This window comes from Urtica dioica, chromosome 5, assembly GCF_054948205.1.
Source record: "Urtica dioica subsp. dioica isolate 48M chromosome 5, U.dioica_male_clone48M_v1_H2, whole genome shotgun sequence".
Classification (NCBI taxonomy): domain Eukaryota; kingdom Viridiplantae; phylum Streptophyta; class Magnoliopsida; order Rosales; family Urticaceae; genus Urtica; species Urtica dioica.
In genome coordinates, this window is record NC_142760.1 from 404,497 (window position 1) to 542,480 (window position 137,984).

Consider the following 137,984-nt stretch of genomic DNA (forward strand, 5'->3'; position numbering starts at 1 on the left):
TTCACTTCATATTTTCGTAATGTAAATTAAGCTAGTTTAATAATTATAGTCGCCGTGACTATTGGTTGTCTCTGTGTTGAAAATGCGTGTGGCTTCTCGTTTGTAACTCTTTTGTGGCGTTTGATTTATTTATTTTATGTTTTTCCCTTGTTTTTTTATGGAAAGGAAAGAGAAATGGAAGGATAAAATGGACGCCAGGTGTGAGAAAGAGAAGGAATCACGTGAACGTTGATCTCATCATCCAACCTTACAAAAGGGCTCTTTAAATTGCAATGTCCCGTAAAAAGGCCAAACAAACTGCTTTGCTTTGTTTTCCTTTCCCTTTGGAATTCAATCGCAAATGGCAGCGGCTCTCACCAAATCGAATCTGCTCTCTTCGACTCGCCACACCATTCTCGATCGCCGCCGGAGAAACATCTCCGTTTTCCCCAAGTCGTGCAATTTCAGCAAATCCACCGATTTCCGCGGCAAAGCCCTCGTCCTCCGATCTCCCTCCTCCTCCGGATCTCGACCGTCGTCGTTGACCATCAAATCCCAGGTAAGGTTAGGGTTTAGGTTGCTTTTCCTTGCTCCGCGCGTTCGGAAGCTCATCCGGCTCATCACACGTGGCAGACGGGTCTCCGGATCGGGAAAGCCCAGAAATGGTGGGAGAAAGGCCTGCAGCCGAACATGAAGGAGGTGACGTCAGCGCAGGATCTGGTGGATTCGCTGTTGAAGGCCGGCGACAAGCTGGTCGTCGTTGACTTTTTCTCCCCTGGCTGCGGTGGCTGCAAAGCCCTCCATCCAAAGGTACAATCTCGATCTCAATCTCTCTCTCTCTCCGTTGTTTCCGTGCTGTGCTGAATTCTTCCACGGTGGCAGCTATGCCAGCTGGCGGAGATGAACCCTGAGGTGGAGTTTCTGGCGGTGAACTACGAGGAGCACAAGTCGATGTGTTACAGCCTCAACGTCCACGTGCTGCCCTTCTTCCGCTTCTACCGTGGGGCCCACGGCCGCCTCTGCAGCTTCAGCTGCACCAACGCCACCGTCAGTTTCTCAGATCCATAATTCCCAATATACCCTCCTCCCATGATCATGATGATGGAAAAGTGATGATGAATTGTTGCAGATTAAGAAGTTCAGAGACGCGTTGGCCAAGCACGGCCCGGAGCGGTGTAGCCTGGGACCCACCAAAGGTCTGGAGGAGAAAGAGCTTCTCGCCCTCGCTGCCAACCCGGATCTCTCCTTCGCATACACGCCCAAACCCGATGATCAACGACAAGTCGTTCTCGCAGAATCCGAAACGGCTTCTTCGGCCAATGAACAGCCTTTTACTCGAGATTCGGAGGGCAAGACTTTGGTGACTGCTTGGAGATAGTGATGATGATATTGAATTCGATATTGATATGTACAGAACGAGAACGAGATCAGGCCGTGGCTGAGGTTAAACTCCCGTATTAGTAAAAGAGTGCCTCTCCATTGGTTTCGCGGGCGTTTTGGATTTTGTTTTTTTTGATCCATGCCTGTGTTTTTCTTTGTTTGCTTCTGGTAATATAGTGAGTGAAAGAAGAGCAATCAGTTCAGTTGTGTGTTAGCTTAGTTTTATTTTAGTACCGTCATTGTGCTCTGTAATGTATATACCTATGCTACTACTAGTAGTCTATCTTTTATCAAATAAAGAGATATGAATATAATATATGTGAAATATTGTTTGTGCCAATGCCTTTTGGGTTCTGTTTATTCTCATCTGTATTATGTAATCTTTGATGAACATGTATTTCGAAAGAGCAAACCAAGAGAGAACAAAATGGAATATATTAGTAGAATGAAATTTAAAAACATAGAGATTGGAACAATTATGAGTCCATAGATTATCTAGGTCCATTCCAAAAAAAAAAAAAAAAAAAAAAAAAAAGCATAGGAGCGGGTAAGAAGCTTCAAGAAATTTCTGGTTTTGGATAATTCCAATTATCCATTTCAACTTTTGGAAAATTTGCTTTATTGAAGAGAGAACAGTTACAAAGAAGGACCACGAGAAGTCGATAATGCAAACAAAAAGAAATGGCTGAAGAGAAACAAAGCATTAACTTTATTTTTATTTTTGAAACAAACAGACGGAGCATAAAGATTGGATAAGTAAGAAAGCCTCTGCCTTTACCTTTGCGTGTGTTGGTGAAACAATCAACGTGGCCTAACTTCCCACACACTTATTTGTCGTCTTCTTTCTTTCGCTTTTTTTTTTTTTTTTTTTTTTTTTTTTTAAATAATAAAATGGTCCCCCACAATAATTTTAATAAGATAATGTTCTTAAATATACACACACACACAACCATATATATAAACAATTAAAAGACAAGAAATTTAGAAAAAGGTGAGAGAAAGTGTAAGTTAATTTTTGTGAATCATGCTTTTTTACTTCTTACACGAGAGGCATGTAATGAACGGGAAAATGAAGATAACAAAATCAATATAAATAATTGTACATAATCTATATAAAGAAGTAAAATAGTGGAGTAATGAATTATTTACAAATCTTTCTTCTGATGAGCAAAGATGCTTATTATCATGCTGATTTATTAAAATTTTATTAAAAATTTCGAGTGGGATAAAAATCAAAATAAGATAAAAAAAAATAGTATACCCACACAAAGCTATCTCTCATATTAACATGAGTGTATTTCTTTATCAATTTTACAGTTTACGCATTCAAATGTCACAAACATGTTAAAAGTTGGAGCGATGATCACATTTGCGAAAATTCTCATAAGAACGAATATAATAGAATTTAAAAATATTTGTTCTTTTTCAGCTTTTGGGTAAATGAAAATAACCTTCGAGTGATGGATGGATGTGAAGAAGCTTTGGGTAAATAAGCTTTGGGTGAGTAAGTCAAATACATTATTTTGCTGTGTTCTTCAAGCTCGGTTTAATTCCGATTTTAGATGTTTGGTTGTGAAGAAGCATAATAGAAGCAAACTCTCTAACTTCGTTTGGAACCCAGAAAAAGGAGGAAAAATAAGGGGAAATTAAGGAAATAAATTGAGAGGTTATCTTTTTGGTGGAAAATGTATTATTTAAGTTTCGATTACATTTTTCTTTGAAAATAGTGAGGAAAACTAAATATAAGAGGATTCAGATGTGTCCCAGATTTCATTTTCCCTAGTTTTCACCAAGGTTTGGCTTTCCGGGGGAACTGGCCGGGATTCGTCGAACCGGACCTTACCGGGATGGAACGTGAAGAAACCACTGCCGTGTCATGAACCCAGTAGAAATCCGACCGTTTTCCGTGAATTCCGTCAACTTGACTGCACTTCTAGGCGTATTTCGTTCGTCACTGCCTTCGTTTGCCAAAAAACCGAGGTTTCCGAGAGGTATGAGTCTGGGGTTTCAGAGATTTGGGGATTTCTTCAATTTTTTCAAAATTTTGTGTCTTAATCCTAGAATATGATAATGAATTCATTAATTTGATGAGAAATTCATGATTATGTTGAATTTAAATTAGTTTGGTGATGATTGTGATGTTGATCATGTTGAATTAAACTTAATTTGATGATGAATTGATGAGTATGACCATGTTTATGTTGAATTAAACTTAATTCGATGATGAATTGATGATTGTGATCATGTTTATGTTGAATTAAAATTTATTTGATGATGAATTATGGCGTTCGGTTCTTTATTCACGAGTGACGAGAGACACTTTACGTATAATTAATTACTAAGTAGTGTGTTTTATATTTTGTCGTACGTGTTGTAATCAATGTTTGACTTTATGGTACTTTATGTTGAATTTTATCTTGGTTTGAACTTTGTGTTTTATATTTTGTCGTGCGTGTTTGTAATCTAAGTATTTTAGTTTTTCAAAATATGAAAAAGTGTTTATTATTGCAAAATATTTGTATGAATACCCCTCGATTTTCTACATTTTTGTCGGTTTCCCCTACGGTAAGTGATTTCCTACCGGTACCGGTTTCTTTTTTTGGTTTGAATCCCCCTCGGTTTCCACTCCGGTAAGCGGTTTCCATTCCGGTAAGCGGTTTCTCCCTACAAAACGAAGTCTCGGTACAATAACGGTAACAGTAAGGCGATCATTGGTTTTCACACGTGTTCCCTTTTACCTTTTTTAAAATTTAATTGCAAATTTTCTTAAACGCTTCTTGGCAAGAACAAATAAATAGCAATGAATCTTTTTTCTTTTCTTTCAACTTTTCCACGGCTTCCAAGTGTAGTAATAACGACTCTGAATAGACTCGCCTTTTCCTTGTTATTTTCCTTTTCCATAGAAAGAGCCGGGTTAGTAAAGCTTCTACATTTTGGGGGAGAAAGCCCGCGAGGCCATCACTGCCGCCAAAACAAGAGGGGATCTGACGGCGGTTAGTCTTCATCGCGACAATGAGAGAAAGAGAGAGCCACCGACAGCCATGGATGGATGGAGGATCGGCTCTCACTCTCTCACGCTGCTCAGATATGATCAAGTAGATACTCATTTAGGTGCTTAGGGTTTCTCTTTCTATAGCTCCTTTATTTCTCTTCTTTTTAATCTTACTCCATCTTCTTAGCTTATGGAAACCGAAGTTCACGAGGTTTCTTTCCGGATTTTTATGAAGTCGTTCGCTTGGATTGAGAGGAGGTTCGGATGATGCTTTTGGTTTTCGTGGATTTTAGTATGGTGTTTTGTTTTTCCTTCGGAACAACTAGTAGGGAGCAGCGGGCGGGTTTTTTGTTTTGCAATCTCTAGGAAGTTTTTTTTTTCTCAAATAGGATGTTTGCTTTTGAAATTCAATGAACATTATTTTAATGCATCAACACAAGTTTTTAATGCCATGACCAGATTATAACCGATTGGAAAAAGATACGATGTAAATGGTAATACATGCTGTCAAACAACTCGGTAGACTAACTGGGCAACAAAACTATGTTTCGAAATGCTTGGATCACTACTCAAAATTTCTCATCGCAAGATAAAACAAACATGATATGAACCAGGAAATGAAAGATCATCCAGCAACACAAGCAGTTGGATGAATCAACAACCTGGCCTTCAAAGAACAAGAGGCACAAGGAAGAAGCACCGAAAAGACACCACGCTCGAGTTCTCATTCCTCGACAGAGAAGCAATCTCCGCACCGGCACTGATAACAGAGCTCGACCCAGTCTCCGGCGTCTTCGACCATCACCTTCCGTCTGCAACGACAAGAAGAAGAAGAAAACAAACATTAGCAGTGAATCATTGACACGATTCAGTTAGTCAATAAAAAAATAAAGGAAATGAGTTTTGGGGGAGAAAGCCCGCGAGGCCATCACTGCCGCCAAAACAAGAGGGGCTCTGACGGCGGGCAGTCTTCATCGCGGCGATGAGAGAGAGAGAGAGCCACCGGCAGCCATCGATGGATGGAGGGTCGGCTCTCACTCTCTCGCGCCGCTCAGATAAGATCAAGTAGATACTCACTCAGTGGCTTAGGGTTTCTCTTTTTATAGCTCCTTCTCTTTTTCATCTTACTCCTCCATCTTCTTTACTTTTGCGTTTCTTCCCTTTCTATTTGCTCATACATTCATCCTTTCTCTTTTATTTCACTAATGAATCCTTTTTCGATAATACTAACATAAATAACTCGCAAATTGGACTTCAACTATCGAGTGGCTAAAAGCCACATGCTTCATATTTTTTCTTTTTAATTTTACAAATGAATCTTTTCAGTGTTAATAAAATAAAAAAATAACTCGGAGACATTACAAGTAAAAATGACAAATAAAATAAAATGTATAACTTAAAATTGGAGTACAACCATAGAAAATTGCAAAAAAAAATATGGTCACAACTGACAAGTAATGTATTGTCTTAACTCTTAAATCGTAAGATGTAGGATTGGAAAAAATGACTTTTTTTTTTATGAATAAAATGACATTAATTCAAGTACATATTATCATATTAAGTAGATATTGATACGTAGAGTTATCCAAAATTCTTGTCAATTGTTTGTTCGTATTAAAAATCTGATGGCAAAGGCACAGCATCCACAAAAGAAGAGAGTAGAGGCGAATCAGGTGATTATTATGATTTGGGGTTAAATTGAAATGAATTTTGGGCTTTTGTTTATTGGGATACGGAGAGAGAGAGAGAAGAAGAAGAATAAGAACACAAGACTAGTATTAGTATCTGAAAATGTCTTTTTCGTTTGGCATAAACGCAGTGTTGAATCCTCCGACGAACACGAAGACAAAGTCGGATTCGAAATCGATGGCATCCCCGAAGTGGGCCCAGAAGACGGTGACTCTGCCTCCCCTCCACCGCGGCTGCCACCTCATCACCTCCAAGGTCAGTCATGAATGAACCTAATCAAAATCAAAATCCAATCAATCAACTAATCAAACTGATCTGCGAGAGCGAATAGATTGTGAAAGAAATGGGGGAAGACTTGTCGACCTTCAATTGCGGCCTGGCTCATCTATTCCGTACGTGCCCTACTAGCTATCACTTGTATATCTCTTTTCTTTTCTGTATATATATATGTATATCAACCAGTATGTGTGTGTTTGGCAGTGCAACACACGAGCGCGTCTCTGACGATAAACGAGAACTACGACTCGGACGTGAGAGTGGACACAGAGACGTTCCTGAACAGAGTGGTGCCCGAGGGCCCCACGGCTCCGTGGAGGCACACCCTCGAAGGCCCCGACGACATGCCCGCCCACATCAAGTCCTCCATGTTCGGCAATTCTCTCACGTCAGTCTTAACTCATTCAATCAAATCAATTTGCTTGTGAGTCGAGTCAGTCACTGATATAATAATATGACAGGATTCCGATTTCGAATGGGAAGCTGAACATGGGAACGTGGCAGGGGATATGGCTGTGCGAGCACCGAGATCACCCCACCCCTCGCAAACTCGTCGTCACCCTCAACGGTATTTGACATCACCGTCTTTACCATATATTACTTTCTTGTGTGGATTCCTATGTATGCACAAATGCTCTTCTCTCTACATTTATGTATAATGACATATCGGACCACTTTAGCGGCCAAGGAAGAAGAGACGATCGACAATATCCTGTGTTCGGTTTTTAAATTGGCTCGGCATAACAATAAATGGAATAAGTAAACATGTTTTTTTTAATAAGTAAATCACGTGTTCAAGTTTTTAAATTTACTCGACATAAAATGGTTCGAGGATGTGTTAGAAGTTCTGTTTAAAATATCATGGATCTGATCTCTGCTTCAGCGTAAATCATAGGATTGTTCATTGTTGTTGTGCGTAGGATCTCTCCAAGTCTCTAGTCTGATCGAAGTATTACCTTTTCAACACACACTACAAAATGTGCTGTGTATTTTTATTTATTTATTCTGTGAATATGAATTTGTCCAACTCTCTGCTGTAGTGCTATTGAGTAATAGTTCTGTTATCAGTTTATCCACCACCACTGGTAGTACTAGTTAGTTGGTGATGTGGGCCCCACACTACTAGCTATCCCGCTGCAAGTCCGATCTCGTCTCGTCGGGACGTGTAATATCACGAGAGTAAAAATGTGTGGAATGTTTTATGTGGTAGTAAGTATAGCATGCGCTTCAAGTCTGAGTTTACATTGTATGGATATGATGAGTGAATCGTACAAACAAGGAAACATGCTGAGAGAATCGTTCAACCACCTCCTCCGCGGAGGAGCATCTCGTTTTGGAAGACGTGATCGCCGTGGGTGGTGTCCAAGTTGTTCGGTTGCTGCTGTTGTTGGTGTTGGTGTTGGTGTTGGCGTTGGAGTGCGTTTGCGAATGCGAAGCGGGCGTGCATCACTTGGTTGTGCACCAACGACACTTCCGACTGCAGCGAAGCCACCTGTATGAAAAATGAGAATAAACAGAATGAATACGTTATGATGAGTCAAAACTCGAAGATGTACAAAGCCTTGACGTTTTTTGGATAAGCGCTCCCTAACTCCCGCATGAGCCAATTTTGATAGGCCGTAATTTCGGTTCAAGAGTCAAAATATGGTTTATAATATATCAAATTGAAGCTTTCGACAAGATTTATGTGAAGAACGAATTCTCAAAAGACATTGTTTGGAACTCTTTCCCGCATGAGCCAATTTTGACAGGCCGTAATTTTGGTTCAAGAGTCAAAATATTGTTTATAATATATCAAATTGAAGCTTTCGACAAGATTTATGCGAAGAAGGAATTCTCAAAAGACATTGTTTGGAACTCTTTTGGTCCATTTATAAGTTTTTTTAAGTCAATTTTCCTTTATTTTTTCCGGTTTGTCCTTGAGATTTTTGATGAAGTATTTAACGTTTTTTGTTCTTGGTTGGTAGATGTATGGCCCCCGTTAACGTTTTTTGTTCTTGGTTGGTAGATGTATGGCCCCCGTTCTCCACTGTGTTGGGCTGTCAACCCACCATAACTCCGCAGTAATATGATATTATCCGCTTTGGGCCTAAGCCCGCACGGTTTTATCTTTGGGCACTTTACCAAAAGGCCTCATACTAATGGAGTTGGTGTGACTCTTATATGATTATATCCAAAGCAATTCTTGTCTACTCTTTCGATGTGAGACTTGAGTTGCTACCCCAACAATAGAAACTATTTTTTTTTCCCACATAATTAAACACGTTTACGTTCCAAATTCAAATTCGATTTGATTTCCTAATATGTACGTTATCCGTAGACGAGCGATTCAACGGTCTTAATTTTGGCGCTAAATGACAAATAAAAAAAAGGGGGAAAAGAAGGGAGGGAGGCATACTTGTTGTTGGAGGGCGAGGATGGTGGAGACGCAGCCGTAGACGGGGTCGGCGAGTCGCGCCTGCGCCTCGTACGAGATGGTCACGACCGCGTCGTGCCGGCGGTGCAACGGCACCTGCTGCAGCAGCTTCGACACGTTGCTGGCCCCAAACACTTTGTGCACCGCCGCAAACCGAGCGGACCCCTGCTCCGACGCAAAGTGCGCCGCAAAGATGCATCCCCCCACACACTTGCGCCGCAGAAACTTGCACGCCCCGCAAGGGGCCCCTCCCACTCCTCCTCTCTTGTTGTTATTCCCTTCTCCCGCCATTATTCACAATCAGAAAAAGATAGAGAAAGACTAGATATACACACTCTATATTCTATATGCACACACGTTAGTCTCATGAGAAAGAGAGAGACGTTACATTGGAATTGGATGATAGTTGGTGAAGTGCACGTGCACTTTGCTATGCCTTGGTGGTGGTTGTAACTCTTGTATAAACTGATGAATAAAAGAAATAGAAACCCACAAGTCTTGTGCTGCGCTGCGTCCGTGCCGTGTGCAATGAAGATATTATTACTTTATTAAGGAAATGTACGGTAGGTGGGTGTATTATTTTCTTACCATATATAGCCTCAATTGAATTTTTATAGTATTTTTTTTTTTGGTACTGCTTTGTTTACCTTTCTTTATTATCATTGCAGTTTTTTTTTTTTTTTTTAGAATAAATGTTTTTTTTATGTATATGGGAAAGTTTTTGGTATTTGGTATTCTTGGAATGAAGTCATGAACGTAAAAAGAAACTGTATGCCTAAAAATTTCAAGACTCGGACTTTGAAATTCAATGACCATTTTTTTTAATGCATCAACTACCTCGACAAGAGTTTAGGACGGCAGATCGGTAAGAGGCTGGGATTTGTTCATAAATGTAGGACTTCTTCGTAGTGAGTTTCCCCGCCTCGGAAAAGGAACAGAAGGTACACTGGTAACAATGGCATTTTATCTGTGTCGTTTTCGAAAAATCCTTTAATTGCATTGTGACTAACCTCAAAACTACTTAAACAAGTCTCGTCATAATATAAATCCATGGAACTCCACCACTGACACTAGGAAAACCTCAGGAATAGCCATATGCTATCACAGTAATCATTCAAATAATCGAAGCACATAGAGCATTAATGTTCTTACGATAATCAGATTTGAAGTCCAATAATAAAAGTACAATAATCAGATTCTCGCTGCCTTGAACATAAAACCAGAAAGCTGAGGATTACGAACCGGATTATAGTTTTCATAATTAGCAATTTTATGGATTTTGGCTTACGATAAAATCGCCATTCACACCTTCATTTTCTCTAGCCCCAAAATTCAACCCCAGCTTTGCTTCTGATAAATAAATAAAAAAAGGAAGAAAAAAAAAAACCAAGCTCTGCTCCGAGTCGCCGCCATGTTCGTCACCTCCGGCTCTGAGTCCGATCTCAGAGTCGAAATTTGATCTCAGAGCTGTGTGCTATATTATCATGTGCTCGAAATTTGGTTGTGCATGAAGATGAATGCGTCAATTTGTTTTAAACCAAAATTGTTGATGATTAGAACTTTTGTGAAGGACCATTCATGCATAGGAAACAAATCATTGTACAACATAAACAAGCGTGTCATCAGCATTGATCAGCAAAGTTGTCAAACAAGATTTTAGGGGATATAAGTCTAGTAAACTTATATTTAAAAATTTTGAGGACTCGATTTAAGATTGAAATTAATTATGTTATATTTAAAAATAATATATTTACGGTTATACTCGGTAAATTTAGTATCAAATTTATTTATATATTCATGTGTCTAATTCTATTCTTCTAAAAAATAGACGCAAAGAACTTCATATTTATGAAGTTAAAAATTATTAAGTTGATGATTACATAAAAAACTTATTATAGTCTAGGGGATAATTCCATACCATCTCTAAAATATAGGTTGTGGGTTCAATTTTGACGGTCAGCAAAAAAGCTGCCCTTTAATAAAAATTGATAACGTTTATAAAATTTAGTCTAAGATTTCAGGAAAATTTTATAAAATTAATTTATAATAATTTAGTTGTTGAGAGGAAGACTTTAAAAAGTAAATAGCTCTAAATTCCATGAAGTTTTGAGACATTTGATTGACCATGCTACTTTAATAAGTGCGTATTTGAATTATTAGCAGCAAGAGTTGTTACCCATTGTTTCCCAACAGTGCGTATCCAAAGTAGTCATCTTGGCCATCGGAACCCTGAAGTTATTTCGGTTCCAATGCATTAATAATCTAGCGAACGTATTGCTTCCGTGGCTAACTGTATCGAAAGACATACATTCCGCTAATTTTCGTTAGTCATTGATATTGTTATTTTTTTAATTAAAAAAATTATGAATCATTTAATATTATTTTCATCTAAGGACTGATATTATTTTTATTTTTTTAAATTATATAATCGGAAGTTATTGGAAGCACAAAATTCCAATAAAATTAACGAAAATACTATTTCCGTTAACTTACAGAAGGTAAAAAATTGCTTATCAAAATTGTCACTTCCGTTAAACAATGAAAGACATTCTAACATAAGTTGTATTTCTACTTCGTTCCCATGCCGAAGATGTATATTGTATATGTGTATACATATATTCCAATCACATAAATAAATATTCCAAATGCTTTTCCTTTTCAAACATATATCATCTTCTTAACTTTGCCGACACTAATGTAATTTATTTGAAATGGTTAGGACCGATAACTTCAATATCACTGAAATTACATTAGTGTCGCTCCTAACGATTTTAAAAAAAAAATATTGAGGGCCACCGTTAAGTAAAATGCGTGTTCTATTTTGTTATTAATCACATTTTCTAAATTCTTTATTCAAACTCTGAAATACTTGCAATATTTTATGTTTGTTCAAAAAAAATATGTAAACTAAAAAAAGCAAAGGCCATAGGTGGTTTAGCACGATATAAAGTATGATGCTGTAAGCTTTTGTCATTTTGTGTCGTGGCAGTGACTTTGAGATGTGGACTTTAGTTAGGCCCCACTTTTACATTTCATTTTCACTATAGTCCCTTTCTCACACCCACTCAACATTGCCTCTCTTTCTTTCTTTACTCTACACACACACTACACTAGATATTTGCATTCCCTAATTAACTATTTCAGTAACATCTCTTCACTTCATGCATAGTAATATCGGATTAAACATTCCTATCATCATCGTCACCGTTTTTTTTTTCTCTTGCTTTGTTCAGACTATCTTTGAACCAGTGACATTTTTCCTAACATCAACATTCAACAGCAAGGTTTTGTTTTGTTGTACGAATACTTATCTCATCGAAGTGGACATGTTAAGTTGTACCTTAAGATCCAACATTAACATGTTCATTAATTTAAGAAAAGTAAAAAAGAGCACATGTCAAATCTGAAGGACTAGAGAGAGAGAGAAAAAAGAGAGAGAGAGGAATAAAGGGTGGTCTCTTCTCTGCAAGAATCTTTCTTTAATTCTCTACTTTAGTAGTTTAGTTTAGACCACATCCCACAAAGCAAATATACACACACAGGGTCGTTTGTTTCAACAGTAGTTGATTGGCTTTCCCATTTTTCACAAAACTGCCTGGTTTGAAGAGAGAAACTCTTTTGCTAATATCAACATGATGTGGCTCAAAAGGGTTTGGTGTAGTATGTGTTTCTCGCTTCTTTTGTAGCAAAAGCATTCCTTCACTCACAAGTCACCATCGTCGTCGTCGACCTCGGGTCTCTGCAATCCAATTCCGTCGGAGGTAAGTAAGTCCATTCATATAATGTAATCCGTTGACTATTTACACTGTCTCTCTCTCTCTCTCTCTCTCTTTCATTTCTGCAGAGGGCTGAGAGAATGGAGCGCTGTGTTGTGGCTGTTCTTCTCGTTGCCGCCATTTTGTCGGTCTCATTCCGGTGCTCTTACCAACTCCGATCTTCCGAGTTTCGTCCTCTGCTGCGAATAAAGCAGCTTCTGAACTTCCCGCCGATTTTAGAGCCGTGGAAGAGCAACACCGACTTCTGCGACTCAGAGCCGACCCCGACTCTGGCCGTGGTCTGCTACGAGGGCAGAGTCACTCAGCTCCACGTCATCGGAAAAAACAGCTCTCCTTCGCTGCCCCTCAACTTCTCGATAGACTCCTTCTTCGGGGCCGTGGCAAAGCTTCGCGGCTTGAAAGTCCTCACCTTCGTCTCCCTCGGCCTGTGGGGCCCGCTCCCGGGGAAGCGCCTCTCGCGCCTCTCCTCGCTCGAGATTCTGAATCTCACTTCCAACTCTCTCTCCGGACCCATCCCCGGCGAGATCGCGTCCCTCTCGACCCTCCGAACCCTCGTCCTCGACCGCAACGAGCTCTCCGGCTCGGTCCCGAGCTCGCTCCCGCTCTTCTTGACCGTCCTCAGCCTGAAAAGCAATTCCTTGGACGGGGCTTTACCGAGCACCCTCGGGCGTCTCGAGAGCCTCAGAGTGCTCGCTCTGAGCGGAAATCGGCTCCGCGGAGACGTCCCTGATCTCACACGCCTCGCCAACCTCCAAGTCCTCGAGCTCGACGGCAATTCCTTGGGCCCCAAGTTTCCTCGGTTAGCCGACAAGTTGGTCAAGCTCGGGCTGAGAAACAACAGCTTCCGATCCGGCGTCCCTTACTCGGAAGTGGAATCGTGGCGTCATCTCCGGAGATTCGATCTCTCTCTGAACTCGTTCGTGGGCCCGTTCCCGCAGCCCTTGCTGTCCCTGCCTTCCGTGGCTTACGTCAACGTCGCCGGAAACAAACTCACCGGGATGTTGCTCGCAGACCAGTCCTGCAATCCCGGCCTCGAGTTCGTGGACTTGTCTTCCAATCTCCTCACCGGAAACGTCCCTCAGAGCCTCCTCTCGGGCAGCGACAGAGACAAGGTTGTTCGATATTCCAACAACTGTTTGTCGACTCAGACGCAGAGCCAACGTGCGTTGCAGTTTTGTCACACCGAAGCTTTGGCGGTTGGAATAGTCTCCTCGTCGTCGTATTCGGAGAAGAAAAAGAAGCAGAGCCGAGTCTCGAGAGCTTTCGTGGCCTCGGGTGTCGTGGGAGGCGTGGTGGTAAGCGCTGCCATCGCTGGGGTGGTGTTTCTGGTCTATAAAAGGCTCAGATCCGCCGCGACGATCAACAAGTCAATTACGGAAAACGCATCGACTGGGACGGGATACACGTCCAACAAGTTTCTCGGCGATGCAAGTAAGCCAAATGTCATTCACTGCTTCGATAAATAATGTTGCTAATAATGCCATTACCTCGAAAGGGTATATGATGAAGACCGGAGCGCTTGGGCTTCCCGGGTATCGGATATTCTCGTTGGACGAGCTTGAAGAGGCCACTAACAATTTCGACACCTCCGCTTTCATGGGTGAAGGCTCTCATGGCCAGGTATGATGATTTCTTGTATTCCAAGCAAATTGATTCTGGTTTGAGCTTGTTTTGTGTGTGTCAGATGTACAGAGGGATTCTGAAGGATGGTACGTGTGTGGGAATAAGATGCATAAAGATGAAGCGGAGATTCGGGACCCACAACTTCATGAGCCACATCGAGACCATATCCAAGCTCAGGCACCGCAACCTCGTCAGCGCTCTCGGCTACGCCTTCGAGTGTTACTTGGACGATTCCAGTGTCAGCCGCGTTTTTCTCGTCTTTGAATACGTCCCCAACGGAACGCTAAGGAGCTGGGTTTCTGGTAATTAAATCAACTCATTCTAATCCAAGTTTCAAACAAGGACTCAAAGGTTGCTTTTTTTGGTTTGGCAGAGAGGCATTCGAAGCGATCGCTGACGTGGATTCAAAGGATATCGGCCGCGATCGGCGTGGCAAAGGGAATTCAGTTTCTGCACAGAGGTATGGTTCCGGGTGTTTACAGAAACGAAATTACGATAACAGACGTGTTGCTCGATCACAGCTTCACTGCAAAGATCAGCAGTTACAACCTGCCTTTACTGCGCAAGGTAACTAACAATAAGCACTCCTCTGCTTTAACAAATCGGTTAGTTTGTTGATGTGAATCTCTACTTATATCTTGGCTCATTCTCTCAGGTTAGACATGGAAGTGAATCCAGAGACATTGCTCTCAGGTTGGTTTGAATACTAATCTCTGTTTTCTGTACAACTTGTTTAATATTATTTTATGTTAAAAAATGTGTTTCAAAATCTATATTAACCATTAATCCACATTATAAATTTAGAGTAATTATTATATCTTCATGGACATAGTTTATGGCTTCGTCCCTAACAGATAGATCATGAGTTGAATTGCAATTATGGAATTGTGTTGGTCGATAGGGTTAACGATGACGAGAAGATCGACGTGTACGACTTTGGAGTGATACTGTTGGAGATCATCAAGGGAAGACCCGTGAAATCAGAGAAACAAGTGGATGCGCTAACGGATCAGGTACCGAGGCGTTTCTTTCTTATTATACACACACACACACACACATATATATGTATATATACCTAGATTTACCAAATGTTGCTTATTTAACAATGTTAAACGTTTAAGTTGGCTATTTTCCTAATTTTCTGATATACATATATATTAGTGTGTTGTTTGAGTGTGAAGATGAGATCCTCTGTGTGTGTGTGATTAGATACAAGCAGCATTGGGTGCGGATTCGGTGGGGCGGCGGTGCGTGGTGGATCCAATGGTGAGCAGGTGTTGCGTCGATCAATCGACAAAGACGGTGATGGAGATATGTCTGAGGTGTGTGCACAAAAACGCGGAGGAGAGGCCTTCGATGGAAGACGTTCTGTGGAACTTGCAATATGCAGCTCAGGTGCAGGACGCATGGCGCTGCGGGGAGTCGCAAAGTAGCCATGGCTCCTCCACTTCTTCTCCCTAACCTCTCATTAATCAATGATTAAGTAACTAATGAAAAGACCATTAGGGAATGAGAGTGAGAGTTTTTTTTTTGCTTTATTTTTTAAATATACATGATTTCTTGTAGATGTTCAACATGCAATTGAATTTACACCTAAGGTTCAGGTATAGTTACTAAACTTTTGCCTATGGTTACTCTCATGTCCGTATATCTTCTAAGAACTAATTTCTAAATTCATTTTCCGTTCATACTTGCAAGCGTGGTAGAGCGTATGGGACGATTAATTATTGAACTAAAATCCCAGCCTCTTAATTCTAAGTTTACCATATATATCTATTGAATAACCGACCTATAGAAAATTTATTTCAAATTATGAAAATCGAGAATGTCAAACATCAAATCTAGTTACACTCAAGTATAAACTCGATTTTTTTCTTCACGCATGAGTTTTGATATTTCTACCACAAAGTTTCAGATTTCAAAGGTTAGACACATTAAACGTAAACTATAGATTTTTTTTTCTTGATCAAGAGAATTATACCACATGATGCCATGGAGAATAATATCATGATATTCCCAGAGAAAGAAGTACGTATATATAGACATGTAACAAGCGTAAAAAAACAGCATGTAACCGGAGGATGTTACTATATATCGATAATTTGGGGACCTAAGTATTGAATCCCATCCATGTGGGATTCATGAGGCAGCTCAATCTCTTCTAACCACGCGTACTTGTCATTGTCTTCCGTGTCTAATAAAGGGTGGTCGGAGTAGTAAGAGCAGTCGCGGCCTTGTTGCTTGGAATACGGCGGTCCAATGACGTCGAGAACCACACACGCCGTCACCGCCGTGAAGCAGTGAATGTTTCCCCCCGTCTCCGGGTACAACACCATCGTCTCGCACGGCGCACTTATCACTCCGTCAGCTTTCAATTTCCCCAATCGACGCCGCCGTCTAACATCTTCCGACTTTGACTCTGCTTCTTCCGCCGTCGCCCAATCGTAGGCTTTCACGTGCATATTGCCGACCAACAGCTTTGAGAACACTGTCATTTCCGGATGGTTGTGAAGAGGAATCACTCCATTCGCCGGAATGAAGAATAAACACAGCTGCCACAACACACAAAGACGAAAAAATATTCAAACTTCAACATTTTTTTTACTAATACATTTTATATACTTAACCACATGGAAGCTCAGATTACAAAGAAATCTAATAAATATCAATTTGATGATTAATATTCTAGAAATTTATTAATTTGAATTCGTTATATAGCTACGACACCTATGCATAAATATATAAAATAAATAATAAAACTTACAGAGAACGTAGTGGACTTGTAGATGGTCGTGTAAGTGACTCTTGGTGGAGTCGTGACATTGTTATTCGGATCGAAGAACTGCACAGTCCTGCTCAGCCCCACATCTTCGGCTTTCATATTATCTATTTCAAACATATATATACGATTTTCATGATTAAATTTTATTTATGACACCAATTAGTTGTAGATCCAGAAGATAACATGCACTGATCATGGATTAACTCAAATGATTCCATTTTATTATTACTAGCTGTATATAAGACTCAAATTATTGTCGTGGGTTAAAAAAAAAAAAAAAAAAAAAAAAAAAAAAAGACTTGACATGAAAGTCAGTACTAGTGGATACCGTGGGCTGATTTTTCTACATGCCGATACGGGCTGTAATTTTGGGGACAGACAGTTATCTTACTATTTTAATTTAATACGTTTACATGCATGAAATTGAATGGAATCAATCTAACAATGCACTAAATAAAACGTGGCTTCATATTTTTATTGAATACTATATGTTAGAAAGAGGGTGATTATTAAAAATGAGTAAATAATATACAGCATACATATAATATAAGGAGCTCCGATCCGGCGATCGAGAAGATAGAATTTGGAGAGGAAATCTATTTGATGAAGGCATTAATTTGATTAGTTTCTCAGTATAATCATTTATAGGCACGGGTATTTGACATAAGTAGTAACTGAAAAAATAGAAGATTCCAGAGTGGTTATCGATCGTGTACGTACCAAGAATGGCGCGAAGATGGCGAACGTGGTGGGGCAAAGGCACGGGTGCGGCGGCGGCGGCGAACACGTGGCGGCAGCACAGGAACAAGTCCTGAAGCGCTTTCGGCGGCGCGTCCACGCGCTTCGGCCGCCGCGGCGACGCCTTGTATCTCTTCTTCTTCTCGATCACCTTCTTAGCGTACCCAACCTTCATAATTATTATTTTTGTAGATCCAAATCAATATCTCCTGAGTTGGTATTGTTTTATGTTTTGGAAACAGTAGTGATAGTTGCGAGACACGTACCAAAACATATATATATAATAGAGAGAAAGCGAAAGCGGTTCCAAAACCAGGGGCTAATAGTGGTTCTTACTTCTTCTAGACATTATTAAAATCGTTTTTTTTATTATAATAGTGGAATGGAAAAAGCAGCGTGGTTTCGGGCGCCCCCAAGATGGAGAAGCAAAGTCATATCAGTGTCTGTCCCCGAACGTGGTTTTGGTTTTAGTTGTAACTTAAAACGATTAGCAGTTGAATTACGGTCAGTTGACCATTTTGTTGGGCCCCACCACTTAACCACTGTTTTCCTTCATTATCGAGGTATTCGTTGGTTTTTTTTATCAATACGAAACTCATCCTTCTTTTTCTTTTTGTCTTCTCTCTCTCTCACTCTCACTCTCTCCACTTATGAAAGTGTATTCTCTTAGATATCCTATTAATGAGAAAGTACAAGAATTAATGGGGGCAAAACGTGAAGTCATAGTATGTTGTGGACCAATATACTCTAAAGATAACTTGGCTCATACTGACTAGAAGAAAACCATCACAAAAGAGAAAACCACACACCCTAAACTGTTCCGAAGAAAGTTCACTGTCGTGTTTCTCGACCCAGACCAACCAAAACAGAGCACCCTCAAACTTAAAAAAAAATCTACAGAGACAAAGATTAGAACTACCACTAAATCCCCGTAACGGCGGATGAAAAACGGGAAAAAAAAACCCTTGCTAAACCGAGAGATAACACGTAAACCACTATACACTAACTGTGTTTTAGCTACATTTGAAGTACAATAGATACAAAACTATTTAACTAACCACTTTTTTTTTAATTATAATTGTGGTGTTTGAGTTTAACCGGTCAAAGAACCACGAGGCTCTGATATTAACGATCCTTCTTGTTGTATAAGCATTGGATTTCAATCATCAAGGTCTCATCGGACAGTGGAGATTAAAGCCGAGTTTTTCAGCAAGTTCTTCAGATATCGATCATCTTCTGCATTACTTGGAGGACACGACAGCTATATACGAGTCTATAAATAAGTGATTGATGTAATCCTTATACACACAACTTTTTTATAGACTCTTGTGAGAGAAAATCTGAGAGAAACCCGGGTGAGAGAGAATCCGACGTGTAAGAGTCAGATTTGAAGGTTTCGGTGTAACTCTTGGTGGATTGTTCATCATTGCTGATAGTGGAAGAACCCTAAGGCTGGTCGTTAGTTACTGAACCAGGATAAATCCGGTGTGTCTTTAACTTTCTTTTACAATTTTATCTCGAAGGCTTGCGTGTAAACAGGGTCAAGATTCATTACACTTGTAATTGTTTGGTTCAAGGATAATGGAGTCGGAGATTGACAACGCCGGAGAATTGCGGTGTATTAATTATAAAACAGAGAAGTTAAGTGGTGTCATGTTCGATTATGGTACACGTACAGACTTTGCATTCAATTTTGGTGGTTGAATCACAAGTAGTTGGGAGCTCATTTAAATAATAAGAAACAAATTGCAAGCTCAATTAACTATTCAATTTTTTCCTACTCGACTCTATGTTAATTTTTCAGCCACACACACTTTATTTCATGCATATAGCTAATTTAAGTATAACTGGTACGATATGTTATATACACATATGCATATCCTAGACTATCGCTTCCTCAATAATAATAATAATAATAATAAGATCATTCTAGAGTTATAAAAACAACACACACACACACATATATATATATATATATATATATATATACAGAGGAGCGAGAGAGAGAGAGAGAGAAAGATAAACGAAGAAGAATGTGGAAGCTAAAGATCGGAGAGGGAGGGCAGTGGCTGAAAAGCGTAAATAGCCACGTCGGAAGACAGCATTGGGAGTTCGATCCCGACGCCGGCACCGCTGAAGAACGCCGTCACATTGACCAACTCCGGCGAGATTTCACGGCCAACCGCTTTCAGGTTAAGCAAAGCGCTGATCTCTTCATGAGATTGCAGGTACGTAATAGGCCCTTTATTTATAACTCAATTTAATGAGATGGAACCACGTATACTTCGACGTCTAATTTAATACTAGAATTGCACTGCTTCCTTAGAAAGTATATGGATAATGCCAAATAACTAATATAATTGCATGCATGGGATGGGATCAACAAGGCTTAGATCGGATCAGTGTTTCGTTTGTACTACAATTGTTGAAAGTGACGTAGTGACAATCCCATACCATGTAGCGACAAACCATGTACATATATCGAATATTTTATGTTTTTAATCGTTTATCGTTTCGATATACGGCAGTTTTGTTTTTCTTTTTTAACTTCACGATAACGCTGATCCCTTTAGAAACCCCAAAAATGGGCCCAAAAACCCAAAACCCACAAAAGACCCACGTTACCCAGCTCCCTGGCCCACACGCAGAAATCCCTGAAGCCTTCAGCTCTAACACGCGCGTAATTCCTCTTCCCGCGCGCGCGTGTGCACCACCTTCCTGCCGCATCACCCAAACTGGAAATAGTCTTCAATAGCCAACCGTTTTTCTTAATTTTTTTTCAATATTAAGAGCTAAACCTTTACTTTTAATAAATAGCTGCTTTAATTTTTGAAGTATACATTTTGCAATTAATAAATGTTAACCAGATTTTAATAACTGTTGATCAAATATCAATAATGATTAACTAAATTTCAATAGTTGTTAACCGCATTTCAATAACGGTTAATCAAATATCAATATACAAATATTTTGAATCAGATTACATAAACTGTTAACCATATTTCAATAAATGCTAACCGGATTTCAAAAAAATTTAACCAGATTTCAATTATTATTTCAATAACTGTTAACCAGAATTCAATAATTGTTGACCGGATTTTGAACACAATGGTATTTTTGTCTGAAGAAAAGGGAAACAATTACTGCTGAGATGTTTTGAAAACATGAGTGAGATATGAAAAGTGATGCACATTTTAGGCTAATTATGTAAATAAACTAGGTTTACTAACAAATAAAAAGCGGAAAATTTGTACTATTGACGTTTATTATAGTTTATTTTTTATTTTTTATGTTTACATAAGGCAACGTCTGAAATGATATATTCATCCATGTTATATTTTGGTTTATGGGTATTTTTTGCCAAATCTTTCAAAAAAGTCGAGTAAAAAATATTTTCATTATTTAGCAACGTTATCCTATTAGTAATTGAAATAAATTAAAATTATTATAATTCAAAATAGTACAAAATCATTTAATTGATATATCTTATTTTCTTATATTATTTTAAAAAAATCACTAAATGCATATTAATTGGGTCAGGCCGTCCGTAGGTTAACGACCCGACTGACTTTTTTAAGGGTTTTGGGTTGATCCGGCTTTTAAAAAAAAAAAGAAAAAAGTAAAGCTAAACCAGACCTGTTGAAGGGCATATTGTATAGGCCCATATAAAAGCCCAACTTAGACCTAAAGTGTATTTTTGTTGTTTTGATTAAAAGTGTATCTTTTTTAATTAAAAATTATTTATTTATTATTTTTTAAATGATTTTAGTTTGGCTCAATTTAAGCCCATTTCATACCCGGGCACATACCAAGCCGACATGCCAAGCCTTTGGCTCCACGGATCGAGGGCTTGATCCTATATTGGGCTTAAGGTTCTATTACTTAGATCAGGTTTGGCCCAACTATGTTAGGGCTATTGAGCTACTGGCCTAACTGTTCATAATATAAATTGTTATTATTATAAAAAGAAATAGTTTGAAATAGTCTGGTGGTTAACCAAAATTGATAAAATTCTCAGTCGAATTTGTTATCTGAGCTTAATGCTTCATAAATAAATTCAATGAACTGAAATTGTACTGTTTTCTCAATCACTTTTATAATTAAGCTAAAAATTTAAGATAAAAAAATCCAAATGAAATTGCGTCTTAATTTGGATTAAAAATTAATATTTCTGACATTTTATGGCTTATTTCATATTCGTATAAAGTTGCCTGTATTTCAATGAGCCATGAAATGTATCCCAGTCTTAGAAGTAATGAGTTAATCTTTCGTACCTGATGCTGTCCATTTAAATGACATGAATATAACTAACTGCATTGATTTAATAGCAGCATTATAGAACTAATACAAATCAGAACAAAGCCTATTTTCATTCAAAGACGACAGACCCATTCCTATTTCAAAATACAATCGATTCCTCTATTTAAGTAGTCAGCTCTCATATCATATGATGCAACTATTCACCGTTTTCTTTCCGTTTCATTAAAGCCTAAGAACTGTTCCCAATTTCTCATGCCTTCCTCGAGTCCTGTCATAATCGCTATCTCGACGAAAGAGCTTGGCTCAGATGGTACCTTTATTTAAATTAAGACCTTTCCAGCCTATACAGAGGATCATGAAACAAACCATTCATGGCATTATCTTTCAAAGATATCACATCAATTGAAGTCATTGCTCTATTTCTTTTTGAGTTTTTTGAAATAAATAAACTTACCAATCCATCCCGAACTTGGTGGTTAAAAAATAGAGATTATTCAAGAAATACCCGTAGGATCATCCGGCATATAAGACCGATATCAATAATGGTATGGTACCAAACCAGCATGAAGATGATAATGAAATGAGTAAGTAAAAATAAATAACTACTAGATAGAACTACAATAACTATAGAAACAACACTATTCATGAATAACTGTGATTTTCTTTATGTGGAGGCTTGTTTTCCGCGTAGGATCCTTCCTATCCTGCATTCAATGACATTCTAAAGATCTGCATTACCGAGCATTAACTAACCTGGCATTAATGAAAGAGGAACAGTATAAAAATATCAATGCGAATACCAAGATTTCCTCTATCAGAATATAATTAGCTTGGGATCGGAAATATACAGATGAGAAAGGAAAATCCAAGTGGGCCGATTCCAGAAGCAACAAAAGTGAAAGAAACAGAAGAGATAACCGAGGAGGTAGTGACTAACACGCTTAGGAGAGCCATCGGTTTTTATTCGTCACTTCAGGCCTACGACGGCCATTGGGCTTCTGAATCTGCCGGCCCATTATTTTTCCTCCCTCCCTTAGTAAGTCAACATCTATAATTACTTTATGATAAAATTGTCACAAAATCGAGTATTTTGTAACAGCATTTGGTCACAAAGTATTCAGTTTTGTGACAACATTATGTCACAAGATTGATTCTTTCTTCTCAGCAACAGTACGTGTGAAATGGATGTAGGTGATGGCATTATATATAACCGGTGACATTGATGTGGTTCTAGGACCAGAGCACAAAAAGGAAATAATTAGATATATCTATAACCATCAGGTATTAGTTGTGTATTATGTATTACTATTAGTATACAAGAACAAAATAATAGTAATAATAAATAGAAAAATGGAAATGAAAAAACAGAATGAAGATGGAGGTTGGGGACTACACATCGAAGGACACAGCACAATGTTTGGGTCGGCATTTAGCTATGTGGCATTGAGGTTGCTCGGGCAACAAATCGATGATCACAACGGAGCAATGGAAAGTGGTCGCAAATGGATTTGCAGTCACGGCGGTGCCGTCGGAATTCCTTCTTGGGGAAAGTTCTGGCTCTCGGTACTATAATATAATTACTGTTTAGTGCATATTTTAAACGGTCAAATCACTCAAATGTTTTTGACCGGTTCAGTTAAATGTGACATAATTTAAGATTAGTTAGCCAAAAATTTTAATTTATAAATTAAAAAAAAAACTATTTTTGGGCTATCCGGCAAAAATCATGAGTTTACCTGGTTGTATTATTTTGCGACTAAATATCTTAAATAAAATAGATTGTTTTGATAAATTAAAATGCACAACATATTTAGGTGGTTGGAGTGTATGAGTGGTCGGGTTGTAATCCACTGCCACCAGAGTTCTGGCTGCTTCCAAACATATCTCCGATTCATCCAGGTGGTCCGTTTATTAATCAAATGAGTGTATTATCTTTTAGTTTATCCATTATTAAGTTTCAATACTCGTGATTTAATTTTAATATATGCAGGCAAAATGTTGTGCTATTGTCGTTTGGTTTACATGCCAATGTCTTACTTGTACGGCAAGAAATTCGTGGGCCCCATCACCGACTTGATTCGCTCCATAAGGCGGGAAATCCACACACAGCCTTATCATCAAATTAACTGGAACGAAGCTAGAAACACCTTCGCCAAGGTTAATGTTATTTTTTTTTTAATCTAAAGTGTTAGAGCTGATAATCAACAGTACGTCAGAGGGGTGACATAGGCAATGGGACAGTAGATGGCGCTGATACCGCTGATTATTATTATTATTATTCAAAGTGTTATAAATAAATACATGTGTTTTTTTTTACTAAAATAGCTTAATGATGATTAATTAAGGAGGATGTGTATTATCCACACCTAAACCTGGCTTGGCGGGAGGTACCGCGACTCCCGCTCCCGCCAAGCCCGGACTCCCGTTACTTGGGCAAACGGGAGTCCCGTCCCATTAATGAACGGGCAAACGGGAGTTCCGTCCCGTTACTTGGGCAAAAGGGAGTCCCGTCCCGTTAATGAACTCCCTAAAACAGCTCTTTTTTTTTTGCCGTTGGATCTCCAACGGCCGAAATTAAAAAAAAAAAAAAAAAAAATCTTCACGGGACTAACGGGAGTCCCGGTCCCGTTAGTCGCACTAACGGGACTCCCGTCCCGTCCCATTACCAGTAACGGGAGTCCCGCTCCCGTTACTGTGCCTAACGGTAGCGGGGATTCCGTCCCGTCCCGCTACCGTTAGGCCAGGTTTATCCACACCCATTGGCGCAAGATGCGTTGTGGGGATTTCTGTACCACGTCGTGGAGCCAATGGCAACGGTTTGGCCATTCTCAAAGCTGAGAGAAAAGGCTTTAAAGGTTGCGATTCGTCACGTCCATTACGAGGACTTCAACACTAGATACCTTTGCATTGGATGTGTTGAGAAGGTACCTACTTAATCATATTAAAAAACAAATCTAAAAACACATTTCTTTCGGTTGATATTTCAAAGAGAAATTGCCCCATTTGCCACCAATTTCATAACATTTTTCAATTTCTTACACATTCGGATAAAAAAAACCCAAGTAAGGCATAAAAATGTATACAGATTTCTTTCCTGAAATAAATAACAAGTATTATAATGACAGGTTTTATGTTTGATGGCTTGTTGGGTTGAAGATCCTAATTCCGAGTCCTACAAACTTCATCTAGCCAGACTCCCTGACTACTTTTGGGTAGCCGAAGATGGACTCAAATTTCAGGTAATAATAATCATCATTACTTAAATAATACACTCATATCATATATATGCAACTAATTATAATTCTTCAAGCGCAGAGTTTTGGTTCTCAAATGTGGGACACGGCTTTTTCAGTTCAAGCAATTATGTCCGCTAATCTAAACCATGAGTTCGGACCCACACTGAGAAAAGCACATGAGTTCGTTAAGGCTTCACAGGTTAGAATGTTACTAATTATGTGCTTATTCACATGTTTGATCATCATATAAATAATGTGACATTTATATAACAAAAAATTAATAATTAAGGTTCGAGAAAATCCATCGGAAGACTTTACGAAGATGTACAGACACATATCTAAAGGCGCGTGGACGTTCGCGACTCAAGACCATGGTTGGCAAGTTTCCGATTGCACTTCCGAAGGACTCAAGGCAAACATTATATAGCCAATTAATTAAATTAAATTAAATTAAGCTGCTTAAAAATATACGATATTCTTTTAAAAGAAAATGAAAGATCATTTTTTTTTTTGACATGAAGGTTGCGCTATTGTTTTCACAAATGCCAACAATGGATGTGGGGCAAAAAATGGACACAAAATGTCTCTACGATGCGGTCAATGTTCTTCTTTCACTTCAAGTAAATAAATCTACCTCTTCTACGCCATCGAATGATGTGGTTGATTTTTTTATTTTTTGTAATTTGATCAAATACTTATTTTTAAAACCGTTTTCACGTCGCCTTTTTTTCAATTTCAAAAAGCGAAAAAAATGAACCGACATGTATCCCGTTTTTTGTAGTGGTGATAAATGTATTCATACATCTAGATCAACTAATTAATATTTTGATTCAATATGTTACACAGAGTAATAATGGTGGTTTCCCTGCTTGGGAGAGACAACGAGCATTTCGGTGGTTAGAGGTATAGTACTCTAGCTCTAAGGCTCTATTTGAAACCTAAAAAGATGCGAGAGAGAAAATAAAAAAAATATGAAGAAAATAAAATTTGAATGGATAATAATAGGGGAAAATCAAAACAAATTTATTTTGTGTTTGGAAGTTATGAAAAACGAGAGGGAAAGAAGAGAGAAAAGGTGAGAAAATAGACACAAACCTTATCCCACATGTATAAAGTTGGATATAAAGATTCTATTTACCACCTAATTTTCCATAAATAAACAAATGAAAGGCACTAATTAGTTATTCTTATTTCCCTTCTAATTTCACTTCATTCAAACAACGAAGTAAAAAATGAGAGGAATTTCCTTTTCCTTTCCCTCATATTTCTCGGATTTTAAACAAACCCTAAATTTTAGTTTTGGTGCTGCAGAAGTTGAATCCAACAGAGATCTTCGAGGACACATTGATAGAGCGAGAGTAAGAGAGACATCACTTACTTGTTACCATTCATGTAATAATTAAAATACACCAATAAGTTAATAAGAAAAAATAAAATAAAATTATTAGGTACGTGGAGTGCACAAGCTCGGCGATTCAAGCTCTAACACTTTTCAGAAAATTACACCCTCGCCACCGTAGAAAGCAAATAGACGATTGCATAGCGAGAGCGAGCCGTTATATCGAGGACACTCAAGACGAGGACGGCTCATGGTAATTAATTAATTAAAAGTTAGCTAGTTAGCTGAACAATAATTGAGATTAATTAATGGAAGGTACGGATGCTGGGGAATATGCTTCACGTACGGAACATGGTTCGGCGTTGAAGGATTGGTAGCTTCCGGAAGCACCTTCAGAAACAGCCCAACACTCCGAAAAGCTTCCGAATTTTTGCTCTCGAAGCAGCTTCCCAACGGCGGTTGGGGAGAGTTCTATCTTTCTAGTCAAAACAAGGTACTTAAAAAAAAAAAATCTATTTATATGTATTCTAGATGATGTTGTTTAGTTTAATATACAGACTTTATCCATAAGAAGACGTTTATGTATAGGGTGCCTCTTAAATATTGTTAAATTCTTTTTTATTATATATAATATACATAAATATTTCCTATAAGCCTTCCCCATGAGAATATTTTCTTTCAAGTTAGCCCCCATAACGAATTCTATCCACAGAGAAATTTCCTCCAACCAAATGGAATTATTTTCTATAATAAGAAAAAAGTGCATGGAATTTTTTTTTTGTCAATTACTAAGAGTCATATTGGCGTCTCTAAACATATGTGACCACATGGGAAGATAGACAACAAAATATATACATTGGACAAAATAATAATCCCATATATATATATATATATATATATATATATATATATATATATATATATATATATATCCTTGGACAGGTGTATACTAATTACGAAGATAACCATGCAAATCTAGTCCAGACTAGTTGGGCGTTGCTTGCCCTAATCAGCTTAGGACAGGTCAGCACTACTTACATACTTGTTACTTTGTGCATAATTTAGTATAAGAAATTGGTTAATTATATTCAGGGTGACATTGATCCAACACCCATTCACCGAGGAATAAGACTCTTGATAAATATGCAAATGGATGATGGAGATTTTCCTCAGCAGGTACATTACAAACTTGAATTTTTTTTAACTTATATATACAAAATTACAAACAAGGCATTGCTAGATAAATAATATATATATATATATATATATATATATATAATATTGAATAATATAATACAGGAGATAAGTGGGGTGTTCATGAAGAACTGCACTCTGAATTACTCGTCCTACAGAAATATCTTCCCAACTTGGGCTCTCGGAGAGTACCGTCGACGTGTTCTGTTTGCATGAATGAATTGTGGAATCCACACAAAAAATTAAGTTACTGATTCTTATTTCACATAATATATTTGATAAATTACTCAAATGCATGTAAGCGAAAGCGAATATTGTGATTCTTATTTCACACAAAAAAATTAAGTTATTAATTCTTATTTCACAGAATATATTTGCTAAATTACTCAAATGCATATAAGTGAAAGTGAATATTGTTGTATAACAAACAGTTTTAATGATTAATAGCTAACGTTTAAGTTGACTATTTTTTTTTAAAGGAGTTGACTATTTTTCTAATGAATTAGATTTGTCATTAAAATTTGAATAATATCATTAATTAGACCACTTCAAACGTCACAATTGCATAATAACTAAGGTTTGAAGAAGTTTAATAAAATAGATAATTTGGGTCAATATATGTATGCCTAAATTAACCTTGAGCGCCTGAAGTAAAAAAAATACTGGCAGTTTCCTTATTTGGATAATTGAATTCGTGTGATTAAGTTGTTAGTTTCTTAATTTAAGGAATTGGCTATTCTTTTTTTTCTTTTTTGAGTAGAGGCATTGGCTATTCTTAAATATAACAAAATCTTGAATGTTCAATATTTGAATTTGAATTTCAGTGCGAACATTCTTCTCCACACTTTAAAAAGCTTAATCGATTATATCAACAAACCATTCTAATGGCTCGCGTTAACATAAATTGACATATATAAGCAAAATTTACCTAAATAAACCTTGTCAATTACTATCACATACCAACATAAATAAACAACAATAAACGATAAAGTTGGAAAAACATTAAACTTTGACAAATGAACCTTATTCAACAAATCTGGTTAATGACTTCATAAATATTTACAAAAACTAAGAGAAAAGTTCATAAAAACATTCAAAATTTGGCAAATGCATGTAAGTGAAAATATTCGTATGATATCTTTTTCTAAATTGCTCTGGATTTACTAAATATCCTCTACAAGAATTTGGCATGAAATGCTGAGCTTGAAGCTTCTTAAAGATGCACAGAAGTAAGCGTAAACGCCAGGTATCAATAAACTGATATGTTTGTAATTAAAATATTAAATTTCAGAACACAACTATAATAACTCAAGAGTTAGTTTTTAAATACTGCCATCAGAACCGGATCACAGTTATAAAGAAATGAACAATCCATGGCACCATCGACAAAGTTCAAACTTCAAACACATAAATATGTCTATCTTTATTGACTCTTATGAATAATTCAAACACACAGTGAAAGTAATGTTCCAAGTTTTTAAGAAATGTAGCGAAGAGCGAATAAAAATGGTTTAAGTTAAAAAGACACTTGAGAAATAGGAATGGTTTGTCGTATATATGTGTATAATAGTTGAGACCCTCTACGCCTTCAACTCATTCATCCCAACGCTGGCCTGTCCAATTCAACCAAATTAAAAAGGGAAAAAAAAAAAAACAATCTTTCAAAAGTACCAACCAACATTTTTTTTATAATTTTACTGATCATAAAGTTAGACAGGTAAATGGAGACCGAAACAGGGATCTATGTCCTTGTCGCCATTATGTAGAACATGATAATATCTATGAAATTTAAACATGTAAATATAAATTACCAAAAAGTTGTGATTCTCTTCAAGAAGAGGTGGAAAGTTTGTGCAGAAGTCTTTTATGTGAGGCATGACATCAGCGGAACCGCCAATTACGTCCATAAACTTCTTTCGATCCGGTGCCAACTTCATAGCCATCTATTCATTCATACACAAATCAAGATTATGATAGCAAACCAGTACTACTATAGCCCCACAATATTGACGTACCGAAGACGCCGGGGCAAAAGAGTAACTTAATAGTACTTTTTTAGGGTTTAATGCTAAGTGGGATTCGGGGGTTTCCTATAAATAGCCAAATAGGTGAGTTTGTTTTTTATGTTTGCATTGTCTCTTTGCCGGACATCATGGGGAGTGTAACGATCTAGCTCTCGAAGGATTGAATTCTCGTGGAACTAATACACGAAATACAAGTCTTTAGATATAGCTCCCCTGTGATGAGACTTCTAGTGCAATTAAATTTATCATTTGAAAATAAATTTCACTAAATTCCATTCCAAGTACAGAAAAAATAGAGAGATGTGAGAGAGAAAGAGTACAGTGAAAGTTGAGCTTGCGAGCCATCCGTGCCATTGCTTGAGAGTCTTTGTGTACGAGTCGGAGCAAGCTTGAGGCATCGACCAATCTGGATGGTCCAGTAAGTTCCGGAACAATTCCACCAAGAAATCCATTGCTCTGAATTTGACAATTTATATTACACGATATTATAATCATCAAACCATACGCATAAACATGATGCTAAGATGGACATGATTGAAAGATCTAATCTCTACACAGACACACAAGTCAAAACTATTGACGCTAATAAAAGAATCATATGGATTTCGATAAACCTTGATTAACACAGAAAAATGAAAAATAAACATCTTAGGATGAATTGACCCTCTACAACCTCAAATTGATTTAACATATACTACTCAACTTCCCTACCCTCTAAAAACTATTTATCCCAAAAATACCGCTTTCTTATTTTCGGTAACATACAAGTTAGAGATGAGATGAATCGTAAATCAGATATCAGCGAAGATTGTTTGAATGTTTGATATGTAGAAGGTGATTTTAGAGAGGAGTGAATGAAAGAAGTTTGACCTGGTCAACCAAAGAAGGCCATTGGTGCAACTGGAAGAGCCTTTAGCTGTTTTGGCCTCAACCTCGGGACGAACCATGTCGTACAAGTATTTGAACTTTTCGCGATCTGTGTTGTATTTCGTCTCCAACCTCTGCAAAAAAATAATAGTAATATTAAAAATCAAACATATAAATTGGATTGTAATTCAAGAAACATTGCACAGACCGAGATGTTGCCGCCGATATCGGTCTTGACGAGGACCATGGCCGCTCCGAACTTGTCTGAAATTGAAACCACGAAGATTCGAGCTTTTTTAAAATCAGAGGAAGAAAAAGAAATTGGAAAAGGATCAAAGTTTACCGATGAGAGGCAAAATGTGTTTGCAGAGCTGCAAGAAAGGCTCCGTCAGGATTTGGCCGTCGTCGGACTTGCAATGCTTCATTCCTTCCAACGCCGGACTGAACACCGTCTCTGCCATCTTCCGATCTCTCTCTGCAACACAACAATGTATCGCGTTTTCAGAAATGGCAAAAAAGCACGAATCACGTGAAAATCGGCAGTCTCGTGATTGGATCTTCCCAATATTGCTTTAATCTTTCTCAACACAGGAACATATACAGTTACATAAATAAATAAAGCTGCGTACTACGAATCGATTCAGACCTGGGATCCAATTACAAATAAACTATGAATCCCTAAGCGAGAGAGAGAGAGAGAGAGAGAGAGAGAGAGACTTACTGACGAGGGGATTCCGACGACAGTGGGGAATTCAGGTGGGATCAAGATCGATTCCACGGATCTCACGCAGAATTGATTAGATTTGAGTAAGATCAAATCGGAGAAGAAGAAGAAGAAAAGGAATGGGATTTCTCGTCAAACTTGCTTCAATTATTCGATTCCGAATGCTTTGGCCACGCCTGCGATGCACTTCCAAATTTCTAATATCAAAAAATTAGCATTTATATATTTATGTGTGTGTGTGTGTGTGGTGTGTACGCACGATATGCATAGTTTAAAAAAACACTATTTATTAACTTTATAGTTAGTTCCTCGTACACCCATATAAACTCTTTTTTAGTTTATTAAATCTACATTACTTTAAATTTAATTAAGCAAACCATGCACGTAGGAATTCCGCTAAGGGTAGATTTAATTAAGAAAAACTACATATCAACAATGAATATATAGTAACTGTGACAAGGAAACACATAAATATAAGAAAAGCACTGAATTATTTCATTTTGTCCTTGTAATAATAATGAAAAAGGTATAAATGGATCCCCACAAACAACAACACTCATCGGAATGTGCCGGAGCGGTTTCCGGTGGCCGGGAAAGCTTTGCGGCGTCTCCCCTGAGAGAACTCGTGATCATCACCATCACCACCGTCAGCATCGTCGTCGCTGTCTTTCTTAGCTCGTTCCGTATTATTTTTCTTGGGCTTGTTGGAAGAAGAGTCACGGGGCTTCTTTTCGGCTTTATCGCCCCCCTTTGGCTTCCCTCCAAAGACGACCTGTCTCCGAGCCGCTTCGTAGTCGAACGGCTCGAATTGCAGCCCCGCCGCCGGAGGCTTCTTATTGGCCTCCTTCGCCGCTTTCCTTTTCTGATTGGCCGAGTCGAAACACTCCTGAAAGCTCGAAGACAAGTCCGAGAGAGACATGGGATTATCATCATTGTCGTCCTTCTTCGACTCCTCTTCGAACATCATGACATCATCCAATTTAGAAGAATTCTCCACCACCATCGGCGGCGGCGGCGCCACGTCAGCGACCGGGACTTCAACGGCCGGTTCCGGCTTCGTATTGAATGAATGCAAAGGAAAGTGCACGGACGCTCTTATCTGCTCTAATTTGGCCTCCTGTAATAATGCCACACCACAGATATTAGCTGAGAGAGAGAGAGAGAGAGAGAGAGAGAGAGAAAGTTAAGAGTGATGACCTGTTTCCCAGAATCCAATCTCTTTTTGGGGACTGAATTTCCGATAAGAGCTCCGAAAGCACGGCTGGGCTTCTTCTGCACTTGTACGGTCACTGCAGAAGAAACTTGTTGTGCTGAATTTGAGGACAACAAAGTGGTCGTTCCGTTTATTCTTTGCTCCGGAACACAAACGCTGCCATTTTTTCCATCGGAAGAGATTATTCCCGTGGATGGCGAAGAAACTACAACACCTTCTTTTTCCGTTGTTTCGATCATCGCAGTTTCCTCGGTAGTTGCTAAACTTTCTTCACATCCCTGCATATTTGGAACACCATTGTTAATCGCAGACATACAAAGATCTAGAAGCAGAAAAAAAAAAAATTATCACCTAACAGCTCATTCGCTATCGCATAAACTATCCTAGAGGAGAGACTAAACAGGGATGTTTTACAGATCAGACGAGTCGTGTACAAACAACTATGCCCACCACTTTTTCTTTTATGAGATTTACCGATTTCCCTTCAACGCACTGTAGTTAATATACGGTGATTAAATCATTAATTAAATCATCCATTGGTGAGTGATTCCTTACCCTTCCGATACGTCCTTCTTTGAGAAGTTGAACAACAGACTGAAACGCGGCAGAGTTCTGCTTCGAACTGCTAATAATGCTAAACACAGACCCGAGATTGCATTCAACGTACTGATGCTTTGACTTCACCATTTTCCTCAGCTTCCCCGCACTCTCCGGCATCGTCTTCGCTATACATCATAATTATAATACTCTAGTCAGATCAGCGATGAGCAATTATTATTCAAGCCGAATCAGATATAGTAAAGAATTTTACCAATCTCGAGAAGAGCTTTGTTGGGCAATATGTAGCCGGTGCTCTCATCTTGTAGTCGTGCAACAACATCACGCCACTCGACAAGACCCTGAAAACAAGTTAATTTTTTTTTTCTTCCCATAAACACCGATCTATATTGAAACGGAAGATAAATTGAAAAAGAAAGACGATGAGTTACGTACTGCTACAACGGCAAGCTGTTCGGCATTAAAACCAGCACCTTGCAATCTGTACATCAAAACCCCCGAAAAGTAACAGATGTGAATCACAAATTAAAATGTTTCAAAGGGGTAACAGATTTAGAAACAGATATTATGTGTACGTACCCATATAAATAGAGGTACGAATCTTCATTTAGAAGCTCTTTCTCGTAGAGCTGCATGCAAATGTCGTAACTCCGTTTGTAAACCTGTTAGTCACACACAACAGATCTCAGTTAAGAATTGCGATGTTAAATCCCAGTGGCATAAAGCCAAAAAGGCCGTGCAACATTATGATGCCTAAAAACAAAACACAAATTGCATAACTACACTTTCAATGTTAGTACCTCCAATAAAGAAGCATTAGGATCCTCAGAGTCCTTTGACATTGAGACCAGCTCTTTTCGCATTAAATCATATATGTACAGCAGATAGTGAGTATCTTCTCGTGCATATCTGCCATAACAATAAAAAAAAAAACCCAATTATTAAAGACAGAGGTAAAAAGGACAAGAAATCAGATAAAGGTTAACATAGTGTTACCTTAACTAAATTCACGAACTTGCTATGATGTAACAAAATTTTGATTCTTTTATGTTTACCTGACCATCTCTTCAGGAAGTGGACGCAATCTCCAATCAGCATTTTGGTATCTACAAAAGGATGACTAATCAACATCACATATGAAAACAGTAGATTGATAAAACAATGTAGTGATACAAATGAATTGTAGAAAAAGGTAAAAAGAAAAGTACTCCTTGTTAGCGGTAACGTCACAGTAGTGTTGCAGAAGATACTCGAGGCTATTTCTCTCCAATTTTAGTTCCCTTGAAGCCTGAGGCAAGGATTAAATTGTCAACAATCAAATTAAGCATAAATTTCAAAGCAACATTTATCAATTACCTAGAAACTAGAAGCAGTCAGAGCAACAGAGGAAATGGCACTTAAACACCGAAATAATAGGTTCTTGTGAGTTCATTTGAATCTTGAAGTTAAGATTAAGAAGGAAAATATTTTTCAGGACTCAGAAGGGAAAAAATCTAAATTAAACCGAAAATTTTGGGAGCAGAAGAAGCTATCATGTTGAAGAAAGATGCCTTCTTTAACCCAAGTTACTATCACTCTGACGCGTTATTTAAAGGAAATCGTCATTAGTGTTCATATCTAGATTTTTAAATTTCAAATATGGATTAAAGTGCGAAGTGGACAAGCTATGGTGCACATAAGAAATTTGGTAGAGTTCTAAGAGAGAATGATCAAAACAAAGAACAAAAAAGTATTCAAATAAAATACCTGGCCCGTATCGAACAAGTTACAGATATAAATGCCAAAATCCCGTTGAAGCCAAACTATATCTCGTTCCGACCCGTGCATCACCTGTGATTGGTTACCACATTTTGTAGCGGTCTTTTTTTATAAAAAAAAAGAAGATAGACGATAGAGTCATGCAAGAGTAGAAGATCGACCTTTCTTTTTGTTGGGTCCTTAAAAATCTCTCTAAGATATGGACCGATCTGGACTCGGAGCTTCAAAGCATCAATCACATAGTCTTCTGTTCTTGTTGAAATCTGTATCAAGCAAGTCAACCCTTGGAAAGATCGATATTGATTGTGCTCCAAATCAACCTGAACCAAATACAGCACACAGGTTAAGACTGCGATATGAGAATAAGCTAAACAAATATAACGACCTAACACAGGAAAAATCAACAGTGGTCTCAGGAGTCTAAAAGAACAATCTTGATCCTAAAAGACAATATTTTCTTTATCATAATGAAAGAAACCTTTGACTGAAATGAACATCATTTCCTCAAAAGAAACGCTCAATGTTCGATTCAAGAAACACATTACCGCGAATTCGTCAACACATCGCAATTTAGAAGCCATTTCTTTCAAGTCCTGAACTTCCTCCACAAGCTTGAACGGAGTAGACTCCAGCGCCGGCGGTTTCACCGGCTCAATACTGGCCACATTTTTATCCACGAAATCCGAAACAGAAACACTTTCCTATACACACAAATCAAAGAAAGCAAAGTACACAAATAAAAAGCTCATTCGAATGAAATCAAGGAAAAAAAAAGACAAGTTCTTTTTCTAAACTGACCAGGGGATGAATGAATCGGAGGCCGTCCTCGGACCTCTGGAGCCAAACGTGATCGAAAGGCTGGTTGTTGTTGTTGACGACGATGCTGAACTCGCTCTGCGGCCGAGGAATCGACGGAATATGGAACGGAACTTTCGGTTTCGGTCCGAAAGTCTTCTTGTCCCGCGTCGCCACCTTCACGTCCGACGGACTCGCGGTCTCCATCGCTGCCGCGGCGGCGGCGGAAGAGGCCTTCTTCTTCTTGTTCTTGCCGATAACTACCTGAAACCCGTCGTCCTTCGCCGCCGCGTCGAGAGACTGCGATGGCTCGTTGCGGAGGCGATCCAGCGCGGCGTCGAAGCGGTCGAAGACGGCGTCGTTTGCGTCGACGAGGTGGTCGTAGGCGTCGTCTAAGTCCGGCGGAAACGGCGACGCGGCGATAGAATCGAGAGAGGATTCCGATGCGGCGGCGATCTTCTGGAGAGGGAGGCGAAATTGGTTGAAGTTGTGGAAGTAGTGGAAGTCCTGCTCCGAAGGAATGATCCTCGAAGAGCCGGCGAGTTTGGAGAGGGACGAGGAGAGTCTACCTAGGGTTTGGGCCGTGCACGGCTGAGAATTATGCTCGTCGGTCATCGGAGGGGAAGAGAGCGTCGTTTGATTGGGTTTATGAGTCGTTGGTTAGGGTTTTAGAGTTTCGAGAAGCAAACAAAAATGGAGAGTAAATGCCATTTGTTGAAAAATATACGACGAGTCGTGTCACGTGATATGCGTGATGGCACGTGCCGATACACAAGAATGATAAAAATGAATTCAAGGAAGAATGACTTTACTACAGTAAGTAAATGCTTAAATTGTGCTAATTTATTCTGTTCTTTACTATTTTTTCACATTTAAATAGTTTTGCACACATAAATAATTTTAAACAATATATTTACGTTTTTTATTTAGTAGTTAATCGAATAAATAATAGTAGTGACATTCGTATAATAATGTTGTAAAATAATGTAAGAATATTATGATAAAAAAGTAAAAAAACAATTAAGAAAGTTAGGAAATGAGAAAATAATTGATAGCATGTATAAATAAATTTGAGAGAGCGAGTGATGGAATAGAGAGAGTGGTGTTGTCGGAAAGAAGTAAGGAAGCGCAGCGCAGAGTCAGTCCGGTCCGGCGGATCGAAGAGACGATGAGGTTAGTGTTTGTATATGTGTGTGAGTGTATGTATGTGTGTATATGTATGATGATTATGATGATGATGATGAATCAGTGGGCGACATCCAGAGGTGCTATGGGCGCAGAGATCGAGGAAGGTTTATTTGACGGTGGCTCTTCCCGACGCTAAAGACGTTTCCGTGAGCTGCGAAGCCGACGGAGTTTTCTCTTTCTCGGCCACCGGCGTCAACGGCGATCCATTTCGCCTCTCTCTCCCTCTCTTCGCTCCCATCGTCCCCGAGGTAGGTCACTCATAGTCGCAGAGTGAAATCTGATCGTTGATTTCGGATTCATTGTTTCGACTGCCATTTCCTCGCAGCTTTTACCGTTTTCGGATTGGCTGCGTGAAAATTTTGATAAGATTTCTCAGTTGTTTCATTTTTCATACGATGTGACTGGTTTCTGTTGTTTTTATATGAATTTCTCAGTGATTTCATATCATCTGATAGACTGGTTTGTGTCGCATAATGTGAAATTCTTTGAAATTGAATTTAATTACCTAGATTGAGATGATAGAACGCGACTTTTCACTCTGGTGTTTGTTCAGTCCCAAATGTGAGGCGTTTGAACTAAAAACTCCACCATCTTGGACACCTTTTTTTTTTCTTTACACTAAAGAGTGCTCTTCCGAGGAACAAAGGCTGGTTTGCTTTGTAGGAGATTTGATTAGTGATTATTGATTATTGCAGGGTTGTAAGACGAATGTTGGGAATCGGAACATCGTGTGTTCGCTGAAGAAAGAGGAGAGAGGTTGGTGGAAGCGGCTCTTGAAGTCCGAAGAGAAGCCGGCTCCGTATCTCAAGGTCGACTGGAACAGATGGTGCGACGAGGACGACCTACACTCCGATGGTGACTCTCTCTCTCTCTCTCTCTCTCTCATTTCATATATCCTGAGAATTGGGGGTTTTGTGTGGTGTTGATGAGAAATTTGAGAATCCGGCATCAATTCACTTCACTGTCACTCTCTTTCATTTGCACTTCTAATTCTTTAAATCTGTAAACGTTGTGATTTCTGACTGAGCATTCTCGAGAGCTTTATGCTCAAAGCCAGCTAGAGAATGGTTCTTTAGGTTTAGGAACCCTTTTATAGCTTCAGTCTTTGTGTTAATGTATATCAACTTAGAGTTGATTAAGATTATATTGCAAGACTAGAATAAGGGTGTTAGTTCAGTTGAATAAGTTACACTCTTGACTCTTTAGGTTCTGCGTGGAACTAACTTTTGAACTCTGTCTGTGATTTTGTTATATCTTCTTTTCACTTTTTCAAGTAGGAATCTACGAACTGTTACCGAGTGAGTGGTAACTGTAGATTCGACTCATAAAATAGTCTTACAGGTCTACCAAGATTATTTGGGTTTAAAAAAAAGTACAAAAAAATTAGGAAAATAGCCAACTTAAACGTTTGACATTGTTAAATAGTCAATGTTTGGTAAATCTTAGGTAAATAGCTGTAAATAATGACGTGGCATAATATATAGAGGTGGCTATTTATCTAAGATTTACGTCTGTAAATACATGATAATGACTATTTACCTAAGATTTACTAAACGTTGACTATTTAACAATGTCAAACGTTTAAATTTGCTATTTTCCTAATGGACCCAAACAAGTATGGCTAATAGGCTACAAATGACCATGTGTCAGCATCGATTTTCCTTAACGCATGAGTTTGTTACCCTGCACAGCTTATGAATGCATTACCAAAATCAAGCAAACTATGATTCACTGTCTCGATGTATAGAAAGAGTCCATGCTATGCCCATAGTCAATATAAACTTGTACTTGGAATGATAATTGATGTTTTTTTTTTTTGTCAGATGAATCGGCCTCGGATGATGATGCGGAGGTAATACCAACTTCATTACTCTATAGCGAAGAACACCGATAAGCGTATTCCTTTCTGTGGTTATACCTGATTATGTGACCGTGATTTTCGCTCTGTGTAGTATGCTGAAGAAGATGATGAAAGCAGCGACGAAGAAGGCATGCTCTGTAAGTCCCACCAACAAACACACGCTCTGCTTTCGTTTCATAGTTGTCTTTCATCCGTATGACACTTATTTCTAACACCGAAGCATTGAATGCAGATCTTCCGGATCTGGAAAAGGCACGAGGAAACTACCAGTGATGATTGTGCTCGGAAAATGAAGACCCGATAGTCAGTGTATCGGATTGTTGGTAGGAAATCGCAAAGACAGTTAGTGTTTGAAGCGATCTGTATATAATCTGTTTTGGACTTTGGGTGGTGGTAGTTGTGAACTTAGGCTTTGTTATCTTTTCTATTTTTTTCCTTTGCAGAGAAGAACATTCATGACTGAATTTGTTCATGTTTTTTTTTTTTTCTTATTTAAGCATCCCAACCATCCCAATTTTGCGACCGAGCTTTGATAGTCGTCATTAAGGGCGAAAAACATCGAATTCTCTTTCTGTCTGCTGTTTGGTAATGATGGGAACTGAATGGGGAATTCACCAAAAAGTGATTGAATTTACGTAGTTTTATTAATAGGAACCGAATGAACCAAAAATACCCGATCTATTGTTCGAGAGCTAGATCATCTTCTTTACTTTATAAGATATAAAATATGACCAGTGCACCTTTTTAAAATTTAAAAACTTAAACCATTTAATATATAAAGTCTTAAATAAATACACTCAAGCTAAGATGATGAGACGTAGTTACTTATGATTTGTCGTATTTATTTTATGAGTTAATGATCAAGGTTCTTCGTTTATGAATAGGCACTTGGCAAAATGAACTGGCTTGTTGGGTTATGAGTTCTCATAAATATGAAATTCATATACAAGATTATTGAGTTGAAATGCAATGTATATCATTGCATGTCTTTTTCTTTGATAGTGTGAATAATTAAATATGTCTAGTCTTCTGATGGGAATACTCGTTGAATCAAACATTATGGTAGCTCCATCACAAAAGAATGATTCTGCGTATTTACAAAGAATAACAAAGTTGAAGGAAATAAAAACTAGAAGCACAAAATGGTAAATTTGTAATTCTCATATAGTTAATGATATTCGTAAAGGGTAAATCTTGAAAGATATTTAATGGATCTCAATGTTTTAAAGTAGTAGTGCAAATAGGAGAAAACTAAAACATATCAAGTGATTTTCAGTGTCACTTCTTTAGTGGAATTATTTACATTAGGAAAAAACATTGGAAAAAGTTTGTTTTATGATTATTGATTATAGAAAAAGCATGATAATTTACTCTCTCTCTCTCTCTCTCTCTCTCTCTCTAGTAGTAAACAATTCTATACAATAATTCTAAAGTAGCTAATCAATTAATTAACAGCAAGCGCGGCTAATAATCAAGCAAACATAATTGAAAATGAGCAATAGACAAAATTATAGAATCAGCAATGCATTGAGTATTGGTTTGGGCTACATCGTAGCCCCATAAAAATCTAGCCACTAAAAGAATTCATAATCAAAGCTAAGCATATAATATTAATCAAAAGCAAAAGAACAAACAATAAAACCAAAAACGAATTCATATTAAATAAAAAGCGATGTTCAACAATATTCTAAAGCAACGAAATAAATAAAAGGGAAGAAGAAAGAAGAATGATTGAAGTCGGAGAAGAATAACTCGTCAATTCTATTGAGAATCCACTTTTTTTTTCTTCAATAGCTCTCTACAAAATTAGCCAAACACTAAAACAAAAACTAAAATTACGAAAAAGATGTGTTTTTAGGTTAAAATGATCCTTTAAATAGGTTTAGGGATGTTTTTCGGAGCAATATAGGTCTTTGGGTTGGATCCAAAGGCTTAAAGACGCTTAAAATCGGGTAACATAAATTTTCAGTCTGAGAGTCAGCACGGCGCGGTGAATAATAGGTTTGAGCACACTCTGTTTTAGCCATTTCGGCACGACGCAGTGGTGACTTGCACGGCGTGGCATTGACTTTATCCAAAAATCGTCGTTTTGCTCCGTTTTGCCCATGACGTTTCGATACTCAATTATACACCCAAAATCTCAAATTCACTATAAAAACACAAATTAACTTACAAGTACACTAAAAAACTTGTTATATTCATGCTCGAAAATGATAGATTAGTACGTATAAAATGTACTCATCACTGGTTTTTCTTTTGAATTTGGGATTTGAATGGGTTTTAGAGAGTTTAGTCGTGGATTTTGTAGTTAGAAGCTTAGGGAAAAAAAAAGGGAATATTTTAGTTTTTTTTTTGGGTCTTTTTTTAATGAAAAAATTAAAATTAATTGAAAGAAATGTGTGTTATAAACTTAATAACTTTTTAAATGATAACCGGTGGCGGTCAATACTCAATACGCGCAAAGAGGAGAAGAAAAATTCATCGCAAACTCTCTAAAATCTCATTGACCTCTCAAGTCGCGCTCATCACTGTCATCAGAATTCACAAAATAGAAAAACTCATAAAGATATGGGCCATATGGCCGGTTACGACGTCTTCATAAGCTTCCGAGGCGACGATACTCGCCGGAATTTCACGAGCTTTCTCTATGCGGCCCTGAGAGACCAGCAAGTCGAGGTCTACAAGGACGACGTGAATCTCCCGAGGGGCGGCGATATCTCTCCGTCGCTTTACAGTGCAATCGAGGGCTCTAAGATCTCCATAGTCGTTTTCTCTCGAGACTACGCTTCGTCGCGGTGGTGTCTCGACGAGCTTGTCCACATCCTCAAATGCAAGAGAGAGAGGAATCAAGTGGTCTTTCCGGTCTTCTACGGCGTTGACCCCTCCGATGTTCGTAATCAGAGACAGAGTTACGGATCAGCTTTCCTTGAACACGAAAAGCGCTTCGAATCAGAGAAAGTCGCTCAGTGGATATCTGCTCTTCACGAAGCTGGCAGTCTCTCTGGCTGGGATTCAGCCAATCACGGGTAATCATTTTCATTCCATTCGAACTTGGATACACATGCTCTGGTTTTTTCACTTTTATTTTCTGATTTTATTTCGACGGAGTTTGATTTTCGGTATTCTATAGTTTTCGAGATTTTCTCACTTCAATTGAAACTCTTTCTCAACTCTCGCCAAAAGACTACACACAATAGTGTGACTTTCTGCAAATCACACCAAACAAAAACTATTTGCAAAATCTTAACACTCAAGACTCAAAATCACTAGAGAGACTCTTTAACGTTAAATGTCGGTGTAGCTTATGGCCTCTTCTTGATTACATAAATAATTGAATTGATCATATTTGCAATAAAATCTAACACATAAGGCCGATCAAGATTATAAAAAGCGTGTAGATTGTATCTCGCACAAAATCTCATCTCGTTTTTTTTTTTTTTTTTTTTTTTAATTTCAATGTTTAGTTAAGATTGATTGAAAATGTTGATTTAGGAACAATGTGCTAAATATCTTCCTTAAACAATATTTCTAAGCAAAATTTATTATAATGCCAAATAAATCTGGCGTGATTTTTTTTTTTTTTCTGGCTAGGAAACAAGCATGACTTTTGTGGAGGACAACTCCGCAGAGGTTCTTATTACCTAGTTGTCCTCTTTTATTGATCATTTTCGATATTTTTGGTGTTTATTTCAATAATTTTTGTGAGTTTCAATTAACATGCATTCCATCCCAGGTCTGAATCACAATTAGTGAAGGAGATTGCTGAAGCAATTGTGTCGCAACTATCTAGTATTTACTCAATAAAATCTAGTCATGAAAATATCGAAACCTACTCTTTAGTCGGGATCAAAAAACGTCTAGAGGACCTTGAATCATTGTGGTCCGTAGACTCTCTAGATGTGGATGTTGTAGGCCTTTGGGGAATGGGCGGGATCGGAAAGTCAACTCTAGCAAAAGCCGCACATGAACGTTTCTCTTCCAGATTCAAAAGTTGTTTCTTTGTGGACGTCAGTGACCACGTCAGAAAACACGGGGCGAGTCACTTGAAAAGGGAACTTTTCGCCGCGTTGTTAAGAAACGCGAATGTCGACACGGAGAGTTCATTTTCAGATGCTCGGCTGCGTCGCACAAAGTCATTCATAGTTCTCGACAATGTCGATGAGCTAGAACAGTTGGATTGTTTGTTCGAAGATCATGATCCCCAAAAGATGAAAAACCAATTTGGTGCGGGAAGTAAAATTATTTTAACTAGCAGAGATAAGAAAGTGCTAATGGAAATGGCTGATTCTGTTTACGAAGTCAAGGCATTGGACGATAAGGAAGCGGTTGAACTATTTCTTCGTAATGCCTTCAGATTAAGAGAGGAGTTGAAAAGCAAAGATTATGCAGAGCTAACAAACAGAGTTGTAGCTTATTGCGGAGGAAATCCGTTGGCTCTCAAAGTATTGGGTTCTTACCTTCGTTCAAGGAGCTCAGAAGAATGGGAAAGCGCGCTCAGTGAGCTGAAAAAGACTCCAAATGAAAAAATCTTAAAAGTGTTATGGATGAGCTACGATGCGCTTAATCCCGTGAAAAAGTCTCTATTCCTTGACATCGCTTGTTTCTTTGAAAGGAGAGAACGGAAGGAATTTGTTCGAGATATTTTAGGGCTTGAGTCTTCTTTAGGCATTAGAGTTCTCGAAGAGAAGTGTCTCGTCATCATTGATGGAGATGGTTGTCTATTAATGCATGATTTGCTACGGGAAATGGCATGGGATATCGTTCGTAGAGAATCGGTGGAGCTTGGAAAGCGAAGCCGGTTATGGAATACTGAAGAAGTTCTTTCTGTACTGAAAAAGAATAAGGTAACTTGAAAAGCACACTAAGTCTTTATTTTTATTCATTTAAATTTATGTATTCTATATTTCAGGGTTCTGCGAAAATTGAAGGAATCTTCTTAGACACGTCAAATATGAGGCAAGATCTACAACTGCGGCCCACAATCTTTGAAGCAATGGAAAATCTACGGTTGCTCGCAATTCACAATAAGTCTCACAATTCCAAAAAAAATATATTGTTTCCTCAAGGCCTTCAATATCTTCCAGATTCACTTAGGTATCTCGATTGGTCATACTGCCCTTTGGAAACTCTGCCCCTGGATTTTGAGCCTCAAAATCTCGTCTGTCTTCGGATGCCATATAGCAAGCTTAGGAGGCTATGGAATGGAGATTTGGTATGCTTTTAAATTTGCGCCCTATATAAGTACAATAATCCAAATACTCCTGCATGTTAATTCAATAATATTTTATTTACAGCATCTTGGAAATTTGAAATATCTTCACCTAAACGGCTCTTGTTTGGTTGACCTTCCCGATCTCTCTGAAGCTCCTAAACTACAGGCCATATATTTGCAATGGTGTCGTTCTCTTCAGCGACTTCCTAAGCTACCCAAATATCTGAGGTTCTTAAACCTGGAATATTCAGGGGTAGAAGAATTTCACTCGTCGTTCGAGTCTCTCAAATATTTGGAGTACCTGAATCTCACATGTTGTGCTGCGCTAAAGAGTCTCCCAAAACTACCAAAAAATATAGAGATGTTAGACATGTCATACAACAAATTCGAGATACTTCCTTCAAGCTTTAGGCACATGTTGAGATTGACATTTCTCTCGTTACACGATTGCTGTAGCATCGAATCTTTGCAAGACCTTCCGCCATCCTTGGAGATTATCGATGTTACTTGTTGCACATCGCTTAAGACAATCGACACGCGTGGATGCTCGTCGTTGTTAGGGATATGTGCCTCACAATGTACGTTGTTGACGCACTTCTTTGTTGACAAGCCCTTAAACATCGAAAGTCCTTTTCTTAGGAAGCGATGGTACTCCATGCAGTACGAGCTTCTGCGAAGGGAGTTGTATTGGTTCAGGCCGGGAACTATTTGTAGCTTTTCCTTCAACTTTTGCGCAAAACTGGATCTAGGCTCTGTGGAGAACGTTTGGATGCAATACCAACGTCTACTATTCATGGCAGTGGAAGATGGGGTGAGTAGCATAGTTATATGTGTGTGTGTGTGTATATATATATATATATATTCTCAAATACTTTATCAAAGCAAGTGTTTCACACTGTACAGATGTATCAGGATGCCCCGGCTTATGCTTGTTATCCAGGAGATGAATTTCCGAACGACTTTGACCATCAATCGGGGGGCTCTCAGTTAATTGTCAGACTTCGTCGGCGTGTTTGTCTTTGTGCAGCTGTTGTACTTGCATTCGAAGGTGTCTCTGAGGCTGATGATTGGTGCGTGGAACGCTTCGAAGTCACGTGCGATGTTAGTTCGAAGACCAGTTCCGGAACCCAACTATATGATCATGACTGTAACTGTAAGTTCTCTATAAATCTTCACGAGGGACCAATGAGAGACCATGTTGTGATGTGGTATATTGGCTTGAGAGATCCGGTAGAGGCAGTGTTCGATTTTGGAATAAGAAATGCTCATGATCAAAAAGTTAAAATTAAAAGATGCGGGATTTACACGATACCCTATGAAGGTGATACCAATTTATACGGCTCTGTAATAATTTGATTCCGCATAAACAGACACACTTATATGTATATATAATGTTAGAAGTTTTTGTTTGTGTCCCTCGACATGTGTAATTTAGGCTATTTTCGCTAAATTAAACTTTGTACCTATAATTTTATGCATGATATTGATGTACTCGACCGGTTCCGTATAGATTAACCACCGAGATTATTTTTATCTTACTGGATGGCATGAAAACGAGCATTTAATTTTTTTATTTGCAGTTGCATTTTACAAGATTATTTAATTTGTTGAAGCTTTTGACGAAAGCAACCCAAAACTGTTCATTTAGTTCGAAAAGGTATAATGAGTTTTATTTCTTTCTTTCTTTGAGTCAAAACTCAAAAGGCCGTGCATGTTCTTGTGAATAGAGGTTGTAATTTTCCAAGTACCGCCAAGTACTTGTTCCATTTGTCAGCAATCAACCAAATCGATGTGATCTCTAGGGAGACTTTCTATAAAACAATAAATCGATGTGATCTCTAGGGAGACTTTCGTTAAAACAATAAAATTGGATAAATAAGGAAATTATTATACACGCGTTCGTTTTCCTTAAAAAAAAATGGAGGGAAAATAAAATTCATCTACATTTAAACATGTAGAGCCCACACTTTTATATCTCTTCTCAAATCTACTATTCTGCTTATCATTTCCTTTTTCACCATTGTAAGATAATCCCTTTTCTTTATTGGACCTTGTTAAGCTAAAAGAGATAACAAAGGCAGAAGCTCATCGACAGTGCATTTGTTTCAAACTCACGTAATACGCTTATAAAATGAATATACAATTAAAATATGTTTAATACGTGTACGTAAGTGAAATCAGCTTGTATTGATGATTTTTTTTTTTTTTTTTAGTTTTAATCACAAAATAAGCATATGAAATCCTCAACAAGCAGAGGATTTTCGGCCAAAAAAAGAGAGGTTTTTGCCCACTTGATGACGATTTTGATTTTTTGAGCTACAAAAGAATTCTAAACATTCAACACCCTTTGGAAATCATCATTAAAAGAGTCCAAATCAATCACATCCTTTCCTTTTTGCTTTAGCCTCTGAAGCTCACCACTCAATTCCACTAATTGTATTTCAAGCTTCTCTCCCTTGTCTGGTAATCTTGACACGATGCTCTATAAATAAAAATAAAACATTAGTTAATAATATCACAACATTTATTTGTCCAAATATGAGATCTTCATTCATACCTTATCTCCAAGAGTTTTAGAGATGCGAGCGATTCTCTCTTTGATCTCTGACTCGGTAAGTCTATCCGGCGATGAGTTCTTCTTCTTTGGTTTGACATCCTTCGGATTGAATGCGTACTCAGAACTGTCATTAATGCAAACCAATGACTCATTAATATGATATTACATTTCTTGACGTACAAGTCAAACCAAGAAAACAGAATTGTGTACCCGTCAACACTTCGTTCAACTGAGTAGCTTGACGCTGAAGATCCCACATATGTAGCCCCAGTTTTTCTGTTCTCAAAAAGGTAAGTAAAGGAGCTCCGACAATAACTAGCTAATCATCTTCTTTGAATATCGTAAGAGTATATTTTATTTTAGGATTTTTGGCCTTGAACTTTATTGATTGTGTTAATATAGTCCCTAACCTTTTTTTTAGCATTTTGGTCCATAACCTAATGATTTTGTAGCACTTTTTAGTTCTTTAAAAAAAAAAAAAAAACAATCTAAAAAAATTCTAACTATAGAACCTAAAACATATATACTGACTATGATAGCTTGTTCAGAATTTTTAAAAGTATCATTAGAATCAATTCGTGCTCTTATAATATAAAGTTATTTTAACTTTTATCCAATGTTTTTAGGGTCAAAATATAATTTAGCTAGTTCTTTTTATAAAAATTAACAAGATCTGTTAGCCTGTTCTGAAAAGGCAAGTATATAAGCTCCGACAATAACTAGCTAATCATCTTCCTCGAGTAAGGTAAGTAAGTACATTTGTTATAATATAAAAATGTAAATAATTAGACAAGCTGATATTTACCTTTTCACTTCTTCGTCTTCCCCGTCTGTGCTCTGCACCGGAGCCGCCTTGGAAAAGAGTAAACTGTGATGACTAACGCCCGCTCTGCCAAGACTCTCCAGAAACTTTATGTGAATACCCAGTTGCTCATCCCTGGTTTAAAAAAATAAAATAAAAAATAATCAGGAAAATAGTAAATCCTAGAGTGAAAAATCCTTACCGGCTTTATTATAAACAGATATTCATTGTGTGTATGAAAAGAATGACATACATTATATGCAGGGAATCATGCTCTTCATGCAGTTGTTGCTGAGTCGGAGAGACGTCGAAACCCTGTGCTGGTAGACTGAAAAGCTCTCGAAGATCCTGCAAATATTTCGGTCACAAACTCAGCATTGTCAACGAGAAATAGAAAAGTAATTACAACCTGAGATGAGTTTTTTTTTGTCTTCTATATATAGCACTGGTCGAGCTACTTCTTAAGTAAAGCCCGACGTAATAAAGCATGGTAAAAAAACTTAAACGCAAACCTTGGATTCCATGCAGGGTCAACAACGATCACACGATCTGCTCTCATAAGTGTAAGACCCAAACCACCGACTTGAGACGTTAGCAGAAATATCGGAGGCGCGTCACCACTTTGGTAATCCTAATAACGGTAAAAATAAATTAATAAAAATATTATTAAACAAAAGAAAATATAATGGGTTTTAGAAAGTTTAGTCGTGGATTTTGTAGTTAGAAGCTTAGAAAAAAAAAACAAAGGGATATTTTACTTTGTTTTTGTCATTTTAATGAAAAAATTATAATTAATTGAAAGAAATGTGTGTTATAAACTTTATAACACGCACAATACACGCAAATAGGAGAATAAAAACTCATCACAAACTCTCCAAAATCTCATTGACTTCAATACACGCTCTGTCATCAGAATTCACAAAATAGAAAAACTCATAAAGATAGAGAAATTTCATTTTGTAAACCTAAAAATTATCAAAATATCAAGACTAGACTCATTAATTTAATAATATATTAAATTGGACTTTTGGACACTTTTGGACACTTTCGGACAAAAATACTCCTGAAATTCAAATAACCCCTCTTCCTCTCTCATTTCAAACTCTCTTTATCTATTTCCGTCTTCATCACAAGTCCTGTCATCTTCGAATTGATTGCGCTAGGATTAGAACTTTCGGTGGTCGAGCTTCGATTTTGGGGGTTTCGCATCATTTTTAGGAAGGTTCCATAGTTAGAGTTTCTAAAAAAACTTGGAATAATATGATGAATCTCATCGTAGGTCATCGGATTCCGGTGAAATCCGATGAGATTCATCGGATTTTTCCGATGACCTTCAACCCAAAATCTCCGCTAAAATTCGATGAATTCCGCCAAAATCTGATGCAATCCGTCAAAATCCGATGGGTCATATGTGCTGGTATTAGTTGTGTCTTAAGTCTTAACCACGGTTAGTGTTTAATTAGTATCTGCTAGCTTGACAATGGTTTATAAATGGTTAAGTTAGTGATAGGCTTAAATTTTGGGTTTTTCCAAGAGAGTTGAGCGAGACGGAGAGAAAGAGAGAATGGTTATATGGGTGTCGAAGACGATAAAGAGGGGCCGACTGGGTAGTTGCGCGTGGGTATGAGATGTGATGAGGGGCCGAAATCGTGGGTTGGGCGAGAAAGAGAAAGAGATAGGTGAAGATGAAGAGAGAGGCCAAACATTTTTTTTTAGGAAAAAGAAGATGAAGAACTGGGAAATGGGTTTGGGATGACCGAAATCGTGGATTGAGCGAGAAAGAGAAAGAGAGGGATGAAGATGAAGATGAAGAGAGGACCAAACAATTTATTTTTTTTTTTAGGAAAAAGAAGATGAAGAACCGGGAAATGGGTTGGGGATGGCCGAAATCGTGGGTTGAGCGAGAAAAGAAAGAGCGGGATGAAGATGAAGAGAGGGAGCGAACAATTTTTTTTTTTTTTTTTTTTTTTTTTTTTGTAGAACAAAGAAGATGAAGAACCAGGAATGAGTTGAGGATGTTGTGGGGGTATAAAAACTCAAATATTAAAATATCATTTCAAATGGGCTTAGGCCCGATTGAAGCCCATAATCAGTTTGAAGACCAGCCCACGATATCAATTACGGGCCCAATTCACTCTCAGCAGATCGGCCCAAGCCCAGCAACATTTCCCGACTCGGTGAGGGACGCCAGTTCGACCACGTCTTTCTGATCCGAAGGATCAGTCAAAGAGCAGACCACGCCGCGAAGATCGGATCTCGGACGACTACGACCTAGGCGAGGAAAATGGATCGAGGAACACGTGTCTTCGGCCAGAAGGTTCTATCTCGCCTATAAATAGAAGAGGAGAGGACAATTTTCGCACATGCAAGCTCTCAGTCTCAGTTTCCAATTAATATTCTATTTCGTATTCTTATAACCAAGATCTTGAGCTCGGCTTGTTGAGCTCGTCATCTCGCCCGTTTGTAACCTTCTCTATATCAATAAAATTAATAAATATTCGTATATTATTATAGCTCTTTATTATTAAATCGTTTCTTATACGACATCTTTCTAAACCCCTATAAAAATATTTTATAATTTCATTCTTCATTAGTGATTGTTGATCGATCCAAAATCGACATCAACAATTTGGCACGGCACGGTGGTGACTTGCACGGCGTGGCATTGACTTTATCCAAAATCGTCGTTTTGCTCCGTTTTTTCCTCCAATTTTTTCTAAATGGTCCCATGATGTTTCGATATTCAATTATACACCCAAAATCTCAAATTCACTATAAAAATACAAAGTAACTTACAAGTACTCATCATTAGTTTTTCTTTTGAATTTGGGATTTGCATGGGTTTTAGAAAGTTTAGTCGTGGATTTTGTAGTTAGAACTTAGAAGCTTAGGAAAAAAAAAGAAAAAGAAAAGGAATATTTTTAGTTTTTTTTTTTGGGTCTTTTTTTAATGAAAAAATTAAAATTAATTGATAGAAATGTGTCGGTGGCGGTCAATAGTCAATACGCGCAAAGAGGAGAAGAAAAATTCATCGCAAACTCTCTAAAATCTCATTGACCTCTCAAATCGCGCTCATCACTGTCATCAGAACTCACAAAATAGAAAAACTCATAAAAGATATGGGTCATGTGGCCGGTTACGACGTCTTCATAAGCTTCCGAGGCGACGATACTCGCCGGAATTTCACGAGCTATCTCTATGCGGCCCTGAGAGACCAGCAAGTCGAGGTCTACAAGGACGACGTGAATCTCCCGAGGGGCGGCGATATCTCTCCGTCGCTTTACAGTGCAATCGAGGGCTCTAAGATCTCCATAGTCGTTTTCTCTCGAGACTACGCTTCGTCGCGGTGGTGTCTCGACGAGCTTGTCCACATCCTCAAATGCAAGAGAGAGAGGAATCAAGTGGTCTTTCCGGTCTTCTACGGCGTTGACCCCTCCGATGTTCGGAATCAGAGACAGAGTTACGGATCGGCTTTCCTCGAACACGAAAAGCGCTTCGAATCAGAGAAAGTGGCTCACTGGATATCTGCTCTTCACGAAGCTGGCAGTCTCGCTGGCTGGGATTCAGCCAATCACGGGTAATCATTTTCATTCCATTCGAACTTGGATACACATGCTCTGGTTTTTTTACTTTTATTTCGACGGAGTTTGATTTTCGGTATTCTAGTTTTCGAGTTTTTCTCACTTCAATTGAAACTCATCACAACTTTCGCAAAAAGACCACACACAATAGTGTGACTTTCTGCAAATCACACCAAACAAAAACTATTTGCAAAATCTTAACTTGATTACATAAATAATTGAATTGATCATATTTGCAATAAAATCTAACTCATAGGGCCGATCTAGATTATAAAAGGCGTGTAGATTGTATCTCGCACAAAATCTCATCTCGTTTTTTTTTTTTTTTTTTTTTAATTTCAATATTTAGTTAAGATTGATTGAAAATGTTGATATCTTCCTTACCTAGTTGATTGAAAATATTATAATGCCAAATAGATCTGGCATGATTTTTTTTTTCTGGCTAGGAAACAAGCATGACTTTTGTGGAGGACAACTTCGCAGAGGTTCTTATCACCTAGTTGTCCTCTTTTATTGATCATTTTCGATATTTTTGGTGTTTATTTCAATAATTTTTGTGAGTTTTAATTAACATGTATTCTTGCATACCATCCCAGGTCTGAATTACAATTAGTGGAGGAGATTGCTCAAGCAATTGTGTCGCAACTATCTAGTATTTACTCAATAAAACCTAGTCATGAAAATATCGAAACCTACTCTTTAGTCGGGATCGAAAAACGTCTAGAGGACCTTGAATCATTGTGGTCCGTAGACTCTTTAGATGTGGATGTCGTAGGCCTTTGGGGAATGGGCGGGATCGGAAAGTCAACTCTAGCAAAAGTCGCACATGAACATTTCTCTTCCAGATTCAAAAGTTGTTTCTTTGTGAATGTTAGTGACCACGTCAGAAAACACGGGCCGAGTCACTTGAAAAGGGAACTTTTCGCCGCGTTGTTAAGAAACGGGAATGTCGACACGGAGAGTAGATTTTCAGATGCTCGGCTGCGTCGCACAAAGTCATTCATAGTTCTCGACAATGTCGATGAGCTAGAACAGTTGGAGTGTTTGTTCGAAGATCATGATCCCCAAAAGATGAAAAACCAATTTGGTGCGGGAAGTAAAATTATTTTAACTAGCAGAGATAAGAAAGTGCTAATGGAAATGGCTGATTCTGTTTACGAAGTCAAGGCATTGGACGATAAGGAAGCGGTTCAACTATTTCTTCGTAATGCCTTCAGATCAGGAAAGGAGTTGAAAAGCAAAGATTATGCAGAGCTAACAAACAGAGTTGTAGCTTATTGCGGAGGTAATCCGTTGGCTCTCAAAGTATTGGGTTCTTACCTTCGTTCAAGGAGCTCAGAAGAATGGGAAAGCGCGCTCAGTGAGCTGAAAAAGACTCCAAATGAAAAAATCCTAAAAGTGTTAAGGATGAGCTACGATGCGCTTAATCCCGTGAAAAAGTCTCTATTCCTTGACATAGCTTGTTTCTTTGAAAGGAGAGAACGGGAGGAATTCGTGCGCGATATTTTAGGGCTTGAGTCTCATTTAGGCATTAGAGTTCTCGTTGAGAATTGTCTCGTCTTCGTTGATAGAGATGGTTGTCTATTAATGCATGATTTGGTACGTGAAATGGCATGGGATATCGTTCATAGAGAATCGGTGGAGCTTGGAAAGCGAAGCCGGTTATGGAATACTGAAGAAGGTCTTTATGTATTGAAAAAGAATAAGGTAACTTGAAAAGCACACTAAGTCTTTATTTTTATTCATTTAAATTGATGTATTCTATATTTCAGGGTTCTGCGACACTTGAAGGAGTCTTCTTAGACACGTCAAATATGAGGCAAGATCTACAACTGAGGCCCACAATCTTTGAAGCAATGGAAAATCTGCGGTTGCTCGCAATTCACAATAAGTCTCACAATTCCAAAAAAAATGTATTGTTTCCTCAAGGCCTTCAATATCTTCCAGATTCACTTAGGTATCTCGATTGGCCATACTACCCTCTGGAAACTTTGCCCCTGGATTTTGAGCCTCAAAATCTCGTCTGTCTTCGGATGCCATACAGCAAGCTTAGGAAGCTATGGAATGGAGATTTGGTATGCTTTTATATATGCGCCACGCCCTATATAAGTACAATAATCCAAATACTCCTGCATGTTAATTCAATAATATTTTTTTTACAGCATCTTGGAAATTTGAAATATCTTCACCTAAACGGCTCTTGTTTGGTTGACCTTCCCGACCTCTCTGAAGCTCCTGAACTAAAGGCCATTTATTTGCAATGGTGTCGTTCTCTTCGGCGACTTCCTAAGCTACCCAAATATCTGAGGTTCTTAAACCTGGAATATTCAGGGGTAGAAGAATTTCACTCGTCGTTCGAGTCTCTTGAATATTTGGAGTACCTGAATCTCACAAGTTGTGCTGCGCTAAACAGTCTCCCAAAACTACCAAAAAATATAGAGATGTTAGACATGTCATACAACAAATTCGAGATACTTCCTTCAAGCTTTAGGCACATGTTGGGATTGACATTTCTCTCGTTACACGATTGCTGTAACATCGAATCTTTGCGAGACCTTCCGCCATCCTTGGAGATTATCGATGTTACTTGTTGCACATCGCTTAAGACAATCGACACGCGTGGATGCTCGTCGTTGAGAGGGATATGTGCTTCACAATGTACGTTATTGACGCACTTCTTTGTTGACAAGCCCTTAAACATCGAAAGTCCTTTTCTTAGGAAGCGATTCTACTCCAGGCAGTCCAAGTTTCTCCTAAGGGAGTCGTATTGGTTCAGTCCGGAAACTATTGATAGCTTTTCCTTCAACTTTTGCACAAAACTGGATCCAGGCTCTGTGGAGAACGTTTGGATGCAATACCAACGTCTACTATTCATGGCACTGGAATATGGGGTAATTTTAACATGAGTAGCGTAGTTATATATATATATGTGTGTGTGTGTGTGTGTATATATATTCTCGAATACTTTATCAAAGCAAGTGTTTCACACTGTACAGGTGTTTTGGGCCCCGGTTTATGCTTGCTATCCTGGAGATGAATTTCCGAACGACTTTGACCATCAATCGGGGGGCTCTCAGTTAATTCTCAGACTTCGTCGGCGTGTTGGTCTTTGTGCGGCTGTTGTACTTGCATTCGAAGGTGTCTCTGAGGCTGATGATTGGCAAGTGGAACGCTTCGAAGTCATGTGCGATGTTAGTTTGAAGACCAGTTCCGGAACTCAACTATATGATCGTGGCTGTAACTGTAAGTTCTCTATAAATCTTCACGAGGGACCAATGAGAGACCATGTTGTGATGTGGTATATTTGCTTGAGAGATCCGGTAGAGGCAGTGTTCGATTTTGGAATAAGAAATGCTCATCATCAAAAAGTTAAAATTAAAAGATGCGGGATTTACACGATGTAACCATTTTACAAGATGTTTTTGTTTGTGTCCCTAGACATGTGTAATTTAGGCTATTTTCGCTAAATTAAACTTTGTACCTATAATTTTATGCATGATATTGATGTACTCGACCGGTTCTGTATAGATTAACCATTGAGATTATTTTTATCTTACTGGATGGCATGAAAACGAGCGTTTAATTTTTTTTAATTGCCAGTTGCATTTTAGTTCGAAAAGGTATAGTGAGTTTTATTTCTTTCTTTCTTTGAGTCAAAAGGCCATGACCCAATGACATGCTCTTGTGAACAGAGGTTGTAATTTTCCAAGTAGCGCTTTAATTACTTGTACCATTAGTCAGCAATCAACCAAATCGATATCGATGTGATCTCCAGGGAGACTTTCTTTAAAACAATAAATCGATGTGATCTCTAGGGAGACTTTCTATAAAACAATAAAATTGGACAAATAAGAAGGAAAGTATTATTAGACGTTTTCCGTTTTCGGAGGGAAAATAAAATTCATCTACATTTGAACATGTAGAGCCCCCACTTTTATATCTCTTCTCAATATCTTTTCATTTTCCCTAGTATTTTAATAACTTCAAAATACAACATAAATTTCTAATTTTCTACTCATTTTCCCTTATATTTTTTTTTTTATTCTCAAATATTCATTTTCTCTCAAATTATCCGAGTTTCAAGCAAACCTCAAGGAAACAATACATAGAATTATTTTTAGTACTCGTTTATGTATGCGTGTACATCCTTCATATCATTCAAGTTTCAACCAAGACTGATAATAACTTTTTACTTCGTCTCAATTGTGGCTTGATTCAATGACCTCAAACTGATGTGGGTGGAGGTACTCTGCTCTCACTCAGTCAACCTATGATAAATCATAGGTGTCCCATGAAGCAGTTGGACTAAATTTGCAATAAAAAAAATTCAAATAAATGAAACAAAATCAAATTTACTATTCTGCTTATCATTTCCTTTTTCACCATTGTAAGATAATCCCTCTTCTTTATTGGACCTTGTTAAGCTAAAAGAGATAACAAAGGGAGAAGCTCATCGACAGTGCATTTGTTTCAAACTCACGTAATACGCTTATAAAATGATTATATAATTAAAATATGTTTAATACGTGAACGCAAGTGAAATCAGCTTGTATTGATAATTATTTTTTTTGTTTTGTTTTAATCACAAAATAAGCATATGAAATCCTCAACAAGCAGGGGGTTTTCGGTCAAAAAAGAGAGTTTTTTGCCCACTTGATGACGATTTTGATTTTTTGAGCTACAAAAGGATTCTAAACATTCAACACCCTTTGGAAATCATCATTAAAAGAGTCCAAATCAATCACATCCTTTCCTTTTTGCTTTAGCCTCTGAAGCTCACCACTCAACTCCAATAATTGTATTTCAAGCTTCTCTCCCTTGTCTGGCAATCTTGACACGATGCTCTATAAATAAAAATAAAACATTAGTTGATAATATCACAACATTTACTTGTCCAAATCAAGGATTTAAAAACCGGGGGAACCGGACGGGAACCGGTCCGGTTCCCCCTATTTGGAGCTCCCCGGCACCGGAACCACCAAAACCGGAACTTTCCGGTGGTTCCGGGAAAACCGTCGCGACCCAGACCATTTTTGCCAGCTTTCCGACTGGATCCCGCCGTCCCGCCCATTTCCCGACGCGACGAAGGCCAAATCTTCCCAGATCCCGCCGGTAACCCGTTTCCCGGTCCACTTCCCGGCCAAATTTTATTTTTTGATGATTTTGAGTTTAAAACTTGAAATTTCTTGATAATTTTTGAAGATTAAGTATAAATTGATAGTTGTGAACTTAAATGTAGTGTTGATTTAAGGTTTGTATTCATGATTCTAATTTTTTGTAATTAATCCGAATTATTTGGTAATTTTTTGATTATTTAGTGATGATTAAGTTTATGATGAAGTGGTTTATTGATTTATGAAGATATTTTGTGACTTGTTTTTAATTTTAGAAATTTTGTGTTGATGTTTGTAATTTTTTTGGATTTAATCCGAATTATTTGATAATTTTGTGATTAGTTAGTGATGATTAAGGTTATGATGAACTTGTTTATTGATTTATGAATAAATTTGTGACTTGTTTTTAATTTTAGAAATTTTGTGTTGATGTTTGTAATTTTTTTGGATTTAATCCGAATTATTTGATAATTTTGTGATTAGTTAGTGATGATTAAGGTTATGATGAACTTGTTTATTGATTTATGAAGAAATTTTGTGACTTGTTTTATCCTACGTACTTTGTATGTTTTTTTTTGTATATTTCTTTTCTGAATTCCCCTCGGTAAATACCGGTATTTGACGGTATCCCTCTACGGTAACGGTAAGTTCAACGGTATCGGTTTCCTTTTTTTTTCTCGCTTCCCCCGGTATTCCTTTACGGTACGGGCGGTTACCAGTAAATTCGAAGGCTCGGAACGGTAACGGTAACGGTATTTCGATCCTTGGTCCAAATATGAGATCTACATTTATACCTTATCTCCAAGAGTTTTAGAGATGCGAGCGATTCTCTCTTTGATCTCTGACTCGGTAAGTCTATCCGGCGATGAGTTCTTCTTCTTTGGTTTGGCATCCTTCGGATTGAATGCGTACTCAGAACTGTCGTTAATGCAAACCAATGTCTCATTAATATGATATTACATTTCTTGACGTACAAGTCAAACCAAGAAAACAGAACTGCGTACCCGTCAACACTTTGTTCAACTGAGTTGATTGACGCCCACATATGTAGCCCCAGTTTTTCTGTTCTCAAAAAGGTAAGTAAAGGAGCTCCGACAATAACTAGCTAATCATCTTCTTTGAATATCGTAAGAGTATATTTTATTTTAGGATTTTTGGCCTTGAACTTTATTGATTGTGTTAATAATATAGTCCCTAACCTTTTTTTTAGCATTTTGGTCCATAACCTAATGATTTTGTAGCACTTTTTAGTTCTTTTTTTTTTAAAAAAACTATCTAAAAAAATTCTAACTATACAACCTAAAACATATATACTGACTATGATAGCTTGTTCAGAATTTTTAAAAGTATCATTAGAATCAATTCGTGCTCTTATAATATACAGTTATTTAAACTTTTATCCAATGTTTTTAGGATCAAAATATAATTTAGCTAGTTCTTTTATAAAATTAACAAGATCTGTTAGCCTGTTCTGAAAAGGCAAGTATATAAGCTCCAACAATAACTAGCTAATCATCTTCCTTGAGTAAGGTAAGTAAGTACATTTGTTATAAACTTATAATATAAAAATGTAAATAATTAGACAAGCCAATATTCACCTTTTCAATTCTTCGTCTTCCCCGTCTGTGCTCTGCACCGGAGCCGCCTTTGAAAAGAGTAAACTGTGATGACTAACGCCCGCTATGCCAAGACTCTCCAAAAACTTTATGTGAATACCCAGTTGCTCATCCCTGGTTTAAAAAAATAAAAATACATAATCAGAAGAATAGTAAATCCTAGAGTGAAAAATCCTTACCGACTTCATATAAACAGATATTCATTGTGTGTATGTAAAGAATGACATACATTATATGCAGGGAATCATGCTCTTCATGCAGTTGTTGCTGAGTCGGAGAGACGTCGAAACCCTGTGCTGGTAGACTGAAAAGCTCTCGAAGATCCTGCAAATATTTCGGTCACAAACTCAGCATTGTCAACGAGAAATAGAAAAGTAATTACAACCTGAGATGAGTTTTTTTATGTCTTCTATATATAGCACTGGTCGAGCTACTTCTTAAGTAAAGCCCGACGTAATAAAGCATGGTAAAAAAACTAAAACGCAAACCTTGGATTCCATGCAGGGTCAACAACGATTACACGATCTGCTCTCGTAAGTGTAATACCCCAAACCACCGACTTGAGACGTTAGCAGAAATATCGGAGGCGCGTCACCACTTTGGTAATCCTAATAACGGTAAAAATAAATTAATAAAAATATTATTAAACAAAAGAAACTATAATGGGTTTTAGAAAGTTTAGTCGTGGATTTTGTAGTTAGAAGCTTAGAAAAAAAAAAAAAAAAAAAAAGGCATATTTTAGTTTTTTTTTGTCATTTTAATGAAAAAATTAAAATGAATTGAAAGAAATGTGTGTTATAAACTTTATAACACACACAATACGCGCAAATAGGAGAAGAAAAACTCATCACAAACTCTCTAAAATCTCATTGACTTCAATACACTCTCATCACTGTCATCAGAATTCACAAAATAGAAAAACTCATAAATTTCATTTTGTAAACCTAAAAATTATCAAAATATCAAGATTAGACTCATTAATTTAATAATATATGAAATTGGACTTTTGGACACTTTCGGACAAAAATATCCCTGAAATTCAAATAACACATCTTCTTCTCTCATTTCAAACCCTCTTTATCTCTTTCCGTCTTCATCACAAGTCTTGTCACCTTCGAATTGATTACGCTAGGATTAGAACTTTCGATGGTCGAGCTTCGATTTTGGGGGTTTCGTATCATTTTTAGGAAGGTTCCATAGTTAGAGTTTCTATAAAAACTTGGAATAATCTGATGAATCTCATCGTAGGTCATCGGATTCCGGTGAAATCCGATGAGATTCATCGGATTTTTCCGATGACCTTCAACCCAAAATCTCTGTTAAAATTCGATGAAATCCGTCAAAATCTGATGCAATCCGTCAAAATCCGATGGGTCATATGTGTTGGTATTAGTTGTGTCTTAAGTCTTAACCACGGTTAGTGTTTAAGTAGTATCTGGCTATCTGCTAGCTTGACAATGGTTTATAAATGGTTAAGTTAGTGATAGGCTTAAGTTAGTTAGGCGGAGAGAGTGTTATATAATACTGTGCTATAGGTTTTACTGACACACAGACACGAAGAGAGAAAGAGAGAGAGAGAGAGAGAGAGAGAGAGAGAGAGAGAGAAATCGTTTTGAGAGATTGAGCGAGAGAATTGGGGATAATATTCTTGGTAGTTCATCTTCTTCTTCAACAATATGGCCGGTTACGACGTCTTCATAAGCTTCCGAGGCGACGATACTCGCCGGAATTTCACGAGCCATCTCTATGCGGCCCTGAGAGACCAGCAAGTCGAGGTCTACAAGGACGACGTGAATCTCCCGAGGGGCGGCGATATCTCTCCGTCGCTGTACAGTGCAATCGAGGGCTCTAAGATCTCCATAGTCGTTCTCTCTCGAGACTACGCTTCGTCGCCGTGGTGTCTCGACGAGCTCGTCCACATCCTCAAATGCAAGAGAGAGAGGAATCAAGTGGTCTTGCCGGTCTTCTACGGTGTTGACCCCTCCGATGTTCGGAATCAGAGACAGAGTTACGGATCCGCTTTCCTCGAACACGAAAAGCGCTTCGAATCAGAGAAAGTGGCTCACTGGATATCTGCTCTTCACGAAGCTGGCACTCTCTCTGGCTGGGATTCAGCCAATCACAGGTAATCATTTTCATTCCATTCGAACTTGGATACACATGCTCTGGTTTTTTCACTTTTATTTTCTGATTTTATTTCCACGGAGTTTGATTCTCGGTATTCTAGTTTTCGAGATTTTCTCACTTTATTGTGTGACTTTCTGCAAATCACACCAAACAAAAACTATTTGCAAAATCTTAACACTCAAGACTCAAAATCACTAGAGAATTTCAGTGTTTCCCATAGAGACTCTTTAACGTTAAATGTCGGTGTAGCTTATGACCTCTTCTTGATCACATAAATAATTGAATCGATCATATTTGCAATAAAATCTAACTCATAAGGCCGATCAAGATTATAAAAGGCGTGTAGATTGTATCTCGCACAAAATCTCATCTTAAATTTCAATATTTAGTTAAGATTGATTGAAAATGTTGATTTAGGAACAATGTGCTAAACATCTACCTTACCTAGTTGATTGAAAATATTATAATGCCAAATAGATCTGGCATGATTTTTTTTTTTCCTGGCTAGGAAACAAGCATGACTTTTGTGGAGGACAACTTCGCAGAGGTTCTTATTACCTAGTTGTCCTCTTTTATTGATCATTTTCGATATTTTTGGTGTTTATTTCAATAATTTTGTGAGTTTTAATTAACATGTATTCTTGCATACCATCCCAGGTCTGACTCACAATTAGTGAAGGAGATTGCTCAAGCAATTGTGTCGCAACTATCTAGTATTTACTCGATAAAATCTAGTGATGAAAATATCCGAACCTACTCTTTAGTCGGGATCGAAAAACGTCTAGAGGACCTTGAATCATTGTGGTCCGTAGACTCTCTAGATGTTGATGTTGTAGGCCTTTGGGGAATGGGCGGGATCGGAAAGTCAACTCTAGCAAAAGTCGCACATGAACGTTTCTCTTCCAGATTCAAAAGTTGTTTCTTTGTGAATGTCAGTGACCACGTCAGAAAACACGGGCCGAGTCACTTGAAAAGGGAACTTTTCGCCACATTGTTAAGAAACGGGAATGTCGACACGGAGAGTACATTTTCAGATGCTCGGCTGCGTCGCACAAAGTCATTCATAGTTCTCGACAATGTCGATGAGCTAGAACAGTTGGAGTGTTTGTTCGAAGATCATGATCCCCAAAAGATGAAAAACCAATTTGGTGCGGGAAGTAAAATTATTTTAACTAGCAGAGATAAGAAAGTGCTAATGGAAATGGCTGATTCTGTTTACGAAGTCAAGGCATTGGACGATAAGGAAGCGGTTGAACTATTTCTTCGTAATGTCTTCAGATATGGAGAGGAGTTGAAAAACAAAGATTATGCAGAGCTAACAAACAGAGTTGTAGCTTATTGCGGAGGTAATCCGTTGGCTCTCAAAGTATTGGGTTCTTACCTTCGTTCAAGGAGCTCAGAAGAATGGGAAAGCGCGCTCAGTGAGCTGAAAAAGACTCCAAATGAAAAAATCCTAAAAGTGTTATGGATGAGCTACGATGCGCTTAATCCCGTGAAAAAGTCTCTATTCCTTGACATCGCTTGTTTCTTTGAAAGGAGAGAACGGGAGGAATTCGTGTGCGATATTTTAGGGCTTGAGTCTTATTTAGGCATTAGAGTTCTCGTTGAGAAGTGTCTCGTCATCATTGATGGAGATGGTTGTCTATTAATGCATGATTTGGTACGAGAAATGGCATGGGATATCGTTCATAGAGAATCGGTGGAGCTTGGAAAGCGAAGCCGGTTATGGAATACTGAAGAAGTTCTTACTGTACTGAAAAAGAATATGGTAAGTTAAAAAGCACACTAAGTCTTTATTTTTATTCATTTAAATTTATGTATTCTATATTTCAGGGTTCTGCGAAAATTGAAGGAATCTTCTTAGACACATCGAATATGAGGCAAGATCTACAACTGCGGCCCACAGTCTTTGAAGCAATGGAAAATCTACGGTTGCTCGCAATTTACAATAAGTCTCACAATTCCAAAAAAAATATATTGTTTCCTCAAGGCCTTCAATATCTTCCAGATTCACTTAGGTATCTCGATTGGCCATACTACCCTCTGGAAACTTTGCCCCTGGATTTTGAGCCTCAAAATCTCGTCTGTCTTCGGATGCCATATAACAAGCTTAGGAAGCTATGGAATGGAGATTTGGTATGCTTTTATATTTGTGCCCTATATAAGTACAATAATCCAAATACTCCTGCATGTTAATTGAAGAATATTTTTTTTACAGCATCTTGGAAATTTGAAATATCTTCACCTAAACGGCTCTTGTTTGGTTGACCTTCCCGATCTCTCTGAAGCTCCTAAACTAAAGGCCATTTATTTGCAATGGTGTCGTTCTCTTCGGCGACTTCCTAAGCTACCCAAATATCTGAAGTTCTTAAACCTGGAATATTCAGGGGTAGAAGAATTTCACTCGTCGTTCGAGTCTCTTGAATATTTGAAGTTCCTGAATCTCACATGCTGTGCTGCGCTAAAGAGTCTCCCAAAACTACCAAAAAATATAGAGATGTTAGACATGTCATACAACAAATTCGAGATACTTCCTTCAAGCTTTAGGCACATGTTGGGATTGTCATTTCTCTCGTTACACGATTGCTGTAACATCGAATCTTTGCAAGGCCTTCCGTCATCCTTGAAGATTATCGATGTTACTTGTTGCACATCGCTTAAGACAATCGACACGCGTGGATGCTCGTTGTTGTTAGGGATATGTGCTTCACAATGTACGTTATTGACGCACTTCTTTGTTGACAAGCCCTTAAACATCAAAAGTCCTTTTATTAGGAAGCGATTGTACTCCATCCAGTCCAAGCTTCTGCGAAGGGAGTCGTATTGGTTCAGGCCGGGAACTTTTTGTAGCTTTTACTTCAACTTTTGCGCTAAACTGGATCCAGGCTCTGTGGAGAATGTTTGGATGCAATACCAATGTCTACTATTCACCGCAGTGGAATATGGGGTAATTTTAACATGAGTAGCGTATTTATATATATTTGTGTGTGTGTGTGTGTGTGTATATATATATATATTTTTTTTTTTTTCTCAAGTACTTTATCAAAGCAGGTGTTTCACACTGTACAGGTGGATTGGGCCCCGGCTTATGCTTGTTATCCAGGAGATGAATTTCCGAACGACTTTGACCATCAATCGGGAGGCTCTCAGTTAATTCTTAAACTTGATCGGCGCTTGTATAAACCATACAAAGGTGTAGGTCTTTGTGCGGCTGTTGTACTTGCATTCGAAGGTGTCTCTGACGCTGATGATTGGCACGTGGAACGCTTCGAAGTCACGTGCGATGTTAGTTCGAAGACCGATTCCGGAACTCAACTATATGATCGTGACTGTAACTGTATGTTCTCTATAAATCTTCACGAGGGGCCAATGAGAGACCATGTTTTGATGTGGTATATTTGCTTGAGAGATCCGGTAGAGGCATTGTTCGATTTTGGAATAAGAAATGCTCATCATCAAAAAGTTAAAATTAAAAGATGCGGGATTTACATGATACCCTCTAGAGGTGAGTTACTATTTTACAAGATGTTTCATACCAAATTATAAGGCTCTGTATCCCTCGACATGTGTAATTTAGGCTATTTTCGCTAAATTAAACTTTGTACCTATAATTTTATGCATGATATTGATGTACTCGACCGGTTCCGTATAGATTAACCTCCGAGATTATTTTTTATCTTACTGGATGGCATGAAAACGAGCATTTAATTTTTTTTAATTGCCGTTGCATTTTACAAGATTATTTAATTTGTTGAAGCTTTTGACGAAAGCAACCCAAAACTGTTCATTTAGTTCGAAAAGGTATAATGAGTTTTATTTCTTTCTTTCTTTGAGTCAAAAGGCCGTGACATGTTCTTGTGAATAGAGGTTGTAATTTTCCAAGCAGCACTTTAATTACTTGTACCATTTGTCAGCAATCAACCAAATGGATGAAGAAATTTCATTTTATAGACCTATAAATTAATAAAATATCGGGATTAGACTTCACACTTTAAAAATATCTAAAAAATGAATTTTTGTCCCAATTTCGGACACAAATACCCTTTTGAATAAATACACTCATTTCACTTTCACTTTCTATCTTTTCAATCCTTATTTCGGTCTTTCATACTCGATTCCGACGATATATAACTAAATTCAATGAGATACGAGGGAATCCGACGAGCTATGATAACATATAATGACAAAATTTTACGTGAATTTGACTTTTTCCGCGTAAAATGTCCAAAAAGTATGAATTTTATCGTATCTCATCGTACGACATCGTACGACATACATTATAATTATAATGTACATTATAATGTGTATGAATTTTATCGTACATTATAATTATAATGTATCGTATCTCATCGTACGGTATCGTACAGCATCGTACATTATAATTATAATGTACATTATAATGTGTGAATTTTATCGTACATTATAATTATACATTATAATGTGTATGAATTTTATCGTACATTATAATTATAATGTATCGTATCTCATCGTACGGTATCGTACAGCATCGTACATTATAATTATAATGTACATTATAATGTGTGAATTTTATCGTACATTATAATTATAATGTATCGTATCTCATCGTACGGCATCGTACGAATCGTACATTATTACATCATAATTTGTATGAATTTTATCATACATTAAAATTCATACAAATTATAATGTACATTATAATTATAACGTACGATGCCATACGATAATGTATGATGCTATACGATAAAATTCATATTTTTTGGACATTTTAAGCTGAAAAAATTAAAATTCACGTGAAATTTTGTCATTCTATGTTATCATAACTCATCGGATTCCTTCATATCTCATTGAATTTAGTTATATCTCGTCGGAATCGAGCATGAAAGATCGAATGAAGGATTGAGAAGATATCTCAAGTGAAATGAGTGTATTTGTTCAAAAGGGTATTTATGTCCGAAATTTGGACAAAAGTCCATTTTTAGATATTTTTAAAGTGTGAGGTCTAATCCCGATATTTTGTTAACTTGTAGGTCTATGAAATGAAATTTCTCAGTGGATATCGATGTGATCTCTAGGGAGATATTCTTTAAAACAATAAATCGATGTGATCTCTAGGGAGACTTTCTTTAAAACAATAAAATTGGACAAATAAGAAGGAAAGTATTATAGACGCTTTCCGTTTTCCTTAAAAAAAAAATTGGAGGGAAAGTAAAATTCATCTACATTTGAAGTTTGAACATGTAGAGCCCCCATTTTTATCTCTTCGCAATATCTTTTCATTTTCCCTAGTATTTTAATAACTTCAAAATACAACAGAAATTTCTAATTTTCTATCTCATTTTCCCATATATTTTTTTTTCTCAAATATTCATTTTCTCTCAAATTATCCGAGTTTCAAGCAAACCGTAATGAAACAATACATAGAATTATTTAAGTACTCGTTTATGTATGCGTGTAGTACATCCTTCATTTCCTTCAACTGATAATAACTTTTTACTTCGTCTCAACTGTGTCTTGATTCAAAGACCTCAAACTGATGTGGGTGGAGGTACTCTGCTCTCACTTAGTCAACCTATAATAAATCATAGGTGTCCCAAGAAGCAGTTGGACTAAATTTGCACTAAAAAAAATTCAAATAAATGAAACAAATCAAATTTACTACTCTGCTTATCATTTCCTTTTTCACCATTGTAAGATAATCCCTTTTCTTTATTGGACCTTGTTAAGCTAAAAGAGATAACAAAGGGAGAAGCTCATCCACAGTGCATTTGTTTCAAACTCACGTAATACGCTTATAAAATGAATATATAATTAAAATATGTTTAATACGTGTAGGTAAGTGAAATCAGCTTGTATTGATAATTTTCTTTTAGTTTTAATCACAAAATAAGCATATGAAATCCTCAACAAGCAGAGGATTTTCGGCCAAAAAAGAGAGTTTTTTGCCCACTTGATGACGATTTTGATTTTTTGAGCTACAAAAGGATTCTAAACATTCAACACCCTTTGGAAATCATCATTAAAAGAGTCCAAATCAATCACATCCTTTCCTTTTTGCTTTAGCCTCTGAAGCTCACCACTCAATTCCACTAATTGTATTTCAAGCTTCTCTCCCTTGTCTGGTAATCTTGACACGATGCTCTATAAATAAAAATAAGACATTAGTTAATAATATCACAACATTTATTTGTCCAAATATGAGATCTTCATTCATACCTTATCTCCAAGAGTTTTAGAGATGCGAGCGATTCTCTCTTTGATCTCTGACTCGGTAAGTCTATCCGGCGATGAGTTCTTCTTCTTTGGTTTGACATCCTTCGGATTGAATGCGTACTCAGAACTGTCGTTAATGCAAACCAATGTCTCATTAATATGATATTACATTTCTTGACGTACAAGTCAAACCAAGAAAACAGAACTGCGTACCCGTCAACACTTTGTTCAACTGAGTTGATTGACGCTGAAGATCCCACATATGTAGCCCCAGTTTTTCTGTTCTCAAAAAGGTAAGTAAAGGAGCTCCGACAATAACTAGCTAATCATCTTCTTTGAATATCGTAAGAGTATATTTTATTTTAGGATTTTTGGCCTTGAACTTTATTGATTGTGTTAATATAGTCCCTAACCTTTTTTTTAGCATTTTGGTCCATAACCTAATGATTTTGTAGCACTTTTAGTCCTTCAAAAAACAATCTAAAAAAATTCTAACTAAACAACCTAAAACATATATACTGACTATGATAGCTTGTTTAGAATTTTTAAAAGTATCATTAGAATCAATTCGTGCTCTTATAATATAAAGTTATTTTAACTTTTATCCAATGTTTTTAGGGTCAAAATATAATTTAGCTAGTTCTTTTATAAAATTAACAAGATCTGTTAGCCTGTTCTGAAAAGTCAAGTAAATGAGCTCCGACAATAACTAGCTAATCATCTTCCTTGAGTAAGGTAAGTAAGTACATTTGTTATAATATAAAAATGTAAATAATTAGACAAGCCAATATTCACCTTTTCACTTCTTCGTCTTCCCCGTCTGTGCTCTGCACCGGAGCCGCCTTGGAAAAGAGTAAACTGTGATGACTAACGCCCGCTATGCCAAGACTCTCCAGAAACTTTATGTGACTATCCAGTTGCTCATCCCTGGTTAAAATAAATAATCAGGATAATAGTAAATCCTAGAGTGAAAAAATCATTAACAACTTTATACAAACAGATATTCATTGAGTGTATGTAATGAATGACACATTATATGCAGGGAATCATGCTCTTCATGCAGTTGTTGCTGAGTCGGAGAAACGTCGAAACCCTGTGCTGGTAGACTGAAAAGCTCTCGAAGATCCTGCAAATATTTCGGTCACAAACTCAGCATTGTCAACGAGAAATAGAAAAGTAATTACAACCTGAGATGAGTTTTTTTTTTCTTTTTTTTTTTACCTGTTGACTAAAGTATCTAGTCTGTTCTTTTTGCTCAGTTGCGGTTCTAAACAAGCCTCCTTTGAAAATCTAATCAACAGAGTATGAGGAGTTAATATCGGTACGGATATACATTATGAATCTGTTTTGTTTTTAACCCAAGTAAGAAAATCAGAAATTAAATAACCTGTTTCCTGTAAATCTTCTCCTCGACGGTCCCACACGTCATCAATCTATATACAACGACATCCTTTGTTTGACCAATTCTATATGCCCGGTCAACACTTTGGCTATCCGTACTGCAATTATTGTAAACAAGTTCAACCAGAATTACATTATTTATCATAATTACACCAACGTCCCTCTCAAATGGAATAAAAAGTAGGAAGAAAAACTACGAGCGCCGTAATTGTTTTTATTTTTTAGTTTTAATCCTAAATTTTATGCCTTCTATATAAAGCACTGGTCAAGCTACTTCTTAAGTAAAGCCCGACGTAATAAAGCATGGTAAAAAAACTTAAACGCAAACCTTGGATTCCATGCAGGGTCAACAACGATCACACGATCTGCTCTTGTAAGTGTAAGACCCAAACCACCGACTTGAGACGTTAGCAGAAATATCGGAGGCGCGTCACCACTTTGATAATCCTAATAACGGTAAAAATAAATTAATAAAAATATTATTAAACAAAAGAAAATATAAGGACAAGTGGATATATATACTAATTCTTACGTTGACAATCTTCAGTCGATCGCTAGCTTTTGTGGTTCCATCAATCCGTAAGTATTCATAGCCATTAGACGCCAGTGAATCCTAGGGATTTCACAAGTCGTAATATATAAATATCAGAGATCGTAATAAGCAGAACTACAAAATGCAGAGAAAATTCAGTACCTGAATGATATTAAGCATCTTTCGAGTTTGCGAGAAGATCAGAACGTTATGCCCCTTCGGGATTAAGTCACCCTGGGTAAGAGCAAAGCACAGTTAGCGCAACGAAATCCCAACATATTAACTGATGAGATGGGATGATGAATCGCGGCTGACCAGTAAAGACGAAATGAATGATATTTTGCAGGAAATGTTGTCGTGATTCTCGTCGAAGTCGTCGGTTTCGGCTGCATCGGCAAGGTACATTGCCAATTTGTTGGCCACGGTAACCTCGTCCGGTTCTAGAAATGAATCCATCTCTTCAAGAACATCTTCCGCGGCACGTTTAGTCAACAGTAATGGATGGTCACAGATTTTCTTCAAGATCTGCTTGATTAAAAAAGAAATTAAATAGCACACATATATCGATTGTTGCCTTGTTGTAGAAGAGAAGGAGCATCAACATTTGTGATATGCAAAGACAGTTAAGATTCAAATGAGGAATGGTTTGAAAGATCTAATGAAATATCCTTCCTAATGTTTATTGCTATTATTATGCACAGAAAGAAAGCAATATATATATATATATATATATATATATATATTAGCTTGTAGACCTGAAGATATAATAATAACAGAGAGACTCAAAATAAGCATAAAACTATACCGTTAGTGCAGCCAAAGGCGAACCGTCGAAAGCTGAGAGAACCAGCTCACTCTTCAAATAAGCTTCATATATTTGTCTCTGCGCAAGATGAAATCATTTATTTAACATGAGAGTAAGATTCAAACTGCCTGTGCAGAAAATCTGGACCCGAGTCCAAAGGGAAAACATAAAAAATAAAGTAAAAAAGATCTGAACCTGACAACTAGTCAATTTTAGCCACACGATGAGCTCGCTCTTTTTAGAAAGTTTTTCTTTCCCTTCGTTGGCCTCATCATCGTTAAACACTTCAGTCTTCAAGCGACGTAAAAAGTAAGGTTTAATACATTCTCGAAGATCCTGTAGTTATCATAGCAAAGAGTTATAGTAGCGGTCATCATCCACAAAACTACATAACAAAATTGAGTCAGACGATGATAGAAATAATTTGTCACAAGCTCCATTACCATTCAGAAAGATGAAGTATATAATGCATTCTTGACAAAGGCTATATATTGATAGAATCCTAACAAAAGTGAGAAAATATGTGTTTCTCACACAGCTATATGAATATTGTTACCTTTGCAACTTCAGACCCAAATCTCTTCTGTCTCTCCGAAGCATTTTTCTCATTCCCACGAAGAATAGGCTGCTCAAACCTCTCCTTAAAACTGAAAAAACACCCCCAAAATTTCATATCAGTGTCAACACAGATTGGCTCAAACCATATGGAAATGAAACAAAATGAAGACAAATTTTTATTTTACCTCTTCTTATCACCGAAAAGCTCAGGGCAGCAGAAATTAAACAATGCCCACAACTCCTGTTAACAGTGAATATATTAAATTTCATGTTCATCCTTTTGCATCAAGTTTCATGGAAACCAATCAGAAACATCCAGACCTTGAGATTGTTTTGAATTGGAGTACCGCTTATGATTATTCGATGCGCACTTGGTATCTCAAGCAAACTTTTGGCTCTTTGCGTACTAGGATTCTTTATCAGATGTCCCTATCACAATAAACAAACAGCCACAAAGTCAGTGCAACAGAATAAAGTTCACTCTTTGTTGAATCACAACCACATTGTAAAAGAGAATCCATTACCGGTGAGCTTAGTCAGTGAGACAAACACGATGAATCAAAACTGATCTTACTAAGCTAATTAGTTACTTGGTATTAATAGCAGCAATGAGAGATGGGGCGTAAGGGTTTATAAACGGGTCTCAAAACCAATAGACTTAAAGTAGTAACAGAACTAATTAATTGATACATACTTCGTCGAGTATCATATAATCCCAGGTCATCTCGTCGTCATTTTCATCATCATAAAAGTAGCCGTCTCCTCGCAAAGATTTCGTGTTTGCCCGCACAATGTCGTAAGTTGTAAGTAATATGCCTTTGTCCTACAAATATTTTCAATCATCCACCAAAACCTTAGACACGTATTAACCACAAAAAAAATAAGTCAAGAGCACAAGATCATGCTTCTTTTTAAAGCGATGGAATAAATCGATACCACAAATCAAATTGTTTACCTGAAGAACATACTGGAGCTCATATTGCCTAGCTTTAACACAAGTTCCAAAGTATCTGCAACAATTTTTCAAATACCCGAACATAAATATTTTGAGTGTAAAATGAAAGAAAAAGCGAAATAAATAAGATTAACATAAGAAGCATTCTCACTCTCTTGTCTTATCCGATAGACCAACAATCGACAATTCTTTGATCCAGTGAGGAAGCAATGTCTTTGGGGCCACAATCAGCGCTCTCTTGATCAGACGCGAAGAGAACAGTCCAGCCAAAAACCCACAAATCTGCACGCCAAATCGAAACAAACAAAACATCAAAACTTCACACACACACACACACGCACAAAAGAATATCAGGTTCAATAAGCGATTCCCTCGTACCTGCATTGTTTTTCCAAGGCCCATATCGTCCCCTAAAATCCCTCCTTTTCCTTGGCAGTGCAGAGACCAAAGCCACTTTAGACCTTCGCGTTGATGAGGGTACAACATTTTTGCAATATGGCCCTTTAATCTGTACGTAAATCTCGCACCACGCAGAGTTATGGAATTCTCATCCTCTGAAGCCCCAACGGAGTTCTTTTCGCCACTCACCACAACACAGTCGTCATCGTCGCTCGATTTTCCCGACTTTACCGATGTCTTCTTATCAACCCTCAGAAATTCGTACTTGTCAAGAACGCCGCTTTTCTTCTTCTGAGTCTCACTCTTTAACTTCCCTTTTCCGACCTTGGAAACAAAAGAGCGTTCAGACCTCGTATTCCCTAAAGAACCATCACCGTCTTCATAACCAGCTCTTCTTTCCTTTGCGACGCTCACCACAGCACAATCATCTTCGCTCTCTTCTTCTCTTCCAACAAAAAACTGATCCACGCACGGCTTTTCCAAACCGACCACTTTCTTCTCATCAGCAACGGGAACTTCGTCTTTCACGTAGCTCTCGTGTTCGTGACTAGATTTTCTTTCGTCGGAATCGGGATCGGCGGATTTAGCCGAAAACGAAGACCCTGCGCTCGCATATTCAGGAGGATCGCCGTTCTCCTCCGGAATTTCTTGGAACAGTTTTTCAGCTGGGCTGGGCTTTTCGCCCCCGTTTTTCCTCTTCTGGATCGAAAGATTCTCGAGCCTCGCACTCAACTCGCCGAGGATATCCATGATCTCATTACCTCCATCGCTCGCAATCGCATCTCGAGTCTTCGGCGGCGGCGGAGGAGAATCAAAATCAGTAATCTTAGAGAAATCAGGCTCGTCGTCAGAGACAGAGACCGAGATTTTCTCATCGACCTGACTCGAGAGCTTGCACAGACGCCGCCGGCCCTTGATCTTCACCTTCACCGGCTTCTCCTCTGACGAAATTATTCCATTTCAAAATTAGGGCATAAACACAAACAGATGGTGAGCGTCGAAGAATGTGAATGAATACCTGGAGGAGAAGAGCTGTCTTCGAAAAGAGCTTCGATTCGCGCGTTTTCCGAGTCATCATCTGAAGAACACAGTCGACGGTCAACGATCGGAGCTCAATGTTTCGAAGGTTCGAGAAGGAAAAGAGAAAGAGAGAGTCGTCGGAAATAGAATCCTTACGGTGGCGGAGGGGTTTGGAAGAGGCGGGCTTGGGAGGAGCTGAGAGTTCTTGGAGGAAGCGATAGTGAGAGTCGTTCAGACTCTGCGGCTTCTTCTTGATGCTCTTCTCCGCCATTTTCGCAGAGCTTTCGAATCGCCAGAGAAAGAGAGCGTAGTATTCGAAACTTATGGCCCAGCAAAGGTCTTGTGTTATGTAATGTTATGTTGTGTTGTGTTGTGTGCTTTTTCCCGCTCGGTCTCTCAACTTTTTTGAATTTTGTATTTGTGTTGCTTAATTTTTGTGCATCTAAAAATAATAATTTTTGTTTAATTTTGTATTTTTGAGTTTTTTTTACCTTTGATTTTTCTCTAAAAAAATAGTAATTGACATCTTGATTTTAATTCAAATGGGTTTTTATTTTTAGGTCAGACTTGTGTTTAATATGGTAGACAAGTGAGAGGATTACTGAAAATGTAGAATGGGGGTTATTTAGTTTGGCTTTTGTAGGAAAGAAAATTACAAGGTGGGTCATAATTATAAATATCCGCAAATATTGGAACTAAAAGTTGGAAGGAAATTTTTATCAAATGAGTTGATTATTATACTACGCAAATATTATAGTCTTTGAATTATTGTGTTTCAATACAAACATTAAACTTTTTCAAGAGATACTATACCTGTTATAATGGAAAAATATAACTGAGGTGATACACCGAACAATGAAATATATACCTGTTCGTAGTAAATTTGAATGAGAAATAAACATGATTATAAGTTGAGAATCGATGACCCTTGGAACAAAGAGAAAGAGTTTCAATCAAATAATGAGTATTATTGTCAATATACTTGTCATCTCATCTACATTTAACATCATATGTAGTAACACTGATACAATTTTATAACATTATTTATTTTTTTAATAAATTTTAAACATTGAGTATTAAACTGCCCACTAATAAATCAAAAATATTGACTATTTTCACCACCAATCTCTTTTTATTTATAGCATCACGTCTATAACAAAATACCATCATATATAGATGGGCATATCAATTTAAAATAACATTGATATAATAATCTTATATGACTTGTGAGTTAATTTTGGTATCGACGCGGAAAGAAGCAAATACAGAGAGAGAGAGCTCATCAGATCACTAATCTTCTTCTTCTTCTTCTTCGCGTTTAAACAAATCTGAAATCTAAAACCGTATTTATCTCTTTATATATAATAAGAATAACAATTATAGTATGACGGAGTCTTGTTCCTCTTCTCTGGTTCGCCTCAACATCGGTTAGTTCTCTTTTACAGCTCAGATTCTGCTGTTTCACTGCTACTCGAAATTTCCCTAAAATTTTGTAATTCGATTTGCTAAATCCGAATCTTGATTCTATGTTTGGCTTCCAAGAACAAGACGAAGAAGAAGAAATGAGTGATCAAACCACAATACACACACTTGGAATCGAACAAGACCCATTCGATTGTATTACTACAATTAATAATAATAATAATAATTGTTCCCCTTCTCTGGTTCGCCTCAACATCGGTTAGTTATCTCTTACACCTATGTTTACTTTACACAGATCGTTCAGTTTCACTGCTACTGGAAATTTCCCTAAATTTGTAACTCCATATGCTAAATCCGAATCTTGATTCTATATTTGTCTGCCAAGAAGAAGAAGAAGAAATGAGCGATCTAACCACAACACACACACACTTGGAATCAAACAAAACCAATTCGACTGTATTACTTTTCGAGTGTTAGCCGAATAAAGAGACTTAAATAAATGACAAAGAAGATAGAAAATGAATAATTACCAACGTAAATTGAGTCATTCGTATGGGAATGAAATTCTAATTTTTTTTTTCTTTTCCTTGAAAGACATAGAACATGTTTGGGTTTGTGGTTGTTGTAGGAGGTAAGAAATTCTGCACAACGGTGGACACGCTGAGTCAGCGAGAACCGGAGTCCATGCTGGCGGCCATGTTCAGCGGCCGCCACGCGTTGCAGCAACACGACAAGGTCATCCATTCATTCATTGACTTATTGCATTGATTGTGGCTTTCAAAGCTCTCTGAGAGTGTATATATATATATATATATATATATACATACATACGTATATATATGTTTGTGTGTGTGTTTCCAGGGATATGTGTTTGTGGACAGAGACGGGAAGCACTTCCGACACATCCTGAACTGGCTCAGGGACGGCGTTGTTCCGACCTTGAAAGACACCGCATATCCCGAGCTCCTCCGCGAAGCCGAGTACTACCAGTTATTGGTAATCTCAATATTCACATTCGACATTATTACTTTAGCAATAACGTTATTGTCGGCTCTATAACACTCACTCGCTCGCATTTTTCTTAAGTGGGTTTTAATGGTCAACCTTCCCAAAACCAGTGTTTTCTCTGGCGATCTCACAGAAACTTATCTTCTAACTTTGCTTTTCCTTTTTTAGAATGAGTTATCATCCTTAGAGTTTATGTCGAGTTATAGAATTTTGTACTTTTTATTTTATTTTATATTTTCTTACCATTGTCCGCAGGGCCTTTAATTAGTGGTGTCATTGTTATTAAGACTTTTTATATCGTAGAGGCAAGGTCATGATAACTGAATCTGGTATCTGATTATTACTAACCAATATATTTGGGTTTCATATGAATAAGTAAATAAAAAGAAAATGTGGGTATTACTCTGACGGGGCTGGTCACTTTATTGCTCTACATGACACTGAAATATAGGGACTTGTCGAAGGAATCAATGGTGTTTTATCAAAAAAGAAGGACGGCGAAGAGTTGACCACTGAGCTAACACGTACCGATATCATCAAGTGTATACAGTCCGAGAAAGTCAAACTTCGAGGTGTTAATCTCTCCGGCCTCGACCTCTCGAAACTCGTACGTCTTTCATCCTCATGCTTGCACTAGAATTAGTCGAAAAATATTACGGTTCTCGTGTAATTTAAAAGTTGCATTGTCATTGTGTGAATTTTCGCAGGATCTTTCGTTGGTGGACTTTAGCTATGCATGCCTTAAAAATGTATTCTTCTCACGGGCAAATCTTCAGTGCGCTAAGTTCCGGGTACGTTTCTTTGCAACCACAAATCACGAGATGGACATATAAGAATACGTAGAAGCTAGGTTGGGCTATAAATAAGAGGGATTAGTAGTACATGAGAGGATTATGATAGAGAGTCCTAGTGGGGTCCGATATCCATCCCTTTAATTCCTTTCTTTTATATTTCCATCAATACAAGTTGTATTAGTTCAAATTGAAATCACAGCCCTATGTTTTGTGATTTTTTTTATATGAGTGCCAAATTATTATTTTTAATTAATTATTTGGGGTGATAGGATGTCGAGGCCGAGGGTGCAATATTTCATAATGCGACTTTGCAAGAGTAAGATCTGCGATACTCTCTTTATTTATCTATTTACTTTCTATGATTGAGTGGTAAATCCTCTCACTGATGATTTTTGTTTTTGTCTAGAAAAGATGTGAGTTTACCGGAGCCAATCTACGTGGAGCAGTATTAGCCGGTGCTAATCTCAAAAGCGCAAACCTTCAAGGCAACACATTTTCTTTCCTAATATATATCTTTTGCTGTTTTAGTTCTCAAGAGGATTTCATATTTTACTTTTTTCCGCCTGAAACTCTTTTAGTAATTTCATCGTAGGAGCTTCATTCATACCAAATCGGATAAAAAAATTTCCAGCATTTTACTTTCTCTAGTTCTTATTTTCGGGTCTCGGAAATAATCTATTGAAGTCTTTGTTATGATCTTCGATTGTCCTTGGAGTTACATAGAATGCTAAACGATTTGTCTCTTGTGAATGTTGATGATAGAACTACAAAGAATATCTGGAAAATGTACAAGCATGGAGTGTGAAAAGATTTGGTAGCATTTGAGTTGGAACGTAATAAACTCGGATCATTTATTTGAACGAGGATTTTATTATTAGATGACTTACTAGATAGCTCAAATTCAATCACAGTCAAGTCCATTGCTTATTTAAAGTTAAACTAGTTATATCAATGATGTTTCTTCTTTGATACACCTTTCTTTCCCTGAAATGTTTTATCAATAAATAAGTAAATAAATAAAAGTGGAGTTATTTAGTATATGTGAGTTTGTTTGGATTTTTGTTTGTTCAGATTCATGTTTGATCGATAGTAGCTTTTGCCTAGCCGACCTCCGATCGGCTCACTTACAGGTCAATTATTTATTTGATTTGTTATTTGATTAGATTACAAGAATTTCCTTGTTTTTCAAATGTGCCCTAATAATACTTGTTTTTCAGAATGCTGATCTTACCAATGCTAATTTGGAAGGGGCTAATCTTGAAGGAGCCAATTTGAAGGTACAACTTGTTATATTTATTTAGTTTCGATTTAAAATATTCAATTTCGTATGAACGGAAATCAGGGAGCGAAGTTGAGCAATACCAATCTGAGGGATGCAAATCTTCAGCGAGCATATCTGCGCCAAGTTGATCTCAGAGACACGGTCAGTTTCTTTTATTTGGAGAAATTTGGTAAATTATGACCAGTAACACATTAAATTTGGTTTCAGTGTTAGAAATTTGAAAGATGTGGCTCTTGAGGGTGTACTTTGGTCCGGCGTGTCAATTTTTTTTTTCTTTCTTTCTAATAATTGAATAGAAACCGAATCTCATGTTATTGATTATATTTGATGTCATGTAATGTCATAAATAGGACCCGGTTTTCATAAATTATATGATTTGTTTTTGGTTTTGTTCACAGCATTTGGAGCGTGCGAAGCTTGATGGTGCAAATTTACTTGGAGCCACCAGATAGATTGTAATTGTATTTACAAGTGTTGTTGTGTGTGTGTGTATGTCAAAGTTACATGACTTCCTGGTGCGTTCTTTCAAAACCATGTAATTACGATTGACTTCCTGTGACAATAATATAGTTTCCTTTATTTATTATAAAATATGGAGATTCATATTCAGATGCTTTTGGTAAAATTATAAATCATTCATAGGTTAGGCTGCAGCTAAATAACTGATTGTAAAATAATTAATAAAATTGTCACTTTCTTTAAAATTTCCAAATATAAGGTGGAACAAATTTGGCACTGGTTATAAATTTATGGATATGGGGGCAATATAAATTTATATATGCATTTTCCCCCTTCAATTTCTTTTTCTATAATTATGTTAATAATCTAAACACTGTTTTTGGGTGTTTGATGGTGTAGGACTTCCTCCCTTTAACAGTTTAACGAGATAAGTCTTTGGAGGTAGCTCATTAAAATTCGAAGAGTTTGTTCAAAGTGGAATAGCCTCCGATAGTTGTTTTTTTTTTTTTAATTTTTTTCAATATTAGTTGTTGAACTTTTTATTTTTAATAAAAAATCGTTTTAATTTTTTAAGTGTCCATTTTATCCTCAATAACTATCGATCAGTTTTCAATAACCGTCGACCTGATTTCAATTGTTGACCATATTTCAATAAATGTTAATTAGATTTCAATAATTGTTGACCAGATTTCGAACACAAGAGTATTTTTGTCCGGGTAAAAAAGAAACGGTCACTGCCTAAATATTTTGAAAACATGAGTGAGATATGAAAGTAACGCGTTATGTAATTTTCCCTTGTTCAAATTTGTGCTCGTGTGCCCAACTCGAATCACAACTCGGTCCAACTGTCGAAGGCCGGTTCAACTTTGCCATTAATTTTGATCAAAATCGACATATTTAATTTGCACACCCAAGACCTCACTGACTATTTAATTTTTAAGGGACCAGCGGCTATATAGCCCAATAAAACTTAAGCTTTTGCAAAATAGCCATAGTTTGTCAACTATAAGTAAACTAACACAAGTAAGATTAATCTCGGCTGGATTAAATTTAATATCAACGAACTATAAAGACAGAATGTAAGCTTTATGAAGGCTGAATTAAAATTAATCGAGGCAGGATTAAAAATCATAGTACTCTCAATTTGATATTTTGCTATACCTAATGAAACTATGGCTATTTTGCAAAAGTCATAGTTTGAATTGGCTACTTCATACCAATTTTCCAATTTTTAATATACTAAAAAAATTCTCATATGTGACACCGAAATAGGCCTTCAATTGATTTCCGATCGTGCATACAGTACTTCTAACATAAATTTTTGTACTACTTTCATGAAAAAATTCTAATCAATCGTTTGATCATGCAGTTTTCATCTACTATTTGATTTTCGTATTAAATTCTTATTTTGTCTCCATCAAATTGAATATGATGATGAGAATTCGAGGCTCGTAAATTATAAATTAAAATCAGACTTTTAATAATTACAAGTTTGTGACTGTTTGGCAAATGGATGAGGCTTCAAGAGAAAGAAAAGGCCCACCAAAGCAAGCCCAACCAAAAGGGCTCGGCAAAGCTTGCCTCCCTCCCTGGTCACGTAGGGAACTCGCCCAAAAAACGTAGTTCAAGACAAAAAAAAAACTAAAACACGACAGCGATAGTTCAAGAACAAAGTTCAAACTCGAAGATTGTTCAAGACAACTCACTCACGGTCTTCACGTCACGACTCCCATCGCGTGACCCTCTCTGCGAATAGGAGGTAAGTTATGGAACCATGGAAGATATTCTGGAAGCAAAAAGACCATTATGCCACTTTCAAATGTCGTGAAAGTAAACTCAAGTGCAAAGTGTAAAGTAAAGTAAATATACCTGAGATATGTTGTGCAGGTGCGACACGAGAAGGAGACTTTGTCGAATTCAAGAGTATATTTACTCGCGGACAAAACTCGTCGTCAATACCTCATTACTTGCACAGCGATACTCAGCATATCTTAGGTATATTTACTTTACTTTACACTTTGCACTTGAGTTTACTTTCACGATATACAGAAGTGGCATAATGGTCTCTTTGCTTGCAGAATATCTTCGATGGTCCCATAACTCACCTCATGTTCGCAGAGAGGGTAACACGCTGGGAGCCGTGACGTGAGGACCGTGAGTGAACTATCTTGAATTATCTTTGATCTTGAACTCTGCTCTTGAACTATCTCTATCGTACTTTAGTTTTCTATCTTGAACTATCTCTGCTAAGCTTAGGCCCACACGCAAACTCCTAGCCAAGCCCATTCCAACCTATCCGCCCTTATGCCCCTTGCCAAAGGAATTACTCGTCACAAATTTTTCGCCCATTGAAAATTATTCTCGCCCAACAATTCTTCACGCCGGCCTCCAAAAATTGGGAGACCAAATAAAGTTGCCCACGTGGCCCTCACCCAAAACACTGATCTGAGAGGTTTTTAAGACCAACTTCGACTGGGTTCCACAAGGTGACTCATATCCCACCAATTCAACATTCATGCTTCTATAAATAGCACCGCATTATCTCCATTTTAAGGTAACTTACTTTCTCTCTGGGCAAAACCATGCTAAATTTTCTACTCACTCTTTTTCTCTCATAAAAACACTTTTGAGATCAAAACATAGAGAAATCAAGGCCACTTCACTCACAATGTCATTAAGACTAATGTTGAGCGTCAGAGATCGTACCAGGGGAAAATCATTCCATTTCCATAGTTCACTTTTTCTTCTTTTCTTAGGAAAGCACGACGACAAACTCAGTTGCGCGTAAATTTGAGCAATGAACCACCATCACCATCTCAAATCCTTCCTAAAAATCGGAGATTGAGAGTTCTTTAGGGACAACGCTGCAATCTCTCTCTCTCTCTCTAAAAGAGTGTATTCCACCAAGGCAAGGCACGTGACGGAACCCACACACGCCACGTGTATAGCATAATTATCTTTACGTATAAAGATTTAAACATACATACATACTTGATTCCATCATTTCATCAATGACTGATTCTCCTTAACTATAAATTGAGCCGATTTTTCACCTAAATTTATCTGATGTGGTTTTATCAAAGTACTCAGAGCTGCCAAATTAATCAATGTACAAACAATTTTTTGTTATTTTCGCTATTGTGATAAAGTTAAATAGAGATTATTAATCAGAATTTGTGCTAGTATTTAATGCTTAAGAGTTTCTCTTGTGCTTACTATTATTAGGTGGCCTCTTAGACTAATATCCACAAAAAAAAAAAAAAAATACAATAACATTCGTACAAAGAATCTCCGATTACATGATAAATTAGCCATATCCCATTTTGTCTATTCCGCTTTCGTCATTATTTATGTTTTTTTTTCCCCATTAAAGTGGGGAACTTTACAGTTTCATAACTTTTATTAGGTGAATTGAATGTAATCTCTCTTTATTTATTTTGTGGGTCTTTATTTTATTTAGTTCGCTAAGAATAAAGCCATGTGTAACTTTCTCTTATTATTATGATGATGTAGCCTTTAATCAAATTTTGTCTTAAAGTAAAGCCACGTAACTTTGGAAGAAATAAGATAATAGTCCTACAGCTTTAAGTTTAAGAGAGTTCAATAAGGAAATTCATTGAAACCGGTCCATTTGAATGAAGCTAAATAGAAAGAAAATACAAGATAGAGCAACCCCACAGTAGGAAAAACGCGCACAAAGCGTCAAAAGGTAAAGAGATAATGTAGAATCTATTTACACGTGGACCCCACCACGATGAAACGCAGAAGATGTAAAAGTAAAAGTAAAACTACGTATGGATTATTATAGGGCCTACGCCCATTTATTTCTGTCGGCTACTAAACATTGTTTAGGCCATTATTGTTTGCTTTTGCACTCTCTCTCTCACCCCTCGCTATATAATTCGAGTTCATTCCCAGAGTTAGGCAGGCTCACTCAGGAAATCGCCAACTCTCTCTCTCTCTCTCTCTCTCTCTCTCTCTCTCTCTCATTGTATTAAACATTCAGCTAAATAAAAAGAACGAATACAAATCATAGATATTCGGATCAATACTTGAAGGACAGGAGTCAGGAGGAAATCTGACAGTAAGTCTCTTGAGCCACTGCTCTGTTTAAAGTATTGATTGATAAGATGAATGACTATGCGAATAAATTAGTTTAAACTTACGTACATGATAGACTTTGAAATAGCCTATTTTGATAACACAGATTTTTCATAGAAGCCATGAAAGAGGGTATTTCAATCGCTTTACATACTTCTCATCAATTTATTATAATGTATCTTGCCTGATATATTAGAGCAATTAGTCTTGACATATACTAATTCACGATAATCTTATTATTTCCTGCGTTTTAAAATTTTAAGAGAGTTATGTTTATTATTCGAAATTTGATTTCATCTCTATTTAATTTCGGGAAACACGTCTTATCCACAACACTCGACTTGGGATATTTTTAGCTATGATTATTGAATGCAAACCTAGAAAGAAGAATCTGGTTTTTCGAACAAATAATTAAAAACTTGAAAACCCTAGAGGCAGGAAATAATAGCCCCTCCGGAGGAAATAATTTTATAAAACTATACAAGATCGAGAAAAAAATACTAATATGACATGAGGTATGTATGTATTTAAGAATACCTTTTTTTTTCAGATACGAAAAAAATGGCGGGAATAATAAACAAGATCGCAGAGACGCTCCACATCAGAGGAGGCGACAAGCACAAGGAGGAAGAGAAGCACAGGAAGGCGGCGGAGCACCACCGCGAGAACAAGGAAGGCTTCATGAAGAAGATCAAAGACAAGGTCACCGGCCACGGCGGCGCCTCCAAATCCGACGGCCACGATGGCAAGTAGAAAGACAAGAAGGATGGTCACGATTCCAGCAGCAGGGACAGAGATTAGATCGTCATCCTCACTGGTTCGTTTTTTTTTTTTTTTTTTTTTAAATCTAAAATAGTATAAAACAGGACAATGATAAAGTCTATAAAGACACTGAGTATGATGTTCGCAGCGACGACATCAGAAAAGAACCTTCTCACTCACGGAACTCAACGATCACGAGAATGCGAAACCCCTAACGAAGAAGTGTTTACTTTGCAGGAAAACATGACGCCAAAAGAAAAGGAAAAAATCATGAAGAAAATAAGAGCAACAAAAGACAAATACGAAGAATCCATGCTTCAAGCAGGATCTCACATCCAGATGATAAATCACCTAGAGAAAAAGGTGGGAATTACCCCATCAGTTTTTAAACTATATGAGATTGAACCTCCTAACGTTCAAACTCAAACCCAGACCCAAACTCAGAAAAAGCCAGCCATTGATGAGCTTAGAGCAAACACCTCAAAGACGAACCCCTCAAAGTCGATTGAAGAAGAGCGAGATTACAAGCTCTCTCTATCCACTGAGAAGAAAACCCTCAGCCGAAGGCCAAAGGCCTTCGCGACCACTTTAGGAACAATCCCAAGCCTTGAGGCAATGAGATTACAGGAACCAGTACGACAGTTCCCACAACCCACATTGCAGTCTTTCCTTAAAGACGCAAATGTCATCAGGAAGCTGGTCAACGGCCACCAAGCCAAAGTCCAAACAGTAGATTCTAAGGAAATCTCGAGAATCAAATGCCTCGCCGGCACATCCCCAGAAATTGTGAGGAAATGCTTCGACCTAGGGCTCGTAACCTTGATAGAGGTGTCCCCTGGCGACAAGGAGATTGAATTTCTACACGAAAGCATTGTTTGCAATGTTCAGAAGTATAAAAGGTTTACGAAGAAGACGACGTGCTTCCTCGACATATTTTCCAGCCTCCCCGACTGGAACGAAGACGGATACGTATCTCCGATCCATTACATCAAGCTCAGGCCAACCGCCTCACTTGGTGCCAGCAACACTGACGAAGCAGACGTGGACGACACGAGACTCACCGACATCAGAGTCGACTCGATCTTCACGGTCGTTAGAGAATTGACCAGGATTGACAGAGCCTCCAGGGTAAGAGCAGAAGCCTTATCAGACAGGATGATCATCACGATTGCCAGCAAGGACCGAGTCGACCAGAGGAGCGAGAAAGACATCATCAAGATCAAGGACAACATCCTTGACAACACCATCAACTTCGGAAGGGCCACTAGGAGCGCCTTCTGTTCAAGACTTTCAGACATGAGCGACGTGGAAGAACCACGTGTCCAACACTGGTGCGCTTTCTGCTCCGAGATCACCGGTACGCCATCACCAACGTCAGCAGCCGCCCTCAGGGACAAGAAAAGAAGCAACCCCACAGGAGGAAAAACGCACACAAAGCGCCAAAAGGGCGTAGAGTGATTATGTAGAATCTATTTACTCAGCGTGGACCTCACCACGATAAAAACGCATCCGTGGAAGATGTAAAACTACGTATGAATTATTGTAAGGTTATTTCTGTCGGACAATTGTTTAGGCCGTTATTGTTTGCTTTTGCGAAGGGTCACTTGACCTTTTGCCTTTTTTGTGTGATTCTCTCACCCTTTGCTATATAATGCGAGTTCATTCCTAGAGTTACGCAGGCTCGCTGGAAATCGCCTACTCTCTCTCTCATTGTATAAAACTTTCAGATAAATAAAAAAGCCTTCGGGCGTAATTCATAACTCATAACGAGTATAAATCATAGATCTCCGCATCAATACTTGAAAAACAGGAGTAAACTCACTAGGAGAGCACAGACGTGTCAAGTACCGCATGAGGGAAATAACGTCGATCTGCAGACCGATAAATATTTATTGAAAATACAATTATACTCTCATTTGAAGTCTCGCTTGATTAAAACGCGCACAATGGATGGTAACTGAGAAATGTTGATAGAAGAGGCAATAATTAAAGAAAACTAGTTCTGAGAATTTTTTGTGAGTTTTTCGGAATAAGTGAGCTCTTTGTAACCGAGATTAGAGTCCAAGAAAAGTTACTGTAATTTATCCTTAGAATGTTAAATAGAGATTATTAATCAGAATTTGTTTCTCTTGTGCTTAACATTATTAGGAGGTCTCTTAGACTAATATCCACACACAAAAAAAAGAATGCAATAGCAGTCGTACAAATAATCTCCGATTACATTAGAAATTAGCCATATCCCATTTTTCTCTTTAATCGAAATTGTATTGAGAAATTTCATTAATTGGACTTAATAAAACATTAAATATCAAGTGTAGATCTTAATGTTTTAAAATATCCGAAAATGGACTTTTGTATCGAAAATGGACAAAAATGCCCCTGTGACTTAAATTTGAACTTCCCTCTCACTCTCTCTTTATCTCACTCGCTCAACTCATCTCTCTTTTATCTAAAAATAATTAACGTACGATTCCATACGATATATACTACGACCCTGTACGATTCAATACGATATACTACAATAGCGTACGATAAACAAGCTTCAATATACGGCGGCGGTGATGATCGGAAATCCTGAGCTCTCAAAACGTCGAAAAATGTGAGTTTTTCAACTAATTTCTTGTTAAATCTCATCGAAAATAGTCAAAATAGGTATTAGGACTTAGTATCTGATTTGTGGTTATTTGAGTTGTTTTTTATCGGATTTACAAAGTTAGGGTTTAAAATTGGGGCTGAAATACGATGAGAATCATGCATCGTACGATGTCGTACGATGAAATTCATACAGCTGTACGATGTCATACGATGTCGTACGATGCTATACGATGGGTTAAAGTTTTTCCAATAAAATTTGTCGTACGATGCTGTACGATGTTGTACGATCTTGTACGATATCGTACGATGCTATACGATAGTTTTAAAAAAAAAATTCAAATTTTTTGTTTATGCGATGCTATACGAGTCTGTACGATGTCATACGATGAATTATGATTCTGACCTAATTTTGTTGTTTTTTTAGGACAATTTGAACTACATATACAACGTCCCATTCCCGGGGCGTATCACCTATGGTGGGACGGGGATCTTGAAGCTGGTGCGGAGGAGATTCGATGAGCTCGGGATAAAAGATCGAATCCTCGAAACTCTGTTCGAGCAATTTTTTTCGGAGAGCGAGCTCGATTTTTCACCGGTGCTCATACATACTCTCCTTCAAAAGAAGATCGAGGCGACGACACGGGGGGAGATACATTTTGGTATCGGAGGCAAACGAGTAAGATTCGGACGCCTCGAGTACGCACTCGTCTCATGGATGAGCTATGAAGACGGTCCGAACGGCCAACAAAGTGATCGAGGAAATGTGGCAGAAATTTCTATACATCGTTGAAGACCTCCCCTTCTTCTTCAAGATGCCTTGGGGAAATTTGAGTTGGTCAAAGACGTATTCCAGCCTCTCGATGATTCGGTACGTTATTTATTATATTTCGCATTCCCTTTTAATTTAAAGTAACGCTATATGTTTGTTATGTCTCAGCATATTGATGCTATAATTCACATGATTCGGGCTCGCCAACGAGCTCTCGACGGATATCGGTAAGACGTCCGAGTCATGGATTGTCGGTGGGTCCAGCTCGTCTACGGCCGATTCACAAATGAAGAAGCGAACATCAAGAAGGCCATTGAGCTGGGGACGGAGCCCGAACCCGTGGACCGGGACATGAGGGCAACTATTACCTTGATGACTGGGAATATGGGCACCGATATTTTGTCTTGGGATGGTGCTCGCGAGATCCTGTTCGTCGTGAACTTCAAGAACGTTCATTGGTTCACATTTCAGAACAACATCGAGGCATGGACCATTACCGTCCTTGATTGCCAAAAGGATCTCATGCAGTCGCCGATTAATCAAACGGACTTTACGGAGATGATGGAGGTATGTAAAATGTTATTCACAATTATTAGGTTTATTTGTGGTTGATTAAATTATAAGGGTTATTTATCATTGTTAAAATGTTTATTATTCAGACTTGGACTCGAGCAATTGCTAGGATTGTGGCCATAGGCGGTTTCTTCAACAACCATTGCATGTCTTACCGGGAGAGTGAGCACGGTGAAATTAAGTTCACATACCCGACATGACTAGTTGATCAAAATGTCACACAATGTGCATACAGGTAAACATGTTTACTTTTTTTTACAAGTTATTTTAAAAAAGTTTTTTCAACTAGTTAATTGAACTTTTTTTTTATAAGTTTTTTTACACGTTTGTTTTTATTGACAAGTTATTTTACAAGTTTGTTTATTTTTGACAAGTTATGTTATTCAACTTTAAAAAAAAAAATCTTTTTACATGTTTTTTTTTTGCAAGTGTGTTTTTTTTTACAAGTTATGTTATTCAACTTTTTTTTTTGACAAGTTTTTTTATTTTGACAAGTTATTTTACAAGTTTGTTTTTTTTACAAGTTTTTTTACAAGTTTTTTTTTTTTTTTTTTTTACAAGTTTTTTTGACAAGTTATGTTATTCAACTTTTTTTTTTTACTAGTTTTTTTACAAGTTTGTTATTTTTACAAGTTATTTTATTCAACTTTTTGTTGACAAATCTTTTTACAAGTTTTTTTTTTTTTTTTTCAAGTCTTTTATTAGATAAGTTTTTTGACAAGTTTGACAAGTTCTTTTACTTATTTTTGTGTTGTAGCAGTGATTGCGGGATGTTCGCAGTGAAGTATGTCGAGCATAAAGTACTAAACCAATCATTTGACACTCTTCAGAGTGTCAATATGTGAACGTTCAGGAAGAAATGGTGCGTGGACTTATTCTATAACCACCTTATCCGTGATTTTGTATTTTCGGATGTTTTTTTTTAAATCTTTTTGGTTTTGTATGTAATAGAACCTTATAAACATATTGTCGAGATGGTTTGTTGACTCTTTGACCCGCCATCCATTTTTTTAAATTTTCCGGAACTTGGTAATATTAAGAAATAGACATTTCTTCTCCAAATCATCATTCCCTATACAAAAACTAGATCAATATTTAATGAAAGCCATTCACACATCAAACAAAAAAACTAAAAAATCATCACAAATTTCACACAACATCATCATCGGCGGTGAACTCGGGTGTTTTCCATGAATAAGGAACGATAGGTGATCCGATCATCGGAGGCTCACGCTGACATTGACCCGATGGTTCACAATGACCCGTTGGTACTGTAAACGTTTCCACAAACTCTTCATATTCTTCTGGATTGGCAAATTCTTCAAATTCTTCACATCTACCATTGTTATCTCCATCATATCCGTCACTATTTTCTTCATCACCTTCACCACCTTCGTATTCATCATCTTCGCCAACTTTGTATTCATCACCTTCGTCACTATTGTGTCCATCATATTCGTCACTGTTGTGATTACAATCTCTATAACGCTTGTATACTTCGTCACCGTTTTCGACACCATTGTACTCGTTAAACAAGTCATCGTCACAGCCACCGTCTTTGTTTTCAATTATAGGATCATTTTGTCGATCCTCGATAACAAGAGTATTCCGTCTCTTCTTCGGTTCATTGCGAGACACCCTTCCAACTTCCACATCTTACCCTTTACATACTCCTCGATATGCAATAGGCGCAATGATCTGTTTCGGTACCAAACTTACACAAAGTGAAAATCTATTACGATATTTGTGCTTCATAAAATACGAAACATCACCATTGTCCTTCAAAACGGCAGGACCCAGCGGAATTGTACTGATTGTGTATGGGACTTCGAGTTTTAAGTCGAACGCAAATCTGTCTAACTCTAGCTTCTCGTATAAAAAATCTACTAACTCCGTGTACGTTACCTCTTTAGGAACTTCGAATGCACGCGTATATGCATTGGTGAAAATCCATAGGTGTCCTTCCTTCTCCCAAGTGCCGTTAACCATGACAAAAACTGTAAAAAAAACAATCAAACTATGCAAAATTAGCTTATCTATCATACAGCATCGTATAGACCGTAATTTTTTTTTTCAAATTTCAGCGTACAAAAAAGTTAAATCTCATCCTACCATATCCTATACCATCGTACAAAAAAGTTAAAACCCGGATCTTGGACTATGTTTTCAGATCTGATCGATTTTTATTGCTACATTCTATCATATACAATCATAAACTTTGTAAAAATGATTAAGTTAATAATCTTACCCATGATTCTTTCGAAATCCGCTTAAGTAGAGAGGATTTGAGTAAATTTGAGTGGATTTGAGTGTGGGAGAGAAGATTGAAATGATAAAAATGAAGAGTGAGAGATGTATAGGGTTCAGAAGGGTATTTTTGTTCGATTTTGGGTTAAAAGTCTTTTTTAGATATTTTTTAAAATTAAAGTCTAATCTTGATATCTAATCAATTATTGAGTCCAATTAATGAAATTTCTCCTTCGTTGTATTCTGCTTTCATCATTATTCATGTATTTTTTTTTTCCCATTAAAGTGGGGAACTTTACAGTTTCATAACTTTTTTAGGTGAATTGAAAGTAATCTCTCTTTATTTATTTTATGGGTCCTTATTTATTTACTCGCTATACAACTCCACAAGTTACGATCTACAATACCAGCTAGAATAAAGCCATGTGTAACTTTATTATTGTGATGATGTAGCCTTTAATCAAATTTTGTCTTAAAGTAAAGCCACGTCTAAGATAGAAAGTCCTACAGCTTTAAGTTTAAGAAAGTTCCCAGAAATTTAATAAGGAAATTCATTGAAACCGGTCAATTTGAATGAAGCCAAATAGAAAAATCAGCTCGGGGATTATCATTCATTTCCTTGCAGATGTTATAATTTTGTTTCACGTGGCATTGTCACTATTAAGTAATAAATAATAACAACCGAAAAATTATATTCGTGGAAAATTGCCACTTGATTCAATATTCGCTTTTTGAACTCACGCTGATAAAATAATATAAATTCCTTTTCCATTATATATATTTTGAGATTCGGATTCTTGAGTAAACATTAAAAATTACTCAATATCATTAATTTAATTTAAGGACAAATTACAACAATTCTCCCTGACTCTGGATCCAGTGACAAAGTGTCCCCCTTATTTAAAAAAAAAAAAAAAAAAAAAAAACACAAAAAAAATATTTGAACTTCGGTTTTTTTTTTTTTATTATTGTCCTCTCCATCAACATTTTTCAATTACCATTCAGTAATTGTGCACGTTTTGGTCACGTGAGACTTCGAATGAGAGTATAATTGTAGTTTCAATATTTATTTTGTAAATACCATAAATTGAGTTTCAACATCAACATCAACGGCGCTTCCTAAAGGAAAAAGGATTCATCGTCGTGGCTTCGTCAAAGCTCTCAACCTACAGAATCAGAGAAGACAACCTCGTCCTCGAGTGTTGGCACAACAACAATGTCACCTCATCGTTGATCGAGCCTCCACTGGAGCTCTGCTCGCCGAGGATTTGCTCTGCCGCGAACTGCCGCTCCGGCGAGTTCGTCTTTAACGCGAGGGCGGTCTGGAGGAGTGCGGTCTTCAACTCGACTGCCGCTCCGGTACCAAAACTCGAAGATCTGAAGCGGGAGGATTGCGGCGGGGAAGAGAACCAAAGGGAGAGGGAACGGGGGGAGCTCCACGAAGTCGCTCGACTTCAGCGAGTTTCCTCCAACGAAGTTCCGCTCTGGGAATGACGACGACAAGCACTGCAAGTTTCCTGTCTTCACGCGGCGGCAATGGTGGCGGTGGTGGGACCGGATTAGGAAACTAGAGTTTAATGAGTGTTTGAGATTAGGGGAAGGAGACAATGGTGAGGAAATGAGTTAATGAAGAGCCATTTGTACTTTCCAGAGAGAGAGAGTGTGTCTTCAGTCAGAGAGATATTTTTTTCTTGGAGATCGTTCGATTGTACTAATCGAATCCTTTTGCAATCTAATTCTTTGATGTTCGATTGTAATGTGTTATAATCTTATCTAATTTCGAAGTCATCATCTTTTTCTTGTACAACGTGAATCTAGATACCCTAATTTCTTCTTAGATTCATCAATTATTTTATATATACATATATTTTTTTTGTAGTTATTAAATGTAATAGTTGAATTTGGGATTTTGTTTATGGTTTTCAGTGTGGTTATTCTTATCCGACGTAATCCGCCATTATTAACTGAAGCTTTTTATTTTCAAGGTATATATGTGGATTTCAATCAATAGATATTTTGAGCTTTATTTTTTATTTATTATTTTTCAATAAATATATTGAAAATACAATTATACCCTTATTCGAAGTCTCACGTGAGTAAAACGCGCACTATTGATAGATGGTAACTGAGAATATTGATGGAAGGGGCAATAATCAAAGAAAACTAAAATTCAAAGAATTTTTTGTGATTTTTTTGAAATGAGTGAGCGCTTTGTTATCTAGACTAGAGTCTAAGAAGAGTTATTGTAATTTTTCCTTAATTTAATTACGCAAAATAGAGTTTTACTCCTACCAAGGAAGAATTCACAATATTAAGTCCATTACTACCATATGGACCATTAGAATTCACAATATAATTAGTGCGTAGATTTAAAAAAAAATAAAAAGGAGATTAATTTACCACTAAACTACCTTGTGGCATTATGACTTCATAAAGATTTTTCACAAATTACATTTATTTGTCGTGTTGTGTGTTTATATTGATATTATAATAGAGAGAAGAGATATTATGGGAAGGCGACAAAAAACAATGTATAGTTTGTCGGCAAAAATGTGGACCGTACACGTTGATGGTGGGTCGAATAAAGTGAATGATAATAACAAGAGAACTTTTTCCTTTTGCGAATCCCATGCCATGATATGAGAGTGAGTCAGTTTGACTTTATGTACACTTGCCAGGCCCATGTGAAATCTTTCTTTCCATTTTATGGTCCCATACTTTAGATTTACTCTCTTTTTTATGTAATAATTTTTAATGGCAGAATTTAAGAATACATTTATTTTTTTAATTTCATATATTACTTGTTATATTACGAAGTTCCACATTCCAAATAGAAAGTTGAAGATGCGTTGTAAACTTTCAGTTTATTTTATTTCAATCGCTTAACATACTTCTCATCAATGTATTATAACATATCTTTCCTGATATTAGACCATTTAGTCTGACATATACTAATTCATGACAATCTTTATTTCCTGCGTTTTACAATTTTAAGAGAATTATGTTTATTATTCGAAATTTGATTTCATCACTATGATATCTGCTTATTATAGTAAACTAATGAATGCTAATAATGCTATCATATATATGATGGATATAAACTTTCAAATTATTCACTCACTTTATATTATATATTAACAGCCCTGTCAAATATACCTTTCTTTTTATAAATATGGCCGACATCTTCTTGATTTCTTTATTAAAAGCCAATAACCCGCTTAAAAAAAGTTAATAATAGCGCTAGAGATATTTTCTCTCCGTGTCTCGCACTCTTTTTAAATATAACCACACAATTAATATATTTAATTTCGGGAAGCACGTCTTATCCACAACTCGACTTGTGATATTTTTAGCTATGATTATTAAATTCAAAAAATTTAACTTAAGGACGGCCATATCTAAAACATCGCCGCGTCCACGTCCACGTCCATTAAGGAAGGGCATTATCGTAAATGACCACACGCAATTGACGCTCCTTCGTCATTTGCAATATCAGCCTATAAAAAAGGGAAAGCAAACGCCTCTTACTCATCTCATCTCATCTCATCTCATTATCACACAAACACAAAGCGATTTCGAACCAAATTCCGATTCAGATAAGAAAAAAATGGCGGGAATAATGAACAAGATCGGAGAGACGCTCCACATCGGAGGAGGCGACAAGCACAAGGAGGAAGAGAAGCACCGGAAGGAGGCGGAGCACCACAAGGCGGCGGAGCACCACGGCGAGAAGAAGGAAGGTTTCATGGAGAAGATCAAAGACAAGGTCACCGGCCAAGGCGACGCCTCCAAATCCGACGGCCACCACGACGGCCACGACGGCAAGAAGAAAGACAAGAAGGACAAAAAGGACAAGAAGAAGAAGAAGGACGGCCACGATTCCAGCAGCAGCGACAGCGATTAGATCGTCATCCTCTCTGGTTCGATTTTTTTTATTTTTTCATTTTATATTTTACTTTCCGAGATCCAGAGAGATAGATGACTAATAATTGAGGAATTTGTTGAAATTGCAGGTATTTGGAGTAAATAAAACGTAAAAGAGAGCTCTTCGTGATCGGAGTGTGTCGTTTCCTTCTTTGTGTGTCTTTGTCTTTGAATAAGTCTTTGTAGATTATTTTAATTGAATGTCATATATGGATGTATGTGTTGAAGACTTGATGTTAGCTCATCAACCAGGCTTGGTTTGTGATGTTAATCAATTAGTCAAATCTGTGTGTATGAACTTTCACATATATGCTAATGAAATTGTACTTGCTATACCTTCACTCTTTTTTTTATGATCACTTTGGCTCCCTCAATTTCTGGATACAAAATATATATTATAATTAAGGATTGAATGGTCCGAGTACGAACATAATATTTAATATTTTTTATTCCGTAATTTATTTTAAAATAGTTGTTTTTAAAGGTTATAAATTTGTTTTCTATCATATTCGTTTGGTTGCAAATTCTAGCGCCATGAAAATCTTAATGACCCCATTGAATTTGACTTGGAAACTATTTTCTTTCAATTTATTTTCTTCCTTTTATGCAAAAGGTTTTGTAAAGAAATATATTATTAAAATACAGAAAAAACTAAAATTTCAATGAATTTTTTTTTTCATTTCATTTTAGGTATAGAATACCTAAACTTGGGAATTGTGATTTTAATCGCACTCTTAAATTTAAAATCATTACAGATTAAAAATTCAATTCGAACAATAAATAACTGATATTCTATCTAGTAGTCCAAAGATATATATATATATATATATATATATATATATATATATATATATATATATATATATATTAAAAAGAATGTGGGGAGCTTTAAAAAATAATAGGATAAAGCACTCTCAAATACAAGAAGAGAATAACATCTCACATGGTACACCAAAGACTTAAATGCTCATTTTGTGCATACTTCAAGCAAAAAGGAAATCAAATATCACAATACAAATCGAGCAAACATAAGTCTATTTCAAAATATCCAAAGTGACAGATGGATAAATCCGGATTCCGAAGACCATGAAGAAAATGATTCTTCTGTCTGTATAGATCAAAATTTAATAGTAACTCAGACTAGGTAGGGGAATTATAACTATTCTGTCTCCAATCAAACTTGAACCGATAAAAAACTAAACAACAAAATAAAGTATTTACTAGTAACATAGACCAAAAAAACAACCAAATAAGCAGGAAGAACAAACAAACGCAAAATAAAAAACAAATCCCAACAAAAATGGGTCGTCGTATTCTAAACTCCTAAAGTTTGTTGCAGCCTAGCCTATGAGCTCTGACGTTCTTCGCCGAGAACATAGGCTCCATTCTTGCATAACACCCCACCCTTTCAAAGACAGAGACGTTGCATCCCCGCCAAATGATAGCCAAATGGAGCCTCGAAGAATAGTTTTCAATGATACGTTGCCAAAAAATCCTTTTAAATTGATTTTAATCGAATAGTTTGTTTTTTCAAAATGTAAAAACTGTTTTTTATGAATAAAATAGTAAACAAAGTTAAACTAAGCCAAAATATTGAACAAATTTTAAAATAAATATGTGGACTTCAAGAAAGATAATTTTGTGATAAATATTTTATACGTGACAATTTCCTTTTTAAATCAAAGTAATTTTTTATTAATTTTATTATTATTATTATTGATTGATTGATTGTCATGGGCAAATGCACTAATTTGCCATGGGCAAACGTTGTGGTTATGTTGGGTCAAAACCCAAAGGCTTCTTGGTAGAGGCTCGTGTGATGCTATGGCGTAGGAGCTCAAAGGCCCAAATATCTTTTCTCTTCTTGGACTTGTAATAATGATGATGGATAACTACTCCAAACCGTGTGAAAGATAAACAATAGGATTAATTACATATTTCCCCCCTCAATTTTGACACAAATAAAGATTCACTCTTTCATGTTTGAAATCTTACAAAATCGACCTTATACTCTTAGATTGCAACATTCAATCCGGTGGGTGTTAAACAATCGAGGATAAAATAGTATTTTTCTTTCTTTTCTTCAATATTTTGTTTTTTTTATTATTATATTTACAAAACAAAAAAATAAGGATTTGTTTTGTAATAAATATATATATATATATATATATATATATATATATATATATATATATATATATTTGCAAATCAAAATAAAAAATATCGTGTTCGACGGTTAATTTGTTTACATTGGAATTTGGGTCAATACGATAGTCACCTTTTTTTAGATCACTAATTTGTAAAATAAAAAATTAAAAAATACAATGGATCGATTAATTTCCTTTTTATTTCACCGTTGTCCACCATGCTCGGATTAGGCAAAGAAATCTTCTCGGAAGATGTAGACTTGGCCCAACGACTCTGTTGCAACAAAATCTAAGAATGCAATGGCCATTGGAGAGCATGTATAAATTTGAGGCGTCAATTCACATGGTCAAACATAGTTTTGGAAATTGAGTCACAAGAAACTCAAGGGGAGATGGAGGTGTCGATAACCTTCTTTAAACCATAACTTTTGGAGCATTTCACGATATTCCCGCCGGATTTTAGTCTCTCCCGTCTCGCCAGATTCCGCCTCCCCCCATCCCAACGGTGCACAGATTCGTTCTCATCTTCGCCGCCTCCATCTCCGACCATCTTGACAACATCGTTACGGTCATCATCTCCCTCCGTTTCCCTTGGCTCCATGGCCCGTTCCGCGGTGACTCCCCACGTGCGTTAGTGGTGTTTGTTGTTTCTTGTGGTGGTGGGTTTTTTTTTTTTTTTTTTTTTTTTTTCAGAGAAGATGTTAGTTTTAAGTTTTTAACTTAATTTATCTTTTACATTATTTAGGATGTTAAGTTTTGATGTTTTGTCCACTACATTAGGGTGATTTTTGTGTTCCAAATATGACTTAGTCATATGTTTGGTACTTAGTTCGAGTTTTCTGCTAGTCTTTTGACGATGCAAACACTCGAACGTCTTTTATCACGATTGATAGTCCTCGAGCACTTTAATTCGTTCACTAACCTTTTGAGAATTTTTTGAAAGAGCTAATGAGTTGCTCCAATTTTAGTGTGGCTTATATTACAGTCATCGAAAGTTTCCACACAATATGTTTTTATCCAATTTTAGAATTGAATCATTGTTGTTTTGAAGTCTCATTTTATCTTATTAAAAAATTAATAAATGTAAGATGTTTGTACTTTTGAGTTTCATACTCATTATTTATTGAAAGTCTTTGCCAACTTTTATAAAAAATAAAATAATAATAATAACATAACCAATGAAAACATATATATTATGACAACATAAACGAATTTAATTTGCCAAACCAAAATAAACCACATCTTTTATTTGCTGAGCCCTAAAACCTGTGCAGCTTATTTTATAGTAAAACATTCAAATAAAGACCATATTACTTTTTATGCAATATTAATAGATCGCTGTTTATAATGTTTTATTCTGTTTTTACATATAAACATATGTAATAACTCATATTTTATAGCACAATTGGTCATTGGCCATTTTGGCTTGATAATTTTATGGTCTATTTTATAAAACATTATTTGGTTCTTTTAACAATGCTCGGTGTGTGTGTGTGTGTGTATATATATATATATTAAAATACGGACTAAGACAATATCTTACAATAGATTGTTTCACTAATATAAATTGACATGGGAGTTCAAAAAATTATAATTATTCAATTTTTTTTAATTTCTCTCAATTATTTTTTATTTTATTTTTTTACGGTATACATTTGTGCAAATACTAGTATTATTTAGCTTATAATAAAATAAAATATCCGCAGCAACCCACGGATCTTAAACGTGAGTAGTAGTGAAATTGATTCGGCTGAGAAGACGCATATATATCTTAACAGTTAAGTCAATAGTGCGCGAGAAATGAACTCTAATTATACTAATATTGTGAAAAACTTATATATTACGACATAAAGACATGATCTCTCCAAGATTGGTTCAAGTTTCATTGGATTGAGACGTTCATTGCAGCTTTATTATAAGCTGAAATTTAATATTTATATAAGATTGGTTCAAGTTTCATTGGATTGAGACGTTCATTGCAGCTTTATAATAAGCTGAAATTTAATATTTATTATATAATGTTATAAAATGAAATGAATAGATAAATATGATCGTGTTGATCACTTCAAGTCATGTTCTTGGATTTATTTTGGTTTGAAGGGAATCAATCGCAATGGACCAAAATAGCATTATAACAAGTAGTAGGGTAGTCCAGCTTATCTTGAACAATCATTTGGATTACAACTAGGACAAGGACTTGATAGGAAATAATGCACATATATACACACACACACACACACACACACACATATATATATAATGTGAACGTTATATTAGAATTAAGAATGTGATGTTTAGTTAATTAGACGACATTATTAGTCAGGATTTCATCAAAGCAGAGAGCAAGCTTTTAGCATAGATGAATAAAGTGTGATATGTATACTAATTTGCGATGACACTCCAGTGCTAATTGTATTTATACGCCAAAATCTAAGCTCTTGCCCCATTATATGAAAATAATTTGTAAAATAGTTGAAAGGGGGACTGTTCATTAATAATGTGATTTGCGTATTTTTGAATAAGAAATAAGAATATTACTTGATAAATGGATTAATGTGACATAGTAAATATAAATTAATAAATAAATAATAGCCTCAATTAGTAGCACTTTCTCCCTACATTTATCTATATTTCCTATTGTAATTATATACAATTCTTGAACTTTGTTTTTTTTTTTGTTTTGTTGTAAACTCTTGGAGTATTGATTAATTTCTTGGATATGGATATATATCAAATGGATTCTATGTAAAGGTAAAGATGGGCACAAAAGATTTGATTCCGGACCATCACTGAAACATAATTTTATTCTAGCTCTAAAAAATATATTAATCATTTCTGATATATATTCTTTTCAATATCAAATGGACCAACAAAAAAAAAAAGAAATTTGTATCATACACTAACCAATCATATCCACACACCCATTTATATATTTATATTAAAAAAAAAAATTGAAAGTCAAGGAATACATATAGATATGAGAATAATAATAATGTCCACCACACCATTTTATGACCAGCAGTCCTATCTATATAAGGGCACAATTCTATGATAAGTAGAGAAGAAGAAGAAGAAGCAAATCTATGAGATTTACACACACATTACATATACAAATTATATATTCAATAGTTAATAATGCATCAATTAATTAATTATTGCTAGCTAGGTCGACGAGTCTTTGCATGAAGAGGTAGAGAGTGAGAATGCAGCCAAGGATGACTTGCCGGCATTAATTTACACCATTCCTTGGCTTCTTATTTTTATTATATCATATGTACATACATATATATATATATACATATATATATATATATATATATAAATAAAAAGTTAAATAAAGCTGAGATATGAGATGAGTATTGCTGGTGGGTTGTCCTTGGCTACATTTGGCTCTTCACTTTTCATGTAAGACTCTCTGACCCTCCTCACCATATATATGCTCATGATTATCGCTTAGTGTTTTTTTTTTTTTTTTTTTTTTTTTTTTTTTTTTTCCGATTTTTATTCATTTTTTAGTAGAGTAGAAACTAGAAAATTGCACACGCAATGAAATTAGAAAATTGACAGCAATAATATCAATTGTTTATCACTTATAAAAAATTAATAAAAATTTAAATATTGGTCCATTTAATATTAAATATGTCACGAAATCAATCAATTCGTGATTAAATGTGTTAGAGAATCAACCAGTTCGTGATCGATTTAACATTAGATATATCAATATTTGAGTTTTGATTGATTTTTTTATATAATTATCAAGCAAATGATATTATTGTTGTCAATTTTCCTATAAATATTTGTCTAATATTGATCACTGCTAATTACTGAAGCCCGTGATTTATTTTTTATTTTTTATTTTTTTTTTGTTACAGTTGTTCCATGCCATCATGTTTAACGCAGTATATATGTAGTTTATGGTCATAAAAATAATAATAAAAGTTGTATCAGTGTACTCTTGTACATATAACTACTAGGGGCATTTTTAATTTAAAATATTTAATATTATTTGTTCCCTGTGGGATGTAATATATGTATATGAGAACTACTATATGCTAGAAAAGAAATATTTCACTTATGTGAACTCTTGAGCAGGCTTTATTGTGAATTTGATTGTTTAATATGCATCATATATAGAAAATGAAAATAGTATCATCAATACTATATATGCTAGAAATATTATTTAATTTATATTACCTCATGCTATTCTATATTGATTTATTATACGTCGTTCCATATTGGATCTTATCATACGACGTGGGATATTATTCAAAGATATGAAATCATGAAAGGTTACTGGAGGAAGAGAAAAAAATATTCACGTAAAAAACATTAATTTTTGGACTTTGGCCTGATGCTTGGTGATTCTTAAGACAAAAGAATTGCATTATAAAAAGATGATTAAATTTAGGATTTATTATAAAATGAATACATATACAACTGTACGATGATACAGTTTACCATAAAGTTGATTAAATTTAGCATTCATTTATTGATGAAGCCTCATGAATTTGCTCTTTACTGTTTATATCGGTTGGAAATTTGAACATAAATTCGAAGTTCTTAGCCTGCGGATTAAGAGATCGAAATAAACTGAATCGGGCATGATTCTATTTTTGCATAAATCTTGTATAAAGAAAAAAAGGTGAGTATAATATCTCTGAAACTCCATTGAAATTAGAGCGAGAGAGCTTCAAAAAGAACAATATATATGAATTTAGGGTTTCTCATTTAAGAGTTGAGCCTAGGTCCTCCTCATTGTATGAAGGGGCTATAATTAATTAAAAAAAAATCATGAGAATAGTTTTTCAAGTATTTACAATATTATGCCATTTTAATGAGTTGCCTTAAGTTCTTTCCTTTTGACAAGGTCTTGCCAAGTATATTTTTGATGGGTGTACACCACATATCGTCAGGTTACTGGTATACGGCATAAACAGTAGTATTTAAATATTGGCGGTCACATGTAATTAAAAAAATTATGGACCGAGAACAAGGAAGAAATTAGGGGGGGAGCTATTTTTTTTTTTTTTTTTTTTCTAGAGTGATTTATTTGAAAATTTTCTATGTTAATTAAATATAATAATTAAATAATAAAAAAAATTTGAAAACGTACTTTTGAGGGAGAGCATATGGAAGATAATAAGTTGTGCATATGGAAGATACTATTCGCATTTCATCGCTTTTGGTGCTAGTTCTTCGTAATGACTAATTTATTTTATTTCAACAATTGATTGTTTTTTTAAGCAATTTTAATCAAAATGATAAACAAGCAACAAATCAAAACAAAAAGCAATAAAATATACATACACGAGAATTGATAACCATATTCGGTATAAACATCCTACTCAGGGGAACTGATACATCCGGGTGAAAACAATTTACTATAATCAATCGTCAAAGGAATGAGAATATTAAGTTTGACCCCTGTTGCAGACACCGTCATCTTCAACTTCTCCAGTGGATGTAGATCCGAGCTCTCCTCAGATTAAAGACTCCATCTCTCTGCTTCACCCAATCTTCTCCTGAAGATTACCAAGCACGTCAATGCAAACACAAGCACTTACAAACTCTGATCAATGAATGACTCAGAAAGTTGCAAGCACCAATAGCTAGTTGTTGATGAAGATCTCCAGAGTAGAGAGACTAGCTAAAGGTATAAGGCGACGTAATTTACCTAAAAAAACAATGACCTAATTCGACCCCAAATGAGCTTAATTAGATCAAGGCTCAAATCTCTCGCGAATCTCTCAGAATTGGAAATTAAAAATCTGATAATAGATACCCAATATATTCTAAGCTGAAAAACAGGAAGTTTCTAGTTTTAGTTTGAGCGAGCGAATAGTGTAGATCAAGTAACCCGGGTCTTGAACAACTTCTTGCAGCTTCACTCGAAGAACTTTAATAAAAATTATTTTGCCAAATAAACCATGCCACAGAGAATCCAACAATCTCCCCTTTGGTAATTTTTGGCAAAACAAACATACACTACTCAGAGTGTTTCGAGCAAAAACTAATAATCATCAATACCATCATGTTCAAGCAAAAAAGAAGTACATCATTCTTCGAAGCCTAGCTATTACTACCCAACAAAAAAACACTCAACCAAAAAGACTTGTCCTTTTTGCCACAAAAGGACAAGTAAGGGGAATATAAGAGTCTAGGTTGAGAACAAAAGGTGCTAATGTTGGGAATTAGACATCCCTATAATCGTGTGGAAAATAAATAATTACGCTAACAGGCTAATTATTTATACGATTACATAAACTAGATCTAGATTTGTAGATTTGAATATAATAGAGCTAGATTTGAGGGAGCGATTCAAGAACCTGATTAAAAGACGAGTTTTCAGATTACTTACATGTTTGACAATCTGTTACTGACTCTTCAATCGAGTTCTTCAAGATCCCGTTTTGAGCTCCAATAACTCAATCTTGTAGCTTTAGCTCCGATCTTCACTTCGGGAACGACAACATGAATCTTGTCGTTTAGATCTCAAGAGATGATATTGTAATCTTTCGAAATGTATTCTCCGGATTGAATAAGAAGAAAGTGTGGGCTCACTCGTTATCTCACGACTCTGATTTAGAGATCAAGTCTTGTCATGTTTTTGGGATTGGAATCATGAATTCCGAGGGAGAGGGAGAGAGAAGAATTCGGCCACACTAGGTGTGATGGGCGAATTTTTGGACTTCTTCCTATGTGTCTATTGTATTCTCCTTGACCCATACTTATAGTGGTAGAATAGAGATATTCTAGGAAGCTCGTATAGATATTTTATTCTCCTTTATTCTTTCATATTTTGTAGTTAAGCACGAACCATTGGAATTTTTTCTCTCATTCATCAGATCAAAATCTATGATATTCTATTTACTTATTTCTTTCCTTTATTTAAGGAATCTAGATATTTAAGAATAATGAGAACAATATCTTATTCCTTATTAATGGAGAGAATATCTCTACCATCATTATTTTCCTAGATATTAAGAGATTAATTATGAGAGAAAATAAATTACAATATCTTATTTTCTTATTTAATGGAGAGAGAATATCTCAACCTTTATTATTCTCTCTCTTATTTGTATAGTTACCATAAAAATCTAGCAACTAATCAAAGAGAAAATATTGGATAATTAATGCCCAATGTAGGCGCCCAACTCAATGTCATGGGTCAAGGAATTTTCGAATTTTACACTGTTCATGAGGGCACCCTTAAAATTCAACTAATTATTTACTTGATCCAACAGTAAATAATTAATTACACAATAAATATTTAATTTGGTAAATAGACAAATTTCCGAATGAATGCTGCTAGACAATTTACAGTTGTGAGATTGTAATAATAATCTTCATTATTACTAGAGAGTTCTTATCCATCTTTATCAGAGTCGAATCAGGGACTATGGACCTAGTAACAGAAGCTCACACAAATCCGATTAAAAAGACAAAACAATCATTTCTCTTTTTCAATCGATTCGTCACCTTGGGGATACTCCACAGAATAATCCAAGACTGCACTCTTCTTATTACTAGAATTATATATTACTCATCTTAAGAGCGTCCACTTATATAGTCAGTTCGAGATCAAAATCCTCCAGGTTTAACCCGTATAGAGAAATGTCAATTATTCCATTATACCCTTCTTGATACATATGAGCCCTAAGCACCGTTGCTTCCCCACCGAAAGATTCTTTCGTACGTACTTACTATGAAAGTGCATGCAATCTATCGATTCTGGAATCAACCCTTAAGTGAGTGAACATTGACTTTCTTTCATGAAGGTTGGATTCCGTATTTGTGAATCATATTCCACTCAGATCATATCCCGAACTCCCAAGACATAAATGTCCCAGCATAATAGTAGCCTTTAACGAATGAGTCAAAGAATTCGGTAATATGACCTAGAAGTCTATGATCGCTTCAGGATTTAGATTAAGTCTCACTTAGGGATGACATTTTTACCCGAAACCCGTTAGCCCGTCCGTTACCCGGTCTTAACGGGTCGGGTAATACCCGTTCAAAATGAGTTAACGGGCTAACGGGTATTACTCGTTAGTATTTTAGCGGGTACGGGTCGGGTAGCGAAAATGTTAAACCCGCCCCGTTAACCCGCTAACCCGCCCGTTAATTATTTTTATGGAAAAAAACTAGATATTTTTTTTTAAGAAAACATTAGATTACATCATAATGAGTAGGTTGTTTTGATTCTTATTAAAAATTATTTTATTTTTATTTTTTTTAAACGGGTTAACGGGTTAGCGGGTGCTCAATTTTGGCACCCGTCACCCGGCGGGTATACCCGTTACCCGCCCCGTTGGGAAAACCGGGTTAACGGGTACGGGTTAACGGGTATTTTAATAGGCGGGTACGGGTACCGGTATTGGTGTACCCGCTAAAACCCGTACCCGTTGCCATTCCTAGTCTCACTGTGACCATCATAGCGACCATGATTAGTGTGTCGTAACGATCCGTAAATGACACATCAACAATTAAAGTCTGTCCTAGTCGTACACTTATCAAAACTGTAGAATGCTCCCACCAAGTGATCAACTTTCACTTGTGTTCCACATATATGAGTTTAGATTAAGCTATCCTGGCATGAATCAATCATCGACCATTGTTTTTAGTTCACCGCCCGAACTTAGATGCCCAACATGTAATTCAGTTTAATACGGAGATTAAGGATTTGATGAATGTTTAATAAATCTTTAAACACGAATAACGCTTTTGATTAATATAGATTACAAATAAAATGTCATAATTTTATTTTATTGATAATTTCAGCGAAGATTACAAATAAATCTTCTCGTGGGCAAGAATTCCTAACAATTAAAAGTACCGAAGAAAGAAAAAAATACAAAATTTTTAATGCAGGGGGATCGTCTTAGTCTTCATCTTCTTCTTCTGCCAGAAATTCTTCCACCGTGTACTTAATCACGAAGTAGTGTGGTCAGCTTCATCCTCAGTAGACCTGTACATCGGGTTGGGTTATTCGGGTTCGTACATTTCATGAACCCGACCCGAAATCTTCGATTTGTCATTTTTATAACCCAACCCAAACCGTTTATGGTACTGAAACCAAACCAACCTGAACCGATATTAATCTGGTTGGTTTGGTTTGATTTATTTGGGGTGATTTTAAGTCGGGTTGTTCGGGTTAATTTGTCACAACAAAGGTACAAATTAGAATTGTTGAATCAAATTCATAAAAAAAACCATGCAAATACTAAAAATAAATAAATTATCTCTTATCTCAAATTTCATACTCTATAAAAATCTAGACCTCATGAAAAATCTGTAAAGTAATTAAAAAAATGAGTTCTAGAAACTAATATACGTAAGTTTTTATGATCATATCGAGTCTACTTGTATTATCTATTTATCAACTGTTGTGAGCATAGAGATACACCTGTATAGTAATTAATTATTTTAAAAATGCATTTATATTTTTATTTTAAAACCATAAAGCATATGGTGTATTTTTTATTTTACCTGGTAACATTTTTCATTTTTTTAGAGAAAAAGTTTTTATTTTAACGGGATCAGGTTTTTTTATTTTATTTTATTTTACCTGGTAACTTTTTATTTTAGAGAAAAAGTTTTTATTTTACCTGGTTTTCATTTTTCATTTTTCATTTTTTAAACCATAAAGCATGACGATCAAAAACCAAACCAACCCGAAACACTTGCGGATTGGGTTGGTTTCAACCCAAAATTCTTTGGGTTGGAATGAGGCAGGTTAAAAAAGAGTGCGGTTCGATTTGGATGATCGGGTTGTTTGGTTTGTCGGTTCTCATGAACACCTCTAATCCTAACCATAGTGATCCTCTTGATCTCAGCAGTCCTCTCTTTAATCTCAGCTTCAAGCTCACTGATGATTCTGTTGGAATCGATCTAGGGTTTGAGAAAATAATTAACGCTTCGGTAAGCGGCGGAATTTTAAAAATTTTCTTTTACAAGTAAAACAGTTTTTACTAACCTAGACAAGTGCAAGTACATGTAATTAAAAACCAATATGAGCTAGAAGTTTACTAACCTTTCTTGAAGCTTGAACTTTGAAGAAGCTTGTGGAAAGTTTGCAACGCTCGTCTCCCCTCGCAGCACGTCTCTCTTTCTTTCCTCGGCACCTCGAGCAACCACGAAAGTTTTTATCACTAAATCACTCGAAAAGAAGGAATCAGTGAGTGGGCACTTTTAAACACTACGACTTAAGAACGAGTCTCGAAGTCGCAGAGCTAAACACTAGGTCGAGTGAGGACCTAGGTGCCAAGACAAGAAAAATCGAAAATATAAACTAGAGAGAGAGAGAGGAAGGGGCGGCCAAGTCTAGAGAGAGAAGCTCTCAATCTCTAAAACTTTGGATGAATGAAATGTGTGGAATGAGGCTCCTATTTATAGGAGAGGTCTCACCTTCAATAAGGTAGTTTCCTCTTCTATAGAATATCACATATTCATGAGCAAATATTGCCCATTTCCCTCTTATTCCACACGGCCAAGGCAGCCTTCTAGAAGGCTTGGATTTGTTTCCTTTTATGTGCCTTGCCTTGCCTTTTTCTTACTTGGCTGAAATTCTTAAGCATCCTTATGCAAATTTGTTTCCTCTTTTTCTTTTGGCAAGTATCTATATACATTTATGCACAAAATAAACTCTCTTTCTTTGGGTATTATGGGCGCCCAACATGTCTCTAGAAGGAGCTTCTAGAAGCTTCTTCATTTGACATGAGAAAAGCCCATTAAGAATTTTCAATAAAATTCTTATGAAACGAAATTAATTCACAAGGCCCAATTAATCATATTATGGCCGAGTGACATTAAGTCATCAAATGAACTTGTCAAAATTTATTGACATCCATTTCATCCTTATGTCTCAAAAGACAAAAATACCCTTTCGACAATTTTCGTTCTTGTTTTGACTTAGCTTCCAGTTTAACTATTCCTATCGATGTGATTCGTGACAGTGACCTCATGGACCCAAATGAACAAAGCTTGAGCTAAACACTTGGACTCAAAAGTTCACAAACCTTTTCCAAGTTTAGCTTAATGCCAACTGACTCCACTAAAGAGCTGACACTGAAAATCTCTCGGTTCAAATGAATTTATTTTCTACTCAAGAATTCGACCTAATTATGATGAGCGGATCCACTGAATATTATCTATGTTTACCCTTCATGAATGTCATCAGCTAGTCGGGATTTACTAAATTACCATTTTACCCTTCTAGCTGTTATTTCCTCAACTCCTTTGTCGCTTGTGAATAAGTTAGAAACAATGTATTGACGAGGAGCTAACAAGTCACATTGTTTCATCCAAAAGAGTCAGGACTCAATTTGGACACTGGCCAGTTCATTTATTCACACTCCAAGGAACAAAGCATGAGGTGACATACATTGCATTTCAGCAATCTTGTACATGAATTTCATATCTATGAGAACTTCACAAAGTTACTCATGACATACTCACAACTTAGTATTTCACCAATAGGCCCTGTTCGGAATGACATAGTGAGTCCGAACTCTGACTTTCTCAAATGAGAATACTAAGGTGTGAAATGGCATGTCTCATTTCAGGATTAAGGTAAGCATGATGCAATTCATACATAGTGACTTCGAGACATAAGAGGTTAAATGGTTTGTTCTTATATTGTCTCTAGAAGTGCACTGGTCAATTCAGTACCTTCGGAAGATACCTAGAAGAACTATAGAGTCCCCAACTCTCAATGCCTCATAACCAGACATCATAGATTTTTCTAACAATCATACTGAGGTCAATAGTCCTTTGACCCTAAGATTGCGAATATATCGTTTTAAGCAAACTACGAAGAGTTTGTTCATGCAAATCTACATTTGTCTCTTCGTAAGTTGTTAAGTTTGTTTATGGACTAAAAGACTAAGGTTTTATCATAAAGCTTCAAACAAAGAAAGAATGAATGAACGTTTCAACTTTATTAATGAATAAGCAATTACAAGCAAGAGTCTTCGTAAGACTATATGACATCAAATGTACATAAATAGACACTACTACTCTTCTTGTGGGCACCATTGACAACAGATTCCTTGTCTCGTAGGAGAGGAAACAGGAGACGATGTACCTGCACTGGAAGAAGGAGTTTGAACATATTCTTGAACACATGGAGCAACAGATTTCCATTCAATGTCGTTGAAGTGTTTCCCACAAATTCAAGTATAAGAGCATCTCTACTGGGAGAGACATAGAGTTGCTTGTGCTATGTGAAGCGAAAGTCATTGCAACTATCACTACTAGAAATGTCACTTTTGGTAGCTGACATGCGGAAACCCAACAACAAGTCCAAATGTAGACACCGATTGTTTTGAGTTTCCGCGATTACTTTTACATATTCAGCGACCCCATATAGTTGCTGATTATTTTTGACCCACTAAACTCTAAACATAACTTATTAAACTACACTCGCTAAAAACAGAACAAAATTCATTCCCCCGTGTTTTTTTTACCTAGGCTCTTAGAGAAAAAGTCAAAGGACCACAACCCACGACAAAATTTGGTCATCTCACTCCGACGACGAAACCATCAAATTTGGTCATCGCAACTTCGTGCATCCTCATCGAACATTCGACGGCCCGCTCTCACTCCGACGACGAAACCATCAACAAACTCGTCCCAACTTGTATCTTCTCCCCCTCTCTGCTATTACTCTGACAGAAGCTCTCACTCTTTGTCTTTGATCCTCGTTGACGATTATCAAGTTCTTCTTTCTCTCACTCTAGAGTAGGATTTGATTTAGGGATCGATTTTTTAGAAAATATTTACGGATTCTCGATTTAGGATTTAGGGATTTTCTTAATTTTAGGGGGGGGGGGGGGGGGGGGGGGGGTTTGATTTGGGGATTATATCCGATTTACGTTGTTTCAACATGTAAGTGCTGCTCTCTTTCTCTCTCTATCTCTATCTCTTTGAACATCCCTCTCTTTCTCTCTCTATCTCTATCTCTTTGAACATCCCCTCTCTTCGGTAGCTACCGCAAATTGGATTTGAGATCAGGTGTGACCTGGCGTGCTGAGCTAGAGGATTTCGTTATGTCGGGGGGGGGGGGGGGGGGGTGTTTGATTTGGGGATTATATCCGATTTACGTTGTTTCAACATGTAAGTGCTGCTCTCTCTATCTCTATCTCTATCTCTTTGAACATCCCCTCTCTTCGGTAGCTACCGCAAATAGGATTTGAGATCAGGTGTGACCTGGCATGCTGAGCTAGAGGATTTCGTTATGTCGCTTATGCTTTAGCTTAGCCAATCATTTACGTTTGTATTTAGCCTATCAGCACAAGGTATACATATCTTGTGCTTTTTTCTATTGACTTAGATTAGAGAAATGAAATCTTTCTCATCTTTCTATATTCTCTCTCAAACTTAATACTCTCCCTCTCTGAACATCCGCTAACTACCGCGAACTACCACAACCCACGACAAAATTTGGTCATCTCATTTGTTTGATTTCATGCTGTCGTTCGAATTTTGAAGTAGAAAATTTGGGTTTCCTATTTTGGGTAACCTGACCTCACTATAAATACTTTTTATAAAAAATAATTAAATAATTAAGACAATAAAAAATACTTAAATTTAATGAAACAAACTCAACTAAATTGTTTAGTATTTCCCGTCCTTTTAAACGATATATTGTCTGGTGATCGTAAAAATTAAGCAAGTCTTTGCCTAGTTATTTGCTCTAATAGCATCTCCAAAAGGAGGTGCCATAAAATTATTATTTCTACAGAGAAAAAATAATAACAAATATTATTTTCCTGACTATTGTGGACAATTTGGGCCAACCAATATATTCAGCGTTGCCACTATCACCGATAAAATAAAATGCGAAAATCGTTAAAAGTAACCGTTTCTCGTAACTTTTTTTTATAATATTAGTCATTGAAATTTTTAATTTTCATAAATAACTCTTTTCAATAACAGTTAACCAGGTTTCAATAGGTTTTGACTATATTTCAATAACAGTTAATCAGATTTCAATAGTTGTTGACCATATTTTAATAACTATTAACTAGTTCAATACAACTAAAAATCAAAATATAGTTCAATACAAAGTACAAAATCAAAATAATGATATAATATTATGTTAAAAATCAACTAATTATACATGAAATGTCATATTCTACAACTAATTTAAAAAAAAAAAAGACACATTTAAATCTAAACCTTATTTTCTGATGTAACAAAAAAATTGAAATTTTTTGGATACAAAGTCCAATTAAACATAATAATGAAGTTAGAAAATAAGAATTTGAACTAAATCATCAAAAACTAACGACAAATTTCGTGAAGAACATTAAATAGCATAATATTTTAATAATTGTCGGTATTTGACCACTTACTGGTAAGTTTCATCGGAATGCGTGAGAATTTGCTTAAAAACAACCGGAAAGTGAAAGGATTCCCCGGAAAACACCCCGGAATCTAAGAAAAATTCTGGTTTTGTACTATCGGTATCGAGACTCTGAAAGAAACGGTGTAATTTGGTGTTGTTTTCGATCGGAATCCGTAGAATTTCAAACCTTGGTTAAAATTAAGCTAGCTATTCTAATGAATTTGAGTTACTCTAAGTCGACATCGATGATTAAGGTTCATGTACCGACAATTTTTTTAAAAAATTAATAATAATAGAATAAGGGGAGTAAATCTAAAGACAATGCGCCGCAAACTAAATAAGGCAGTGTTGAAATTGTTGGAAATGAATCAAATAAAGTTATCGTTTCCACTTGGAATTCGAGTGCCTTTTAAAAACATAGAGAAAAGCTGTCTCCATGATATCATGACAGAAATATGCATCCAATGACCGAATTATTAATATAAAGATTTTAAAAAGCACATTCCTATGTGCATGATTTTTTTTTACCTGGATAAACTATCTTACTAATATAGTTATATTTATACATTACTTTTACAAGGAGTCGGATAGTAAGGGTCAGGGATTAAAATCTCGGGCAAGGTGAGAGTATCTCGCGCGAGATCTCGCGTTTTTAAGAAACGCAATAAGGGTACGTGAATATCTAACGAAGTGTATTAGATCTCGCGAAATCTCGTCATATTTCTTGCGATCTTCACTGATCTCACTCGAGATCTTCATTTGCCGTCCGCCGGATGCTCATTTCTGCTCAAATCTCGTCGTTTTCCTCCATTTTCGCGAGGTAAGTGTTCAGGTCTGATTTTTTTATTTTTTTTAGTTGATTTTGAATGGAATTTTCGCGCGGTTTAGACTTTAGATGTTGATTTTTGAATGGTTGTTAATGAAATTATGATTTACGAAGAAGAAAACATAGATTTTGATTTTTGAGTATTTGTTCACTTGATTTATATGGATTTTTTTATAATCCGAATTTAGTTAGTTATTTGAATAATTAGATAATGTTGTTAATGTTGATGTTGTTGTTTTGAAATGAGTTTTTTTTAATACGAATTTAAATATTTATTTTGTTGATTTAGATGTAATTTGTAATTAATTTGATTTAAATGTGTATTGATTTGTGCTATATTTAGAATTCTATGTGTGAAATGTTGAAAACTTAATTTTAAAATTTAATTTTTTTGTGTATCCTAAATTTAATTTTGTTTAAATACCATTGTTTGGGCGGTATATACCGCGGAATACGGTTTACCACACGGTACGAGATACCCAAACGTTAATCAAATACCAAGAGATACCACGGTATAAGACGAGATATCCTCAAAATTAGAAGTGCGGTACGACCGCGAGATGCGAGATTTTAATCCATGATAGGGGTTATAAACTTCTCATATATATATATACACACATATACAATTCTGTGTACAATTCTGTGGTAGTGTTAGCGTTTGAACGGAATATCATATATTAGCAACATACTACGTGACAAATAGTGAAAATGATTCGGTTGAAAAGACACACACACACATTTTATATTTAAATTATAAAAAAATAATTTGAAAGTCAAGGAATACAAAGATATGAGAATAATAATAATGTCCACTACATCACACTATTTCCAGCAGTCCCTATATCTATATAAGGGCACAATTCTTTGATAAGTAGAGGAAGAAGCAGAAGCAAATCTATGAGATTTACACCTCACATACACAAATTATATATTTAAATATATAATATAATGTATTATTTATTGCTAGTTAGGTCGAAGAGTCTTTGCATGAAGAGGTGAAGAGTGAGAATGCAGCCAAGGATGACTTGCCGGCAATAATTTTCTCTATACTCAATGGCTTTTTATTTTTACATTATATTATATCATAAACCCAAAAACATATGCATATACATATACATATATATAAAAAATAGGATTTTCTATTCATCTAGAAACAATTCATTATTCAGATAAAATTACTTATTTGTCCTTTAAATCTTTTCAGAAACATTTTTTGCTAGTCTAAATCTTTTCAGAAAAATTATTAATCTAAATCTTTTCAGAAAAATTATTAGTCTAAATCTTTTCAGAAACATTTTTTGTTGAACCACATATTTTATAATCTAGATATATATATATATATATATATATATATATATGTATAAAGGTATGTTAAATAAATAAATAAGGTTTAGATGGGATGAGTGTTGTTGGTGGGTTGTCCTTGGCTACGTTTGGCTCTTCAGTTTTCATGTAAGACTCCCTCTGACTGCTTGGCCTTTTCTTCTTTCTATTTTATTTACATCGTAATATAATATGTTTCTTTTAGGAAATTAAAAAATACCTATGATAACTAAAAAAAATTTATATAAACTTTTAAGGAGGCTTTTATTGTGAATTTGAAGGTTTCCATAGAAGGAAAATATTCCACAGGTTTATAATTCTCTGTAAAATACGTAGTGTTTATATTTAATGTAATTTGGGAGATGTTTCTCTCTCACAAATCTTAGACGCTGTGCTTTCTCCCAAAAAAATCAAGACTCAAACTTTTAATCTTCGGTGTCGTACTTTTACTGGAATACGGGAATTTCGATGATCTCGACAATTGGAGGACTCTCAACCCAATGGAAAGTACTTTTTGTTGTTGTTGTTATTGTTGTTTTTACATGTTTTTCTTTTTCTTTTGATTATGTTTCAATAATCCAGACTAATTCGATCTGACTTTTGTACCTTCAGATCTTTAATCAGAGTGATTTTGAATATTTTTTCAGATCTAATATATAGTTTTCTTTGAGCGTGGATCTCAGTCAGCCAAGATCCTTAAAACAACAATTTGTACCGGCGAAGATCGGCGTTTCTGCTTGTGATTCGTGTAGTAATCTGACAATAATTGATTATCTGCATAGCCGGATAATTCACAGATTAGTTTGTTGTATTTATAAGAGAAATTGCCCTATTTGCCACCAATTTCATAACATTTTCCCACTTTCCACCAAAACACTAATTTTTCCCAAAATGCCACCATCTATGTCAACAATGTTAACATCTATTTTTGCCCTTCAGTATGAGATGTCAACATTGTTGACATAGATGTCAACAATGTTGACATCTCGGTGGCATTTTGGGAAAAATTAGTCTTTTGGTGGAAAGTGAGAAAATGTTATGAAATTTGTGGCAAATGGAGCAATTTCTCTATTTATAATTGTCTGTGATCAATTTTTCATCTTTTTCCTGTAGAAGTTTTTGAATTTCATTTGCGTTATTTTTGTAATTTAATCATTGGACTTTTATCAATATATCTCAAACTTCTGAGGAGCCTTTTATAAATAAAAAAAACTTTTGATGGAGCTTTATTGTGAATTTAAAGTTTACACCTAGGGTTGTTCATGAAAACTGCCAAGCCGAATAACCCGATCATCCAAACCAAACCGCACTCTTTTTTGAATCGCAATTATTTCGGATTAGTTTGATTTTTTATAGTTGTGAGATTGGGTTGAACCAAACTAACCCGATGGTGTTAATCATTTAATTTTTTTTAGATTACAAATATTTTATATGTACTATTGTTAAAAAAAATATTATTTTTTAATAATATTATAATTAAATAAAAAATACTCAGTATTATATTTATTATTTGCAAATACATGAAGATTTGGTAATTAGAAATATGACGTAATTTTTATTTTAATATGTAAACTTTCTAAACATAAATAAAATTTTGATTTTATTTGGTATAACGTATTAAATATTAATACAATATACATACATGATTTTCATTCGAGTTATAAAGTCATTTGTTGAGAATTATAATCCGAAAAAACCAACCCAAACCAACCCGATTATTTTTTGGGTTGGTTTGGTTTGGTTTTACTTTTCAATCGGGTTGGTTTGGGTTTTAAAACTAAAAAATTAGTTGTAACGGTTCGGGTTAATAGTACACCATCCCGATTACACCCCTAGTTACACCATGGAAGGAAAATATTCTACAGGTTTAAAATTTGTGTAATTTGTGAAATATGCCATGTTTATAATTAGTAAAATTTGTGAAACATGCCATGTTTATAAATATTTTCGTTCGTGTTGTATATTCAATTTTTTTTATTGTTAATAATTAATCAGGATCTTAGTCTATCTTTTCTAATCTCTTTTAAGAGCTCACAATGAAAAAAAAGTCTTCGATGCAACTTAAAACATTATTCGCTGTAGTTCGTGCTAAAATGTCAATATAATTTATCATGTGTATATAAAAAAAAGTGCTAGTTCTTTTGTTGTATTTTCTCTCGTGGGAATGTTTTCCACTTTTTTTTTTCTTCTATACTAGTTTTGTACTTGTGCCCGTGACACGGCATGTATTTTATTTATTATTTATTTCTAGATTTAAAAGAGTAATGAATATACAAACTAATAAAAAAAACACCAGTAAATAATTACATTAATTTCACAAAATAAATTTCATGGGGTTTTTTTTTTCTCAGCAACTCAAAAGTCCATTGGAATGAACTTATTTCTATTACAAGGTTATAACAGAATTTCAATATGCAAAAGGCACCATCGACAGACTCTTGACTTAAAAAAAAAAATAGAAAAAACATACACTTATATAGTTTTTGGAATGCGCTTACAACATACCTAAGAATATTGTTGTTGTTTACTATTATAATCTTTGTTATATATATATATATATATATATATATATATATATATATAATTTTACTCTTGTAATAATGACCACCTAGTTATATAATCTACTTGCAAATTTATAGTAAAGAAGTAAAAAGGAATGAGTCATCACTAATTCACTATCAAGCTCAATGATTTAGCTTGATATGAGAAGTTCACTAAAAAGGCAACTTCATTTTGGTAAATTCATTTGTAAAATGTTTGTTTTTCCAAATGTTTCAAAATAGTACGTGTTATAATATAATTATAAAGAGTGTGTGTATATGTGTGTGTATATATATATTAAAGCATTTTCAGATAGATTTGAATACCTTGAAAATATTATGTTTTACATAGTTTAATTAAATTAATAATATGTAACATCCTATACTTAATAAAAAATAGTTTAGAAAAAGAATTTAGTAATATATAACATCCGATACATATAGTTTAATATATATATATATATATATATATATATATATATATATTAAAGCACTATTAAATAAATTTGAATACCTTGAAATCTATTATGTTTTACATAGTTTAAGGGAATTAGTTATATGCGCAAGGACATTTTTTAGACAAAATACTCTAATGTGAGCATCCATAAAAATTTCCAATTATAATGTTATTTTAAGACATATTATTTCTTTTTTATTTATTTTATATCCACTTTATATTATTTTTGTATAAAAATATTGGCAAGCATTGGTACCATATATCTGATCATCATTTCCCTAATGATTATGGCATTTTAAGTTGCTCACAATGCAATAGTAACTTGAGTTGCTTTCCACCTAAGCATGAGCAACCTCCATTGGAGTTGCTCTAATTATGCCACAGAGAAAAATGGTGGGATCGACGCGTGGGAAACAGACATAGCAAATGGCAGTGCGTAAGAGGACATGCAAGAGCACAGAAGAATAATAATAGAAATTTCATATTGTAGACTTAAAATTTAAGAAATATCAAGAATGGACTTCTTATTTGCAAAATATTAAAAAATAGACTTTTGACCAAAAAACGGATAAAAATAACCTTTCAAGACATTTAAACTTAATTTATTATTAAAAAAAATTATTTTAAACTCTTTTATTGAAAAAAAAAATGTTAAATTTCATCGTATGTTATCGTAATATATCGTATTTTATCGTATGAAACGAATCAAAGTTATGGTGAATAGAGCAACACATACTATTTTTAGTAGCAACGATTAAAAAAAAGTCGTTGTTGCCTTTTATTCAAATAAATTCGAAAAATACGATAAAATTTGATGAATTATGATAAACCTGTAACTCACTAAAAAACACAGTAAAAGACATCAAATGTACATGAGAACTCATGAGATTCAAGCCGGAATATAAGAGTTTAACGCGTATAAAACGCACCTATCAGTATGCAAAGATGAACCTTAGACATAATGAATCGCAATCACAGATAAACAAGTTTTTGCTCAAGAACCTTTTGAAAAGATCGTCTTTGCGAGAGCCACTTGAAACATGTTTCCATAATTTTTGAGACTACCATAATTCTAAAATAGTATGGAAGACGAAATGGCATTGGTATGGGTCCTATAGATATATTTAGAGATTCTTAACGTGTGTGACACCACCCTTGATTTGGCTTTATGTGAGACGATAGAAAGGATATTGTGCTAGGAAAGGGAAATAGTCACTACGTTGATTTGTTTAGAGAAATATCAAAGAAAAAACAAACTAACCCCAAAAGTCCGAGAGATCTACAAGGGGGACGAGATAGCCTCTCCTTCACCACCCACGAGACAATATTCTAACGTCACATGTGTCCTTCGCTAGACAAGGGCTTTCTCCTCAAAAGGGTTATAATGGCGCGCGATGGTGAATCCCTTAAAGTGAATGGATTAGGCTACGATTTTTCGTCCCCTTTACATGATTTTTTATTTTTTAAATTTGTCTCCCTTAACTTCAATTCCTAACTCTGCCACTGATCCTATAATGAAGTCCTTGATTTAGTTTTATTCTAAAAGATTGTTATGGAATCACACACTGTTTAACCAAGTATGCGGGCCAAAACTGGCACCGGCGTCTTGGTTGGAGTATGTTCCAAACTGATGCGAAATGAAAGTTTATCATTGAATTAAAAAAAGGAAAAATGGTATGAACTAGCCAATCTCAAACTATTGCTTTTGCAAAATAGCCATAGTTTCATTTGTTTGGTAAAATAGCCATCTCTCAAATAGCGCCATCTTTCTGGACCACACTGCGTTGCTCGCCAGAGCCCCCACGCCACCACTCTCATCGAAAAGCGGACTCTCGCCGAGTTCCAGTCTCACCAGACCTACGGCGGAGGACTCGGAATCCCTAACCAGGCGAACTACCTCCGCTCCGTGAAGCCCAGGCTGTACCAGCACTCCTCTCCGCGATCTCGCCGCCCTCGTCGTCTCCGTCGAGTCTTCTCCCGCAGCGATCCGGTTTCGCCGCCGCCGTCGGAGCGATCGGGAACATCGCGAGCGTCGAGGACGTAAGAATCGCGTCACCGAAGAAGGAGATGTTTCGGTTCTGCTTCAGATCTGTTGGATTTCCAGATTGTCATTAAATTTAATCCTGCCTCGATTAATTTTAATCCAGCCATCATAAACCTTACATTCTATCTTTATAGTTCGTTGGGATTAAATTTAATCCAACCTAGATTAAGTTGACTAGTTTGCTTATAGTTGACAAACTATGGCTATTTTGCAAAAGGTTAAGTTCTATTTGGCTATATAGCCGCTCCACCCTTAAAAAAAAAAAGTCATAACAGCACAAACTAAAGATTAAAAAAAGAGTAGAGAAATGGAACATCATGGTGACCTTTATGTACCCAAAATGGTAGCAAGTTGTGTATAGGGTAAGATGATATATATTCGCATAGCATCGCTTTTGGTATTATATCTCCAAAAATGGATGTGGCTTACATTCCATAAAAAGAAGGCTACCATACTTCCACTAAATTGGAATTTACAGAATATATTGACTTTTTTTTTTCTTTCAAAATGGTCAGTAGAAGTGTTATATTCTCTTTTTACAAATATAGCATATAAAAAATTACATTGAATTTGTAACCACAAATTGATTACAATTTTAAACGATAAATCATCGTAAATTCACATGACATGTGTTAATGCGTTTTTTAGATCAATATTTACAGGATACGTGTCGAGATGCGAGCATGAGACGCGTCTCGATCTTGAGTTGTGAAGCGTCGAATCTTCTATGGTTCCGAATGGATTGTGACGGGTCGGAGATGGTGTTATGACCGTAGTGGAGACCTTCGGGAATTCGACGTGGGTGGTGTGTTTTGCCGTGCCTTCCTTTCCCTTATCTGAAAGAGAAAATACAAAGGGTGATAAATTTTGGAATGTTCCTCTTATTAAGTGAAAAACAAGAGAATTAGATTTCTCAAGTTCTCGGACACATTTCGAGAGGGAATGTAATTTGGCATAATTCTAGCCTTTGTTTGTGAAAGAAATATGAGAGAGAGAGAGAATATTTCTTCTTCAATTCTAGGGAGAAATGAAGTAGATCATTCTTCTTTGTGTTTTGAGGTGAGATATTTTGTCTCGATTATGAGAAAGAGAGAGAGAGAGAGAGAGAGTTCTCTTTTAACTCTAGAGAGAATTTAGAGAGAGAAATTGTAGTCTACTTTTCTTGGTAGAGAATGACTTTTTTGAGTGCTTTGAGCTTTTGTTCTCTTGAAAAAATCCTCTTTCTTCTTGGTGAAAAATGATGGAGTATTTATAGGATTTTTAGTGTGCAAAGTTATGAAAACTTGGTCGGAAGGATTCTCCGATTTTGTGGATTTTACCGGAGGGATCCTCCGGTTTTGTGAGTTCTACCGGAGAGATCCTTCGGTTTTGTGGGTTCTACCGGAAGGATCTTCCGGTTTTGGAGATTTTACCAGAGGGATCCTCCGGTTTTGTGGGTTCTACCGGAGGGATCCTCCGATTTTTGGGATTTTACCTGAGGAGTCCTTCGGTTTTGGGGATTTTGGAGGGTGTCCTATGATTTTAGGTTGTTTTTTTTTGCTCTCGGGATGTCGTTTTTACTTCATGAAAAAGATGGCATAACAACCCGCAATCACATAAATCCATATAAATCCCTGATTTTCCAATTAAAAAATGCGGGGAATTTTCTTTAAGCCAAATCCTGAATTACAAAATCTACGTCGAGAATTAATTGATTTATTTAGACTACTTTTTTAATCCCTTAATAGCTTGAATCGAAATTATTTATGACACTACAGTGTTTGACTTTAGACTATTCCTGTCGACATGTGGAATCAAATTGATGCACAAAAACGATGTATGCGATTTGATACCCTCCATTTCTTGCATATATATTCTTATGTTTTTCCTTAAAGATATTTTCAAGAGAGTTTTTTTTACGTAGTTCATATAATTTAAATCCAAAATAATTTATCAGATCATTTTTAATGTATTGGAAAACAAGCGATTTTAATTAATGAATTTAGTGACGATATATAAGTGTTATTTTTACGAATTATATTTGTGGCCAAATTATGTCGTAGAGATCTCCGATAGTTAAATTTAGATCTAGGTATAAGAAAGTACTATTGGGTAATTCCTACTTGTAACTCAATATTTTCTTAATAATTGTTCTAACCTTATGATTATGTTGTTGGAATTGTTAGTTCGTGAAAGCCAAGATCTACTGTTTAAGCAAGTGTCTTGTTAGATGTTATTAGGAGAAGTAAAAACAATAGTAAAAACAAAAAGGAAACATAACGCATAAGAGTGGTAACCCAGTTCGGCCAAACCGTCTACTCTGGGGAGATATGAATCCCGGTGAAAAGAGTAACTTCACTAGACAATAGTATGAGTACAATGACGGAATACATCTGGATGATAACCTGCTTCCATTTATTCCTAACTCCAAACTATTCTAGAAAGTTTCTCATCTAAGCTCTCCTTAGATTTGAACTCCTCTCACTTTTCACTCCACACTCTTAGTGTTTGCCATGAGCTGGGTTGGCTCTCACCGGAAAACAACCAACAATAGATGACAAAAGACACACTTTTACTTTTGTCTTAGGTTTCGGTGTAATAAGAATGTGTAACCCTACACACAAGAGAAACATTATCTCACTACTACAAATTAACATATTAGGTGCAGAAGGGTATTAGGTGCGACATGTCGCACCTAAGCACATATTAGGTGCGACATGTCGCACCAGATAGTCCTCCAAGCGACTAAAAATTTCGCTGATGATTAGTGCCATCCGGTGCGACTTTGTCGCACCCAATATGATAATGTCGCACCTGATACTATTCGGTGCGACATTTGTCGCACCTAATGGGTTTAAAAATTTAAAACGGTCAGAAATTCCCCCCAAATATTTTTGGTTCTGGAGTTTCACATTAGGTGCGACATTGTCGCACCCAATATGTCTATTAGGTGCGACACTTATGACTAATAGGTGCGACAGTGTCGCACATAATAGTTTTAGGGTATTTTAAATACCCGAGCGTCTTCTTCCTCGCCCAAACCGCATCTCTCTCTATCTAACTCTCTCTCTCTCTCTCCGACGCTCGTTCTATTCCTCCGCCGTGACCTCCCCCGCCGCCGTGACCTCCCCCGCCACCGTGACCCCTTCGTCGTCCTCCTCCAAGGTACGTCTCTCTCTCTCTCTATCTATCTATCTATCTCTCTCTCTCTCTCTTATTTTCTGTCTCTCCGACTTGCAGGTCGTCCCCCGCGCCGCCCGTGACCACCTCGGCTCATCCCGGTCGTCCCCCGCCGCCCGTGACCTCCCCGCGCCGCCCGTGACCTCCCCGCCGCCCGTGCGCCTCTCTGCCGCCGTGACCTCCCCGGCACCTTGACGTACGTCTCTCTCTCTCTCTCTCTCTCTCTCTCTCTCTCTCTTATTTTTGTGTTTCTCCGACCTGCAGGTCGTCCCCCGCCGCCGTGACCACCTCGGCTCAGCCCGGTCGTCCCCCGCCGCCCGTGACCATCCCTCGACTCAGCCCGGTCCTCCCCCCGTACCCGCTGCCACCCTAACAGCCCTCGGCCCACCCGCTACCGCCCAAATAGCCCCGGCCTCGCGTTTAGCTCGTCGCCTCGGAAAAGGTTAGATTAGAAATGGATTGAAATTATTCGTTTGAAATGGATAAATGTTTAGTTAATTAGTAATTTTGAAATGGATTGAAATTAATTAGTAATATATATGAAAATAGTAATATGTTAGATTAGAAATGGATTGAAATTATGTGTTTGAAGTGGATAAATGTTTAGTTAATTAGTAATTTTGAAATGGATTGAAATTAATTAGTAATATATATGAAAATAGTAATATGTTAGATTAGAAATGGATTGAAATTATGTGTTTGAAGTGGATAAATGTTTAGTTAATTAGTAATTTTGAAATGGATTGAAATTAATTAGTAATATATATGAAAATAGTAATATGTTTAGTTAATTAATTAATTAGTATTGAAATTGATTTTGAAATGGATATATGTTTAAATTAGAATATTGAGTTAAATGGTTGAAATTAAAATGAATAAATGTTGAAATTGGAATGTTGAGTTAAATTGTTATATGTTGAAATTAGAAAGTTGAATTGGAATATTGAAATAGATATTCGTCTGTTAATTAGTTAATTAGTATCATATGTAGTTAGATTAATTACTAATATATTTTAAAATGATTAGTAACATGTTACATTTAATGTAATTATTGAAAATTTATTGCGACCGAGCCACAGAGGCTCGGTTTAGTATTTAGTATGCTAATAGGATAGACCTGATTGGTTATATATGTGTTTTTTTTTTAAATTGCAGATTTTGGTTAGTTAATATTTTAGGGGAAACTCTGCCGAATTTTCGGTAGAATAATAACTATATGTAATATAACGAATTCTAACCATTTTTTCAAATTAATATATATTTTTCACAATTTCTCTTTCACTCTCACTAATTCGATCTCGAATCTTTCAAATGTTAACGAGTCACTCTCAATTTCCTAACAATTCATCACTCTCAATTTCATAACAATTCACTTTAAATTTCAAATATTCACTCTCAATTTTACCTCTCAGTAAAGTTGAATTGAAATGTTTAATTTAGTTTAGTTTTAGATTATCGTAATTATTTGAATTGAAATTGAAATTGAAATGTTTATGTGATTGTTACTTAGTAATTTCGTTAGTAAAGTTGAACTGACGTTAGATATTTTGCGGCAAGCGGAGGAGTAAAGTTGAATTGAATTGAAATTCACTCTCAATTTAATCAAGTCACCGCTTAGACGTTAGATATTTTGCGGCAAGCGGAGGAGCAAAACGTCGTGATCTCCCAAGAAGCTGCGGAGATGTACGCGATGCACGATGTTATGGGAGTGCGCAGAGACTGGGAAGTCGGTTTAGGGCCTTCGATCCCAAGGTCATCGTTGGGTGTTGCCCAAACGCTAGATGGAGGCTCGTCAAGTTCGTCATCTCAGACCGATCCATTGGTTGCCGAGATGCGAGCTCAGATGGATGCCCAACAAGCCGAGCTGCAAGTGATGCGGCAACAAATCGCCTTCCTCAGCCAGCAGCACAACCAGCCTCCCACGACTCCTCAACCTCCGCCTGCATCGCAACCAGGTGGGACGGATCAACAGACGCCAGGTTCCACGCCGGGTTCTACGCCTGGTTCTATGGATTACTTGCGAGACCGTCCTTACGGAAGCGGCGGAACGAGCGGCAGCGCGTCAGGCAGCGGTGGACGAGGACGCGGAAGCGGTTCTCGAAGTTCTGGCAACTTATTCGGTAGAGGAAATTCTACTATCAATAAGTTTTATAGGAAAAAAAATTAGGAATTCATTTTTTTCGCTTTTTTTGGAAAGAATTTGTATTTTTAATTAAGAATTCTATTTTCAGAATATTATTTCTAATTCATTTAGAATTTTGTTAATTAATTTTTATTTAATTTTAAATGAATTTTAATTTACTTTTTTAATTTTGTATTTTTTTAATTTAAAAAACATATTCGGTGCGACAATGTCGCACCGAATATAGTGGCGGGAATGGCATTAGGTGCGACATTGTCGCACCCGATATGAATTTACCCGCCAATGTTATTAAATTTGGCAGGAAAATAGGTGCGACATGTCGCACCTGAAAGTGTCGCACCTAAAGGTGTACTTATTCGGTGCGACATGTGGCACCGAATACCTTCTGCGACGGGTTATCCGGTGCGACGCTGTCGCACCTAATAACCTAGTGTCTTATATAATAGACAAGTAAAGAAAATGTCCTCTGATCCGGAACAGAGACAGATGACGCAAATCTAATGCGGTCACTAAAAAAAAGTGTCAGCGAGATCACGTCGTATCCTGACAGAAAGGGAAGAAGGATGTTCTCTTAAAAGAGAGAAACAACAAGGAAGACAAAGAGATTTGCCTCGACCAAAATGCCACAATGTAACAACAGTTCGATCAACGAGTTCCTACACGAGTAGAAAGAAATACACGATACCTTGTCAGATCATGCATTATATATATGTATATATTGTTCTTTCTAGAGTTCTTTACCATTTTAATTGGATGTTGGGTTTGTAAACCCTCAAATCCAAGTCTAAGTGGACCATATCATGATTAAAGTTCATGTACCGACGATTTTATAATAGAGATATAGGGAGTAAATTGAGAGACAACGCACCGCAAACTAAATACGGCAGTGCTGAAAAGCGAATCAAATAAAGTTTTGGTAATTTGAGTGGCTTTATAAAAAGAATATTGAGAAAAAGATGTCTCCAACAAATCATTACAGAAATATGTATCCCATACTGTACGACCGAATTATTAATATAAAAAGAAAAAGCACCTTTTCTACTTGATGTTTATAAAAAGGTACTTTTTATCAAAATCTAATGGAAAACAGGATAAAATATATATTATATATTACTTGTAGGGGTGAGATAGTATTTTCTTTTATTATCAATACGATCCCATACGATCAGTCCTGCATATGAGAACGTCATACGTGAGTAATAGTAAAAATTATTCGGTTATTAAGAAGATACATATGCAGGCCGGCTTAAGCAATGATGTGATTTTAGGCAAAAAAACTAAAAAATATTAAAACTTTTTAAACATATTTAAAAAAAATTAGGTATAATAGCTTATTTTCCAAAAAAATTGAAATTTTCTTCTTTAAAATTTGAGAATTTTTTTTTTCTTTTTTTTTTTTCACAAAAAATTTAGAACTTTAAGCCATTACCTAAATGATTTAAACCTCGGGTCGACCTACACATATGTATCTTCGCGCTTCAGCCAATAGTGCGTTGAGAAGGAATTCTGATTATATTACTAATAAATATACTTTTCATGTACAAACTTATATAATACGACAAGGGCAATGATTTGTATTTTGTTAGGAAATATATGATGCATATACATACATACATGCTGTGAATATATCATGACTAGAGGTTTTTTCAGTCATAAGAATAGTTGTATGGATGAATATGGTGTGATTATTCCACATCCTGTTATAGTCTTAGTCATACTGTAATTAATTCCAATCACCACTAATTCTATTCCTCATGTTATACTAGCAAATGTATATATGCTTGTTGTAGTAATTTTTTCATCCTGAAAAAAATGACTCTTATCAAAATATACTTTAGTTGGCTCAAGTCCTCGGCCATTTGACCCGAGTCTACTGTCACAATGGCTCGGATCATCGGCCACGCCTGACTCGAGTCATCGTTCATGGATGGCTCGAGTCCTTGGCCATGCCTGGCTCGAGTCCTCGACCATGATGGCTTGGATCCTCGGCTATTCTACCTCAAGTTCTTGGCCACATCTGCACGGGAGATCCTCGACTATTCTACCTCAAGTTCACGACTACGTCCCAAGTCCTTGGGGAAGAAGATTCTCGGCCATACCTCGGGTCCACATCATTAGAGGTCCTCGGCCACCTTGGCTTGAGTCCTCGGCCAAGCCATCCACGTTTACGACTCGAGTCCTCAACCATGATGGCTTGGATCCTCGGCTATTCTACCTCAAGTTCTTGGCCACATCTGCACGGGAGATCCTCGACTATTCTACCTCAAGTTCACGACTACGTCCCAAGTCCTTGGGGAAGAAGATTCTCGGCCATACCTCGGGTCCACATCATTAGAGGTCCCAAGCCATCCACGTCCACGACTCGAGTCCCCCGCGAAGCCATCCTTAACCATCTTGGATCGAAGACCACCTTGGCTCGAGTCCTTGGCCAAGCCATCCACGACACGGCTCGAGTCCTCAGCCAAACCATCCTCGGGCACCTTGGCTCGAGACTGTGCAATCCATCCTTAACCACCTTGGCTCGAGTACTAAGCCAAACCATATCTTTGGCCACTTTGGCTCAAGTCCTTGGTCAAGCCATCCACAACCATGGCTCGAGTCCTCGGCCAATCAACAACCACGACTCGAGTCCTCGGCCAAACCATCCTCGGCCATCTTGGCTTGAGTCTTCGAGTCCTCAACCACCTTAACTCTAATACTTGGCTAGGAGGTCAACGACTAGCTCAAGTCTATGACATCTTTATCTCGAGTCTTCAGCCACGTCACTCAAACCACTCAAGTTCACTCACTAACTTCTCTATGTAGAGCCCATCTTTCACGAGCAAAATGTAAGTTCTCTCCACCTAGAGAAACCCTGTCTCTCTCTCTCTCTCACTAAAAATTAGTTCTTCTCGATAGCTCTAGAGATGAGATGATTATACCCTCCATTTCACGTAGCGAAAAGACTAATGTTGAGCATCGGGAAGTGAGTCTGGGACCTCCGCGCTCTTTTATAGTTTACTTCTCTCTTTTTTCGGGTGACAAAGAGTGAGAAACCACTTTTCGACGAGATAAATATGACAAGTTAAATAATTACACCACCGTTTGACCGTGGGATAAATCAAATCGTTCTTTGTGTAAAGATAAAGCTGGGCACAAATATTTGATTCCAGACCGTCACTGAAAAAGAATTTCATTCCAGCCAGCTCTACAATATTATATTAATTATTTCTAATGATCAATATTCTTTTCAAATTCAAATGGACCAAAATAATGGTATCATATTACCCCAACCAATCATACCCTCACACACACACATGTATATATTTAGAAAGTCAAAGAATACATATAGATAGATATATGAGAAGAATAATAATAATGTCCACTCCACCACACTATTACCAGCAGTCTTGTCTATATAAGGGCACCATTCTTGGATGAGTAAAGAGGAAGAAGAAGCAAATCCAATGAGATTTACACTCACATTACATGCACAAATTATATTTTTATATAATAATGTATTAAATATTTTGCTAGTTATAGGTCGAAGAGTGTTTGCATGAGAAGGTGGGGAGTGAGAATGCAGCCAAGGATGACTTGCCGGCATTAATTTACACCATTCCTTGGCTTCTTATTTTTATATTATATCATATGTACATATATATATATATATATATATATAAATAAAAAGTTAAATAAATTAAAGCTGAGATATGAGATGAGTATTGCCGGTGGGTTGTCCTTGGCTACATTTGGCTCTTCAGTTTTCATGTAACACTCTCTAAGACCCTCCTCACCATATATATATGCTCATAATCAGGTATCGCAAAGTGGTTGTGTTTTTTTTTTTTTTTTTTTTTTTTTTCTATTTTGATTTATTCTCGAGTATATCGTAAAGAGCAACTAGAAATATTGCACGCTATGAAGTTTTGTCTAATATTGACTGCTAATTACTAAAGCCCGTGATCCATATATTTGTTCATTTATTTCTGGTTTCAGCTGTTCCATCAAGTTTAACACAGCTTATATAGTTTATCATCGTTTATATAGTAATTGTAGTATAGGTGTACATATTCTACTAGGGCTCTTGGCATTTTTGTATGTCATTTGTTCCTTTTGGGAGGTCAAATACATAAGTGTATGATCATAATTATTGTGACTTTGATTGTTTAAATAAAACTCACTTTTAGTCTCCCCTTAAGTTTAGAGTCTACTGTCCCTGATCACCACAGACGCCATTTTGAGACATGTTCTTGAAAAGTATCCTAAGCTTCTCTGAACCATACCTTTAAGAAAAATTAGTCGATCTAAGCCACATCAAACGTTGCAATTGTAATCTAGCCAACGTTTCGTTTAATTTGATGACGTGTCATATTTATGTAAGATGATATTTACTATATTAGCCTTGGTTTGGTTTAAAAAATACTAGCCCACGTTTTGAAACTTGGTTTTGTAGCTGAATTTGTTATATTCAGTTTATATTTCGAATTTTTAAAAAAAAAATTCTATACTTGGTAAAGTTGGTTATTGAGCTTTTTTTTTCTTTAATGAACATTATAGCCGTGTAAGCAAATACAGTGTAAATGTTCGTAAATTTTTGTTAATCTCCGTTGCTTTGTTAATTTCTGTTAATTATGGTAAATTTACATGTGTGCAGGTAGAGCCGATTTCTTTCATTTCCTTTAATACGCATTTAATACGGTATTTTTGTTTTCCAAATTTATTTTCTAATTTTTAAACGAGATTTTATCATAATTACGCGTATTTATTATCTTGTTTGACTTATTCAATCAAATAAATATTTCCTTTCCCTTTTAATTACATCACCGAATCTCATATTATGAATTCAAAAAGTTGAAATTTAATTGCTGAAATTATAGCCGTGTAAGCAAATACAGTGTAAATGTTTGTAAATTTTTGTTAATCTCCGCTGATTTGTTAATTTCTGTTAATTATGGTAAATTTTTTGTGCATTTATTGCATTAAATTTTCTCTTTTAATTACATCACCGAATCTCCTATTAAATTAGCTAAATATCCAATTAAATTGCGAAAAAAATCTGAAATTAATTGGATGTATACAATTCAAACCGATCAAACGTGGGCTAGTGTTTTGATCAAGTAAGTATAAGAAAAATGGTAAATTAGGTATTTTATATCCGTAAATTTCAGTAAATGGCTAGATTGCAAAATTTACCAATCGTTGGCTAGATTCCAAAAACCATGTTTCAAAATGACTACGTTGCTAGTTTACCCTACATTTAACAACCATATACATGCTCTCTTAGCGTTACAATTTGAAATGCAAGATTTGTTCCTGGGCTTAACAAATCCAAATCTTAAAAGTTCACTCAAATTTGACCTGCATGTGATCAAATAACCATGAAATTAGGAAATTATGTTGAACTGGTGACCAAATAATATCGGCTTCTAGACCTGCACTAGAAAACAAGAAAAAAAATATTAGTATCAGAACCCTTCAAAACATATGAACCATACATTTACAAATTAAACAACTGTGAAGGCTATCTCTCTGGGAGATCAAAAGTTCCCTCTGATCAAATTATTATGAATTTAGCAAGTTATGTGCTCTTAAATACTTGTATATTTATTTAAGAGCAGATTGTTATTCCTCGTTCCTCTGATTTTGCTCATGTTTTTTTTTTCAGGCTTCCAATACAGACAACTTAACATTGCAGCGATGAGATAATTACACAGCTGAATTAAAGAAACAGTGTTAAGAGTAATCACTTTCACTTCCAATGTTTCCCCATTTTATTTTCAGCTAGAATTCTTTTTTTTTTCTTGTTTACATCAACACTTGTGTACATACAAATTATATATAATTTCCCTTTCCATAAGAATACAAGAAAAATTATAAAATGATGTAAAGTTTCTTCTAGCCAGAAAACCAAGGCCCAAATTAATAATCCTCCTATATACCAATATTCTTGAGTAATATATCATATCATTTGTGCTTGACCACAAGTGGACTCTTGACATAGTGTTTCCCATCAGACCACAACAATCTCCCATACACATAGCTTTTGGGCTGCCCAATCGCCTTCACCTTGAAAACCACCTGAAAGCTCTTCTCTTCGTTGACTTTAGTGAAGACCAAGGTGCTAGGGTTGACCGTGACCGAGACCCCAGCCGGGGCCCGCACGGACGCCGTGTAGGTCCCGGGGCTCCCCACATTCTTGACCCGCCTCGTCACCACCGTTGGAGCCGGCCCGAGAGTCGGGACGGTGATCGTCGGGTAATTGAAGTCCGCGATGTTGTAGGACTTAGGGCACGCGTACGGCTCGGTCGAGAACAGCTTGATCGTCGTCTCGTTGTAGCCGCGAGCGCACAAGAAGTTCAAGTAGTCGTTGACCGTCGAGTCGTAGACGAGCCCCGGGTCGGCCGCGGCGTTAGGGTACATGTGTCCCGCTCCGTACATGAAAGGCGTCGCCTTCGTCAAGTCCGAGTCCATTATCGGCTTCTTGTTGCCGTCTCTAGTTGTCGCTGCACATTTTATTTATTTATTTATTTATCGGTTTTATTGATGTTAGATCATCTGTCACCTTTTTGTGTCTAAATTATTAGATAGACACAAAAAGGTGACAGATGATCCAAATTTGATTTGATTTGATTTGATTTTATCTTATTTTGGTTACCGGTTGTCATGATGGCTGATTTGATAGCGGCGGGGCTCCAATGGGGATAGAGGGTTTTGAGCAAACCGACCACACCGGAGACGTGAGGGCAAGCCATTGATGTCCCGGATTCGGTGTTGAAAGAAATTCTCCGCTTGTCAATGTCTTGCCCCGTCGGCGATATCGCTTCCGTGTAAGCCGCGATGATGTTCACGCCCGGCGCCGTAATATCCGGCTATAGCAAATTATAAAAAAAATATATATAATAAATCCGAAAATGGTAACATGAGGAATTTTTTTTTTTTTTTTGAGTATTTGGGTTAGACCTTAAGCATGGAAGGCTCGATGATGTTAGGACCTCGGGACGAAAAGGAAGCCATGAAGGGGGCAGGTTTGATCCCGATTTCGGTCTTGACCCGAGTCATGTAAGCCATGGGAGTCCTGAAAAACAAAGACTCAATTAATCGATTATTTTTCCGAGTAAGAATGATAATGAAAATGATGATTTTTTTTTTGTTAGTACTTGGTAGAGTTGAGGTAGGCGAAAATGGCGTTTCCGTCGGAGAAAGTGACGTGGGAAGCGGGGAGGAAATGGGCGTCGGCGATGATCTCGTTGCCGTTTTCTTTGTCGTTGGCGAGAATCATTGCGACGCCCCCGGCCTTTGCAACGACGAGCCCTTTCTCGATTCTCGCATTGTCTCCCCTCAAACACACCACGATCTTCCCTTTCACCCGCCTCGGGTTCAGCGCCCCCGCCTTGCACAACAATCTTCATTTCGAAAGAAAAAAAATCAGACAGCGTAACTTTGACTATTTTGCTGAAAATTTGCAGAAACTCACGCGGCAGAAGCCGAGAAATTGGCGGCTCTGGCGTCGGCTCCGGACATGATGGGGTAAAATTTACGCGAGGGCAAGCCTCCCTGGGAGAGGCTTTCCCCGTTGATGTGGCGCCTGTTCCCGAGGGCGACGTAGATCGAGAATCTGCGGTCGAGCGTGCTAGCCCCCACGGTGAGCATCCACGGGGACACGTTGGAGACTGTGGTTGGAAACGGGCCCGAGTTTCCGGCGGAGGCGATGACGGAGATGCCGTTCTTGACGGCGTGGAAGGCTCCGATGGAGATTCCGTCCATGAAGAAGTCCATGGGGATGCCTCCGAGGGAGACGGAGATGACGTCGACGCCGTCCCCAATGGCGGCGTCGAAGGCCGCCAAAATGTCGGCATCGAAGCACTCGTTGCCGTCCACGGGAGTCCAACACACCTTGTACGCCGCCACGCGGGACTTGGGGGACCCGCCCTTCGCCGTCCCGTTCCCGTTCCCGAAAACCGACGCCCCCGCCACGTAGTTTCCTCCGGCGGTCGACAAAGTGTGGGACCCGTGGCCCGCGTAGTCCCGCGTGGTGAACAACGTCGCGTTTAGCCGCGCCGGGATCGTCACGTTGTTCGTCTTCACATACGCCATATACCCCTTGTTGAAGTATTTCGCCCCAATTAGCTTCCTATAAAAAAAAATTAGTAAAATTTGATTTCTTAGGCCACAAGTAACATGCATTTTCAAATTTGTCCCCATGGTTATCCTCATTATAACTCAAAGTTATTAGAAAACTGATCACATTTAAATCAATTGACTATGAAATGTAAATTATAATATTTTTTACAATATAAAATAAAAAGGATAAAGGGACGTTTATGTTAGCATTATTGTGAAGTACTAACATGTAGCCACTAGAATGGTTAAGTAAAGTGACATCTTGTCAACTCCGGCATAAAAAATAGTACAATATCATATTCATATTCACGTTGAATTAAATTGAAAGAAGAATATATCCATTAATATATAATTTGATCTTCAAATTCCATTGACATAAACACCCAAGCAATGTCCACTTTACGAACATGGTAAGAGTACTATACTAAATTACTAACTTGTTCCTCCCCCCTCTCTTTTCTTCACAAGCTTATAATTAATTGCTTTATCTCAGAAATCACTTGTCTCATATTTTTAGAAAGATACAATATAATGTAAAATTACCTGTTACACTTGAATCCATCGCTGACGTCATGCTGACACGACCCGCGCCACCTGGATGGGACAGGTCCGATTCCTTCGTCGCTAAAGCTCTTCGACTCAGGCCAAACACCTTTCAATTCAACACCAAACCCAAACATCAACAATGTCATTATATACACATTCATTAATTATACAAGAGCAAGCAATAATATCATCATCAACAAAAGAATCTCCAACTTTTCTTATTAAGCCAGTCCTTTTTCCTTTTCTTTTTTTTCAAAATTCCTATAGGAAATATATCACTTTTTTTTTTAATAATTATTTTGTCCACGACAAAGGTCAAACATATTCTTACTAACACTAACAAAAGTTTGATTTAATTACTCAAATACTTGAATATGTTGGCGCACTAAGTAAGATTCTAGGTTGGCGATAATAATTATAATAATTCCACGTGTGTATATTATACTTGTAAATAAAGTCACGGTCAACGTTTCTGATACATATTTTTTTTTATTTTTTATTCTTCCAACTCATGGCCATGCATGAAAACACATTTTCTTTTTCATTTTTAAGCAACAAATACTCAATTACTATTTTAGTTATAGGGTTAATTAATACAAACCGGTATCGAGGTTAGCGATGATGGTATCTTCGCCGAAACGTGCCTTCTTCCAAATGGATTCCGACGAAACAACGCCGTTGGTTTCGAGTCTCATGAAATCCCATGAATGCGTTGTGTGTAATTTTCTTCCTTTGTTCGGAAATACCGAAACCACATTCGGAAGCTCTATAATTCATTCGCGAACGAGTTAACTAATTAAATTCACAAACGCAAAAAAAAAAAAAAAAAAAAAAAAATCAAATTTCTTACTAGAGATTTCCAAGGCTTGTTTGTCGTCGAGAATCGCCGCGAAGCCGTTGATGTTCCTCGTGTACGAGTAAAATATCGACTCACGAGCCCTAACCTCGCTGCACAAAAACGACAAAGGATTTGATCAAGACATAATTTTGATCAATTAATTAATTATCAGTTGCTTGATTACTTAAATTAATACCTTCCCAAGAATGAGGAGAGCAAGGTGTAATGGGAGGTTTGAACTGTGTCAATATCGAGCAACGAAGGGTTTGAATCGTGTGATTGAGGTCCTAAATACACAATGTATGACTGCAAATAAACGAAAAAAATAAATTAATCTGAAATAAAAAAAAATAATAATAATAATAAGAGGAGAAAAAAGAAAAACCTGTTCCGAGGCTTCGATCAGATTTTGTGAGACGAAGAAGAGAAGAAAGGAGAGAAGCAAAGAAGACATGACATGATGTTCCATTGATGATTTGTTCTTCTGAAACATCATATGTAGTAAAAAAAATTGCTTTATTTTTTATTTTTTGGGGTTTTGGTTTGAAGAGAGAACTTGCATTGGAGAGGAAGCTATGGATTCCCTCTGCTTTTAAACTGCTAGTTTTAGTGTCTATTTTTAGGATTTCTTTAATTTTCTTTATCTGTTTGCATATTCGTTTGAGTAACAGCAATGAGAAAAGTGGTCATGATTTATCGTTTTTTATAATATATCTAATTTTAAAAGGAACCTGGATTTAGACTAAAAATATGTATTGCCAACTATTCCGAAGTTCTTTTTAGTCAACCAAAAGCATTTTATTATTAATTCATGAATGAATAAAAAGCTTTAAAACTAAATACATATTTTTCGGAAGAATAAAAAAAGAAATCTAGAACGTGGAATGATAATGGATGTAACTGAATTTTCTTTGACTTGCCTAATTATGTATAATCAGTTTATTAGCAACGTAACTACTAGATTAATTAATAGTGGGCTTACAGTTATTTTCTTTTCCTTTATTTCTTTCTTTTGATTTCCAGTCATATATATTAATTAAAAAAGCTTAATTAGTTTATCTATTAAAAAAAATATATGTATAATATTAATAATTAAGCTCAATTTTTTTTAGTTAATAAAATGAAAGTTTCCTTTGAGAACTCAAGCTTTCTGGTAAAGGTTTTTGTTTGCTGGACGCTTCAACTACTACAAACTTTGCAGCCAAATAATGCATGTAACTTTTTTTTTTCCTATTTTCTCTGGTTTTATTTTCCCTTTATTATTTACATTATCTAAGGTCCTACGTCACTTTATTTAATTACATGGTTGAAGCAAAAAAAAAAAAGTGCATGATTTGCATTTCCTCAATCCATTTACCTAAAAACCCCTCTTCCAAATCTTTTGCGCGAGTCTTCCAAACTTTACATATATTTTTTTCACATATATTTTGCTTTGTTCATTTTTAAGCTTTTTAGAGAAGCGTTATGAAGACAATATAACAGAATATATAGTTTATTGCAGATAAGTCAACTAGATTACACTTCCATATGCTTATTTGTTTTCTATATATTCAACTAGTTATCGGAACTTGCCCAATTCTCCTCCCTCTTTTCGGCTTTTCTTTATTTATTCGCATTTCAATCATAATTCTAACATGAAACAAAAAAACAAAAAAAAACAAAAAAATAAAAAATTGAAGGCTCATTCCAATGGTCTAATATCTAGTTGGATAAAAAATATAAATTACATGTGCATATATATACATATGTATTATTCTGGTTAAAGCAAAAGGAATAACAATTAGAAATCTTGCACCGGATAAAGATTTGTGAGACGTTATTTCTGGTAGGTTTTATGAATAGTAAAGACCATTTATGGGTGTGAGTGTGGCTGTTATTTCAGCGATTAATTGTGGTGTCAAAACACGTGTCGTTCATTTTGTGTGTCGGCCGGTCTTATGATATGATAGGGCAAGTTCAGTAAAAGTCTATTGGAATGTCATTCTTAAAATTCTTATGGAAAATAAACACAAAATTTAGAATTAAATAAATGTTCATTTTTTAGGCACTCATGAAAAAAAAAAAAGCACCGTTAAAAGGATTTACGCGGTTAAAATTGATTTCGACCAATGATAATTGGCTACGTAGGCATTAAAATAAAACTGTGTAAAAATATAGACGACGCTCGAGCGTTGTCTCTAGTTTTGATCCACTTTTTCGGGTCTCGTTGCCATGTAAATGTGGCAACGAGAAAATAGACATCACACTTTTTTTTTAGTGTCGTCTATAGTTCCGACCCACTCACACTATGCCGCGTGTCCATGATAGAATATAGACATCACTCAAAATATGAGCGCCATACATATATATATATATATATATATATATATATATATTATATGTACATATATATATGTAACCCACTCGACTTCTTACTCGTTCAAAATATCACTTACTTGTTCTTCACCCGTTTTCTCAGAAAAGACGACTTCATCATCATTGCTCAAGTCCAGTCATTCACGACCATTTCTCCTCCTTCTAGAGTTCTTTGAGTTCATCCTTCTCGGTTGGGTGTTTCTCGAGTCACGATTGAAGTTTTTTTTAAATGTTAGAGTGAAATTTGTTTTCTTGTTTTGTTTATTTTTTAAATATTGTCGTTTTTTTGTATTGCTAAAATGTTTTGCTGGATTATTTTGGGCTTTATCACTACGTGCAACCTCCTTTTCGCTCGGATTTGTACTCCGACCGCCGCAATGAGTGTTTCATAACTTTTACAATTATTTGAAGTTGATATTTTATTTTTGTGGTAATATTTTGAAGTTCGAGTTGTTAATTTGTTGTAGGTAGTTGTTTTGAGTTCGCATATATATATATATATATATATATATATGTGTATATATATGTATATATTTAAAGTTTTGTTATTGATTTGTTAATATAGGTTGTGAAATTAAAATTAAAATTTAAGTTGTGAATTGGGGGACTATCACGAGTCACGACCATTTCCGTTGCGAGGTAGTTTATCATTTTTGGACCACAATCGAACACCTTAAATTAATCTTTCAAAATAAAAATCAGAGGCCATGAGCATTTCAAATCAATCATTGGAATTTTTGTTGGCTGAACACAAAATCTTGTGTTAATACCCCTAAAAAGAATGGTATTTTTTAGCATAGAAATAAACACCTCTTGCAGATTGTCGACCCTTTGATGTTTTCTATTAAAGGATCAACACTAGCTCAATAGAATTTCCAAAGCCCAACAATTGTGACAGCCCAATTGTCAAGAAGACTAATAAGCCCACTTGGAGAATAAGTCCATCATCTAGAAGTTCCTTAGATAAGTGTAGAAGTATTAGAATTGTGTAGAATCTCTAGATATGTAAAGAATGTCCTAGAATGTTTTAGATATCTAGACATTTTAAGAATTCTCTAGAAGATGAAAAATGTGTGGTCTACATTGTTTGGCCTCTACTATAAATACCCATCTACCCCCTTCAAGTCTATCATCCCAAAAATTAAAAAAAAAAGTAGTAGTCTCCTAAAAGTGTCTTCAAAGAGTCCCAAAAGTGTTTTTGTAGTGTGAGTCCTAAACACTTGGTCTTGTAAATTCTTCTTGAGTGGTTTTAATATAAGTGTGAGTGTTTCGCACAAAAGAGTGGTGTTCAACATTTTCTACAGATATTCCTCACTTTTTTCAGGTGATGCAATCAACATATTTGATCAATCGCATGTTAACAAGAATTCTAAACTACACCTGATCGTTTAAATCGCTTAAAACTGTTATGATGGACCCATAAGTGCATTTTCCTCGAAGTTTATCAAATTTATCCTTACACACAAAATTATTACATGGATGTCAAATTTTTATGAAAGACCACCATTCTTTTTAAACCTACTCTTCGGGAGGAGATTAATGAAGCTTGATTTGACAAACAAATATTTTGGCCTTCTCTGCCACAAAATCCAACATATGTGCCTGAAAATAGTATTGATATTTCTGAAATGTTGAGTTTGTGGAGTTTGAAAATGTTCATCGTCTAAAGAGACACCTAGGGCAACAACTTTGTCTCTCACCTCCGACCAACATAGAGACTTGATTAAGAGGAAAAGTTAATAATTATTTAACTTGAACGGAAACATGGAAGTCTGGTATTTCTCAAAACAATTTTAAAGTAAAATAGTAGTATCTCTCAACTTGATATTAAGATAATAATAATTAATAATATTCCGCGTATAAGGATTGAGCATAATTAAACTTAGCGCGGCCAATGATTAATAAGCCATAGAATAATATCAAGTGTAGTGTAAAGTAAAATACTAATAATCAGTCATAGTTGAAATACTTAAGAGAACTAGATAGATGCAAATAACTAAATTTTCATAATCTTCAAGGGTATGGACAATTATCGTAACCAGTTTATCTTATATTCCATTTTCTTCCCGGGCCATAGAAATAAAAAATAAATAAATGAAATCAATGGAACAACTAAATACAAGTCACAACGTGATTGAATACTATTTTGCAAATACAAGAAAATATTGGGATCTCCAAAGAAAATAGTACTATAAACACACGAACTCAAACTAGTGAAGAAAGCACAATTATCATTTTCTTTTCTTGATTAAAACCATAAACCATGGACATCATCGGTGAAGAGTACAAGCACAACATGGGAGATCAATATAGTAGTAAAAGCTCTTGTTCTCCGTTAACCAATGGATGCACCACGTGGCAACTGGGGGTCGGACGACGCGTTTTCGGGTCAATTAATCATTCATTTATTATTATTAGAGAAAATGGCGGCAAAAATATCAATTGTTTTCGTCTTTCTACAGTTTGCTACCTATTCTTTTTTTCGTCGGCGAAAATACCAAATGTTTACTTTTTGTGTCGCCGTTACTACCAAAACTATTAAATACAAACGAATTTACACGTGGCAACATCTTAAGCAAACATCCTTTAAAGCCGGACTTTAATGAGTTTTTTTTTATTATTATCTAATATCTGCAGCTAATAAATATGCATTTAATACCCCACGAGATCTCTATACCCACCAAAACCGTAGAATAAGATTAGCCCCAAATTGAAAGCCCTAGTTTCATCGTCAAATCGCCCAGACATCGCTTCATCTTTATCGTCTTCCTCCTCGTGATTTCGTAGCAATGGATGATGACATAGCGTTGTATTACTGCAGCTGTGGCGTGCCTTCGACGGAGTGGACGGCGTGGATGAATGCAAATCCGGGTAGGAGGTTCTATGGGTGCGCTAAAAAAAGGTAAAAGATTGTAGTCATCGCTGAGTTTCTTTTCCTCTCTTCTTTGTTGGAATATGCTCAAATATCCGGTTATCAGGAAGAGGGTGGCTGTAATTTTTTTCAATGGAAAGATCCCGCAGTATGTGAAAGATCCAAGCGTATCATTCCTGGACTCATCAAGAAGAAGAACAATTTGGATGATGAGATTGAGTCACTTCGAACAAGGATTTTCAGACTGCAAGTTGTTTTGATCATAATTGTTCTCCTTTTGTTGGGTTGGTTTGTAACTGTGTAATGTAGTTTGGATGATCAGGAAGAATAGGCTGTAATTTGGGTGATTGTCCCGCTCGTAGTATGTGTAAAATCAGACTATTTTCTTAGTTTCTTTTTGTGTTGGTTTGTAATAAAATATGCCGTGTAATGAAATATGATGTCTTGGTGTGTAATCAGACTATTTTCTTAGTTTCTTGCTATGTTGGTTTGTAATGAAATATGTTGTGTAATGAAATATGTTGTGTTGGTGTGTAATCAGACTATTTTTTTAGGTTCTTGTTGTGTGTATGGCATCTGCATCTACAAAACAGTTTGACATTCATTAATAACAAAAAAAACAGACTGTTATGTACAAGCAAATATCTGAGATTGCATTTAGCAAAAAAATGGCATCTGCATCTACAAAACAGCTTGGCATTCATTAATAACCAAAAAAACAGACTACTATGTACAAGCAAATATCTGAGATTGCATTTAGCAAAAAAATGGCATCTGAACAAGCTAGCATTAAAACAGACTTTGGTCAAAATAACAGATTGATATGTCCATGCTACCGTTAAAACAGACTTTGCTCAAAAAAATAGATCGCTATGTCCATGCTAGCATTAAAACAGACTTTGGTCAAAATCACAGATTGCTATGTCCATGCTACCATTAAAACAGACTTTGCTCAAAAAATCATATTGCTATGTCTATGCTAGCGTTAAAACAGACTTTGCTCTATTGAATCTAAGGCATAAACTGAAAAAGCTACGATGCTTGGCTTGAACTTGGCTGCGATGCTTGGCTTGAACTTGGCTGGGATGCATTTGACTTGGATTTCTGTCTCTCTCGGCGCTCATCTCTCTTCAAAGTCGCTGGGGTCTTTTTGTCTTTGTCTTTGAGAGGTCTTCCTCTTTTTTTGGGTTGATTCACCCATAATGTGTAAGTGAGTTATTTTGTGATTAATAATTCACCTATAATAAAGGAAATTGATTACCTTATCGAGTCTTGGATTTTTGCACGTGAGTCTTGAATGTTCCGGTTGACCACAATTGCTGCATCTATTGACTTGTCCTCTCTGAGAGCGCTTCTTAGCATGGCAAGGGTCTGGAAAACCAGGAGGTGGCTCATCATTGGCATTGTTCCTCTTCTTCTTTGGTCTGCCTGGTAAAGCTACATCAGGGGGTGGTAAAATCGGATTTTTTCCAGGTTCCGGTCATTTGTCCGGGCTAGTCATTGGCTCTATAATGCCACTGTAAGCCATGATAAATGCCTCCTTTTTGTACCACTCATCGACAAAGTCTACCGGATTTAGTCTAGATGCCCAAATACAAGACAACGCATGAGGGCAAGGAATGCCATTTAATTCAAAACCCCGACAAGTGCATTCCTTGGCCCTCAAGTCAACCACAAAAGACTCGGCCCCAAGAAAAGTGACCTGAAATTTAGCATTACCTGTAATATACAAGCAAAAAACAGATTATGCTAGCACTACACTTATGCAATAAAAACCGGATTATGATAATGTTTACCTGCTAGTGTCGATTGACAATGTTTTGCAACACCCTTGTGTTTTTCAATGATCCCCATTATCCGCTTGCCAATTGGATGATGCCACTTCTTAACATCATTTCTTTTTGTTGCAAAACGGCACATCAACCAAAAGCGGATCTTCTCGAGGAGTGTGACGATTGGCTTGTCTCGAGCATGCATAATAGCTGCGTTGAACCTTTCGCACATATTATTCAAAAGCATGTCACACTTCACTGTTGATCTAAAGTGTGACTTGCTCCACTCTCTTGGCTCCTTCTTCAATAACCACACATGTGCTTTGACATCTTCTTGTTTGCAAACTCTGTTTTTGTTGTTGCTCGTGCACAAGACCAAAGCATCTGTTTCAACAACAATCCACTATGCTCTTTCTTAAAGTTCGCATGCAAATGTCAAACACAAAACCTAATCTCCGAACCAGGGAAAACATCACCTAGAGCTTTCTCCAACCCTTTCTGCCTGTCACTCATCATTGTGAACCTGGCTTCATTCTCAACTTGAAGATCCTCGTGTAGAAGCTTCATGAACCATGTCCAGGTCTCGGTATTTTCCTTCTCAACCACTGCAAATGCTACTGGATACTGAGAATTATTTGGATCAATACCTATAGCAACCAACAACATACCTTTGCAATATCCTTTTAGAAAACATCCGTCAAAGCCTAACAGTGGTCTACATCCCTTGTTAAATCCATCTTTGCACGCTTTGAAGCAAATGTAAACCCTCTTGAACACCCTTTTCCCATGATCAAGAGTTGTCTCTAGCAAAGCAGTTGTACCTATAACACACAACGTAATCAGATTTTGAAAAAAAATGCATTACATAATCAGGTATTTTATTAATCTGAAACAAATACCTGGGTTAGTGGATGTCAATTGTTTACAGTATTCCTCTAGAATAGCATATTGATCCTTCACCGACCCCTCTAACGTATCTCTTGCAATCTTCTTTGCTCTATAAAACATGGTATTGGACGCGTTGCTGAATTTAT

At 36.5% G+C, this 137,984-nt stretch overlaps 20 protein-coding genes across 24 annotated transcripts in view; 12 read left to right on the plus strand and 8 right to left on the minus strand.

The window, feature by feature from the left end:
• The first annotated feature begins 186 nt into the window (after nucleotides 1–186).
• ACHT4 (atypical CYS HIS rich thioredoxin 4) lies at nucleotides 187–1,550 on the plus strand. The gene is made up of 4 exons (XM_089614802.1): nucleotides 187–538; nucleotides 613–789; nucleotides 862–1,026; nucleotides 1,109–1,550. Exons 1-4 carry the CDS (start codon nucleotides 341–343, stop codon nucleotides 1,355–1,357), a joined length of 789 nt encoding a protein of 262 aa, XP_089470928.1. The 5' UTR covers nucleotides 187–340; the 3' UTR covers nucleotides 1,358–1,550.
• Nucleotides 1,551–5,893: 4,343 nt separating this feature from the next.
• LOC149394616 (secondary thiamine-phosphate synthase enzyme) lies at nucleotides 5,894–7,090 on the plus strand. 2 transcript variants are annotated; one of them, XM_089614804.1, is made up of 5 exons: nucleotides 5,894–6,024; nucleotides 6,171–6,295; nucleotides 6,372–6,432; nucleotides 6,521–6,704; nucleotides 6,778–7,090. In XM_089614804.1, the coding sequence occupies exons 2-5, from the start codon at nucleotides 6,218–6,220 to the stop codon at nucleotides 6,890–6,892; spliced, it is 438 nt and encodes a 145-aa protein (XP_089470930.1). In that variant the 5' UTR covers nucleotides 5,894–6,024; nucleotides 6,171–6,217; the 3' UTR covers nucleotides 6,893–7,090. The 2 variants fall into 2 exon arrangements, with proteins under 2 accessions (XP_089470930.1, XP_089470929.1); XM_089614803.1 differs by lacking the exon at nucleotides 5,894–6,024 and having other exon boundaries at nucleotides 6,052–6,295.
• Nucleotides 7,091–7,609: 519 nt separating this feature from the next.
• LBD20 (LOB domain-containing protein 20) lies at nucleotides 7,610–9,163 on the minus strand. The gene is made up of 2 exons (XM_089615830.1): nucleotides 8,715–9,163; nucleotides 7,610–7,808 (listed from the first exon to the last, which is right to left on the minus strand). The coding sequence occupies exons 1-2, from the start codon at nucleotides 9,021–9,023 to the stop codon at nucleotides 7,617–7,619; spliced, it is 501 nt and encodes a 166-aa protein (XP_089471956.1). The 5' UTR covers nucleotides 9,024–9,163; the 3' UTR covers nucleotides 7,610–7,616.
• Nucleotides 9,164–11,963: 2,800 nt separating this feature from the next.
• LOC149394618 (Leucine-rich repeat protein kinase family protein) lies at nucleotides 11,964–15,821 on the plus strand. Its single transcript, XM_089615266.1, has 8 exons — nucleotides 11,964–12,493; nucleotides 12,577–13,939; nucleotides 14,004–14,128; nucleotides 14,193–14,433; nucleotides 14,505–14,698; nucleotides 14,787–14,824; nucleotides 15,033–15,144; nucleotides 15,341–15,821. The coding sequence occupies exons 2-8, from the start codon at nucleotides 12,589–12,591 to the stop codon at nucleotides 15,590–15,592; spliced, it is 2,313 nt and encodes a 770-aa protein (XP_089471392.1). The 5' UTR covers nucleotides 11,964–12,493; nucleotides 12,577–12,588; the 3' UTR covers nucleotides 15,593–15,821.
• Nucleotides 15,822–16,147: 326 nt separating this feature from the next.
• LOC149394619 (plant cysteine oxidase 1-like) lies at nucleotides 16,148–17,928 on the minus strand. Its single transcript, XM_089614692.1, has 3 exons — nucleotides 17,634–17,928; nucleotides 16,896–17,017; nucleotides 16,148–16,683 (listed from the first exon to the last, which is right to left on the minus strand). The coding sequence occupies exons 1-3, from the start codon at nucleotides 17,824–17,826 to the stop codon at nucleotides 16,219–16,221; spliced, it is 780 nt and encodes a 259-aa protein (XP_089470818.1). The 5' UTR covers nucleotides 17,827–17,928; the 3' UTR covers nucleotides 16,148–16,218.
• Nucleotides 17,929–19,028: 1,100 nt separating this feature from the next.
• Nucleotides 19,029–28,059, plus strand: LOC149394620 (lupeol synthase-like). Its single transcript, XM_089615616.1, has 18 exons — nucleotides 19,029–19,879; nucleotides 22,762–22,947; nucleotides 23,103–23,192; nucleotides 23,280–23,474; nucleotides 23,726–23,810; nucleotides 23,902–24,074; nucleotides 24,656–24,835; nucleotides 25,037–25,150; nucleotides 25,227–25,346; nucleotides 25,437–25,559; nucleotides 25,669–25,767; nucleotides 25,994–26,050; nucleotides 26,459–26,505; nucleotides 26,596–26,739; nucleotides 26,802–26,979; nucleotides 27,429–27,509; nucleotides 27,579–27,662; nucleotides 27,786–28,059. The coding sequence occupies exons 1-18, from the start codon at nucleotides 19,685–19,687 to the stop codon at nucleotides 27,894–27,896; spliced, it is 2,262 nt and encodes a 753-aa protein (XP_089471742.1). The 5' UTR covers nucleotides 19,029–19,684; the 3' UTR covers nucleotides 27,897–28,059.
• Nucleotides 28,060–29,078: 1,019 nt separating this feature from the next.
• Nucleotides 29,079–31,516, minus strand: GLTP1 (glycolipid transfer protein 1). Its single transcript, XM_089615615.1, has 7 exons — nucleotides 31,293–31,516; nucleotides 30,915–31,046; nucleotides 30,780–30,835; nucleotides 30,575–30,705; nucleotides 30,025–30,160; nucleotides 29,492–29,623; nucleotides 29,079–29,293 (listed from the first exon to the last, which is right to left on the minus strand). Exons 2-7 carry the CDS (start codon nucleotides 31,030–31,032, stop codon nucleotides 29,261–29,263), a joined length of 606 nt encoding a protein of 201 aa, XP_089471741.1. The 5' UTR covers nucleotides 31,033–31,046; nucleotides 31,293–31,516; the 3' UTR covers nucleotides 29,079–29,260.
• On the minus strand, nucleotides 31,295–36,381 carry LOC149394622 (protein RRP6-like 2). Its single transcript, XM_089615614.1, has 13 exons — nucleotides 35,623–36,381; nucleotides 35,370–35,525; nucleotides 34,986–35,144; nucleotides 34,813–34,896; nucleotides 34,275–34,354; nucleotides 34,122–34,172; nucleotides 33,867–33,975; nucleotides 33,646–33,728; nucleotides 33,502–33,547; nucleotides 33,320–33,407; nucleotides 33,064–33,233; nucleotides 32,493–32,786; nucleotides 31,295–32,412 (listed from the first exon to the last, which is right to left on the minus strand). Exons 1-13 carry the CDS (start codon nucleotides 36,232–36,234, stop codon nucleotides 31,852–31,854), a joined length of 2,493 nt encoding a protein of 830 aa, XP_089471740.1. The 5' UTR covers nucleotides 36,235–36,381; the 3' UTR covers nucleotides 31,295–31,851.
• Nucleotides 36,382–36,640: 259 nt separating this feature from the next.
• On the plus strand, nucleotides 36,641–39,301 carry LOC149394623 (HSP20-like chaperones superfamily protein). The gene is made up of 6 exons (XM_089614075.1): nucleotides 36,641–36,792; nucleotides 36,869–37,055; nucleotides 37,503–37,662; nucleotides 38,631–38,659; nucleotides 38,760–38,805; nucleotides 38,901–39,301. Exons 1-6 carry the CDS (start codon nucleotides 36,788–36,790, stop codon nucleotides 38,939–38,941), a joined length of 468 nt encoding a protein of 155 aa, XP_089470201.1. The 5' UTR covers nucleotides 36,641–36,787; the 3' UTR covers nucleotides 38,942–39,301.
• Nucleotides 39,302–41,108: 1,807 nt separating this feature from the next.
• On the plus strand, nucleotides 41,109–45,371 carry LOC149394624 (TMV resistance protein N-like). Of its 3 annotated transcripts, none has more exons than XM_089614911.1 (5): nucleotides 41,109–41,694; nucleotides 42,402–43,512; nucleotides 43,578–43,880; nucleotides 43,963–44,691; nucleotides 44,784–45,371. In XM_089614911.1, the coding sequence occupies exons 1-5, from the start codon at nucleotides 41,237–41,239 to the stop codon at nucleotides 45,234–45,236; spliced, it is 3,054 nt and encodes a 1,017-aa protein (XP_089471037.1). In that variant the 5' UTR covers nucleotides 41,109–41,236; the 3' UTR covers nucleotides 45,237–45,371. The 3 variants fall into 3 exon arrangements, with proteins under 3 accessions (XP_089471037.1, XP_089471038.1, XP_089471039.1); XM_089614912.1 differs by having other exon boundaries at nucleotides 44,793–45,371; XM_089614913.1 differs by lacking the exon at nucleotides 44,784–45,371 and having other exon boundaries at nucleotides 43,963–44,458; nucleotides 44,520–44,659.
• A 652-nt stretch (nucleotides 45,372–46,023) lies between these two features.
• On the minus strand, nucleotides 46,024–47,864 carry LOC149394625 (protein CHROMATIN REMODELING 24-like). Its single transcript, XM_089614915.1, has 6 exons — nucleotides 47,752–47,864; nucleotides 47,493–47,587; nucleotides 47,243–47,374; nucleotides 46,648–46,713; nucleotides 46,438–46,561; nucleotides 46,024–46,362 (listed from the first exon to the last, which is right to left on the minus strand). Exons 1-6 carry the CDS (start codon nucleotides 47,761–47,763, stop codon nucleotides 46,210–46,212), a joined length of 582 nt encoding a protein of 193 aa, XP_089471041.1. The 5' UTR covers nucleotides 47,764–47,864; the 3' UTR covers nucleotides 46,024–46,209.
• Nucleotides 47,865–50,265: 2,401 nt separating this feature from the next.
• LOC149394626 (TMV resistance protein N-like) lies at nucleotides 50,266–54,345 on the plus strand. The gene is made up of 5 exons (XM_089614914.1): nucleotides 50,266–50,816; nucleotides 51,417–52,527; nucleotides 52,593–52,895; nucleotides 52,983–53,711; nucleotides 53,817–54,345. The coding sequence occupies exons 1-5, from the start codon at nucleotides 50,359–50,361 to the stop codon at nucleotides 54,222–54,224; spliced, it is 3,009 nt and encodes a 1,002-aa protein (XP_089471040.1). The 5' UTR covers nucleotides 50,266–50,358; the 3' UTR covers nucleotides 54,225–54,345.
• Nucleotides 54,346–59,104: 4,759 nt separating this feature from the next.
• LOC149394627 (TMV resistance protein N-like) lies at nucleotides 59,105–63,494 on the plus strand. Its single transcript, XM_089614916.1, has 5 exons — nucleotides 59,105–59,675; nucleotides 60,335–61,445; nucleotides 61,511–61,813; nucleotides 61,896–62,624; nucleotides 62,747–63,494. Exons 1-5 carry the CDS (start codon nucleotides 59,227–59,229, stop codon nucleotides 63,221–63,223), a joined length of 3,069 nt encoding a protein of 1,022 aa, XP_089471042.1. The 5' UTR covers nucleotides 59,105–59,226; the 3' UTR covers nucleotides 63,224–63,494.
• A 1,967-nt stretch (nucleotides 63,495–65,461) lies between these two features.
• On the minus strand, nucleotides 65,462–71,926 carry CHR24 (chromatin remodeling 24). The gene is made up of 22 exons (XM_089614910.1): nucleotides 71,696–71,926; nucleotides 71,538–71,597; nucleotides 70,499–71,460; nucleotides 70,272–70,402; nucleotides 70,121–70,175; nucleotides 69,860–69,988; nucleotides 69,487–69,594; nucleotides 69,351–69,406; nucleotides 69,164–69,254; nucleotides 68,803–68,943; nucleotides 68,608–68,685; nucleotides 68,118–68,327; nucleotides 67,965–68,036; nucleotides 67,803–67,883; nucleotides 67,599–67,717; nucleotides 67,257–67,368; nucleotides 67,091–67,159; nucleotides 66,901–66,995; nucleotides 66,665–66,796; nucleotides 66,083–66,148; nucleotides 65,873–65,996; nucleotides 65,462–65,797 (listed from the first exon to the last, which is right to left on the minus strand). The coding sequence occupies exons 1-22, from the start codon at nucleotides 71,808–71,810 to the stop codon at nucleotides 65,645–65,647; spliced, it is 3,159 nt and encodes a 1,052-aa protein (XP_089471036.1). The 5' UTR covers nucleotides 71,811–71,926; the 3' UTR covers nucleotides 65,462–65,644.
• An 816-nt stretch (nucleotides 71,927–72,742) lies between these two features.
• On the plus strand, nucleotides 72,743–76,654 carry FIP2 (potassium channel tetramerization domain-containing protein / pentapeptide repeat-containing protein). The gene is made up of 12 exons (XM_089615697.1): nucleotides 72,743–72,966; nucleotides 73,082–73,219; nucleotides 73,590–73,696; nucleotides 73,823–73,957; nucleotides 74,421–74,576; nucleotides 74,677–74,760; nucleotides 75,033–75,079; nucleotides 75,175–75,248; nucleotides 75,835–75,893; nucleotides 75,981–76,040; nucleotides 76,106–76,186; nucleotides 76,444–76,654. Exons 1-12 carry the CDS (start codon nucleotides 72,924–72,926, stop codon nucleotides 76,495–76,497), a joined length of 1,038 nt encoding a protein of 345 aa, XP_089471823.1. The 5' UTR covers nucleotides 72,743–72,923; the 3' UTR covers nucleotides 76,498–76,654.
• Nucleotides 76,655–80,395: 3,741 nt separating this feature from the next.
• On the plus strand, nucleotides 80,396–82,909 carry LOC149394630 (uncharacterized). The gene is made up of 3 exons (XM_089615432.1): nucleotides 80,396–80,588; nucleotides 81,156–81,422; nucleotides 81,605–82,909. The coding sequence occupies exons 2-3, from the start codon at nucleotides 81,348–81,350 to the stop codon at nucleotides 82,823–82,825; spliced, it is 1,296 nt and encodes a 431-aa protein (XP_089471558.1). The 5' UTR covers nucleotides 80,396–80,588; nucleotides 81,156–81,347; the 3' UTR covers nucleotides 82,826–82,909.
• Nucleotides 82,910–83,123: 214 nt separating this feature from the next.
• Nucleotides 83,124–86,274, plus strand: LOC149394631 (uncharacterized). Of its 2 annotated transcripts, none has more exons than XM_089615434.1 (5): nucleotides 83,124–83,966; nucleotides 84,387–84,830; nucleotides 84,900–85,298; nucleotides 85,391–85,539; nucleotides 86,062–86,274. In XM_089615434.1, exons 3-4 carry the CDS (start codon nucleotides 84,975–84,977, stop codon nucleotides 85,502–85,504), a joined length of 438 nt encoding a protein of 145 aa, XP_089471560.1. In that variant the 5' UTR covers nucleotides 83,124–83,966; nucleotides 84,387–84,830; nucleotides 84,900–84,974; the 3' UTR covers nucleotides 85,505–85,539; nucleotides 86,062–86,274. The 2 variants fall into 2 exon arrangements, with proteins under 2 accessions (XP_089471560.1, XP_089471559.1); XM_089615433.1 differs by having other exon boundaries at nucleotides 86,065–86,274.
• A 4,771-nt stretch (nucleotides 86,275–91,045) lies between these two features.
• On the plus strand, nucleotides 91,046–91,810 carry LOC149394632 (dehydrin family protein). The gene is made up of 2 exons (XM_089615435.1): nucleotides 91,046–91,471; nucleotides 91,565–91,810. Exon 1 carries the CDS (start codon nucleotides 91,159–91,161, stop codon nucleotides 91,453–91,455), a length of 297 nt encoding a protein of 98 aa, XP_089471561.1. The 5' UTR covers nucleotides 91,046–91,158; the 3' UTR covers nucleotides 91,456–91,471; nucleotides 91,565–91,810.
• Nucleotides 91,811–126,206: 34,396 nt separating this feature from the next.
• On the minus strand, nucleotides 126,207–130,620 carry LOC149394633 (subtilisin-like protease SBT5.4). The gene is made up of 10 exons (XM_089615203.1): nucleotides 130,337–130,620; nucleotides 130,148–130,257; nucleotides 129,964–130,061; nucleotides 129,715–129,879; nucleotides 129,111–129,219; nucleotides 127,921–128,577; nucleotides 127,604–127,849; nucleotides 127,407–127,521; nucleotides 127,102–127,315; nucleotides 126,207–126,949 (listed from the first exon to the last, which is right to left on the minus strand). The coding sequence occupies exons 1-10, from the start codon at nucleotides 130,445–130,447 to the stop codon at nucleotides 126,411–126,413; spliced, it is 2,364 nt and encodes a 787-aa protein (XP_089471329.1). The 5' UTR covers nucleotides 130,448–130,620; the 3' UTR covers nucleotides 126,207–126,410.
• Nucleotides 130,621–136,658: 6,038 nt separating this feature from the next.
• LOC149394634 (uncharacterized) overlaps nucleotides 136,659–137,984 on the minus strand; it is a 1,639-nt gene continuing 313 nt past the window's right edge. The window contains exons 1-4 of the mRNA XM_089615260.1: nucleotides 137,877–137,984; nucleotides 137,399–137,771; nucleotides 136,975–137,171; nucleotides 136,659–136,897 (exon numbers count right to left, since the gene is read on the minus strand). The exon at nucleotides 137,877–137,984 is cut by the window's right edge and continues 313 nt beyond it. Coding sequence (XP_089471386.1) covers nucleotides 136,659–136,897; nucleotides 136,975–137,171; nucleotides 137,399–137,771; nucleotides 137,877–137,984 — 917 coding nt within the window. The remainder of the gene's footprint in view (nucleotides 136,898–136,974; nucleotides 137,172–137,398; nucleotides 137,772–137,876) is intronic.

Coding starts and splice junctions, on each gene's coding strand:
- CHR24 (XM_089614910.1), bottom strand. CDS start 71,810: ATGGCGGAGAAGAGCATCAAGAAGAAGCCGCAGAGTCTGAACGACTCT. Junction 67,718..67,802: donor ATCGACTGAAGATTGTCAAC/GTAAGAATTAGT, acceptor TACCGTTATTAG/GATTATCAAAGTGGTGACGC. Junction 67,369..67,598: donor GACCCTGCATGGAATCCAAG/GTTTGCGTTTAA, acceptor CAATAATTGCAG/TACGGATAGCCAAAGTGTTG.
- LOC149394627 (XM_089614916.1), top strand. CDS start 59,227: ATGGCCGGTTACGACGTCTTCATAAGCTTCCGAGGCGACGATACTCGC. Junction 59,676..60,334: donor TGGGATTCAGCCAATCACAG/GTAATCATTTTC, acceptor ATACCATCCCAG/GTCTGACTCACAATTAGTGA. Junction 61,814..61,895: donor AGCTATGGAATGGAGATTTG/GTATGCTTTTAT, acceptor TTTTTTTTACAG/CATCTTGGAAATTTGAAATA.
- LOC149394624 (XM_089614911.1), top strand. CDS start 41,237: ATGGGCCATATGGCCGGTTACGACGTCTTCATAAGCTTCCGAGGCGAC. Junction 43,513..43,577: donor CTGTACTGAAAAAGAATAAG/GTAACTTGAAAA, acceptor TCTATATTTCAG/GGTTCTGCGAAAATTGAAGG. Junction 43,881..43,962: donor GGCTATGGAATGGAGATTTG/GTATGCTTTTAA, acceptor TTTTATTTACAG/CATCTTGGAAATTTGAAATA.
- LOC149394620 (XM_089615616.1), top strand. CDS start 19,685: ATGTGGAAGCTAAAGATCGGAGAGGGAGGGCAGTGGCTGAAAAGCGTA. Junction 25,151..25,226: donor AAGATGGACTCAAATTTCAG/GTAATAATAATC, acceptor CTTCAAGCGCAG/AGTTTTGGTTCTCAAATGTG. Junction 27,510..27,578: donor CCCTAATCAGCTTAGGACAG/GTCAGCACTACT, acceptor AATTATATTCAG/GGTGACATTGATCCAACACC.
- LOC149394616 (XM_089614803.1), top strand. CDS start 6,143: ATGTCTTTTTCGTTTGGCATAAACGCAGTGTTGAATCCTCCGACGAAC. Junction 6,433..6,520: donor CGGCCTGGCTCATCTATTCC/GTACGTGCCCTA, acceptor TGTGTTTGGCAG/TGCAACACACGAGCGCGTCT. Junction 6,705..6,777: donor ATGTTCGGCAATTCTCTCAC/GTCAGTCTTAAC, acceptor ATAATATGACAG/GATTCCGATTTCGAATGGGA.
- LOC149394622 (XM_089615614.1), bottom strand. CDS start 36,234: ATGACCGACGAGCATAATTCTCAGCCGTGCACGGCCCAAACCCTAGGT. Junction 34,355..34,812: donor ACTTGTTCGATACGGGCCAG/GTATTTTATTTG, acceptor TCCTTGCCTCAG/GCTTCAAGGGAACTAAAATT. Junction 33,234..33,319: donor CAAAGCTCTTCTCGAGATTG/GTAAAATTCTTT, acceptor TATGATGTATAG/CGAAGACGATGCCGGAGAGT.
- LOC149394619 (XM_089614692.1), bottom strand. CDS start 17,826: ATGAAGGTTGGGTACGCTAAGAAGGTGATCGAGAAGAAGAAGAGATAC. Junction 17,018..17,633: donor CCATCTTCGCGCCATTCTTG/GTACGTACACGA, acceptor TGTTTGAAATAG/ATAATATGAAAGCCGAAGAT. Junction 16,684..16,895: donor ACAAGTCCACTACGTTCTCT/GTAAGTTTTATT, acceptor GTGTTGTGGCAG/CTGTGTTTATTCTTCATTCC.
- LOC149394618 (XM_089615266.1), top strand. CDS start 12,589: ATGGAGCGCTGTGTTGTGGCTGTTCTTCTCGTTGCCGCCATTTTGTCG. Junction 13,940..14,003: donor CAAGTTTCTCGGCGATGCAA/GTAAGCCAAATG, acceptor TTACCTCGAAAG/GGTATATGATGAAGACCGGA. Junction 14,434..14,504: donor GCTAAGGAGCTGGGTTTCTG/GTAATTAAATCA, acceptor TTGGTTTGGCAG/AGAGGCATTCGAAGCGATCG.
- LOC149394626 (XM_089614914.1), top strand. CDS start 50,359: ATGGGTCATGTGGCCGGTTACGACGTCTTCATAAGCTTCCGAGGCGAC. Junction 50,817..51,416: donor TGGGATTCAGCCAATCACGG/GTAATCATTTTC, acceptor ATACCATCCCAG/GTCTGAATTACAATTAGTGG. Junction 53,712..53,816: donor TCATGGCACTGGAATATGGG/GTAATTTTAACA, acceptor CACACTGTACAG/GTGTTTTGGGCCCCGGTTTA.
- LOC149394633 (XM_089615203.1), bottom strand. CDS start 130,447: ATGATGTTTCAGAAGAACAAATCATCAATGGAACATCATGTCATGTCT. Junction 130,258..130,336: donor TGATCGAAGCCTCGGAACAG/GTTTTTCTTTTT, acceptor GTTTATTTGCAG/TCATACATTGTGTATTTAGG. Junction 130,062..130,147: donor CTCTCCTCATTCTTGGGAAG/GTATTAATTTAA, acceptor GTTTTTGTGCAG/CGAGGTTAGGGCTCGTGAGT.
- LOC149394631 (XM_089615434.1), top strand. CDS start 84,975: ATGGATTGTCGGTGGGTCCAGCTCGTCTACGGCCGATTCACAAATGAA. Junction 85,299..85,390: donor ACTTTACGGAGATGATGGAG/GTATGTAAAATG, acceptor TTTATTATTCAG/ACTTGGACTCGAGCAATTGC.
- LOC149394623 (XM_089614075.1), top strand. Junction 37,056..37,502: donor TCGCTCCCATCGTCCCCGAG/GTAGGTCACTCA, acceptor TGATTATTGCAG/GGTTGTAAGACGAATGTTGG. Junction 37,663..38,630: donor GGACGACCTACACTCCGATG/GTGACTCTCTCT, acceptor TTTTTTTGTCAG/ATGAATCGGCCTCGGATGAT.
- LOC149394630 (XM_089615432.1), top strand. CDS start 81,348: ATGGCAAGTAGAAAGACAAGAAGGATGGTCACGATTCCAGCAGCAGGG. Junction 81,423..81,604: donor TTAGATCGTCATCCTCACTG/GTTCGTTTTTTT, acceptor TTTACTTTGCAG/GAAAACATGACGCCAAAAGA.
- GLTP1 (XM_089615615.1), bottom strand. CDS start 31,032: ATGGCAGAGACGGTGTTCAGTCCGGCGTTGGAAGGAATGAAGCATTGC. Junction 30,161..30,574: donor GGCCTTCTTTGGTTGACCAG/GTCAAACTTCTT, acceptor TGTCAAATTCAG/AGCAATGGATTTCTTGGTGG. Junction 29,294..29,491: donor AAGAGAATCACAACTTTTTG/GTAATTTATATT, acceptor TGAATTGGACAG/GCCAGCGTTGGGATGAATGA.
- FIP2 (XM_089615697.1), top strand. CDS start 72,924: ATGACGGAGTCTTGTTCCTCTTCTCTGGTTCGCCTCAACATCG. Junction 73,958..74,420: donor CCGAGTACTACCAGTTATTG/GTAATCTCAATA, acceptor ACTGAAATATAG/GGACTTGTCGAAGGAATCAA. Junction 74,761..75,032: donor TTCAGTGCGCTAAGTTCCGG/GTACGTTTCTTT, acceptor TTGGGGTGATAG/GATGTCGAGGCCGAGGGTGC.
- ACHT4 (XM_089614802.1), top strand. CDS start 341: ATGGCAGCGGCTCTCACCAAATCGAATCTGCTCTCTTCGACTCGCCAC. Junction 539..612: donor CGTTGACCATCAAATCCCAG/GTAAGGTTAGGG, acceptor CACACGTGGCAG/ACGGGTCTCCGGATCGGGAA. Junction 1,027..1,108: donor TCAGCTGCACCAACGCCACC/GTCAGTTTCTCA, acceptor GAATTGTTGCAG/ATTAAGAAGTTCAGAGACGC.
- LBD20 (XM_089615830.1), bottom strand. CDS start 9,023: ATGGCGGGAGAAGGGAATAACAACAAGAGAGGAGGAGTGGGAGGGGCC. Junction 7,809..8,714: donor TCCTCGCCCTCCAACAACAA/GTATGCCTCCCT, acceptor TTTTTCATACAG/GTGGCTTCGCTGCAGTCGGA.
- LOC149394632 (XM_089615435.1), top strand. CDS start 91,159: ATGGCGGGAATAATGAACAAGATCGGAGAGACGCTCCACATCGGAGGA.
- LOC149394625 (XM_089614915.1), bottom strand. Junction 46,714..47,242: donor GAAGACGAAGAAGTGAAAAG/GTAAATATCAGC, acceptor TTTTGAGAACAG/AAAAACTGGGGCTACATATG. Junction 46,363..46,437: donor CTAAAACTCTTGGAGATAAG/GTATGAATGAAG, acceptor TTTTATTTATAG/AGCATCGTGTCAAGATTACC.